We start from the raw sequence: 142,018 nt of genomic DNA, 5'->3' as shown, positions 1-142,018 counted from the left end.
TCTGATTGTACCTGATTAAACAAAGATGCAAATTATTGGTTATTTGTAGCTTTTAATTAGAGGATGATTTGTGTTTTTTACACGACTATACTGATTTTTAGTTTGCTTCTTGTGGTTCCGCTTTGGGAGTATATGCACAGACTAATGAGACCATGTGGAGCAGATCTGGAGGCATCCAGGCCACATAATATATTTTATCCCCAAAAAAACTCCTTCAGATGATTTTTAGCTAAAAGCATTAGATCTATAAGCAGATGTGTGCCTACGTCAGTCATTGTCCTTTAAAGATTATTGGAGGGGGGGATTATTTCTCACAGTAGTCCTAATCGTCAGGCTTATGTCTGAGCTGACGTGCGTGATTCATGTGGAATTTGAAAGACATGGGTGTTTCGCCTGATAGTATGGCCCTGATAAAAACAAACTGCTTATAAATGCATTATGGGAAATGTAGGCCTGACCCAAACAAGGGACCAACATTCAGGATATATTGGCCTTAACTTCATTGATTGTTATCATACTGCAAATCGTGTTTTTGTGAAACCTCTGACTTCATTCAAGTGCAATAATAAATGGACTCCTTATGCTGATGAAAGACTGAATTTTTTGCACATTTGCTTATGTTTGGGAAAAATTGCACTTATTGTCTGACAGTCAACTCACTGGCTCAACATTATCCACACACTTCCGTTCTTTTGACAGCACATCACCAGGTGTCAAACATTTTAGCCACACTTTTTACATGAACTGAGTGACTCATGCGTTTTACAAATGCATCATGTCAGTGTTGTGGTACAGTAACTACTGCATTACTGTTCACATGTTGAATCCAGATTAACTTGTAAAATTCAAACTTGCCTTTTATGCTTAGGAAGCCTCTTCTGTGTATGGTTATACCCAGTTACAATCAGAAGTAGACACAACTACAGGCGAGTATGAAACCAATGAAACCCCTGATGATAACTTTGGGATTCAAGAAAAAGCAAGACAGAAACGCACAAAATGTTAACATTTTATTTACAAAGTTGTTTTTTGTCATACAGAAAGTAAAAATGTAGCTACAACCTTGATTTGTGCAACAGGCAGCCACCCTAAAAACCATGGCTCGCTGGTTGCACAGCTGCTATAGCAATAATTTTATTGGGAAAAATAAGGAACAGGAAAACAAAAAGACAAAAAAAAAATGAGAAATAACCCAACAACAAAAAAAATTCATCCAACAAAATATTAAAAGCACAGACCCAAAACTAGATACCAGTCCCAAAGTCCTCACACAGGAATACACAAAGAGGGGTCGGTCGACAGTGAAACTGTGGAATGCTGAGTGGTGGGCTGCCTGAGAACCTTGGGGGGCCGTGGGGTGGAGGGCGCTGGGTGGCTCTCAGTTCCGTAGGGGAGAAAAAAGGGGGGGGTTGGGATGGGGGGCAGCTCCACTCGGCCCACCCATCCGGTACTGTCTTGCCCCATTAATAGAGCTCAGGGCTGGGGGGGAGGGGGAGTTTGACATGGACTACAAAGGCGGTGCAAGTTGTAGGAGGGCGGATGTTCGGTTTTGTGGTGGAGAAAAGGTAACTCGGTAGGCTCTCATTTTCAGTTTTGCTTCTAATCGTCGTCTTCGTCGTCGTCATCCTCATCTTCATCATCATGGGCTCGCTTTCTCTTCTCGCCTCTGCCGGTCTCCGCTTCTGACGGGAAAAACAAAATGATTAAAGTTGACCACAACATATGCAACTTACAAACGACTTGACCTTTGGAAGGTTGCAGTTATTGTACTGTTAATTGACTGACATCCCTTGACTTCCAACTTCATCATCTACACAACAATAGCATTTTCTGATTCACATCCCTCAAAATATGTTTACTTCCTAAACATTTAGCAACACCTACATCCAAAATGGGGATTCATGTTTTAATAACCATAAACTGCTGACTCAGCATTATTCAGTAGATCCTTTGGTGGGTTGTTAGGAAGGATGTTTGAACAGTTCAGAATGATCACTCATGTTTTGCTGCCCCTTCATGTTATAATGTTACAGGATTAGCAGCTCAAAATAAACATGGACAAAAGCAGCACCAATAATTTTTAGAGAAGTCAGAGCGAAATACTTCCATCTTATGGTTTAAGTTATGTTTGTAACAAATTGTGGCTTATTTATTTACTAACAGTAAGTAATGAATATATAACCATCAGCAGATATTTATTTATAGTTTTTATAGTCTATTTGCTGGAATTAATGTGTCTTGTTGCTAAACAACACCTTTTTTTTTATTCTCGCACATTTTCTATTTCTCACTTTTTTTTTCTAGCTGCTTTAACAATTAAATTTCCCCATCAGTAATGTTTACCATTATCCTTATTAATTAAATCTGCACCTGAGACTAATAAAATAGAGACTAAAAACAATAAACCTTTATTTTTATATTTTTATGCATACCAAAACTAGCTAACTAGACTAGTTTCCATTTTTTACTTTGTTAAAATTCTAATTCTAAAACACAATCAAATTGAGCATTTGCATTTAAAATGAGCACTCACAAGCCCCTAAGTGAAAGTGCATTTTCAAACTGCTATTTTACTTAGCCCCGGTGTTAATGGTTTAATAATTACTCTTTAGAAAGTTGATACATACCATCTTCATCCTCGTCCTCATCCTCATCATCGTCCTCTTCATCTACTTCTCCACCCTGTCCAAAATCTTCCTCCTGAACAAAATGATTCAGTTAAGAAAACAGTTCGTTATTAGAACTTCAGTAAATCCCACGCTTTTAGAAAAAAGTGTTTACCTCATCTTCTCCGCTGACCTCATCATCATCATCTTCTCCTTCTACCTCCTCTTCATCTTCCTCATCCTCTTCATCAAAGTCCTCTTCCTCTCCATCCTCATCTTCTTCCTCCTCTCCCTCTGCAACAGACATAAATGAATAAGACCATATTAAAATATGTATTAAACGGGGACCATGACATGATATGATAATGAACACAACCCGATCATGATATCAGATAATCTGGGCTAAAACACACCAACAAAAAGCTTCATCACTAAGATAGTCCAAGAGGGACCCATACCTTCATCTTCATCATCATCTACACCATCACCATCCACCTCGCCATCGGAGTCAGAGGCCTCCCTGTCCTCGATGTCATAGCCATCCAGGTAGGTGAGCTGGGGCAGCAGCTTGAACACACTCTCTCTGTAGTCATTCAGGTTTGTCACTTCACAGTTGAACAAGTCCAAACTCTTCAGGTTATCCAGCTTTTTCTGTTGATCAAAGACAGTCTCTGTAAGTCCTGATGAACATTTATACTGAATAAGGTAGATATTAATTGAACTATACAGGACAGCCTTGAGTACCATGTGATCCTGTCTAACTATGCTGGGTTAACAAGAGATACGGGAACAGACAAAGGGCATGTCTGCATGTCCATTTACTTTGTATGTGATGTATTGTGATCTATTTAAGATGTATGCATTTGGCTTCTAGCAAATCGCCTAACACATACCAATGGTTCCAACGTGCTGATGTCTTTCAATTTGTTGCCACTCAAGTTTAGATGTGTGAGGTTGGGAAGTTTCTCTGCTAAAACATCAAGGCCACCACTGATTCTGTTGTCGCTCAACTCCAGCTGAAACACAACAGAGGGGAAGGCGATTATGATAACGCAGCTGACACTCATTATCATGGAGGAGTAAAAGTGAAGCTGACATTTCAACTTTTACAAGAATATATTTTTACCTTTTTAAGTTTTCCTAGTTTGGGCAGATTGGAGACGGTGATTAAGCCAACATTTATCAAACTGAGGAACTCCAGGTTGACAAACTCAGCTGTGAGGCCTTCGATTTTCCCTTCAACAGATCGACAGTTGTCAAGGACAAGTTCTCGTACCTGAAATATAGAAAAATATTGTAGATTAACAGTGTAATGGAATCAGACAAACTAGTCTTACTGCTAAATTATACTTTCAATTTATCATGTAATCATGTATGGGTGGGGTTTCTTAATAAATTTTAATTTATACAGAACAAATAAATCAGTATATTCAACGTCATTCAACAGGGGATGTTTTATTTGTGTAAAGTAATTTATTTTGCAGTTGCTTTAAAATGTTGGAAAAACAAGTCAGAAGGCGGGGTTAACTTTAAGACTGTTAACACCGGTTGCGCAATTCATTGCTGGACAAACACGTTGCGAAAAAAAAAAAAAGTTGTTAAACATCACGATTTGTCAAGTTAAAACCGCACAATGGGCACAGCGTGGCCGCCCGAAAACACTCTGCGCCAGCGTGCGCCTCGTTTATCGTCAGGCGACACTTGTGAATTTGTTTGAGACGAGGCTGCCCCGGCCCGCCGATGCTCCAACTAATGACAAACGCAATGATTTCTGCGGCTAGCTCGCTACATGCTAGCCACAGCCGCTGCTAAACGCTGCCGTGCAGGAAGAGCAGCAGCTAGAGGTCCGCGTGCCGCCATTAGCCAGCGGAAAGGACTGCGAATACACCCCTAGTAAAGTAAAGACTCGCTTTCGTCCATAAACCAGCTTTCACGGGGGGAACTGGAGTATTCCTCGTCGTCGGGCGAACCGCCGACATTGACAGTCTGTTACAGGGCGCTACGTCGTTTTCAGGTCGAAGGAAATATATTGAGAACGGAAATTTAGTAGAAACAAAGATGGAGACTGTTCCTCTCTCCCAGACCTTCAAAGACGACAGAATGACAACATGGCGCTTCCTGAGACACAGTATGCAGTTCTCCGAACACTCCAATGGCGAAAACTGCAGTGTGTAAAGAGTAATTATCGCTACTTACACATTTACCTATACTAGGTGTTCAATGTGAAATGTTTTTTTTTCCATGCATGAGCCGAGAGGAAGAGCCGAGCGTCGAGTTTTTGGCTGCCCACGCATGAAGCGCGGCGTACGGGTGTCCGTGTCGTTGATGCGGGCTGGCTCGGCTCCTGGAGCCGCTAGTCCGCGAATCGACCCGTTTAGTAGCAAATAACGTTTGTGAGCTTTAGCGGATAATTCCATTAATTATGAGACGCTTTAAAGCGCAGAACTGGGTACATTTTTATTGTCTTTGCCCGCTGTAGCGACTGGGGTAATATGGCGGGAACAAAAAAAAAACACCAAGTTAGCGATCGGGATGATTTCTACCAGGTTTTCATTAAACTCCCAAACAACATTTAAAGTTAGAGCAGCGCGGGTGTCGGGGTGTGAAACGCGAACGTGGCTACTGGACAAGTGTGCGGCTAATTTTAAGGCACCAACAGCTGCACACTCCCTTTAAAAACTTCCAGCAGCTCAAACATGGCTCCAAACGCACCACGGTAAGAGCAATAAGAGGCTGTTGGCTGTAGCTAGCGGGGACGCGAGCCGCGGAGGCTGGAGTAACCGTGGCTTGATGTATGGATCAACCAAGTAGCCAAGTGCTTTTTTTGTTGTCGCTGCTCAACCGCCCCCACTAATACTGTGATCTACGCACATTTCCATCGCAGCTTCGTTTACACGTTACAAAACTCGTCCAGCACGAACGCCTAAGTTGTAAAGTGCATCCGTGCCGATATTAAAATAAAAGAGAGCAGTTTAGCAGTTATGCTAGCAGCAAACATGGCTTCCACAAGGTCTGTGTAGAATGTACCGCTCTGTGGATGCCAAACGCGGCACCGGAGTCGCATTCGCCCGTGTTCTCCCCCTAAAAAGAAGTTTGTTAATTGTGGCACCACGGTGGAGTCGAGCCGAACCGTGTGTGCACCGCTGACCGGGGAGGCTGCGAAACGGTTAAAGCACTGCAATAATGCCAACAAGCAGGGGACCGCCGTCTGAAAAGTAACGATTCAATAGAGCTTTTCTCATTTCGTTGTCCTTATACGCCCATTGCCGAGCACGTTGGATGGTCAAGCCTTGCTGTGCGAGTGTTTTTCAGCCGGTTATAAATGAGAAACATTCTCTAAAGCCCATGTGGTCACCATTACGTTAGCCACACAGGTCACTCGCAAAGCAGAAAAAGTAGCAGGCTAGCTAGCAAAGGCTAGCCAGAAAACTAAGGGTTGGTTTTAAAAAGCACGACTCACATCAGACGGTGTCCGGTTTCTTAGCTCCAAGTGGATCCTCTTTTTCATGTCCATCCTGCCCTGTGAAAGTTAAACTTTTCTCTCTCGGGTTTTGCTGGGATCTTCAGTCCAAAGGCGAGAGATGCCCTAATGGAGGGAGAATATAGGACTGTATAATGAACTGAGCCAACGCTAAGTTAGTCGGAGAGAGGAGACAACCATGGAGGGAAACGGGACTGAAACAAAATATATGCTCAACAGCGCCATCTGCGTCCAGAAACGCCCATCGCCCGTAGAAAGGCATTGCAGTCACCAAACATGACGCTGCCCCCGAAACGCTGCTATGGTGCAATTACTTCTGCAAGTCCTGCACGATGTTTAATGAAAACTAGAGCTTTTTGCCTCTATATGTATTGTTGTTTACTCGAGAATGCATAATATATGTAAACATGTAGGTCTTCATTTAAATAGGTTATTCTCTGTCCAGCTTAATAAATGTTTACAGTATGAAAACATGCAGTCTTCATTTACTGGTTTTAATCCACATCCACTGTGTTAGAGGACTCAAAACTTGACTACTCAGAAATCCTGTTTTGAATATTGTTGAAAAAATTGTTGACAACCAAACCAAATTTGTTTTTCTGTCCAGATAATGAACTCATTGTAATGCTGGTATTAAATAAACTCAAATAAAGACTTGATGCTGTACTGTTAATTCATGAATGCCAGATTCTTTACGTGGTTTGGACACATCTCTCAAAAGGAGGGGGAATATTTGGTTTGCAGTAAAGAGAGCATTGTATATGCATTTGGGCTTCAGGGCTACACCACCAAACCTCCACCCCCTTTACTTCCTGAGACACTGGAGCCCTGAAGTAGAAGTATGAGTATTCACATAGGCAATGATGTGCTGGGGTGTTATGAATTGGTTTTAAAGTTAATAGTAGTTAGTGGTTCCAATAGTAGTGTGTGTGCATATATATAGATATAGATATGTGTGTGTGTACATATGAGAGATCCACTGCCTAATCTATTTGTAATTTAAATTTAGGAATCAGTGCTTGGTAGTTGAGAGCGCACACCAGAAGATGGCATTGTAATGTCTAACATTCTTAGGAGTTTCTTTCACATCACAGGTGTTTACATAAAGTAGGTGACATAGTTTTATGAGGTTTGTTGTAATTTTCACATTTCTAACAATGACAGGCTAACTGAGCAGGTGGAGGAAAAAACTAATATTAAAAATGCAGGTGATTTACTCAGATGTTCAGAGTTTGAGTGTATCACTCTGTTTGGTTTAAATTTTCTAATGGAAGAATTTGCTGTCAGCCTGTGAATCCCTAAAATGACACATGTCATAACATAACACGTGGCCTTACAATACAAGCATTTATTCAAAAGTTTTGTCTCAGGAAACAAACTAGGTAAAGGTGCATATTTTTACTAAAGCCGTTTTCACCAGATTTAATTGTGAAACAAGGACCACATGAACCAGACAGTTACTTAGATACACCTACACTTTACAAACTTTGATCCTTTAGTTCGATGGTAGAGGCTCCATTACAAGTAAGTAAAGTAGTAAGTGAGTAAATTCAACAAGGTCCCCTCACATTTCTTCAACAGTGCTAAAGGCAACTGGCAGTTGAGTGTTATTTACTCTCCAGCACAGCTTCTTTCTCCAAATGGCTCAAACACACACAGCAGAGCTCAATGTGTTGTGAGAAGATTGAGAACACACCCCAACTGAGCAGCTCCCCATATGTGAGATAAGATGGGTACGCCCCCACTTAAGATGAAGGGTGAGTTTCTTGCTCACTTTCTGGCCATTTGAGGGTTTTCCAGTGTGATCGTCTGGCTAGAGAACTTTCAAGCACACTTGATTTGAAAAATTTGATATTTAAAATTGATACGTCTTCTAATGCTTATTTAAGTAGAAAGCAGCATTTAAGCTAATGGGATACTGCATTATCAAGATATTATCTGACTATATTAAGCAATTTAGTCATTTAAACATCATCCAAATTTAGCAAAACATGTGCCCATACTTTAGTTTAGCAAGTGTTCTTCCATTACTACCTACAAACTGTATTTGATTGCTATCGCACACTAAACACACGCAAGTTGCTCTAGTCTCTGTCAGTGAAGTGCCAACTCCTCCAGCTTTACAAATATGATAAGGCCAAAGTTGCAAGAACTCTCCCAGCGCTGTGGTAATGGTTAACCAGATAATTCACTTAGGGGTGGGAATAGAAAACAGAAGTTATTCTGTCTTCTTTTCTGTACTTGCCCGCCTTCAATGACTTGAATTCATTCATTGTAGAAGTCACAATGGAGGAGACGTTGCAACAAGGGAAAAAAGACATGGAATATGAAAATCCAAACGATGACCAAGGTATGATTTTCCATTGTCTTGTCTTGAAATTAAGTTCTTAAATATTTAATCTCAAGACAGTTGAGTAAGCTAGATGTGTTTTTTAATCCACATCTAAACAGCAAGACGAGCAAGCACAAGTTTCCCCCATCAACAAGTTGTGATCAGTCTTTGCCTGTATTATGTACTTGAATTTATGAATATTTGGCAATTCTGTATTAAAGGTGGGATCCGTCGCAGACTGAGGGACCGGAATCTGCTCAGGAAGAGAAAGGCTGAAGCTGAGGAAAAGGAAACTAACCAGTGGGTTTTTGGGTAAATGTATTGAAAAGTGCATTAGATGTTAGTGGAGCAGTCTATGTTCATTTGCAGCAGGCACATTTCGCTTATTAATAATCCCTACATTAATCCAAAGGTGTTATACGTACCTTTTTAAATAAAGGTTGTCATTCGGGTACTTTTACACTGTTCTTGAGTGTGTGGTTAGTTATTATCACCTCTCTTGAAGCTTATCATTCTTTTGGTTTATATTGAATATTGGGCAAGAGGAAACCAAAGGTTGCTCTGTTTTTTCTATTGACTTCTCAGATCCAGGTCAAGGACTTTGTACTATTAGCTTTGCAAACGTATCACCCAGAGCTGTGTCAATGTCCACTGTTGTTGAGCTTGATCTACTCATTCAGGGTGGAGAGCCAGAGGAAAAGATCAAGGGCTGACGAGGAGGGTGGCACAAAGAAAAGAGGGAGGCCTCGGAAAAATGAAGCCCTGGCGGAGGTGTCTGTCATTCAGGCAGAGGCAGCAGACGTACAGGAGGCTCCCGCGGTCATGGTGGTGCCTGAACCTGTAGCGGTCACTCCAGCCCAAACATCAGGCCCTTCTCAACCAGCACTTGTCCTTACTTCACCTGCTCCAGTGCCAGTGCTTGGACGAGTCCAAAGCCTTGTGATTGCTCCTACTACTTCTCCAAATCCACTTCCATCTGTGGTTTTACCTTCAATTCCTGCTTCATCTCCTGCAAAAAGTGTAGACACAGCTCTAGGTTCAGCAGCAGATGCTGGTCCAGCTGCAGCTCCTGCTCCTCCACTGGTGGAGACTCTCTACACAGAGTCTCAGGGCAAGGAGAGCCTTGAGCAAGTCCTAGTTGAGGACTTGGGCCCAGATGAGGAGGAAGACTCTCCATCACAAGACAAAGGAGCTGATAAAGGTACATATGGAAACAACAACACCAGAAACTATCCTGATTGGAGAGCTCTGAGCTCTGTTTATAGTTTTGTTTAAATATGATTTTTCTTTTAATATGAACTATTATTTTTGTCTGTTTTTTTAGATTTGGGCGAGACACCACTCATCAGCTTACCTGAAAAAAGCCAAATCTTTTCAGTTCCAGGTTTGTCCTCTCCGCCTCCATCACAAGGATATCTCCCAGGAAATTAATGCCAATGTTTCTCTTCCTCACAAACTGCTCTGTATCCATTCTGTCCTAGTTTGTACCTGATTTGGTGTTTGGTTAATGCATGAATTCAAACCAAACCTTTAAGCTTATTTATTCTTGGTTTGTGTGTCTCTACGAAGTTAATAAAATCTATTTTGTACTTTCCATTTAGCTGAAAAAAGAAGCTTAAGTTTATTTAAAAGTAAATATATAAATCATGGATAATGTTTTTTTTTTTAAATTATGGCTGTATCTGATCAAATTTTGTAAAAAGTTGTTTTTCATCGAATAAAATACACAGCTTACACTTTTCATGGTATCTCTTCTGCTGACTAATTTAATTTTACTACTGAACAACCACATACTGTACATGCATTCGACAGGAATATTTCTTGTCATTGAAAATCACAATCACACTCAAGGTACATAAATAATCTGGCTTTCAGTACAACATTTTGGCTTTATTCCACAGTTTGTTTTAAGAAATATCTGTTTTTAATGTTTTTACGCAGAGCATCAACATAAATATCAAACAATCTAGAGGTCTCTGTCATGAAGGTGAGAAAGACAACTTGAAAACAGCGCATCAATGTAGCTGTACAAAAAACAAAGGGAAACATCAAGTATGTGCATTCAAAGTGGGATAAATATTCAATTTACTGGGATTTACGTATTGTTGTGAATAAAAACATATAGTCCAGTACAACTCAGAAGCAACCTCTGTAATTCCTATGCAGTTCTCAGGTCACTTCCCTTTTCTTTAAAAACTAAAACATGTTTCACTCATATTCCATTATTTGACAGACAGAAAATTAACTAACTAACAAAAGGTACGTAATTCTAACTTAATATGGAGACTATTAATGTCAGAGATGTAGCATTAATTTGTTGCCTTTGGGGAGCTGTCACAGTGTTTCCTTTATTTTCTCAAACAATCACTCAACCTTTTTATTATTGTGTCTACTCTATTTACACTACAATATAAAATAATTTAAAAATCCTTCACGTTTATAATAAATTTGTGTTTTTTATAGTTGCTCTACAACAGCACCTGTGTAAATTTACTTGATATAGTAAAAAATAATGAATATAAACGACCAATGTTATGTTTTGTTTTTTTATGAGTTGATTACGTGTCCTGTCATCATATATAATATTTAATTACGATAAACTATTCAAATATATATTTGGGTGATAAACCGCTGAACTCAGATCAGTCGTCAGTCATTCGTGTGTCACATGAAACAGTCCTGCTTGGCCAACCTTTAAAATGCAACCAGCTTCCGCGTTCACAAACTCCCACGTGCGTCTTGTTGCCCGTTGGTGTTGAATAGCAGCGATTAGCCCAAAGCTAGCTAAGGCCTTTAGTGTTGTGCTGTCATCGTGTTTGTCTGTGACATGAGTCCTCAGTGTGTCTGCGGCGGAGAGCACGTCAATAGGCTGAATCAGCAGGTTTCTGTGATGAGAAAAGAAATCAAGAATCTGAGGTATGAACATTCCTTTATAGACGGCGCATTCAAATCTGCTGAACTTGTCACACGACGTTTTCCTTTATTTGCATTGAAGAGTTTTATTATTAGGGTATCCCTTTATATTTAGGTCGATTCCGTTCACACGATTGCGACTTCAACCTGTTTTTTAACAGGCAGATGTTGGACAATGCGCTGCGAGCGCATCGTAAACAGATGACGTCCCTTCAGTCTGCTGTCACACAGGTCGGACTCTGCAACAGAGACGAGACACCATTAACACCTTCACCATCACCTCCACCAACATCCCCGCAGGCAGCGTTAGAGCAAGGTAAACATGCAAAAGTGAAGTAAAGTCATAAATTAGGATGGTGAGAAAAAATGCAGATCGATGAGCCTTGAATTGTTAATACAAGTCTTTTAATATATTTTTTCTCTAGGGCAAATTCAGGTGTTAATCATAAATTACAGTAAAAGCAGAACATTTCTAGGGTAATATATAGCTACATTACAATACAGTAATGCAGACATTGATATCAACGAAAATGAATGTGAACAACATGGACAGATGGGGATGGAATAGAATATACAGATGGACTATTCAGTTTATTTCGGACTGAAAAATATAAAAAACAAAAATGCTAAGAGCCTAACAAAAAATATATCTGAAAGGTTCTAAAGATAGATTTAATTTTTTTGTGCTTAATTCATTAAATGCTTTGGGAAGTGCCTGCATATTCTGTTCTATAAAGTGCTATGAGACTGTAAATCGTGTAACATTTCAGGAACCATCCAGACTGCACCGATTGGTTACATCAGTTCCTGTTTCTCTGTGAAGAACGGGACCCCCAGACAACCCACCGTTTGTGGACCATCAAGAGCAGAACTGCGCCTCCAGCAGCACGTCTTCACTAACCCAGATCACGCTCTGGTGGGTCTGGAGCAATACTCCCATGTCTGGTAGGATACATATGTATTTTGTGTTTAATACATTATGTGTGTGTTGAACAGAACAGTCCACAGTGTGGTGCCACAGTTTCCCAAAATAAGGGCAGAAAGGTTTCAGTGCTGGTTTCTAAGCAACAACTCTTACTCCACTCCACTGACCGTATTGATTTCTAGTTTCTAGTGCTGACTAAGTTGTTGCAGGTTTTAGAGCTGTGTCCACATTTTTTATATTTAAATCAATTTACTTTAGGAATTCACTCAAAAGACTGTATAACATTGGCCCTTAGGTAGTTCAGCATGTCTTCTTAATCAATGTCTACATATGAGGGAACTGTTTGCTTTCCTCTCTTCATTTTTGCACAAGATGAAAAGTTTTCTTACATTTAGATTTGATGTCTCCTCTGTTTACTTCTATTCATCCATGTGTTTCTTCTACTCTGCATCTACAGGATCATTTTTCTCTTTCACAAAAACGGGCACCTGAGTTACAAAGCCAAAGTGAAGCCTCCCAGACTGAACGGCCAGAGAGTTGGGGTGTACTCGACACGCAGTCCACATCGCCCGAACGCCTTGGGCCTAACTTTGGCTAAGTTGGATAAAATTGTTGGTGAGTGTTCTTTGGTTGTTTGTTGTTGGTGGGATGACCTAAGGAAATGGCACAGTATAGACACCGCTTAAACTCTTTGACCTGTTTTATTAATCATCAACCACAGAAACAAATAACAGATATGAATAAATGTATTTTTTACACTCTTTTTTTTTTTTTTTTTTTTAGGGGACACTATACATCTGTCAGACATAGACATGATTGATGGGACTCCAGTCCTGGACATCAAGCCCTACATTCCTGAGTATGACTCCCCTCACACCAGGGTTGTCATGGACTCTGAGCCTTATGATTCAAATCCAATTACAGAGACGGAGTCAAGTGTCTTAATCTTTTATGAAGCCTCAGAAACTGATTCAGTTCAGTCAAATGTAAAACATCAAGGAACTTATGATGATGTGGGGAGGCTTCTTTTCAGGGACACAGCTGAAAATGTTGTTCCAGTCACACATTCATCCAAAGGCAATGTACAGTCTTCCCTGCCCAAAGACCTGTGTAGTGTTCTGGAAGAGGTTAAGGCCTATGTGAGCCAAAGCGATGACAGTTTAAGTAAGGTCCAGGCGTCATTGTCTCCCCAAAACAAGCCTCCTGAGCCTAAAGTGGACCGGCCGTGCTATAGAGAAGAGGCCTACAGTACCATCGCTGGCTGGATCAGAGAGCCTCCTGTTGTCAGTCTGGATGTACGCTTCACCTCTCATGCTCAGAGGGAGTTAGCAGAATTCCTGCCCTCACACCTGTCAGGTAGGTTGTATTGTGTTTAGTGGAAGCTACAAGGGTTAATGCTTGTGTCCAGGAGAGGGTGCTGTTGTGATAAAGAACATAATCAAAAAAGTTTTTACCACACAGGGTGCCCTAAAAGCGACAGACCCCAATTCAAGTTTCTGCGCAGTCCAGAGGAGGCTGCAGCCGCCATCAGAGGAGTTCTGTCTGCAGACCCACGTTCAGTCTATAGGAGAACACGCTGCAGAGACAGACTCTTCTTCTTCACCCTTGACACGGCTGACATCACGTGCTGGTTTGGACAAGGCTTTGCTGAGGTGCTGCAGGTCCGACCTGTTGAGCTCCACGTGGCCTCAATGTAAAAACATTTTCAGGGAAAACTTTGAAACTACATTTACAATAGTTTGCAGACAAACCGTTTGTAGAATGTTTCTCCTCTTTCCATGCAAGTTCACATACATTTTGATCCATTTTGGTGATTAAATAAAGAGTAAAGTTTTGAAATAAGTTTTTTTTTTTTCCTATCTCTTGCTCTTGAACAAACTGTAAAGTGATGTCTGTTGCAGTATTTCATTGTCAGGATTCTACTGACTGATGATTCTTCACCTATAGTGAAATGTGTGAATAAATAAAATAATAAATACACTAGAAATGTCTGTTTTTTCAGGTTATTACTTGTACAGAACCAGTGGTATTTGAAAATTCTCAGCTGTAGATTAATCACTGTTAACTGTTGTTAAATGCATAGGTTCTGACTCCATCATGAAATCACAGTCAGCTCCAAATTCAATGCAGTAAATTAGAACAATCCAAAACATCACCCAAGTCACAACCTTTAACAGTGACATGAAGAAGGTCTGTACCAAACAGCATCACTGTCAAGCAGTGGTGAATTTAACTCCAGCTTTTACTGCTACCATAAATAAAAAATTTTAATCTTTCTACTTAACAATCTCCATTTTCTTCTACTCGTGCTTCGACTTGTCAAATTTCGGAGGCAGATAATGTTTTATTCTTGACAGTTACTTGATAATTACGCTGCATTTCAGATCCGCCCTGTTGGGGGCAGCAGTGAACGGTAAAGACTGTTACGTTCCCTTCGTCCGTCACAACCAACAAGGAAGAGAATTGACCAATAACAGCGCTGACATTTGTGTTTTGAACGAAACGCGGTTTATGCCTGTGTCCAGCAGGTTTGTTTGTGTACGTCACAGCACTTTTGCTTCTCTTGGATACATTTGTTTGTGCATGTTTGGAAGGTAATATCTATATATGTGACAAGCATTTTGTATTTTATAGTCTAGATAGTTTTGAGTGTTTACCAGTCACCAATATGTATTTTAACTACAGATAACGTAACTTAAGCTAACGTGAGGCACTAGCGTTAGCTAACAACTTTGGCAACGCTTTCTCAAAACTACGGTTTTTATTTACAGCTACGAAAAATTATTTACCACCAAACTGTTTGGTTAAAACAAAAAGCAGTTTGATGAGAAAATATTTTATTTTACAGTTGCACAAGTGAGTTCTGCGCTTCATGAGTAATGTCCTCCAGGAACGTGATTTCTACTGGGGAAGGCTTGGTAAGATTTTTAATTTGAACCCGTATAATAGAGTTTTTAGCCACGACTGGACGGTGATGTATCTCAAGTTTTGTTTCTCTTAGCCCTCCAGTAGACATGGAGAGCGAACCCCTTTGCGGAGTCTGGGCAATGACATGCAGTACTTGTCAACTCCATCTCATCAAACGAAATCGAAATCACTGCTCAGTGTGGATGACTTAAATACAGCACAAGTGGGTTTATATAATGATAAGTTTAAACAAATGTTTTAAGTATCTTTGACTTTCTAACTTTTCACCTGTTTATGTCAACAGGGTGACGTTCCTCTCTTTGACTCTGGGTCACACATGCACTCTCCAGCCAAAGATGAAATCGAAAATAATGCTCCTGTGAATGACACCAGAGCTGCTGAAGATACGTGTGAACTTAGAGATGTAACACTTAAATCCTTCCTCTTTACTGGTAGTGAGGTTGAAATTTCAGACCCTTCAGCGTGTGCAGAGGAGAGTTTTGTTTTGGCAAATGATCAAGTGATTAAAAACACTTGTGAAAAAGAAGATACGGTCGGGTCCATTAGCATGATCATGCAGTCATGCAGTGAGCATATAGAACATCCTTACCACAAAGCTGAGATTCAAGATGTTTCTCTGGTTGACAAAAATACAGCATGCCTCCATGAAACCCCCAGCACAACCGTGGATTCTGAGTTAGATGACAAATGCACCTCACAAGATTCTGAAGATTTTCAAAATGACTGCTGTGGAGAGACACACACCACCTGGAAATCTCTCATCTCTGATGGAGGTGAGGTCGAAATATCACAAGTTACCATGCTACAAAGCAATATAATTCCTGTGCCAAGGCCGCAACTCCCTGACTCTTCGCAAGATAATTTAAATTCACTTAACCTTGCTGACTGTGACCAACTGTACCAAGCTGATCATGCTAGTAATTTATACTCTAGCCGGAATGGTATTTCTGTCATCTCCACCTTGTCTGAGAGCCCTAATTCTTCTGACAAGGGTGTCAATGTCCTGAGCAATGTAACCTTTAAGTCATTTAACTGCACTGGAGGTGAGATTGAAATATTAGATGGCACCAAACTTGGAGAAGAGACTGTTCCCCTACCAGTCAACCACATTGACACATGCAGTTATGATGTAAATGCAAGCATTTTAGTTGGCGATCATGCTCTCCCAAACTGCAAAGATCATTCAGATCATCCATATTGTAATATTGAAAATAATTCAACTAGTCAAAATGGAAAAAATTCAACTGCCCTGGAAACATTGCAGCACATCTCTGATGTTATGGATGAGGTGGAACGAAGCAGCTCAGTGGTATTGAATAACCATACTGGCACACTTGATAGAGGTTTAGTTGACTCAGCTGGACATGAGGTTGAAAATTCTGAGTGTGCCCATTTGATTGAGAAGACTTCCCCACTTAGCAAAGACAAGACTGTGTTGCCCCCTTATACCGATGTAGTACCTATTTGTGTCGCAAAAGGCCACATTCAAGAGGACTGCAACCAACCCAGCTGTCATGCAGGAAAGGAGGATAATGAGGATATGCAAGAAACATCAAAGTATTTCTTATATACTGAGGACAGTTGCTTACCTTTTGTAGGGTGTCCCACACCCGTGGAAGTACCTGAAGATCTAAAAAATTCAGATTCCTGTGAAACCTCTCCTGAATCCACTGAAGGAAAAGACAGTGCCCTTGGTTCAACCGGCAATGGACCTGTTTGCATTTCTGAAGAAAAACCTAGTTCAGAGAACCTCGGTGATGTTTTGAAAGTGCTGTCAGAGTGTCCCTCAGTAGCATCGGCTTTGCAGTTAGAAGTCCTCAGTCCAATTTTGAGACGAGTCTCTCTGTCAACACAAAAGGCGAAAAGCGATCCCATTTTTGACCAGTTTTTAGGTGATGATTCAGCTCTTCATGTTGATAAAACCTTTGCTGCTCCCAGTAAACTCTACCCTGCTGGGTTATGGGCAGAACAGTTGGAAAGTCCCATGCCTCGACCACTTTTCAACTCTACAGCACTTGGTTGCAATCCCCGGTCAGTCCCAACTACTGAGACAGATGATGTGCATGGGCCCCTGGTCATGCCTCAGTCTAAAGTGGAAAAGCCAGGTCTGGATATCCCAGTGATACAAGATGGACCTCTTCAACAGCAGCTACGGCAGATGGCAGAGTTTCTCATGTTGGCATTGGGAACGGTGCATCCCACTGCCGTATCTGCTTCATCAGCAAGACCTAATCCAGTTGAAACTCAAAGTGTTTGTGTGGGCACCACCTCTGTGCGAATGGTAGACCACAGCCTCAACACATCAGGCCAATTTGAAAGGAAGAGGGAGTTCTCTGTGGCTGATTCCTGCACCCTTACTGACCCGCTCCTATGGAAGTAAGTGTTGTAAAACAACACAGGTTGTTGATTTTTTGCATGAATTATGTGGCTGATTTTTGTTTGTTCCACTGCTCACCATATCATTGTGTCGATCTGATCTCAGTGTACCTCCAGGCAGCCTCGAATGTCTTCCTAGACAAGAGCTGGAGCAGAGGTTGGCTTCTAGTATGATCATGGTGGAGGCTCTGGTGCAGCAGCTGGCTGCAGCTAGAGTACCCAGATGCCCCTCAGCAGGCCCTGCACCTTCAGAGCTCAGGGAGAAACTAGTGCAGACAGACCACACTGAGCTCAATCAGGTAAAGATGCATTCAGTTTGATGATGTTTGATTTTATTTAAAACATTGTTTAAATCGACTTTTTGTATTCTAGACAACAATGTACAGAGACCTTTATATGGAGGCTCTGAGCAGGATTAGCCAGTTGGAGCTGGATGGACATTTACAACAAAACCTAATTCAGAGTTTGCAGGACATGAGGGTCACCATGGTAAGAGGCCAAAACTAATCAAGTATTTTACTTGTTTCAATAACTCAGTTAATCAGCAACGAATGATTTATCGGCCATTAGTGTACGACAATTAGGACATTTTCATTATCTTTTATGTGATACATTGGTGCTTTTTTGACACTAACAGTCTTTAGCATTTGTTTACTTACTTTACTGAGCAACTTAATTCAAAACGTCAATACATTTTTCATAACTTTTAACTTTTTTGAACAGACACATCAGTAATGAGCATGTTCATCGCAGTCCTACACTTCAGAAAGTAAATCTTCATTCTGCCTTGTTTAAGGACTTTTTATGTCAAATTCTGTAAATCTTTGACCCTACAGACGTCTTTGAGTAGTGACACCGAAGCTGCTCTATCCAACATATTGCAGATAGGTGACTTTACCAGAGGAGACCATCAAAGCCTCGTTTCACATGTATGTAACAGTCTAACTCATATTTTCCTTTTGTTTCTACATTTCTTCAGTAAACAGTTACTGTGTGTTTAACCACATTTTGCAGTTGTGGTGCCTGTTAATGTGCTACAGAAATTGATATTCTCCATCTGTTGTTAGTATGGCCAGATGAAGTCTCTCTTAAAGAAAACAAAGGAGACACAGAAAGGAATGGTACAGAAGGTCAAAGATGCTCTTCAACAGAGAAATGACATGAAGACACAGATGGAGGAAGCCTTCACAGCCAAGGAGGCGGTACGCACAGTGACTAATGTCTAAATTGTAGTTGATGGTCTATGGTTTTTAGCTTTAGTTTTAGTGTCAGTTTTTGGGCTGTATTCTTTGGTTCTTTTGTTACATAATAATAAATGTATCACCTATATTTGTTTTCACAAACAAACTTGATGTACCTGTAATGATATGCAGATATGTTTTTTTTTTTTGAGACTTTGCTCTGAACTGTGAAGATTCTCTGTAATCACTAAAGTTAATTTTTCTTTATTATTTTGCATGCCTAGGCTTTCAGTGCGATGGGACAACTGAGGACACATTGTGCCACACAGATCTCAGAGCTAGAGACGTGTGTGGGGTCTCAGCAAGAACTCTTGGCTGCCTTGAACCAGGCACACCCAGAAGAGGCAGGAAACAAAGCAGTTTTGTCAGTTATTCAATGTTACATCCTTCCACTAAATCTAATTTAAGTTTATTTTCCCCCTGACTACTAATAGATTGCATTAAACCAGGCCTTCAATGAAACACTAAACGTTGCCTCTGATCTTTTAAATCAAACCATGAAGGACCATTCCAGTTTAATGAACGAAGTAGGTTTTGTATAACTTGTCCTTGTATAACTCATTTGTAGCATTTTCTCGCAGCAGTACCTTTTAACATTTTGCATGGTTATCTACTTGCAGCTTTGTACTGTAAAAGGTCTTGTTAAGAAAACTGCCCCGATGCTTGTAAACCTGAAGGAGAAGGCAGCAGCAGCTTTGAGAGAGAGAGATGAGCATGCATCTGCCAGAGAACAAGCCATCGAAGAGAGAGAGCAGGTGAGACTTGCTCTGCCCTTTTTTATTTCAGAAGTATGATAGTGACTGCAGATCCTCAGCTGATTTCTACTGTTAATTGAACCTATACCCAACAGATGGAGGAAGAATTGAACCAAGCTAACATGGATCTCCAAACTGCCAGAGAACAAATCTGTGATTTAAATCTCCAGGTGACAATTCTCACCTCAGGTATAAACTGATACAAATATGCTTTACTTGATTTTCTTATTTGTTCTTTCAAACTGTTGTATGAATGGCCCAACATTAAAAATAAAAAATCTTTATATGGCACTTCAGAGATGGGCGTGCTGCGACAGAAGCTAACGGAACATGAAGAAGAACGTGGTCAGCTGGAGAGGAAGGTGACAGAGCTGTCTGCTACTGTTTCCTCCTCTTTGGCCTCCTACACCTTTTTGGAGCAAGCGCTTGCTTCAGAGACTACAAAGTATGAGCCCCCTGTGTAAAACAAATTCCCTGTTTTTATGTGAAAAATGCATGCATGGGCTGAATAAAAATGTCTTACAGATTGCAGCAGTCATGGAAGGACGTCCAACAAGCCAAGGACAGAGCGAATGAGTAAGTGCTGACAATGGATTTTTTTTATTTTTTATAAGACAGCAAAAACTGTTATGTAAATATTTTAAATAATATCACTGTTGGTTTTGTCTCTATTTTTGTCCAGGTTTGAGATGTCACTGGGTCAGTCAGAGCAGCGTGTTTCTGAGTTGAGTCAGTCTCTGGTTCAGAGCGAAGAGCAGCTCAGACAGCTGCAAACGCTCTCACAAGCCCAGAAAGAGCAGATCCAGCAGCTCCAAGATCTTTGCAAGCAGCTCAGTGGTGTGCAAGAAATGAATGAGGTTAGTATGTGAAATGACTGCTTATTCATATGTGACAGTGTAGTTTCTAAAGTCCTGTCATGTCATGTATGCTGAATCGGTGTCCGGTGATCTTATCTTTAATCCTTGATGAGCCTTGGTTGAGGGTGATGTCGCCTTATTATCTCATAAAGAGAACTTTTGCCCATATCAGTTTTTATTAGGTTAGTATCAGACGACTTCAAAAGCTAGAATTAGTGTGATTAATTACTGCGTGTGTGTGTGTGTCTGTGTCAGTTCTTGCAGATGGAAAATGAACTGGCAAGGGAGCAGATGTCTGAAAGTGAGCATATGCTGAGGGCTAATCTGCAGGGACTCCGAGAGAGAAACATCGAATGTGAAGACCTAAGAGGCGAACTTGGTCAACTTCAGTAAGTTGAGTTAATTTGTGAAACTAAACTATTAATGCGAACTCTGGTGGAAGCAACAATTAAATATAATATAAATATTTTAGTATTTTAAATTTAAAGATGAACAACTAATGTGTAATAATATGAAGGTGCTAACAGAAGTTTTGATTAAATTTCTTTGGTTGTGTTTATTGAATTTCCCTCTAGTAGTACATTATTAGAGATTAATGATTACTTATATTATTCTTAAAAACTGCCAGAATAGTTCAGTTTGCAATCTTGAGTAGGTCCTTTGCATGAGTTTCCTTTGTTCTTACCGCTTAACAGTGTTTAAATAATGTTGTACTTGCTGTTTTGTGATACCACATCTGTGTGCTGTGGTTTTTCAGGCTTCAGAATAGAAAGTTGCAAGAGCAGCTGGAAGCCACAAGGTGTCGAGGCAGGGCGACTCAGCTGGAGCTTGAAGAGAAGCTATCTCAGACAGTCACTGACATCACTTTGCTGCATCACACACTGCGAGGACTGACCAATGAACTTCAGGCAGCTCTTTGTGACCAGGTAACATTTATGAGCTGAAAACAACATCTGGATTTCATCATGTTGTAGCGCCACAAATATTTGATGCCTTAGTAGGCTCCAGCGTTAAGTTTAAAAAGTTTGGCATGTTTCACTTACAGAAACCAGAAGCATCAAAGGACGTACACATAGTAGAGCGCCGTCACCCCTCTAGCTCTTTGGTGGACAGTGTTATAGTTGCGTTGACTAATAAGGAGGAGGACATTGTCAACACAGGGATCCTTCCTGAACCAGGTGCTGTAGCTAGTCATTTTAAGTAGTGTCATTTTAAGTACAACACAATGTGGTTCCTCTGGAAGACCTAATACTCATTAAATTTTGATCTCTTTATGCCCCTTAGACATTCCCAAGCCACAGTGTGAAGCGTTGTTTAGCGAGACAAGCGCCTTTACCCGCATCGCAGTCATCACCCCTAAAAAGAATGTCAATGCGGTAGAGCTTGGACCAGAGGAGGATGAGCACACAAGTGCGGCGGAGCTGCTGGCTGACCTGAGCAGCACCGTCGCAGAGCTGGTCGACACCGTGAACCTGGTGCGACAGCGTAAGGACGCTCAGCTGGAAGAGCTGCACAGCAACATGTATGTGCTGATGAAACCAAGTTTCCCTTTCATATTCTTTAGAATGTACTTTAATAAGACATACCTCCATATGAAAGTAAGGTAGGTAGGTATAATACCCAATAAGAGTTGTTCTTTTTTTTAAATTGCAGCTGTGGCCTGCAGAGGGAGCAGCAGGCTGCTAACAGCAGACACGAGGCTGAAGTATTTGGGCTTAAGCATCAGCTTCAACAGCTAAACAGCCTGGTTGAGAAGGGCCAGCAGGCGCTGCAGCAAAAGGCTCAGGTTAAGGATAAAAATGTGACATGAGCACAGCACTGACTAAAGTGATTGAACAGAAGAGCAATAAATAATTTTAATTAAATTGTCTTTTATTCAGGATGAAAAAACTGTGGCAAAGCTGATGGCAGACCTAAAAGAGACCCATGAAATTCTAAATAAACACAAGACTGACAGTAACGTAAGCCAGCCAGTCTACAGACCCCGTGAAAAGCTTGAGAAGCTTCACGGCTCTTAAGTGCCGAGTGAAATATAAACATATCTGTTGCATTTTTACAGGAATTGATGATGGAGGTGGCAGAGCTACGTCGTTCTCTGCAGCAGTCGAAAGTGGAGTCTCAGTTCCTGCGCAAGGAGTTGATAAAAACGGGCGGCCAGTCGGCTACACCAGCGCAATTCATGGAGGAGAAGATCCAGTTATTAAAAGAGGCAATCTCAATATTTAATACACCAAACACTGCTGGCTTAATGATATTTTCCTCCTAAAACCTGTCTTTTAATTTCACTCGTAGATGGAGAGACTGAAGTTGAGTCTTTGTGAGGTGGAGCAGGCCAGAGTGAAACTACTTGAAAGAGCGAAGAGACACGTAAGCACCGACACTGTCACTTACCATCCTGACTACATCTTCTAAAAAACACCTTTAAGTAAGCATGTGATCCCCTTTTGATTATGATGCAACAGCAAATGATCCATCAGACCAACCAGCTGAAAAGTGAGACGGAGCTCCAGATGTTGAACAACATGATCAATAACGTCAGAAAGGTGAGAGATGCTTTTTATGGTTCACATCTTATGATTGTGTCTTGTGCTGTTTGAGGTAATGGTTGAATTTCTTTCCTCTCACAGACTCTGCTGTCTTTACCTGAGGGTGTGAAGAATTGTGAACAAATCAGACAGCTTGTTGAGTACCTTGGCTAAAAGTTGTATTTTTCTTGTATATGTTTATATGTTTGTATTTATAGCTGTGCTATGTTTAAGCTTGTTTGGCCTTTAGAATTTTAATATTAAATGTTGAATGTGAATTCTTTTCCTTACAAGTGTTCTTTTGTCTGAGTTTTAAGGACACAGAGTTATTGCTTCTCTGGAATTTTCTGTTGTCTTGATTCATTTAATGTCACCCCAACATTTGACATAGGGGAAAAAGAAAAATCCTGCGTCTCTGTGGTATGGAAGCGTTTCCTTGCGAGTTTCATCTTGTCTGATGTGCTGAACTTTTGCTGAACGGGTTCAGGAGGCGATGGAAGATTTGCACAATTTAACTACAATGGGCTGAAAATATTGAGTTACAACGCGGTTCATTTTCTTGATTAGAGGCTCTATGTGGTAGATTAACTGTGTCTGTCGGCCTTAGAGCCGTGTTGACGTCCTGGCATGATAATTGGAGCCGGTCGTGCCGGCTGCTAATACTGTGGCTCCAGACAACACTTCAAACCAGCTGAGGTGAAACGGTAGAAGACGACTCAAAAGAAAAAAAACAATGTCTTATGTTTAATGTTTCTGTTCTGTGTGACAGTGCTTAGACTTTTTGTTTCTACATAAAACTAATTTAAATTTATGGAAAATAAACAAAATAATGCAAATACATTTGATTTAATTTGTTACTAATTGAAGAAATTTAGCCCAAAAAGCAGTTTACTCTGGGGACAAAAAATAATGTAAAGTGATTTGTGCTTCTGAAATTTTAAAGGCATCGGTATAATAATTTAAATATTTTATTTTGAAAAACAAGTGCTATATAATTCAGTTTATTTCCAAAACAGCAACCTAATATGCATTTTAATTTGGCAACAAAATACATGCAAATGGACTAAAGCTGCTGTTCTTCATACATGCTACTTACTGTAAAGCCAATGACCATAAAGCACAATAATTTACACTAACATTTAAACTCGATAAGGTAAATATTTAGCAAAGTACATTCAAGTCATGACAAAAACCACACAAAAATTGAATGTTTTACACGCTGGTGCATTGACATTTAAAACATGGTGGAAAGAAATAAACCTGTAGGAGAATAGGTTGCAGTGTTACCAGTGTCTGTCACAGTTGTGTTGAAAGACTTTGCTTTTGTCCTTAATACAGAATTGTGTTTGTGCTCAGAAATGTCTGGCTCACGTGTTACTGCCTCAGGTCTCCGATATTCTGGTGAAGGTAGCGAGATGCTCGGCTCCGGGTTCTCCGTGGCTCAGATCGCTGACACAAACCTGTCCATGCTGCCTGGGTATGTGGCGTGTCGCAGGTAGCCTCCGGCGTTGCCGATGGGCCCTGTGGCGCCGTTGTACTGGGAGAAAGAGCCTAACTGGACCGGGGAGATCCTGCCGTAGTGGTTGACGGACTCGGAGCCGGGGGCCGAGGCGTGGAGGCGCCCCGTGGTCGCGTACCCCTGGGTGGGGCCCTGTCCGTACAAGCTCTGGTGCGAGTGATGGTGTGGGTTGCTGTTCGGCCCGGAGTAGGTGAAGCCGGAATGAGCCGAGGAGCGCGGGGGCGCCGGCCCGCCGCACGCCTGGCTCTGGAACGCCGGGGCTCCCAGGCTGCAGGGACTGGAGCCGCTTTGGATGCCTTCGGGACTGAAGCTCCTGTTGGGCGGCTGCATCACGTCCGACCCCTGACCCGCCAGCATGCTGGCCGGGCTCGGGTGTCCTATGAGGTTGTTGATGCTGAACATACGGGTCTGAGCGGCGCCGAAGCCCGGCGGCGACGAGGACGGGTAGTAGGCGGGGGGGAGCTGCTGCCCGTAGCCCGGGCTCACGGTCAGGTTGGGGTAGACCGAGTTGTTATACGCAGCCGATCTGGCGATGTGGACGGGAGAGAACACCGGCGCCTCGTGCACGTACGAGGAGTAGGTGCTGAGGTCGCAGCGCTTGAACCTCTTCCTGCGCCTCAGAAAGCTGCCGCTCTCAAACATGTCCTCCGCGTTGGGGTCCAGCGCCCAGTAGTTGCCCTTCCCCGGCCTCCCCGGCTCTCGGGGGATCTTGATGAAGCAGTCGTTGAGCGTCAAATTGTGGCGGATGGAGTTCTGCCATTTCTTTGAATTGTCCCTGTAGAAGGGGAAGCGCTCGGTGATGAACTTGTAGATGCCCCCCAGTGTGAGTTTGCGGTCCTGGGAGTTGGCGATGGCCATGGAAATCAGAGCGATGTAGCTATAGGGGGGCTTTCCCCTCTGCAGGGGCCTCTTCCTCCGCCGGCCTTTGGGCTGCTCCTCTGTCTGTGCTGCAGGGTTGGCCACAGGCAACGAGCTGTCTCCCTGAGAGGCCTTTTCCATTTTCACCACCGGCATCGTCATGGAAGTTTTAGAAATGTCCCAAAAAGGTGGTTATAAAAACGGCGCCTTTCAAAGTACTTCCACAGCAGAGTTCCAAGATCCTGAGCAAAGTAGAACAGCGACGTTGCCTTTAAACAACTCTATGTCTTTACGTCCGTATCCTGCGGTCGTTTGAATGCGGTGGGAGCAATTACGCTCTCCAGGAAATCCAGCTTCATTTACGGCTGCTCGTTCCCACAGTCTGCTGTCGGCTCGCGCTGAGAGCACGCCATGCGTGGTGGTTTAAGGTGTGTTTGAGAATGAGTCATTGAGCGTTACCTGAAGTCTTTACCTCCACGGCACCTGAGGGGCCACACCTCCCCAAGCATCACATGCTTTCCACATACCTCAGCTTTATAAGGGTCTATTGTTAAAGTGCTCGGTGGTGGACTTGTTTTGACATATTTTATTTACGTTGTGGTAAATGAGAGGGCAAAAAATAGAACACTATCCGAACCTGATCTGTTCTGATCAGAGTATTGTTTTATAAATAGGATTTTCAGCTTTTTTATCTACCAGATTCTGTTTTGTGTGTAGTTTTTAGACCAGTACTGTCACCACACAACCAAGATTTACTCCTCATATTCAAATTGCCCATTGACGGCTAACCTCCCTTTATTTACAAAAGTCCAAAATGGGCCTTGTTGTTTTGACGTTTAACACTAAAGGACCTCTTTAGTGGTAACTTAACCTACGGCTTGTTTTTCTACCTTGCTTCCTTGTTTGTTTTGTGCCAGTGGTTGGACAAGCCAGCTGTGTTAAGAGATGTAAATGTTTCCTAGACAAAGGCCCTCCTGTGATTTCAGCATGCAAAATATAGGCCATCATCATAATCCCCAGATGCAACTCGAGAGACAGGAATAACCAACTCTCGGCCCGGGGAGCGTTCGAGTGACTTTGACTCTGAATGTCTTCATCTTCATTGTGAACTTAATTAAATGAGCACAGAAAATCGAATCTTGCGTTTAAGCCGACGTGAGGCACTTTTAGGGACAATGCCGCTGCACTAAGCCGCCCTCGCGGCATGAAGTCCAGCGACTCCACGGGGCCGGGGTCCACCGCCCTAATCCTTTAACCAAACAGAGGCAAGCACGGCAGCACACTCCCACAGCTCAACACCAGGCAGGGTTAACACCGTGGGTATGTGTGAGTGGGGCGAGCGTGGTGAGAGAGCTGGGTTTGCTCAGACAAACAGCCCGATGAAAGCTTCATGTGGGGAAGCGCGACCTCAACTTGACCTGGAGCCGCTTCATGATGACGGGCACTGCTTTAGGTCAACCTGAGTCCACATACGTTTAAAGCCCTTTGCTGTCGTAATTTTACTTGACGAATATTTTTGCAAAATTCCATAAAGCTAAAAATAAAGAAATCTGAAAGTGAAAAAAAAGTAAACTTAGATAATTATGAGTGAGGTTAAACTGTGCTACATGCTTTAGACTCGATGCAGCGCTCGTTCTGTTGAGGGGTCCAGTCGTTGGATGCTGAAGGCCGTGTGTGTATAAGACATGCAAAGTTACACCGACACCCTGACCAGTGAAAGGAGACTGAGGGAGACAAATAAACCAGCCGCACCATCGCAGTGGGTGGAATTACTTGTAACTGTGAGCCTTTTTGTACGAATGCGACAAAAAGCTGATTCACGCTGATATCAATTTATTTCAAATATAATTATTATTTTAATATCCCTCAAATTTGCTACAGATTCACTAACTTTTGATTATTATGTTAAAAATTGCCATTTTGTTATTTAGACTGTATATTTAGACTAACCAATATTAAACCAAAATAGATTATGAGGCTAATATTAATAATATAACTTTAGGCTGCTAGTTGCAGCCTAAAGTAATATTTCTTGGTTATTTATTTGACATTTCTCAAAATCTAATTTGAACAGTGACCTACCTAAAAGACAAACTTGTGATTTTTGTGGCTTAGAGTTTAGTCTTCGCTGCAAGGACCCATTACAACAACAAACAATATAATAAAACGAAGAATTAGGGACGAGCTCAGTGTAAATTTACTCCACACACGTTGGAGTGTGAATGTGAAAGTAAGAGCCGCGCCGCAAACTGGAGACGCGTTATGGTTCATTTGAATTAAGTGGCTTCATTGCATGCGAAATAAATTAAAACGAATGTTTGAACCTGTCAACTGAAGCCCGGGACAGAACAGTAAGTTCAAGGTGTGTTCAAGACATAATATCAACACGGGGAAAAGGGCATTGAACTGCTGCAGACTTATCCACATGACTTTAATAATGTGTTTGATTGTGCGGTCGTTCGACTTTGGCTTTTGACAGATGTGATGAACACGCACTGCAGTTTGCAGGGACCTCACCCTGTGCCTAAGTCTCCTTCACATGGTCCCTGGCTTCGAACAATTAGCGGTGAGTAATTTCTCAGGTACCTGTTGTTACTGGAGATCAAGGTCATAGTTGCCATAGTTTGCTTATTCATCATGATTTGGCACCAGTTCAGCGTTTACTGTCTAATATTTGTTCTTGAGCCTCTTCTTTCACTGTTTGTACTGGTGATTAAAAATACGACTTGCGCTGCTGAAAGGCGACTCTACTGTCAACATTTGGGATCGAGAACGTTTCATAACGTGTCCAAGTGCTTCATTTGCTTAAATAATTGTCGGCTCACTCCTGTCCAGGTTTTCATCCTACGCACCACATCACACGTTACGAGTCCGCGCTAATGGTGCGCTCCAACGCTAACGCTGTTGAGCTCTGTCTGAAGCTGAGCTCAACACAGACGTCCAGTAGTTCCCAGTGAGGGTCATCTGCCTCTACTGGTTTGGGCTGCATGGACCCTGAGGAGGAGGAGGAAATCTCTTAGTATTAACTTTAAGCATGTGCAACTGCTATTCATAACACAATAAAATGCACCATATGCATATTAGTGTTTGAGAAAGAGACAACTGCCTTAATATGAGCCACCTTTGCTGTAGAGCTGAGAACGGTCATTTCTTGCCCTTCACGCATTTGTGCTTCTGGGGTTTTTGAAAGCCGCTGTAGCGGACGGCGCCATGAAGGGCCCTTGGGTTTGGCATCGCTGCACATATGTTAAAGCCTCCACAGTTAAGGGCCCTGGAGCCATGCACCGATGCGGCGGCGAGAGGCCTCCACCTGTCAGTCACAGCGCGGCGCCGGGACGCAAATGACAGCTGCACGGAGCGCGGCGCTGCAGCCGAGGCAAATGAAGAGCCCTTGACTTTGTGTCTCGCACGCGGCGCTGGCTGCAAACAAAGACAAACAAATGAGACATTTGAATTTGAACACTTGGCTTTAACCATTTGGTGGCTGCGCCTCTACAGGTGGCGGGAGGCTTTCAGTGGGTGAACGCGGCGCTGGTGATGGAGATAAACAGGCTGATTGGAAGGAAAGGTGTGAGGATGTGATGGGTTCATTCCCTTCAGTCACTTGCTACAAACGGATATTGTCCATAAATTAATGTTATTTCAGATCACCTGGTGTTTTATTAAACCTGAGGGCTGAACGTTTATTATTATTTATTTTGTTTGCAGCTGTTTTCCATATTAAAGCTGAAATGCACACGTAGTGTCACGTTTGACACTTGCATCTGTAGCTTCTTACACTGAAGTGATTGATTCTTTTCCATAGATTCTGATGCTTGCATTGAGACTATGATATGATTCTTCTGTTACGTGTTGGTTGGAATCACCTTTCAGGATGAAGGTTTTAATTGCTGTTTGAACAGGACTCGTGTTCTGTGTGTGTGTGTGTGTGTGTGTGTCTGGAGAATGAGTCAAAGCTTCTTGTTTGCATTAGCAGCTGCAGGGGCTTGGTGAGGATGCAAAGTTCTGACGGTTGACTTGCTCCAAACTCGGACCAGTTTACATAACTGAAGCGCTGCAGTGCCCGGGGAGCCTGCCGTTAAATCGCTGTGTGTGTGTGTGTGTGTGTGTGTGTGTGTGTGTGTGTGTGTGTGTGTGTGGGCCGTGAATATTTCGAGACATACAGAAAGAAATGTGGATTTGGGCGACTAAAGGCTCCTGTCCTGTCGTGAAGCTGGGATGAATCCAGGAGCCTTCGCTGCAGAGCTGACGCTGTGAACCGGCTTCACCACTTTTACAGATCTGTGGCAAATCGGCAGCGGGCATTTAAACCACTGCGGCCTGTTGGCTGCGTGATGTCACACGGCAAGTTTTGTTTAGTTGCAAAGTGAACCTGTGACACTTCCTGGTGAGGCATGATGGGTAATTAGGTGTTTCATGATAACGATCTGGTTCCACAACCAAACAACGCTCTTTCCCACGCATCGACACTGCAAACACCACTAGTTTGTGTAGGGCAGATTGTGATCTTTTTGAAGAAGACAGGGTGAATATTTAAATGTTAACAGAAATGTGTGAAGTGACATGTTTTCATTAAGTCGTCATGGCTGCTCTTCATCCTAGTTCAAAGGTGGAACTTTATTCTGTCAACGAATATCTGGGAGCGTGAACTGATATTATTATTTACTATATAATATGACCCCCCCCCCCCCCCACACACACACACACACTCTCACATTTCTAGCCGCCGTAAAGCATTTTTGCCTCATGCCGTATTGAAATGACACCTCGTAGGAACTAGTTCTTTTGGAGCAGAAATCTTCCTCCAGGCGTAAAGTTCCTGACACGGCCCGACTGGCATCACTTCCGCAGCTGTTCCACAGTCATTTAAATCAGTCATAAAACTACCGTGTAACATGTAGGACGCGGTTCCAGTACCGCAGGGTGTGAATTACCTGCCGACGCTGAAATTCTCCCTCATGGGCCCGGTTGGCAAACACAAGCCAGGAACATCCGTGTTGGGCTGCATTTGTTATTGTATTCATTGAAAAATCACCAACATGTTTGTTTGTCAAACTCTCAAAGCCTGGAAATAACTTGATGGCACTTATAGATAATGAGAGAAAACTCCGGCTTCCTTCTAGATTCACAGACGTGTCGTGTAGGTTTTCCATCAGTAATCGGGCCATCGGCTGAGGGTCCGGTTCTCTCTCTGACTCACGCACTGACTCATCCGCCGCTTGATGGACACACTATCTCTCTCCCACACTGTAACACAGCTCACAGCTCTGGTCACGCCTGGCTGCAGATGTCAGTGCGTCTGTGTCAGTTGGGCTCGGTTAGTACGGATGTGTCAACACCTCATTGATGCCTCGGCCCGGGCCGCTGCGCGTGAGCATTTTTTCCCGTGCCTGCACCTGAAAGGAGCCTCGCTTGCACAATGAGATCGCATGTGAGGACGGCGCAGGGAGCCGAGCGCCGTCCTGCTTATTTTGTTCTACTTCGCTCGCGCGGGTTCCCTTCTCCCCGTGTGGCGGCGGCGGCGGCGGCGGCGGCGGCGAGGCTTGTTCCATGATGCTGTGCAGCGTAAACGCATGCAACCAGTCAATGCTGCAGGAAATGAGGCTATAGAGATATTTGCATCCACCGGCTTCACCGGCTATTTTTTTTAATTGCAGCAACAAGTGACAAATGAGCGTAATTGCTGCTTCGCTGCGGGTGTGGACGTAGTTGGAGGCGCACAACGAGGCTTTGTGCGGCGCGGCTGACAAGCTTTCACCGCCGCCTAAATCCTCCGACCGCCGAGCAGGAAGACACAGGCATTCTGCGGGCTTCCCGCTGAGTCCTGGAGCCGCGGCGTCGTGTTTTCTCAGCTGTCAGCTCTCTGACATGTCTTTCTGAGCTTGGCAGGCGAGGCACCTGTGGAAACGGCCTCGACCCCCTCCAAACGCACAACGTCACTGAAGCAGCGCTCGAACTGCCGGTTCGTCGTACAGATGATAGATTGTGATCAAAGAGGGAGATTATTATTGTAATAAAAACACGAGCAGCTTTTAATACAAATAATAGGGCTAAACACAGTCCATTCCCCTTTTCTGAGTAGTTGGGAACCTCGCCATGCGTCTGGCCACACTTTGCCAGGGTTCCATTACTGTGTGTACGAGTTGAGCTGGTTATTTTCGTGTCAGGTTGCGCTTTGTGCCATGAAACGCACGCCGTGCATGACTTGAGCCAGAGGCTGAAGCATGACCACTCAAACAGGATGTGGTCCACCGGTGTGAGTGTGCGCGGACGTGTGGGAGAGGCTGCAGGCTCCCTCGCTCGCTCGCTCGCCCGATAATCGTAGGAGAGAGAGAAACCCAGACTGGTATGCGGCTTCTTTCCAGTGCCACCTGTGTGTCTGTTACTGTGGGATTTGTACCTCCTCAATCACTGACACATGTGGATTATGTGCGCTTAAGGCAAAGAGCCGGTACAAGCCACATCTTGTGTGCAGGCAAGCAGCCACTCAAACAAAGCATATCTTCCCTTTGTGGGCCCGATCTCCTAGAGATCACCTACCAGTGTAACTGCTGCAATTAGAGCCGATAAAGGATGTGTTTCAATGGAAGCCACCCCGAATGTAAATGTAATTCAATTAATAGGTACACAGACTGTCTCACAACCGGTTTGAGCCCAGTGCCAGTTGCGCCGCGCTCGTGAACCCGTTCTCCTGCCGTGAATTGGAAGATAAGTGGTTTTTGCGGTTTCGGATGGCTCCAGGCCGGTGCTCAGCGAAGGCAGGAGGCAGCCGAGCCGAAGGTGCAAACGGGGGTTAAAGGTGGGTCAACGGTTGTGCAAGCGTTGCCAGTGTGTGAGTGAGCTGTAGATGGAGAGAATGAACAGTGTTGAACAACACTGATCCGCTTGCCTCATCCCTCTCTCTCTCTCTCTCTCTCTCTCTCTCTCTCTCTCTCTCTCTCTCTCTCTCTCTCTCTCTGCAGGTGGAGCTGCACCAGAACAGCTAATTCTCCTTCTCATTGCTCTCGCATGTTTTGTCACGGTCCATTCGCCATCAATGCCGTGAGGGGCTTTATATCGTCTTACATAATGTGCTCTGTGTCCGTCAGTATCAATAACTGGGACGGAAGGACAGAGGTCGCTGACGGAGTTCCTACTGATGGAATCTGTGTTCAGAGAGATTAAAAGCCTGATCACTAATCCAAATATCAACAAGGCAGACACATTTAAAGCTTCGATGAGACGGCCACCAGCAGATGAACACCGTGATTCAGAGATAATATATTACATTATCTTATTTTTGCGGTTCTGTGTTGGCAATAAGGTGTCATGCTCCAAAGTGATGGGAGTGGAAGTAAAATGTTCCCAGGACGGAGTAGATGTGCAGCAACAGTGTTTTCCTGTGTGTCCATGGACCATGACTGACATTTTGAATGCACTTATATTCTGTAATCTTCCTAAATCAGTGTTTCAATCGTTGCACTTGTTCCTGTTTGTTTCCTCTTTTTTCTTGTTTAGTTTAGTAATTGCATTTTCGAGTGTGTTGTTTTCATAAGAGCTGATAAGAAACGATGGCTCACAACAACTTGTCATTAGCTGTAGTTCAAGGCCCAGATCTGGTCTGAGAGGCTGCAGTCGACGAGGGCGTGTGACAAATAGGTCAGCGTGTGGCATTCAGTGAAAATAAAAGGAATTAGTCTGGATTAAGGTGGACGCACACGCTCTATCGGGCCGTAATCTGCAGGCAAAGCGCTCTGAAAGCAGTTTTGTTCCGTGGCATGAGGCTTTGCTGCTCGACAAGTTCTTCAGGATTCTTCCAGGATAGAATAGGTTTTATTTCGGTGACTGGGATCAAACGTCCGTGAAGACTCAGACAGACCCGACACCAGGTTCCCAGCGCGAGACCAAATAAAAGATGAATAAAAAAGCACCTTAAAACGAGGAGAGCTCACGGGTTTGCGCTCAAACAAAGCAGCCAAACTCTGGTGCACAGAGCGGGTCGAGCTGCATAATGGCAGCGTGAGGGTGTGACTATCTGTGAGATTAAAGCAGGAGAATAGATGTAGGAACGCAGGTTCCCCAGCCTGCGTCCCCGAGGCTCCTCCCCCCCCCCCCCCCCCCCCCCCCCCCTCCTCCCCCCTCACAGCAGGGAGCGACAGTATCTGCAGCAGCAGCAGCAGCAGCAGCAGTTTTACTTTTCGTTCAGTGCAGCTGTGATGTTATGATTGATAAAAATGGATTCCAACCCCCGTCAGCTTAATTGATTTGTTTGTGTATCAACTTTTTGTTAGAGACGCCATTTGAATGGACTGATGGATTTGCACACCAAATGTTGGTCCATTGTGGTGTTTTGCATGCAGTGCGGCTGCCCTCAACATGACATGAGGCTTTTCCCTCTGCTTCACTGTCACCCTCACCGGAATCTTTCCCAAATAATACACCTGAAGAAAACCAAATCAAATATTCACTTTTGTGTGTAACAATATTCTACTAAATGTTTTTAAATATTTTCTAACATCATTATAAAGCTCCAATTATTTAAAAAGTTATTTGAAACTTTAAATTGTTATCTGCAAAATACTTTATTTTACTTTCACTTGAAATGAGATATTATTATATTATAATATTATAGATATTAATATTCTTCAAAATTTATAAACAATTAATAGAGAAATCTGTGAAAATCAGGAATGAGAAAATTCTGTTTTGTTGAGGAGGAATAAATCCTCAAGGCCGAGAAGTAAAATGGCTAAGTTGCGTAGAAAGCTATGTTTTATAATGACATAACCAATATATTGTCTACTCATTGTCGGTTCTTAAAGTGCTGCTGGCTGCGATACTAATATTAATGTAAACAAGTCGATTTATTTATTCAGTCAGAAATGTTGAATCCAACTTATTGCTGGTGTGATTCTTGTGGACGCAGTGTATTTTTGAAGTCTACACGAATACAATAAATTTGTTGCTTTTCGCTTTTGCATCTTCGCTCACAGACACATGTTCAGATGTTCACAGGCGCAGTGCACATGATATTATGATTTGTTTGGAGATCATTTGGATAATAGTATTGAAATGACAAGTGTAAATGGACCTGCGCATGATTGCGGTGAATGCGTTTTCTCGTCTGACGTCAGGGAAGTAGAAATAATGTGAGTACGGACCACGTGCAGGACACTTTCTCTCTTTGCCGGACTTGACCCGACTCACCCCTTGGAGTGGGCGAGCCGCTTACAGAACCAGGAAGGAGCAGTGACCCGGCAGAGGCGTGTGGGACCGGCGCAGCCCCTCCCTGTGGCTGGTTTCAGTCCCACCTCCTGCTGCTGCAGCCTCGCAGCCGTCCGGCCTGTCTTTCTGCCTCGTTTGTCATCTCCAATCACTTGCTCCTTGACAGACAGGGGTATTAACTGCTTCTGTGTGGTGCTGAGAGCTGAGCTTTCCTCCTGAATAGAGAAACTATGTGCGAACGCCACAGGAGAACATGTAATGACACACACAAGCGTTCTCCCACCAGCAGCTGCTGCTCGGAACCGTGACTGTGTGTGGATCCTCTTCTGGGTTGATTTTGTCCCCACTTGTTTTTTCATTGCTGTTTTTATAGACTTTTATCGGGCCGACGTCTCGGGGTGTCTGCGTTAAAGAACGCCAACGTGTAAAAACTAGTGTTGGATGAACTATTTAGCTTATTCACTTGAGTGGAGGAAGGAATTTTTAATAAAACATCAGAGATAAAAAAAAATCTATGTAGTTGTTTATACAGTAATTAATACAGTACAGTCATTTATTGAAGAACATCCTCCAAATCTATGGTGCGTCAACTGATCTATATACTAATGTCACTAATGTGTGTAGTTTAGTGTGAATCCAGGCTTTTAGGGAGAGTCGCCATGTTTCTACAGCCGCTCAGGAGGGACAAACCACACAAGGCCGGACCTCGAAACTGGCCACGAAGGAGCCACCACAGTGCTGGCTGCTTTAAACTGAAGCCCATTTTCCTACATAAAAAACTATTTTCATTCAATTATAGTCCAAATATAGTGTGTTGCTGTGAGCAGAGTGGAGCAGTGAGACTGGATCACTGCTCCACTGCTCACTATTCACAGATGGGAACCACTCCAATAAAGTCAAACGCTTTCATTACATACAAGCATATATACAGGGAAATCATGCTAGCGTGTTTGTTGCTTTGCAGTATTGGATTGAGTAGCAGTAGAACCAGTATGCACGCAGCATCACAGGTCGGGGAGGCGCTTGTTGGATTGTTTCCTCGGCCTCGCTGAGTATGTGCAACACGCCTGGAACGAGTGTGGGTGTCGTGTGGTCCCTGCGGTTTGGGGTTGGCCAGAAAATGCATGCGAGCCGCCATTCATGCATTAAGAGCCGAGGTTGATGCAGCTGTCGAACATGACGGAGCGGCTGGCTGCTCTGCCAGTTTAAGCTTGCCGCGGCCGGCCGAGAGTGCAGCACGCGAGCAGAACCGGTCGCTGAGCCTCGCCGCGCGAGGCCCGGTCCGGGCGGGTTTCCTCAGCGCGCCGCCCTGATTCAGAACAGGTCACAGGTCAACGTGGATTCATAAATAAACAGTGACGAACAGTCGTTTGACCACAGATGTGCCAGCTGTGGTCAAAGGTCATGTGGTGTTGGACCTGCGGCGCTGTGAACGTGGCCGTGTGGGGCCATTAATAGGAGCAGGAGCTGCCGCTGCGGTGGAACAGCGTCCAAGCAGACCACCCACCAGGAGACAGGGGCTGAGGAATGCTTTTACTGGATTGCTTGTCTTTCCCCCCTCTTCAGACCTACAGTGTGTCTGTGTGTGTGGACATGAGTCAGACATGCCATTACATACATTATCTAGAGAGAGAGAGAGAGACAGGACGAGAGCGAGTGAGAGTGAGCGAGTGAGTGAGTGTGTTTTGTTCTGCGTGAATGTGCATTTTCCACCTACACCAGCGTATCTGTGGTTACTCATCGACTCAATAAAAGGCATTTCTGCTGAAATGATTTGCTGTGTTCATGACAAGATATTATTGATACAGGAGTTTGTTCTCTCCACTGTTATCAAAATTTGGTTAAAGTTAAAAAAGTTTTTTTGCACATGTGTAGTTATATGTATATAAATATAAATATTTGTGTATGTGAGTGTATATTCCAATTATAATTTATTGATTTGCTACAATTAAAAGCTGCTTTATGTGGTATTTGTTGGGTTTTTGTTGTGTAAGGTCTTAAACCTTGTAAAGTGTCTTACATTTTGTTGTGAATTGGCAATAATTAAATAAAACTGAATTTATAGAATTAAATTTTTTATTTAAGCTAAAACTGTGTTTACAGGAGATTCAGAGCATGCGTTGACACTATGTTTTTCTCTCAGTCTGTGAAACTGATCAAGTCAATTTAAAGCAATGTTTGAGAGACTATAGAAAATATTGAAAGTACTGGACTTCAGTGAAGTGACATAATTGATGATGAATCAAACAGTCATAAAATCACACATTTACCAAGTTACTTAGAGCAAAGAGTTTGACATCTTTTAACAGCAACACTCACACAATGTCACAATCATTAATCACTGTTTATTTGTAGTTTTAGTTTTATTGTTACCCGAAAATTAAAAAAAATATATATAATCAATTATACTTTCTCACAGCTTCATATTCTTGTTTAAATGAAATAACTTAATAATTGAAATGTTAAAAGATAGCAACTCTGTTTCCTGAGATCAACTAGTTGATTTTCTCAATTAAACAAAAAAAACATTCTTTGAACGTGTGCATATTAAAATCTCATTTTTCAAAACACCTAAATAAAATAAAACAAGCATCATGTAACATAAGTGAAATATATATGTTTAACAGGTCAAATGACCCCAGTCAGTGTTATGAATGTCTATTATATTACTGTATTAATATCATGGGCCAGCTGGTTTAGATGGAGCTAATTATGAGGAGCTATTACACAATTTAGTAGATCAATGAAAAAATGTAAATGTTAATTGTGGAACAGTTCTTTCCCCTTTCATATTCGTTTGCTCTTGGTCTAAAAGAACACCATGCTCATTGTAACAGACGCTGTGCATGAAGGACTCGCTGGCTCCACGCAGCTCCGCGTTTACCTCCACCAGAGGCCTTTCCTCAGCTCCAGCAGCGCGAGGCTCCGACACGAAGCTGGCGCGGTTTCACGGGCGACGTTCGCCGGGAGACGCCCTTTATCCACAACATCCGCCCGCACACCTGGGCCTATGCCTGTTACCGTGGCTGCTGATTGGCCCCGGCGCTTGTCGTTTCATCCCCGCTGGCAAACAGGCTGTGTCTATATTTGCCGTGATCAGCGGAGCGAGCGGCCGCGGGGCGTGTGACCGCGAGGGCGACACGCTCCGGTGCGGCTCTAAAGAGGCTGCAGGACGGATGCGCAGCGGCGCAGCGGCGCAGCGGGGGGCGAGAGAGCGGCGCGTGAAGGCAGGGTGTAGCCGGTGGATGGTGTAGATGGTGGCGAGAGATAAAAGGGTGGGGCCCTGAAGGTGTCACCACGCATCTGATGTGTAACTGTCAAACAGCCCTGACCTGAGGTATCAGATCAGTTGCGATCAGCTGTGACAGCACTTACTGCCTTTAAACATCACACATGGCGTTGGTGCGAATACTCCAAATGTCAATGTCCAAAACCTATTCTACAAAATTCCCCATGTTCATTACTGTACTGTTTCTCTAATGCAGTTAAAACATTATCATTAATGGAGTAGTTAAAGTCAGCAGGTCAGGTTCTACTGATGTCATTTGCCTCCTTAAACCACAAGCTTGGCCCAAAGTCATGAGTGGGAACTTTTTTTTTCTAATTGCATGTGATTTTGAATGAGTCAAACCCAAGACTGTAAGCTGCTCATTCAAATTTGTAATTGTGCATTTAATTGTCCCAAACTGTAGCGCATCAAGATCTAATTGCCCCTAATGTTTTCCAGCAGCGTATACTTACACTTATCTACAGAGCTTGAGCAAATTGACTTGCTGATACCAACTGATTTATGGTGTTTACCGCAGCTCCGTCGTAATTCTTTATTTGTAAAGGTTCAACAAAGTTTGGATTGCATATCCCATCTTACACATTCGCAAGTTTCATATTTTTGCACCTTTAATGATGCTTGAACCACCTGTCAAACCTGTGTCACTATTATTAATGAAACACGTGTCATTAGGTCACAAAAGGCTCCTCGGGAATTGAAAAGTTTCTTCCAGCAGATCAAATTCAAGTCAAGTGTGTGTGATGAAGTGGGAAAACTAATCTAATCATTTTTATTTATATTTTTATTTATATTACTAATTTATTTCAGTTTGGGTGACGCGGGTATGAAGGAAAAGGCAGTAACCATTTCTCTGTATTTATTTGAATAAATGACATCGACGTTTCACATGTTGTCTTTACATCAAGCATACGGCCTCAGGATCCAATGCAAGAACAGAAAACAAACAACCCACAGACCTGTCGTGTGCAGAGAAGCCAGCGCTCACGTCGCTCCTGGAGAACATACTCTATATATACATCTAGTCTTTATGTGTATAGTCTGTCACAGTTACAAAAATAAGATACATTACTGTAGATGCGCCACTTTACACACAAGGTGAAAACAAAGCACAGAAAAGCTGTACAGTCCTCATTGAGGGCAAAGATACACACGATTGTTAAAAAAAGTGAAAGAGAACAAAAAGGAATCAATTGTATCACCTTAAAAAACACGACCTCATCTCTCTGCCTCTTTCTCTAGTCAGCTACTGTAAGTACCGTCTGGAAAGTTGTGCTTCCCTTTAACGAAAACAACACTGAATATGAGTCACCTGTTGATTTTGCATCATTATCAGTAATAATAATAATAATAATAATAATAATAATAATAATAATAATAATGAACTGCGCTCGAGCTTAAAGACGGTGAGCCGGGTCAGAGGTCGTCCGAAGCCCCGCCCCCACGCCTCAAAAGTGCAAATACACACAAAACACTTGTAAAGATGCAACACAACAACTCACGTTGTTTAGCAGAAAACCCAGACGGAACAACTACAGTCTGACCGTCAAAGAAGAAATGGGCCACGCTTTCCGAACGTGTGACTTGACACAGAGAAGAAAGTTGTGTTATGGGGTAAGAAGTAACGTGGATTGCATCATCAGGATTCCCACAGACTCACTGTGACAAAAATAAAGTATTTCTGGTTCCGCTCGGCCGCCGCGTGCTCGTCAGGGCGCGCGTGTGTGGTTGGTTTTACACACGGCTTCGCTACAGAACGCCGAACAGCGGCTGCACGCGCTGCTGCAGAGAGCCGCCGCCTCGCGCAGCGCGTTCCCGCGGTCGCGATACGAAACGCGTCAGGGGACTGAAACGCACGCGCCGCCCTCTTCCCGCGTCGCTTTCAAGCTGTCGCGATTTCACAACTCGTGCTTTTGCACCTCGTGCCATCGCTTCACTAACCGCCGACTCAGATATGAAATATCACACACCTAAAAAAAAAACAAAAAACAAAACCAACGTCGCCCCCGTTGGAGCTGCCGCCGGGGCCTTTGGCGCCTAAATCGGACGCGGCCAATCACGCGCACGTGTCGTGCAGCAGACAAATCGAGTGGCTTTTCCCTCGACTACACAGAGTTGAAACGCTGAGGAGGTCCCTCGGACAGAGAGCCGTGCTGGGCCAGGTTCGAGAGAGGAACAGGAAATACAAAGCAAAAAAAAAAACAGCGCAACGTATTTTCGTAAGATAAAACATTAAACCATGCTAAGTCAAGCCTCTAACAAACATGAAGCTTTTGTTTTTATTATTATTTCCTACAACGTGAGAGACGAGTCGCTATCTACTGCAGAGGTTTCCACGTAATACAGTGAAGGTGATTTCTCCGAGGTCGCTCTAATTAACTCGGACTGACAGCGAACTTAAAGCACAGACAAAAGGAAAACTGAAGCCTGAAGGAACCTCCTGGGATGACGGGAAGCAACAACACAAATGCTTTTTCTTTTTTTTTTTTTTTTTTTGCTGAGTCAGTACGTACTCTTTAATTCACTGTCAATCTCGCTCACATCTTCAATCAAATTTGCGTTGCTGCTGCTGTACTCCGTTAACCTGGAGTAGTGGGTAGTAGGAATGTTTAGGAACAGGTTACTGGGAATACTGGCGGGAGGAGCTGGAGGCCCGGGCGGGGGTGGTGGTGGTGGTGGTGGTGGTGGTGGTGGGGGGGGGGGGGTCCTAGTGCGGCAGCGGCACCAGGATGTCCACGTAGTTGATGGGGAAGAAGCCCGAGTTGCCGTGCAGCATCCCCTCGTACCAGTTCTCGTCGATCTTGTTGGTCAGCGTGATGATGTCGCCCTCCTTGAAGCCCAGCTCGCCCTCGTTCTCGGGCTCGAAGTCGTACAGCGCGCGGCAGCACGGCTGGTCCATGGGGGCTGCAACAGAGCGAGAGCATGCGGCAGCGGTGAGCGCGGCGGCGGCGGCGGCGGCGGCTCGAGGCCGGACGCCGCGCACACATTTAGAGCGGAGCAGGCGCAAAGCGAAAGCTTGTGAGGCGCTCACCTGGAGACCTGGCTGAGAGGGGGGAAGGAGAGAGAGAGAGAGAGAGAGAGAGGGAGGCCAGAATGAAGAAGACATTAGAAAACCTCAGAGACTGAAGTAGCAGTAAAGTGTGTAAAGGAGTAGTTCGGTATTCTGGGAGATACGCTGATTCTGTGTCTACGATCACGCTTGAGGCACGACTGTCATTGGAATTGATCCAGTTAAAGGATCAGAGCGCAGATTTAAACCTCACGGGAATTTCAGAGGGGTTCTGCAGGTCAAAAGTGTGCAAGGATGGAGAGCCGTGTGGGTGTTCAGCATTGTACTTTTGTGTTTCATCTGAAGTGGTAGCGTAACACACTATCAATTCAGAAATCCTTCATCTTGGCTGCAGCTCTATTCCTCTTACATTGACCTTCTCATAAATAAACAAATATGCTGATTTCCCAGAATGTCGAACCATTTGACTACCTTGATGTCAAATGAAAGACGGACAAATATATTTAGAATGAAGGGGGAAAAAACCCAGTGTTAGACAGAAACGGCACTGAAACGAAAATGGAGACAGGGAAACACTTCCACAAATGTCCTTTAAACGGAGAATGAAAAGACGAGTGACAGAGAGACGTCCGTCTCCGCCCGTCACTCTTTCTCACCTGGAGATCTTGCTGCGAGAGGGAAACAAGAAAACAGGACTTTAGCAACGGTGCTTTAAGATGGAACAGCGACGAGTTCATGGAGTGATGGAGGGCGAATAAAGGACAAAAAGAAGGAGAAGAAGAACAAGCTGGAAACAAAGGGGACGAGAGGACAAAGAAACGGGGGCAGAAGAAGAGCGGCGAGAGCGGAACAGAAACAGGAAGTGCTCGTCCGCTCGCCGTCACGCTGCTGATTTGACCCTTTTACCGCTCGGGTGCGACGAAAGGACGCAGAAATCAAAAGTTAAAGAGATATCGTCGTATCTCTGGGGTTTTTTTGACCTCGCTGCGAAGAGGGGGGAGGAAAGCGCATGAGGGCGGGAGACAAGGCGGCAGGTCTGAGGTCAGTGGGAATGAAATGACAGCGATCACACAGTGAACATGTGGACAGACGTGTGAGTTGGACCTGGCTCACCTGGAGACCGCGCCCCTGGGGAGACAAAAGGGCAGAGAAGCAGGCGTTACTGCGGCACTGACGGGAGGTCTGACCGCCACAGACCATCACACACCACAGCGGCATGCTGGGAAAATTACATTAGACCCACGACAACTGCCATCGATTCTCAAACACGTGCAACAGGACCGGTCGCTATTTCTGTTTCAGACACTCATTTGAGAATTAATGGGCAAAAGTAAAAACACAAAGAAAGCAGGTCCAGAGACCCGTCCTGGTGCTGTGGTTCTGCGCCAGGACCGGCCTCTGGTTCCGGTTCTGGTTCCGGGCCTCACCTGGGGAGCGGGCGCTGTGCACGCCTCCGTTGTGGTTCTCGCTGATGCTGAAGTCCAGGGAGGTGCGCGGTTTGGGGAGGAACTCTTTCCTCGGCTTGTTGGAGGCTTCTCTTATCCTGAGAGCGCGAGACACGGTCAACACCGACAACAGGCCAGAACCAGAACTGCACAACGTGTTCTACGGGGAACGCCGCCGGCTTAAGTGAAGCCGGCGCCACAAAAAGCACAAGCACCGACCGTTCGTCTATTTTGCTGGAGAGCTGCGTGAGGATCTCAGAGGCGCGGGTGTGGTACTGGGTCTGAGCGTGGACCAGAGCCGCCAGCTGGCTCACCTGCTCGATCTGGAGACGCACGCACACACACACACACACACACACGCACGCACGCACACGCACACACGCACGCACGCACGCACGCACGCACGCACGCACGCACGCACGCACGCACGCACACGCACGCACACGCACACACACACACACGCACGCACACGTACAAGCACGCACACACACACACACACACACACGCACGCACACGCACACACAAACACGCACGCACGCACGCGTACAAGCATGCACGCACACACACACAGACACACGCACGCACACGTACATGCACACACACACACGCACACGTACAAGCACGCACGCACGCACACACGCACACACACACAGACACACGCACGCACGCACACGTACAAGCACGCACACACACACACACACACACGCACACGCACGCACGCACACGCACACACACACGCACGCACACGCATACACACACACACGCACGCACACGTACAAGCATGCACGCACGCACACACACACACACGCACGCACACACACACACACACGCACACGTACAAGCACGCACACACACACACACACACACACACACACACACACACACACACACACGCACATGTACAAGCACGCACGCACACACACACACACGCACACACACACACACGTGAGCGCTCCACACCTGATAACCAGACAAACGCCGCGTCGGCACTCACGTCGCTCTCCAGCAGGTTGAACATGCTCTGCTCCGCGATCTCCTTGGAGTCGTCGAACTTCTCCAGCGCCTGCTTGATCTCGTCCTCCCCCACCTTGCCCTGGCGCTTCTTCTTGTAGTCGAAGTCCAGGCGCCGGCCCTCCAGCTTCTTCAGGTGGTGCTGCGGAACAGGAAGCCGCGGCTCAGTCTGCCGCCCGGCACCCGCTCCATGGGGGCGCTCGGCGCGCTCACCTGAATCTCCCGGATGTCCTTTTCATGCAGGCTCTGCAGGGGGTCGATGAAGTTCTGCTTGACCTCCATGTCCAGCGCGTCCTTCACCTCCCCCAGCTCGTGCATGGCCTCGCCGGCGTCCATCAGCGCCATGCCTGTCAACACACCACCCCGTCAGCGCTCACGCCCTCCGGCACCGGCCGAGAACGCGCCGCCGCTCACCGAAGGTGGAGTCGTCTCCCAGCTCCCGGCCGAACCTCTGCATGGACTCCCCCAGGATGGTCTCGGTCTGCGTGTAGCCCGGCCCCTTCTCCTGGCCCCGGATGCGCGACATGGAGTTCATCATGCTCATCTTGGCTCTGGTGGCTGTGGACACAGGGCTCAGATGAGCGCTAGCGGGCGCGACGCCGGGTTCAAACGAGCCGCGGCAGCTTTGTGTCACCTGGGTTCGGCTGCAGATACTCGGTGGTCTTGGTCATGATGTCCATCAGCGCGCGGGCGGTGACTTCCACCCGCTGTTAACGTTGGGGGGGGGGGGGGGGGGGGGGGAGCGAGAGAGAGAGAGAGACAGAGAGACAGAGAGACAGAGAAAGAGAGAGAGAGAGAGAGAGAGAGAGAGAGAGAGAGAGAGGCGGAGCAGGAGCAAAAACAAGAGCTGAGAACACGCACAAGCACAAAACAGTCTTCATTTCCAGGAAAGTTGAGCGTTTGTGCAATAAAAAATTTAAATGTTTCTTTGTTTATTTTCATCTCGGAGGATTTTACCAACCAATTTAGTTGTAAATTTAGAGCTTGCTGTTTGCTTTAAAGAGAGACAGGTTTAACGATGGAGGGAAACACAACACAACTCAGTGCGGCTCTGAGAGCGGTTCGCTTGAACGACGGCGCTAAAGGTCGTGAATTCGTTTAAAGCCTCTCCGCCGCGTCGCGCTGGGAACACACTCGACTCTTGCCTTTTCCATTTCGGTGAAGTCCTCATCGAGCTTCGTTCCTTCGGCTCCTCCAACCTTCTCGCTCACTTTCTGCAAAGCACAGAGGAGAAGCGGCGTTTGATATTAGCATCATGAACCAACACCAGGCACGTTAGCTTAGATCAGGGGCTACGGTTAGTGTGAGTCCATGAAAAGCACACAGCGACTCATCCTCGTTTCTCCAATGATCCTCAACCCTCCTGCAGCAGCACCAGAGCTCATCTACAGCTTCAGGGCTGTGGAAGTGATCTCCACGTCAGCGCCAACGAGCCTCAACAAAACAACGCCTTTTAAATGAGTCTCACTTTCTGCTGCATCAGATCTCATCCTACAGAGAAGAAGAGTTTGGAGAAGCCGAACCTGCTGCAGCAGCGACACAACGCACAGACAAATGACTGGACGCAGTGAAGCAGCAGCTCCAGACGTGGCACCGAGCCACATGCACAGATGAAGACCCGTCCCCTCACTCCTCCGCGAGCTGATCATATTTTCAGCCCTGCCACCGTTGGGCCCCGAGGGGCCGCGATCTGGCACAACGAGGCCAGACGAGGCCCTTGGAGGATGGAGGGAGGGAGGAGAACAGGCTCCGAGGCAGAGTCACACTGAAGAAAACACGGAAGCGAAGGTCAGTAAACGCACCGAGTCCTGGGCTGAGACACAAAGCGCTCACTGTACGCGTCCCACCAGAGACTTTCATTTTTATTTAAATGTCCCTGTCTTTGTCCAATTGAGCAAATGAAAATATCAAAAGGAGCTCAGCAGCTGGAATTAAGCCACCGAGGATCTGTGACAGGGCAGAGCTTCACACAGTGAGACTAAGTCTGTGACAGCACGGTTTCTGAGGGCTGAGGCTCCGAGAGGCGTCTCAGCAAAGTCTCTGCTGATCCCCATGGCGAAGCAGCGCAATGTCCTGACAGCATGGCAACACACACACACAAACACACACACGCACGCACGCACACACACACACAAACACGCACCCACGCACGCACACATACACGCACACACGCGCACGCACGCACGCACACAAACTCGCACGCACGCAAGCATCCACGCACGCACGCACGCACACACCAACACACACACGCACGCACACAAACTCGCACGCACGCAAGCATCTGCGCACGCACGCACGCACGCACGCACACACAAACACACACGCACGCACACACACACACAAACACGCACCCACGCACGCACACAAACACGCACCCACGCACGCACACATACACGCACACACGCGCACGCACGCAAGCATCCACGCACGCAAGCATCCACGCACGCACGCACACACCAACACACGCACGCACACACGCACGCACGCACGCACACAAACTCGCACGCACGCAAGCATCCACGCACGCACGCACACACAAACACACACGCACGCACGCACGCACGCAAACTCGCACGCACGCAAGCATCCACGCATGCACGCATGCACACACAAACACACACGCACGCACAAACACACACAAGTCCACAGTGAGCTCCGTTTCCTACGTTCGCTTCACCTGCACAAACAACATGTCGATGCCGCGTCTTCAAAGCCTCCCTGAGCGAGTTGCCATGGAGACGGCTACCTGGCCCGGCCCGTCTCATTATTGGTACCAGCGCGGACGAACTTCCTGTTGTTCCTCTCATTACTTTTCTCCGGGACCGTTTCCTTTTATCTTCTCGCAGGCGTGACAGTCCACCGCTGGAGGAGATCATCGCAGTCTGACAGACATTCAGAATGCGCGCGGCTGAAGCGAAGGCGTCACAGACTCAACAGTCCGCTCAGTGACAGGTTTTTACTCCACTGTTCACATTGTTGGAATGAAATGTTGGACCGTACGTCGCACCGACGCACATTTTGACAGTCGTCAGGTCTGAACTACTTTAATCAAATGATTCTGAATAATTTCTGTATAAAGAGCTCATAAAGACTTGGCTTCAGGACACAGAGGCACAGGAACGTTTGAGTCACGAGAAGCCCGTTTTTCCCAGCTAAACGGCTGAAGAACCACAGAGTGGCGCCTGTGGGGTCCTGGCTGTGAATGAACACGAGCTGCGGTGGCTGCCAGCAGCGCACACACAAAGTGGGAGCAGAGACGGAGCCAACGCTCGGATGCCTGCGAGCTGCGGAAGCGGCCCAAAATACCTCACACACACACAATTAGGAACTACACAACATGTCGCCTCCGCTGGTCACGACGCAGATGAGCGGTGGATGTGGTGGATGTGACCCTGGGAGCCGACCTCTGTCTGTCCCCGTCCAGCCCGTCTCCCGCTCCTCTTCCCTGCCCCGCAGTCCTTTCTGTCTTTCTTCACACTCCGAGCAGAGGAAGGACACAACAAAGACACGCAACACTGACGCAGAAGGCTGGAGGCCTCTGGCTGTGGCTCAAACGAAGCTTCCAGTCTCCCCTCAGGCTCCCGTCTACGTCCTCCGACCCAATCAGACCACGTTAAATGTGCTAAACCCTCCCAGGCCTGAATCTCAGCATCAGCATCATCACAAGGGTCCCTCAGCACAGTGTCCCTGCTCTTTAGCTATAGCTAAAGTGACATCTCGGTAGAAAACATGGAAAAGGGGGGAGAACGTCCCCCAGCGACGCCTGAAGACGCTGCTGGTAAATACACCTGAGCTAATGCTATTACAGCGCTGACGAGGAAACCCTCTGACACGGAGCCTCCGCCGTTGCTCTTAAACACACGTCTGGGATTAGACGACGCTCTGCTTTCTGTAGTTTTGTATGTAAAAAGAGACACAAAGCTCTGTCCCTGGCCGCTCAAATCGAGTTGTGCAAATTCATAATGTAGTTGCAGGAAAGCGGGGCTCCATCTGCACACCTCCCACTCAGACCCGCTGTTCGTACTGTAACGGCTCCACCACCATCATCCCTGTATTAGTGCTGGTGTCGGTCACGTGGTGTCCAATGTGAGACCTCCTCCCTCCTCCTGTTACTGGTCTAATCCCGGTTGGGCACACGGAGGCCCGTGCTTTAAATACACCCAGGGTGGAGGAGAGAGATTAAAAAGGACGAGAGTGATTAGTGAAGCTCTTAGGAGGACGGGCCCGGCTACAATGCTAGAGGAGGATCAGCCTCCTCCCGGCGCCATTAAAACTACCCCCCCCGTCCCCCAAAGGCTTCAAAAAAGTGTCACAGAGGAAAAGTGAGTCATTTCCGCCTCTTAAGCGACGAGAGAGGAAAATGATGATAGACGAGGTGTAACAGTGAACCTCCAGAGTCAGAAAGAGCCGATAAGAGCCTCTTGTCCTCCAATGGAAAAGACAATCCAGTACCATTAAGGTCAGAAATCGCCCTCACTGGAACCCTCGCTGCTGCGATGGAACCTGGACTTTACACCACAAAGTGGGGTGGGGAGGCGAACGCAGCGGGACGTTTTAACACCAGGCTCAGAGACCAGAGGAGGAGGCTGAGGGTGACGGCAGGTGGGCGTGGCCTCCAGCATCCGTCCGCTCACCGACCCCCGGGCTCCTTGAGCGCGCGGCTCACGTGATCTGGCTCGTAAGCCTTACGTAACAGCGGGGATGAGTCTGCAGCTGGGGAGACGCGTGCACGCACTCCAACCCGCCCGTGCGCCGCTCGCCGCGGACGGGGGAGGGGCGGCACCAGCTGGCGCCCTGTGTGCGAGGGGAGCGGGATGGAGGGGAGGCAGGCGCTGCATGAATGACGGCTGCTGAGCTGCAGGATGCAGCGACACGCGCTCCGTGAAGTCCAGCAGCTCGGCCCAGGAACCAGGACCCACCTCCAGGCCCCAATCACTACCCCGTTCACACGCGTTCAGCTAAAATCGCCAACCAATCAGCACAAAGGATTCGCGCGTTCTCCTTCCCTTTCTACTCGTCAATTTCCAATTCGGACGAGTCCCCTCAGCAGAGCTAACGACCTGTGGAGGACCTAATGTCGTGTTTATACAGCTGGTCTAGTGATGTCATTTTAATATCGTTGAGCCAACAGCGGCGCGGCTTGAGGCACCGGGGGTGTAATGATGCCGCTGCGTTGGGTCGTAAAACGGAAAACATCAGCGCTGAGGACAGTTATGAGCTCGGCTTCAGACCCGCGCGCTCTTGTGTGTTCATAGTGCTGTCAGAATGAAACATCAGCACCGCGGATCAGCGTGTTTATTATTCATAAGAGTCACAGCAGCGTAGCTATAATTACGTGCAGGGTGGAACCCCCCCACAAACAGCTGGACGGCTGCAGGCCAGACTGGAGTTGGACCCAGGACCCAGAATGAATGCTTTCACCTGTGAAGGAAGCTCAGGAGGAAGAACGTGATGCAGAAGGACAACCACAACGGTGCCAGAATCTGGACCTTCATCCTACAGATATGAGAGCAGACGCCAAAGCAAACCACGCTCACTGTGACGTGCAACCACATTCATCACGTTTCCATTTCTAAATTCAGCAGCAGCCGAAGAATGGATCCTGGAGAAAACCAGCGGAGGAATCAATAACGGAGCCGAGAGCAGATTTCTCACACTCTGAACATGCACCAGAGCCAACAGACACAGTGTTGGTTCATCCAGCAGCTAAAATACTCAATAAAGAAGATGAGCGGCGTCCTGTTTGTGTGACATATAGTGTCGCTATTCACTGCTTTGATGAATGGTGTCAGTGTATCGTGTTGAATATTTTCATAGAGTTCATAGTTTCATTATATGTGTAGTTTATATAATCACATTATACTCAAGTTTATTCAGTCTAAAAGATTAAAGCTCCTTTTCACACGTCTTGAAATGAAAAGGTGCTGAGACATTCAAGTAGCTCCACAGTTGAAGTAACATTTACACTGAAATGCCAGAAGCTGGAAAAGGTCAGAGCCTCAGCCTGAGTTTTAGAAAAGGCGCCTGCTTGTGTTTGTGACCTCGAGTGTTGGAAATAAATAACAGACTCACACCTTAGAAGTCATTTTTCACAATGTAGAAGGAATTAAATCTACTTTGGTTCTGCTCTATATGGAAAGATTCTAGCGTAACCAGTATTAATTAGTATATTCTTCTTATGTGAATTTATACCACATACGGATCTCAACTCCTTGAAGAAGTCTGTTAACAGAGGTTTGCGCTGGTAAAAACATTAATCTCATCTATAAAATGATGAACACATAAAGCAGAAAGCGAATAAATGGCTCACATGCAACAGAACCTTAAAGCACTATATATTATTATTGAGGCCAGAGCTGAGCTTGAATGTGGCTCCTGCCTCTTTAAACCCTCATCCCTGCATGTTTTTCTGCCTGCGTGGAGTGAAGTGGTTTTATCAGCCTTAAAATCCCCAGATGGGAGCGACTATGATGAAAACAGCCCCTGTGACCCGTCACATGCCGCGTTTGGCCGCCTGCTCCACACACGGCTCCAGCGCCATGCAAAGTCACTGCGCTCTGATTAATGGGAGTGTAATCCCGGACAGGCCGCTCGCTCGCAGCTGGGCGGGTGTCCGTCCGTCCGCCCACGCCCCCGCCGGACGCCGCTCCCCTCCTTCGCTCCCAGCAGCCTCCTCTTCCCACCTCCTCTACAGTCGGCCCCATCGCTAGCATCTCCCCTCCTGCTCTGCTCCTCTTTGTGTCGCCACCAGCACATGTACATGGATGGATGGCGGATTCACTTTATCCAGTTTTTATCCAGTGTCATCATCAACGCTTGTTGAAGGTTAAGATACATTAACCGTCCCATCAGCTCAGCTTGTGCTTCCTGCTGCTTTTTCTACATCAATACGGAATAGAGTTGAATAATAAATAACTGCTGCTGAAACCAATGGGCACGACCACTCGAGCTCTGGCCTTGATCTGGAGCCTGATGGTGACATCAGATGAAGACCTGCTTCAGTTCATGTGCACGGCCTTGACTGCTATTGGCTGATGTGCTTCGGTTCAGACAATGGCTTTTCACCTCGAGTGAATTAAAGTACACGACTGATCGGACCTTGTACAAGGTCTGTGGGAATGGGATCACATCCATCCACGATGATATTGTGCTACCGTTATATATCTATGTGGACATCACGTCAGCAGCTGCAGTGAAAGCCAGTAGCCTGGTAAACGAGCTCTGAGGAGCGAGTCAATTCGAATGTCCTTGAAGTAGCAGCAAAAACAAACATCGCTTCCTCCCTTTCATTAATATTCGAGGAGAGAATCCTTTTCCTAATTCCTAATAACAGGTCCAGAGAATGTCCCTCTCCACCGAAAGTCATCCTCGTCTCTCCTGCAGTGGGTGATGTGAAGAATATATAATATAACAGGCCTGAATAAAACCTCAGCGACGGCCTGAATACTTACAGTACGCTGAGAGAGAGAGAGAGAGAGAGAGAGAGAGAGAGAGAGAGAGGGCGACCAAGAAGGGAGCGGAGGAGAGGAACCACAGAACCTCCAGCAACTCGGCCTCAGGATGAGGACGACCGAATCGGCAGGTTCATCACTGAGCAGCTGGAAACGCGACCGCTTCATTCACGTTCCTTTTGAATCTGATGACCTCAGCTCTGCTGCTATTCAAACGTGCCGGTGGCACGGAACGACAGGAGCAGCTAAGAATAGGACAGGACACGGCGTGCCGTCTGTCAGGAACCTGCAGAACAAAGTGAGACACGGTGGATGCTGCGCGTTCACGTGCTCATTATTTACCGCTGAGCCGCGGCGTTAACGAGCGCCAGGGTCACGAGACGGGTTCTCTTCAAGTTCTGCTTTCGCAGGGTTCCTGAGGATTGGGTCAGAGGTGACGTTTAGCATAGCCGCCATAGAATATCAGCTTCTGCATCTGTCAAAGGACTGACAGGAACACAAGAAAACGACAGCATCACGCGCTCAAACAAAATGTCTCCTGCTCCGTGGGGACGCGGAGTGACGGTCTCAGTGACAGGAGACGGAGGAGCAGCTTCGGAGGAGCGATGCAGAGCGGCTGCAGCTGCTGGACGCCATCCAGCGCAGCTTCGCGTTTGCTGCATTGCCGATTCGCATTCGTACGTGGAGGGACTTCCTGCAGACTTCCTGGTGTTTGCCTGGGCTCAGTCCCTCCTGCTGCTCCTGGCTGATTCCTCCTCCTGTCCCTTCGCTGCTCCCACTGTACCCGCTCCCGTTGCTTTCCTGCCCCCCCCCCCCCATCTGTTATCTCCCAGCTGGATCGGTTCTTCCGCTGCAGTGCAGTGGCCCTAGTCGGGATCCAGGCGGGATGAGTCACCCACGCAATCTGCTGCCCCCGACTCCTCCGGGCGGCAGCCACATCCAGGGACCCACTCATGTCCGCGCTGGTGCACGCTCACGTGCACGCTGCGAGCCTTCACTCCAAGAGAACACTGGGATGTCGGTATATTGTCATGCAGAAACAAGAAACATTCTCAAGAAAAACGTCCCAGATACTTCTTTTCTTTTAGGTCACATGAAATATCTCTGATCAATTGAAAATAATCCACACAAACATGTGTAGTTGTGATATTAGTATTCAACACACACACTGGGAAACCTCTGGTCGAACCACGGCTGAATACTAAATCAAGGCTTAGTGCTCTACTGTTCGCACCCAGACGGGCTCCAACCACCACACTGACACAGAGCTGCAGCATCACAGGGACGAGCTTTCCAGCTTCTCCTGCTGCATTTTAAGATCTCTGAAGCAACAGCTTCTCCGGTACCAATGACTACACTTTTAATCTCCACCTGGAGATTTTCATCATATATCACATCTCCTTCCGCCACACTGCGTGGATTCAAAGAGATCGTAAGGGCACTTTTTAATTGGCATTTACATAACTGGTGCCCAAGAGTCAGTGGCCCTGTCATCTTAAATCAACCACTGTGATTAGAGCCCTATTTAATACATTATAGCCCAGATGGTCCTGAGCTGCATAGCTCCCTGCATTCAGCACATGATGGTCAGAGCACACACACAAAGTCGTACTATTCATTGAACGGTGGGACCGATCTGTCTCATCTACATATTAATCTGTGTGGGGATAAAAAGTAGTGCATGTGAACAGGAGGCACCATTTGTGAGTGAGATGTGTTTGAACCATCAGGAAGCAGAACAAGCGTTTTAGCTGGACTGTCTGCAGACAGGCCAAATGCAGCTTTCTTTCATTTCCTCCTTCTACTGCAGCTTCAAATAACCGCCGCGCCTTCAGCACAAAGCATTTGCAGCCATAGACGTATAAAACTGGAATTTTAACCCAGGGTTTGAGTCCAGTGTAACAGCAGTGCAGGTAATAGAGTTCAAAGCCTCCCTCCATGGGAGCAGAGGCGTCACACGAAGCATCTGCTCCACGCGTGACTCATTTCACTCCGAGGTAAAGACGACTCGTGACGTAACGCGTGAGCAGTCGTCACGACGAGCAGCGCGTCGGAGGAATTCAGGCTCGGCTTCAGCAGCACGCAGACATATTTATGTGCAGTTGTCTATAATTAAAATCTGTTTCAGCCGGCAGAGCTGTATCACTTCATAACAGCCTCCATGGTGAGGATAAGTAATGGCCGCCTTGTGGAATAAATAAATGAAATAATGCAATTGCTCGTGGACCTGCTGAGGTTCACCCTTCACGCCCCGTGCTTCCCCGCCTTTAAAAAGGACCTCTATTATTAATGCACCGCACTGAGCCTCGATGTCCTTGGTTGGAGAACGGGCAGAGACAGAACGAGGGAGAGAGAGGGCGGCGTCTTCCATCAGGGACAAGCGTGACCGTGCGAGATGAAGTCCTGGGATTCGCGAGCGAAGGTGAGAGCGAGGTTGTGTGAGCACGTGCGTCCGTCCGTCCGTCATCCTGAGCAGCAGAGTTCAACGGCGCCTTCAGATGAAGCAGCGCTGGGAGGAGGAAGGGTTTCCGGCTGTCCGCTCAGGTTCAGACAAAGCCGCGCTGCTAATTAGCAGTTAGTGACGCAACGGGCTAAAAGTTTAGGATGTGCAATCTGTTCCCGTCGACATGTGGAGTAAAGTGGTTTGACGCCGCGGTGGCGCCTCGCGCCATTATTGATACCAAGACCAGGAATAGGCCATTAAGACGCTGACCTGCTGCTTAAACCAAAATAGCTTCTTTAATGTAGCGAGGCTCGTCGAGCATTTACAAACACTTCATGCTGGAACATTATCCGTGTGCAGAGGATCTCCTCCATCGCTCGGCTCCTGAAGCCTCGGCGTCTTTGTGCGTCTGCTAACTGACTTGCTGGCGCTCTGCTTCTGCAGCACGACGCCAAACAAACGGCGTCGGCGCGGCCGGGCTTTCTGCCAAAGTATTATCCGAGTCTTTTAAATGCCCGTGCTGGACCCTTGATCTCCTGAGCACCTCTTCCTCTGCGCAGGGGTCTTACTACAGCACAGACAGCATGTGTCTATACGTGGGGGCGACTGGCCAGATTGCTGGGTTGCTGCCTGCGAGTCTGGGCATGGATTACAGGTTCCAAGTAAGAGAGGAGGGGGGCTTGGACATGTGGTCTGTGGGTGGGGGTGGGGGTGGGGGGGCGTCGATGCACAGTGACAGCCTCACACTGTGCATATTCACACATGCGAGTGCTCGCGTGCTGCCGATGAACGGGTGCGGGGGCGGAGAGCGGGGCTCCGCTAATGGGTGACAACGGGCCCATCACACAGAACGCAGGGCTGCACCCTGCTACCGGTCGGGCTCCAACGTGTGATGAAGATGGCTTCACGTCCAGAGGCGGTGACTTTTAACATTATTAGTGTCGCGTTCAAGTCATTATCCTGCCCAGGCTGGGAATTACTCACAGAGGTTAAGGAAGAAGCAAAGTGGGAGCGGGGAGCACGTGGGCGTGACTCACTCAGGGCTCGTGTGTCCTGCTTCGGGCCTGAAGCTGATCGTCAGTGTCACCGTGACTCACTTCCTCAGAGCTGCCGACCTCTCAGCCAAGCACAGAGAAGCTGCAGGGACCGACCCGACCACCGAGGCCCCATTCCAGACCTGCATGGTCCTAAATGAATGGTGGCTTTCACCCCAAGCACCAGGGGATGGAATAAACGAGTGGGCTCGCATCTAATGCACAATGATTTAACTGGATCTGCAAATAAGCCCATCGCTGCTGCACCGCAACGGGATAACGCTCAGAGGGCACGGAGATCATGGCGTGCGGGGTTTCCGCCAACCATTACATAACACCGCATACGTCGGAGCTCCCGCAGCGCGTCGGCCGACAGAAACGCCGATCCGAGCCGCGCTTCGTGCAGGTGGAGCCCGCAAGCTACTGCATCAGTGCGGGCGGCCGCAACGAGCCGCGGCGGCGCCGGATGGCGTCGGTGCGCGGAATGTCATCTGAAGGGTACCGGGAGGAACTGACGCGTCCGCCATCACACCTCCCGCCTCCCACAAACTTCCCGCTGAAGAGCCGCGGTGCAACTTCCTGCTACGCATCAAATAACCGTGAAATCAGAGGCCGCGCAGTGAAACGCGGGCGATAAATAATTACGATGGTGCAATGCTGCACCGCACCGCACCGCACCAGGGTGTCGAGCGACACGTTTCAGCAGCGCGCTCCTGATTTAGAGGCAACGCACGAAGCACTACAGCGACTACACGCACGGCCATTCGACGGTTATCCCGCTCTCCGCCGCTTCCCATCAACGGGACCTGGCGGGTGCGACGTCGCGTCCTCTCACCTGAGTGGCTTTGTGGAATTGCTTCTTCAGCCCCGCTACGGACATGGTGGCTTCACGGCGGCCCTGGCTGGCAACGTGAGTAGAGGATGCTGCAGGTGGAGGAGGATGAGATGTCTGGCGGTGCTGTTCCAGCCGTGGCTAAGTCCCGTCTACGCCGCTCCTGACCCGCGGGATCTCCTGTGAGCGGGGGGCTGACTAAGCCCCGGCACGGCTATTGGACGTCGGCGCTGACGCAGGAGTGAGCGCCGTTTAAAGCGGCCGGCTCCTCGTGCGGCTGGACTTCACACCACGATAGACCGTCCTGGTCTGAAGGGGGGGGGGGACTGGGAATGTACGAGAATCTAAAATAGGTTTCAGATTCTCAAGACATCGAGGAAAAAAGGAAAAACATTACCAGAACACAACAAAATGAAACGCAAATCAACTGTTTTCAATTGTGACGAAATAAAACGAGACAAGCGCGGGTCCCTAAACTCAAAACGAGCCTGAGTGACTCGTTTCAGGACCATGGACAGCGCCAACATCAACGAGCATGCGAGTCTCCCACGCTTAAATGAAGCGGTGGGTTCGATGAGCTCACAGTCGATAGCTGCGCTGCGGTAACACGAGCACCTGCGCATTGAGCTTGCTCCTTTATTATTTAAGACGACCTGCTGGATTTAAGTGTGCTCCTGCTTATGACTCTTTTAGCAGCATCTACCGTCATGTCAGGACTGAAACAGCTGCAGAACACGTGTACACCGGAAAACGCTTTTCGGCTGTATGTTTCTTCCCCAGAACTCAGACCTTTGCTGTCGCTGTCGCTGTCGTCTCGTCACGCCCATTCTCGACCTCATCTCAGCCATCGCGATATTACCTGACACCGTTAAATGTCCGCATCCGGAGCCTGTACCTGCGAGTCGGTGCTGCGGATAAAACGGTGGAAGTCATCCGCGCGGTGTTCGTCAGTCCCGACACCAGATGGTCGATCGACTGTGGCAGACGGACGCGTGGCACATTACAGCCCCGCAACGAGAACACGGGGTGACGGTCACCAACTAGGCGGAGAGATCAGAGTCCAGATTAATATGTGGGAAACCAAGTGAGCAGGAAATAAACTGTCAGCAGTCAATGACACGTGAAATATATCGCCATATTTGTAACGTTTTGTTTGCATTTCAAATATTATAAAAGCCATTTAATAAATGTCGTTTCCTTTGGTCCTGTTAATTAATAACGTTTACAACGCGCAGCCGACGTGCGCAAAGCTTCGTTGCCCTTATTACCGCGTGTGCATTCGCTTGGTGTCTCCATTAGATCAAAACTAAGCGTGTAAAATCAGCACAAATCACGAATGAAGAGCTCCAGAAAACAACCATGGTTTTATGTTGTTAAAAAGCCCTGAGTACTTTAAACTGTTAAACAAACGTGCGTTTAAAAAGCTATTTATCCAATGAAATAATGCCTATCGCTTCATATTTATTAGCGGATCATCAGATTTTACCCGGACTGACTTTTATTTGGATCTAATTTGCTCCTGTTAAGATCAAGTTCCATTACAGCACAGCTGCTAAGAATGAAAACACACCTTTAGTGTATTCGTAGTGCCATCATGTGGCAACTTTATGAAAATACAGGCACATGGAAAAACTGAGAAATATAATTAAATCAACTGTATAATAATTAATTAACAAGTCAAAATATTTTTATTTTACACACTCAGTTTGTTCAGAGTTGTTTCTTGTGTATTAGACTAATTTTATCTTTTGCCCTCAATCAAGTCAAAGTAAACCAAAATCTACAGTCCTTTGCTGCCACCTAGTGGAGAAAAACGATGTCGCCGATAAACGTGTGTAAAGTTCAACACGACGCACAGGTTATTCACAGAAACACACACACACACACGCGCGCGCACGCACGCACGCACGCACGCACACACGCACACACACACACACACACACACACACACACACACACACACACACACACAGAGTTACTTTGCACTGTTGGCCATTGGAAACAGAAGCTAAAAGTGATGCATCAAAGCAGCTGACAGAAACCTGATGAAGCTCAGTCCCACAGCTCTATGATCCTAAGGTGAGCACCCATTTGTCTTAACCCAGGAGACAATAAATCTCACCTGTACTGCGCAGACAGATGGAAGCTGAGCTCCAGTGAAATAAGAAATATCTGTGATTACCTGGGTTAAACTGATCGCTTCCTAAAGTGTGATCCACAGTGAGAGGAAGTCAGAACAGTCTGTCCTTATATTTGTGTATGGCTGCTATATTTACTGCATATCGTCATATGTTATGGTTAGATTCTTGCTACTGTGGCGTGTTTGACGTCTTCTCAGTCTTCCAGGTATAATAAGACAGACACCTATTATTGACAACATAAGCAGGACAGACTGGACAGAGATTAGAGACATGGGAGGAGCTTGGCTTCCGTTCAGGAACTGTTCAGCGTTCCTTACGTCATCTTAAGGTTCCTGGAAGGGAAAATGTATGTAGGCTGCTGCTGTTACATCCAGAAGAACCCCGGAGAAGAGCTGCTGCTCCTCTGAACTGAAGGAGTCAGTTTAGGTGGTCCAGGGCTCTGACTCCTCACTGTGGCAGGTTTCTGAGCTGGGAGAAGAACCAGCTGATTATCTCAGACAGTTTGTCTGAACTGCTCTGAATTTCACACACACAAAAACACAGACTTCATTTGTTTCATGTTAAGCTTTTAAACAGCAGTCAGTGGTCATGTTTATTTTTTCACAATGAAAGACGATTAGTCAGGTAAAAAAAGGTGCCGTGCTGTGACAGCAGACCACTGGTCGTTTGTCACGCGTTCGCCAGTCGCGTCACTGGAGACAAACAACCAACACTCACCACAGCCGTGCGTTTGTGTGCGTGCATGTGTGTGTGTGTTTTGTGAGGCCCACAGATCCTCACGCCATTCGGCTCCACTCAAACATGCTAATGTACCTGCGCTCTGCTCTAATTGGTCCCAGTGATGCTCGATCTGCTCCACCTGTGTTCATGGGAAGCCTCCAGTCAGTCCTGCAGTCAGGCCCCCGCAACTGTGTGCGAGCGTGCAGTGCTAATATTATGCAAACAAACACTTCTTTGTTGTTTGGCACCTCTTGCACCAAGCCGCCACTGTGGAAGAAAGGCAGAAGAGCAAGAAAAAGGAGAAAGGAACGAGGGGCGGGTGAACGGGGGATGCTTGAATTTATTAGTGCGATTACCTGAGGTGTGCTACTTTACAGGGGGTAATCTGCCAGCCGCTTCATACCCTCCAAACTTCAGCCAGGCCGCTAATGAGCACTTGGAAAAGTTAGTCAAGGTGGAGAGGTGCTCTGAGCAGCTATACACTGCAGACTAAGGTGTTAATATATATGCAGGAGCAGAAAACAAAGGCTGCCCGTCTGATCGGACCAGCTAGGACCCTTGAAGACTGCTACCGTGTTAGGCTTTTATTCAGATTCTAGTCCACAAAACAACACAACGCTGTGCCGAACAGGGAGCTGTGCGACGCGGCATCACAGCAGGCACGAGGCCGCCAGAGGGTTCAGGTAGTGGCATCGCTCCGCGGTCATGTCCAGGACTGCGGCTTCCTCCTCCTACTCCGGGAGAGGAGGTGGATTAGAGGCCAGATCAACCCCTCGCTCCCTTTCCCTCTCTCCCGTCTTTTCTCCCCGGGAGCTCAGGCCGTGGCTTTAGAGAGACAGCCGCCATGAGCAAGGCTTAGGACGGCCCGCGGGGACGGAGGGCGAGCGCCGAGGAACAGCCAGAAACGAGGCAGACCCACAGACGAGTTAAAGTGGCGTAGGGCCATTCAGGAGGCGAAGCCACAGGGTCTCACTATAACTGTATATATAGAGGGATCCTGTAACTTTTCCCTTCCTCTTGCCCTATGCCTCTGCTTTATCACACAGCATCAAAACATAGCTTTGGTCCCCAGAGGGGCTGGCCTTTTTATCTGCTCCCTTGCTTCCCACGGTGGGCAGCATCCACCCATAATCTGCTGCCGTTTCATGTCTGGAGTGCTGTAGAGGAGGATAAGGGACTTGTTCAAGTGAAGATCAATGAGGCTGTATACATAGCATATGGGCATCAAGAGAGTGGAATTCCTTTTTTTCTTTGTGAGGTGGCGTCTGATCTAATGAAAAAGGAACATTATGCATGAATGTATGTCAGATACCTAAAGGTTTCAACAATAATTACCATTAGGCCCTTGTCACAGTGTAATTAGTCTAAATCCAGTCACGCAGACTGTGAACGTGTAGCATCTACCTTTTGTTAGCGTCTCTGCGGAGCAAACAGAGTTAGACACAACAGAAACTGTAAACATGCTGCATTATACATTTGTCAAAACCACATTTGGCTGTATGTCACAGGTAGCTTGTTATCTGAGCTGGTGCCAAGACTTTGTGTGCGTGTGTGTGTGCGCGTGTGTAAAATCAAAGCTGAGTGGTGTATTGGCAGCTGAAACTGTGTCAGGGAAATAATGGAAATCACCGGAGGCCGGTGTCTCCGCTCAACAGCTGGCTGATAATTGTGCATCAGTCGGAGGCTGCGGAAGTTTTCGGTGCGCGCGCTGGCGGTTCTTTGGACTCGGGGCTTCCCGCCGTCCCACCCAAGTGGCAAGTATTCGCTCCCGACCGAGGGAAAAGAGCAGCCTTGAGACACGCGCACACAAACACAAATCATCGATCGACCCCAAAGTCAACCCTTGACCCTGACCTCCGTTGCCCCACGAGGAACGCCCTCCTGCAGGAGTCGGTGGAAAAACAAGGCAGTCAAGTTGGACGTGGGAAGAAGTCAGGGAGAGAAGGAGCGCGATAAAGACACAGAAAACAAATGACACAGAGTCGACTGTTTTGGAATGAATAGAAAGGAGAGGGAGGAAAACTTTGCATTTGGAACTACTGATCAAAGTAATTCCCAGAGGAAACCTCTCCTAATGAGAGCTGTACAAGAAAAGAAGGGTGGAAGAACAGGAGAGATTGAAAGAGGGGGAAAAATGTGCCACACCATTCCTCCACAGAAAAAGAGATGAATCACATCCAGAGTCTGGGGGAGGCCGTGGCTGCGTGTGTTGGGGGGGGGTTGAAGGGTGTTTTCAAGATCGCTTTAACGTCTTCACTGGGGGAGCGTCAGAGGCAAGGCCAGGTTAATTAAACCCGAGGGAGCAGCAGCCGAGGGGGCCCACATTTAAATATGTCACAGGAATAGCACCAGTGCGTCAGCTGAGACTGGCTGGTGCGGCTCGGAGCAAACATGTTGACTATGCACTACACTCTAACGGGGAGACGGGGGGAGGCGGGCGGGGGGTCGGGGCGCTGGCATAATTTGCGTGGCACTGATGCGTCGCTCCTCTGTGCCCGCTGCGCTACCGGATTTCTCCCGGTTATTAATGTTTGTCATTAGCTGCATTACGCTGGAGGACAGTGACTGGAAAAACGCAGCAGAAATTTATATGGGACAAATATTGACAATAGCTGCCTCCTGGGTATTGGAGAAGAAGAAAAGATGCAAACTATGTTAATGAATGGTAATTAACCACCAGGGTTTGTCTCTCTTGGATCCCAGTTAAATTGGTCCCCGAGTTGCAGCTAGAGACAATCCTGGCCTAATCCTTTATTATAAAAAGATAAAGGAAAACGTCATCATTAGCATATATTTGGGGCGGGAGGGGGGATTAAAAAGTGGAATTATTTCTTCTTAATTCCTGATAGAAGGGTTTTTTTACACCATTGTTAATTATACGCTATAAAAAAAAGGAGCAAAAGTGGCGAAAAGGAAAAAAAAAACACGCAAAAGGTAAAGAAACTATCAAATAAAGCAGGGCTGATTTGGAAGAACTAGCGTGAGGTCTCTTGTGTAGGAAGCCAGCTCAAGGACAGCGGAGACCAGGATCACGGTTTAATATTCAAAATGAATAATAAGGGAGGAAGGAAGAAGGGAAGCAGATAAAAGGGGTCGGAGGTAGCCGTGTCAAGGATGGGACCGCTCCCTGAAAACACCCCTGTGCTGTGCTGCATGTCTTCTCATTTGGACCCGTCTTAATGATGTCAACAGCGGGGGTCACTTGTTACCGACAGGAACCATGCCAACAGTCAGCTGTCAATCATGAGCGAGGTGTGAGAACCCTGCTGTCCAGCAGATCATCCTCAGCCACCATCGCACACTGACTGACAGCCCTTTGAACTGCTGAGACGAGTTCCTCCACACAACAAACAGCAGCGTGAAGCAGCCTCTTCAGGAATTGTTTATTTGGAAATGAATAGAATAATTTAAATGTAACATAATTACAGAACAAATACTTTAAGATCTACATGCGCATGAGCTCCGTTGGGCTGTCTGAATAATTCCACGTGGTCTCTGAGAGCAACGCTGCATCAGGTCTGATTAATGGATCCAACTGCTTCCGGTGAACGTTGGGCTCGGTGCTGAACTCCTGACTTTATCAAAGTGATGAGTTGGCATTGCTAGGTCAAGTCGCTGCCCCTCAGGTCCTCGAGGTGCCAGATAAATTAGAGAGAAAGGTAAAAAAAAAGACAAAAAACAGGTATACTTTAGCGTAAGCATCTGCCCCATCCCCCCAGGTCTGTGCAGGGAGTCGGGGAGTGGGGCAGCCCTGTAAATTAGCTTGGCGCTAAAGGGCCCCCGTCTGTAACACAGGCACGGGGCGCCAACACAGATGTTGAGGGCTCATTTACAAAAGCTGCGCCGCTGTGTTGCGCCGGTGGCCCAGAGTGAGTCGACAGCGCTTTCCTCACAAATATTGGTCCTGCTGCGGCCGCTCGGCCCGGCCCGGCCCCGTTCCCACTGAGCGGGAGCTGCGCAGGGAGGGAGGGAGGGAGGGGGAAGGAGACGAGGATGACAGTTTTTCCAGCCTCAGCCCAGGGAGTCAGGCTTTTTCGCTGACTGGTGTTGCGAGCGTGGCCAGCTCTTCTGTCAGCACTTTCCTCTCCTTCATCTTTACGCGCACCGCCTCCATTAGCTGGCCGGCAGAGGGGATCTGCAGGGGAGGCAAAGGATGGAGGAAGGGTGTGGGGGTGGAGGCAGAGGGGTTAGAGAAAATGAGGAAAACACCACTATTAAAAAAAGTCCGATTTTTGACACCTGGCAGCTTTTCACAGAGTCGACTCGCTGCTTTGTGAAACGAGAGAACCTCAGACGAGGCCCGAGGACTCGTGAAACTTTTGAGGGACCTTCCACCAAGAGTGTTTTGACAAAGCAGTTCACAAAACAGGCTACACAGCAGTAGCCTCAGCCCCGCGCCGCCTGCTTTGCTTTGCCAAGCGTATATACTCACATTTAAATACAGTTGCAAAACAACATTCACAAGCCCTGTGCACTATACTGTACATTTAATCAGTTCATCCCCAGCGTGAATTAAGGGACGCGTATCAGAGGGAGCTCAACTATAGGTTTGCTTAAAGAAGCAAGAGCTGAAGATTAAACTGAACATTTCCATTAAAAGTGACTTGGATTTAGTTCTTGGTTCCAAGGAATCTTTAAAGTCATAACTGACCGCACTGATTAAAGCTGCTGTAAACTCACTGTATGGGCATGTGAGCAGTGTTTCAAGGACAAGGTAACTACTTTTTAAAGGAAAGTGGTACAATGGCCTTGTTTTGGTGGGGCTGAAGACACGCCACACTTTCCCTAGAAGCTTAAGCTGATCACTTTTCAGCAGCCGAGCCTCGAGGCATAATTAAAACAGTCCGGGCATCGGGGGGACATGTACTTCATTGTTGTGTTTTTAGTGGGCTTTATCTATGCTGTGAGAACTGATGTGCACCTAATCATACAGGATTACAAAGGTTGATTATGAAGGAACTTTCTGTATGTGTTCGTTTAGCTGCTGTCGTGAAAACATTAAAAAGGTGAAGATAAAGAGGGCGCTTTCTCCACAGACATCTGGCTAATTTAGCTTCGCCTCAGACTCGACACAAGGATTTTATGGTCATTAGGGCTCCTGATCAAAGGCAGGTATTCATACTGTATCACCAATAAGTATTCACTGCATGCTATTTGCTGCTTTTTTACATGCGCCTCACTTAATCAAGGGTAAAAATTACCTCCCTGAGCAACCGCCTCAGTCACATGGTAGATGAAAGGTGGACTGAACAAGCTCAAAATAGCAACTTCAATATCACAAAACCTTTTAATACCACTTAAACGTTATTGACCCACACAGAGACTGACGAATATGCTGTAACAAACTTTTTGTACATGAGCTGTACAGAGAAATTAAGGGAACCTTGTTGCTTTGAAACACAGACTCACACACACCTCAAATTCAGGAGTGAAGCTGAAATGTTTTGAGGACACAGAAGAGACTGTGATGCTGTGGTGTGATCTGAAGCCGTTATCTTATCAATACCCGGACTAAGAACTCCTGAAACTCCCACAGGGGGAACACACGCACGCGCACACGCGCACGCACACACACACACACACACACACACACACACACACACACACACACACACACACACACACACACACACACACACACACACACACACACACACACACACACACACACACACACACACAGTGCTCTTGCTTCCTGACACCTCTCTTCTTCATTAAAGATAACAGGAGCAGGGAACACAAGGGCCCTTGAGCTGGGAAGTGTGTGTGTGCACTTGAGCTTGTGTAGCGCAGGGAGTCAGTTCCAGATGCATCAAACATAACACTAGTCCTTCGAGAACCACTACACTGAAGTAACTGCTGAGACATCTCCCTTGGCCTCAGCTCTCCTGGGAAAACTCACTTTCTGTGTCTCTATCTCTCTCACGCTCACGCACACACACGCACACGCGCACGCACGCACGCACGCACACACACACACACACACACACACACACACACACACACACACACACACACACACACACACACACACACACACACACACACACACACACACACACACACACACACACACTTTTCTGATCAACTAATTGCACTTAGAGTCAGTAACTATGCAAACAAACCCACTAAAAAGAAGACAGCCATGAATGCAGGGCTCTATGGGACAGCAAAGTGTGAGACTGGATCATTAAAGCTACTGATAAGGGCACATATGAGTAAACAACACTAACAGGTAAACACGTTCTACATAAACCTAACTTCTACATTAACATACAACACAACAGAACATCATAAATGTCTTCTGATTGGTCTCCGAGTCCTTTCATCTTGCTGCCACGTTTGCTGGGGACTCCTGCACTGCAGGGTAGATGGAGGTAAGCTGTGATGCAGCTGCGCTACTGGATCCCATGGGCAGCTTACGGCAGTGTTAGGAACCGGCACTAATGCTATGCTACAGTTGATTTAGCTGGGCCCCTGTCCCCTTTGGCTGAGCTGGCCAGGCCAAGCAGTAGCACTAAGCAACACAGCGGCCCTGTCCCCTTTGGCAACACTAAAATAGCTACTATAGCATTAAGCCATGCTAACTCGAATCCATTACTATTCAACAGGCCCTGCAGAGACACCTTTTGTCTAGTTATGATTTCATGACATGTTTCAGAGGTGAATGGATGTGTAAAGCCACTGACACTGACAAGTGTGTGTGTGTATATAGACATATACAGTATGTACGTTTAGTTTGTGTGTGTGCATGCGTGTGTGTGTGTGCGTGTGTAAAGACAAGGACAGGTTCTGCAAGGAAAAGGTGTTTTTATGAGCCAATTAAATGACATTGCCATTCTATAGCCTGGGGCACACCTCAGGGCAAGGAGCAGCTCAAAGTTGAAACACTCCAGTGACCATTGTCTGGCAGTGGCATTACACACCGACTTCTTTTTTTTTTTTAAAGGATCGATCATACCAGCTCTTTTGTCTTCTCCCTTGAAATGGGTTAGCACAATTATTTCCAAGGGCCCAATTTGTAGTAGAGCAGTTGTAGAGCGGTTGTGGGATACTTAAATGAGCAGGAATGAGGAGGGTGGGGCAAAACCAGAGAGCCTGAGAGATATAAAGCAGAAAAAAGTTCTGGTGGGATCAGCAAATAGCTAGTGAGTGAATTTAACACATTATCAGGACTGTTTACCTCACTATATACAGTACGTGGATTATATGTTTATACAGTGTTATACCAGTGACACTTATTTTAAAAATAACAGTAAAAAAGCAAGGCATTTATTGGCTTTGACTAATAAGTCCTGTGGTAAAGAGTTGTCCCTGGCTGATGGGCTGTCTCAATCTAGGCCACTATTCAAGGTGAGAGGGAAGTAGTTACAGCAGTTTTATTACAGAGGGGAAAAAACAGCTCTTTGATCTTTGATCTTCTCACTTTTGTTTGAAAATCAAATTTATCAAACAGGGGAATAACAACAACAACAACATGATAAATAGATTAAAAAAAAGAAGCCCAAGCACAAAGGCGCCATACGAAAGCCGTGCATTTGATTATCTTCGATAATGAATATGTCACAGTTGCAGAAAGGGCTCAGGTAAGAAAATCACTAAAGCACCAACAAGCCTATTCTCCCACTCTCCTTCATAATTACCTTCCCCTGCAGCGGAATGGATCCCTCTCTTTTCTCCCCTTTTGGCCACTAGAGACTCATATGAAAGGGAATTGGACACTTGGGGCCACAAATACTGTAATTAAAAATCTCTCCTTTTCCTGATATGGTGTTTGGAAACATCATTTTGGTGTGAAACATGCATTTGTTAGGAATCTGACCTAAATACACAGTAGATTAAACACAGGCTGCACCGGGTCTTTGTTTCAGGTTCCTACTCATTAGGTGAAAATGAGGTGATTCAGGTACTGTGGGTATAAATAGATAGGTGATATCCATACAAACAAGAAGCTGCCTTAAGGTGGAATTCACTGAGCGAGAACACACCTGCGATTAACCGTTTCCTCACTGGCTGCAGTAGTTCACCGGGAAGCTGCTGGAATTAACACAGTGGCTTCCACTATATTACAAACTGTCTTTCTGCATCAGTCCACTCTGATCCAAAGGACGGCACTTTGGTTCAGACAACCTCAATGCGCCGAAACAGCATCACGACTTGAGAATAGCACTGAAATCGTTCACCAACGCAGCTGATCTCCCTGAATGGGCTGAGCGCTAAACTGCAGCTTGGCTGGTTAGGTAATCACCTCGACTCCTTGAACTGCTACGAAACAACACCAATAAGCTGCACCTGCTGTTTCTATTTGTGTGTAGTGCAAGCTGAACATACTAAACGAGAGTAAGTCTGTAAATGCCTCTGCTTAAATTAAAACACATTTTCCAACTGCCTTTCAAACAACGCTCACACCACTCTCCTTCTGGGGAAACCACAGTTCCAGTGACATATAGTATTTACAGTACAAAGGCTCGAGTCCCCTCCACACACATACAAACACACTAAAAGGCAGAAAAAAAGTGGCTGATTTAATTAGCTCAATCATTAAATGAGGCTTAATTAGAGTCGCTTTTCTTCAGAGAGAAGTGTGGGACCCAGAGCTGTTCCTTGTCATTACAGAGGCATAATGAGTCACACGACACAGAACACGGCCCCGCACACTCCAGCGCCAGCAACAATAGAAAACTTTTGCAGTAAATTAGCGCTGTAAAGCACGGAGCCTTTGAAATGCTTGATAGTGAGGGTTAATGATGTCACGCCCCCAGGGGCTGCCAATATGATGAGAAGCGCTGACGAGAAGTGACATGAATAAAATCTGTTATTCAGCATCAGATAAATGCTGCCATTTATTGTTGTAGCAGCAAGATGCAGCAACTGCTGATTAAAGTTCAATAAGGGCGTGAAATGAGAGGAATTATTTCAGCCCTGCAGTCCATCCATAAACGCCTTTGATGTTTTATAACAACTCCAGCCTGTTTCTGCTGCCGCCTTAATGTAATGTTCACCTGCTTGTTATAGTTTGGAGGCTGATAAGAAGTGATGCTTGTACGTCTCTCCTGGGGGTGATTGGGAGGTAAATATTAGCAGGCCCTGAGCGCCACCCCATACCAGTAAACCAAACCACTGTCCTCCCATAAAGAAATCAACAGAGTCAATGACTTTTTAAATGTTATTATGCTGTCATGAGGCTTAAGATGTGTGTGTGTGTGTAGAAAATGAGTCTGAAAAATTATCTGGAGGGAATGTGTGCTTGCGTGCATGTGCACACGCTTGCACGCACATGCTGCCTACTGTTCATTACTGGCCAACAGCAGAAGCCAGTCATTTCCCTGTCTTCATAAAGACTTGGCCCATTAAATTCTACCTCCAGTCAATAATTAGGACTCCACAAATAAACCAAAGGCAATTAAATCAATGCTTCCCCGGGCCGGTGCCTGGACCCCATGGCCCACATGGACACTCCATCTTCACTGCCGGCCTTATTCATGGTGGGGTGTGATGGAGCCGTACAGCACACCCCCTGGCCTGCTCGTGATTATTAGATACCTCCGTCCCTCGATCCTGGCTATGCAGTGCCGCTCGCGGTGGCGCTCTACTGAGAGGCATAGGGTTTGATTTCATTGACTCACTACTGGAGGCGAGAGATGAGAAAATGAACGCAATGTTTCATTTGGGTTTGAGAGGACATGCGAGGCAACCTATGCCACACACACGCACCCGCACACACTTTTGACTTGCAAAATGTTTCAAGTTCTTGTTATGTTGACAAGTGGCGGCGCTTGACAGAGACTGCAAACAATAGCACATCCACCGGTATAGATGCACAGAGTGACGGGTTTGCTATTGACAGGGCCACTGAGATAATAAAGTGCTGTCCCACTGGCAGCTCCATTAGGCGCTGACAGTGACAAGATGAGACTGCACTTGAGTGTGCGACTACACACACACACACACACACACACACACACACACACACACACACACACACACACACACACACACACACACACACACACACACACACACACACACACACACACACACACACACACACACACACACACACACACACGGACGCGGTCTCATCCTCCTTCAGTGACAGGCAGCCAGTTAAGGACACGGATCTCTCTCATCTTTCCTTTCACTGGTTCTATTTCTGTTCGTGTGTCTTTCTAACTGCAGAGGGGTGGGTGAGAGCAGATCAGGGCGAGGATCATATCACCATTAGGGGAGTGTGTTATTAGTGTCACAGCCCGGGTGACAGGCCAGGCCATTTCACTTCACATACTGTATGTTCTGCTTGGTGAGCCTTTCGCAGGCTATGACAGACGCTGAAGGAGTGGAACGGCGTAGGAGTTTTTGAAGTGCGCTGCCCTGCTTTGCTAGGAAATCACCGGCTTCTCAATACCTGAAGCTGTTATCCCAACGCATTATCATAGCAGCATTTAAAAATCTTACATTAGGACATTAGAAAATCATCTGGTCTCTGGATAGGCAAAATGTCCTCAGGAATATAAAAGAGACAGACTGAGGCAGGGCCCGGTGTCCCCCTGATACAACGGCATCCTTTAAAAAACCCAGACAGCGCCAGGAAACCGTAAAAGAGCGAGGAGAGGAGCATTTGAAATAAATAAACAAAAAACAGAACAAGATGGACTTGAAAGGGGATAGAAAAAGTGTGGTGCAGTGCAGTGAGGGGGGGTGACTGCGGTGGTCCCAGCGGTCCCCACAGGGACCTGGGGGCAAGTCTCAGCCTTGTCATACTCCACTCTTCTCCTACACTCCCCACTCCAGCTCTCGCCCCCCTCCCACCTCTCCACCAACCCTGTTCTGCCCACGGAAAACGTCGATAGCAGGCTGCCGGTGCCGAGGTCTCTGGTGGACACTAGCTCATTCTCTCGGCATCGACAGGCCCGCCAAATCAATATTTAGTTCCCCACTAACAAGCTGCCTCGGGGTCTGAGCCAGAGAGAGAGAGGGAGAGGGAGAGCGAGCGAGAAAGAGGAATGCGGGACAGTGGAGGATGGCGGAGAGACAGAACAGGGACTGAGAGCTGTCCAGCCAGAAGAGAAAAACATGGATTCAGTAGTGCGTTGTGTGTGTGTGTGTGTGTGTGTGTGTGTGTGTGTGTGTGTGTGTGTGTGTGTATGTGTGTGTGTGTGTTAGTGTGGGAGGGGGAGAGGAAGGTGGAAAGGTCAGAAGAAGATCTGGGGAACAAGAGAACAGTGTCTGGTGTGTGTCGTGGTGCGGAGGCGACGCATGAGTGCCTGCGGCAGCCACTGACAAGAACACAGACACACACTCGACACTCTCAATCATACACATATCACAGCGAGCAGACGTTGACAGCACTCGAGTAAAGCTCCAGCAGAGCACTCAGATGAGTGGCTGTGCACACAAAGACACAGTCTGTCACACACACACACACGCACGCACGCACGCACGGTTTTATCTTTTGCATCGTATTTCTTTCAGAGCCCGGAGCGGGACATTTGGGTGAGAGCTAAACATCGCAACATTTGTTGCATAAGTTTGTACACTGAAAACTGACAATGGAGAATATTAGCAAAGTTGGGAAAAACAATTTAAAATATATTCGAAATATTGGTTGAACTTTTTAATTGTGTTTGGAAATACAACAAAAAGAGAAATAAAAATTAAGGCCTTCGTGGCCTGAAATGATCATTTTTACCCCCAAATTATTAATGTTATTCGTCCAACGAAATCACATGGAGTTAAAGAAACCAAGCGTTGTCCTGTGATATTGGAAAAAGTCAAAGATGCTGCATCCAAAATCTTACAGTTAGTAACTCCATCTTGTTCTCCTACAAGGTGTCACTCACAATGCGAAGCACAGACATTCTGTCTTAGGGCCCAAACTAGTGGATTCACAATTATAAAACATTGGTAAAGGTAATAATAACCTCTTTGCATTATGTTTAGAGAATATAAAGTTTTTATATGGCGGTCTTTAGGACAATACACTGAAAACCTGTATTAGTGTGGAACTCTAAAATAAAGAGTGTGTATGAATGAATACTATCATTGCAAATGTGTAGACTTACCTTTTGTTGCAGGATGTGCTTGAAGCTGTCCAGCCACTCCTGATCCTTTGGACCTGCAGAACAGGCTTCTGCCCCCTGCAAACACACCATGAATAAGTCTGTGGTCCAGTTTGCCAAGGCAATTGCTCAGTGAGTGAGTACAAACTTGAATCAAACTTTACAGATACTAAATCCTGTCATCTAAAAGCCAGAGGAATACAAGTGGCCATTAAGGGGTAAAGTTGCAATGTTTGAGAGGCAAAAAAAAATCACAATGATAGAAATCCAGCGTATTGCCAGAGACCAAACATACATTACATGCACCTATGATAGTGGTGCCTCGTATGTGGATAAATGTCACGTTTCTAGATAGAATCTGCCAGAAACCGTATGCTATATCAAAACATTGGCCTCTGCAAGTCTACTGCTTGAGGGCAGAATCATAGCACCACACCAGCCAGGACCTTGATGAAGCTCTCTGGAGACTCAGTGGCAGGGTACGCCAGCATAGGTTTGCATGCTACTCATGTATAAAACCTAACAGAGTGGTAGCCTTGTTACTGCTAATGAACAGGGTGAGGAGAGACCGCGTGGCCATGTACACTTCGGTACTAATGTGCTACCTCTTCACTTTGAACCCCAAGTGCTGCTGCTTGAAATGATGTGACGAGCCTTGTGCTGTCTGTGTGTGTAAAACCCCCGTATCTGCAGAACTATTTAGCAAATAATTATCCATTTGTGTATCAGACTGTCCAGTAGATGTTTAGATTAATACTGTAAATATTGGTTTGATCACAACTAAAAATATATATACACGTGTATTGTTTTTTAACTTTTGAACCACTTTAGATTTTTTGGATGTTCTAATCTTCTGTTCAAAATTAAGAGCAGTTCAAAAAACTACTTAGCGCAGGGTGGGATGACAGTGTTAATGAGTCAAGGCTCGTGTTCTGTCTCGTTGCACATTTTATGCCCTTCTAGCCCAACCGCGATCCAATGACAGTGAACGCTTTAGACACAAAAAACCCAATATGTATCTGTGACAGTATCTATGTCTGATATCTAATTAGGGGCTGGCGCTTAGAGGAACTGAGAAGCAGAGTGAACGCAAAGGGGAGGGAGTGTGTGGGTATATTAGTAGAAGAGAGCGAGAGAAAGGAGGGCCTCCTTGTGACTACTGCCTACAAGTGTGTGTGTGTGTGTGTGTGTGTGTGTGTGTGTGTGTGTGTGTGTGTGTGTGTGTGTGTGTGTGTGTGTGCGACTGCATGGGTTTGAGCGTTATCGTGCTTGTCCACCCTTGGTAGATATATAACAAAGCACTGACCCTCCGTCTAACATTAGGTGCAAAACAAACTGGCCTGGCAATTATAGCCTTATTACATCTGGATCATTAACTTCACAACAAGTTTCCCAGGGAGCCTCAAGCTGCTCTGGCCTGCGCTATGGAATGGATAAAGGGCAAATAACATTTTGTAGCATGATGCATGTGTGTAGATATGTATGTTTGCACACAGTTACACACCTGCCTTACATTCTTGCATACAGAAAACACAGATTGTGTGTGTGTGTGTGTGTGAGGGACAACAGTGCCCTTGCTTTGAAGGCTGTACTGTCTGTAATTACTTTAAAAGCAGCACCTCAAAGAAAAGTTTTTGCAGAAACAAATCAACAAACCAAAACTAATGGTCTGAAAAAGGAAGAAATATGAAGCCTCGAAGAGACGGCGGTAATTACACGAAGGTCACTTGTTCCCAAAACTCTCCTGAAATGTAACCACAGCCAGAAATTATTTATTTAAAATTCTGGATACGCCTGAAATTCAAAAATGCATTGATTTTAAAATCAAGTACTGGTGTTCCACAATGTTTGAAACTCCAGCAAATACTGTTGACAAGAAAAATCTGCCAAACCAAAAGGGGAATAGCTCTGTTGGCAATGAAGTATTCTCATTTAAAAGTAAAAATGAAAAATAAAAGCAATCCCACTGAGCCCTGTGCTCTCATTCACTACACTGGTATCGCATAACCAAGTGAATTAATTAATTCACTATGTTTTGGACTTGTTGGAGACTACAGGGACTTGTGTCCTAAAATCCAAAGAAAATCAATTCGCAAAGATTGTGCAACAGCTTAATTCAAATCACTGTTCTGAGGCAAGTATAATGAATCAATGAGATTTCAATGAGATTTTAAATAATTCCGGTTTAAGTTCGTCTGTAAATTTCTGCATACCACAGGACTTGAAAGGTTTTCACCAAACAAAACATGAAAACCACCATTAACAGGAAAGAAAAAAAACGCATTAAGGAAGAGACAGATTTGACCTACTGAAGCTTAAACCTTGATAACAGGAACTTTTTGTCAAGTGAGAAAGCGTAACCCGTCATCTCCTGGGTGGAGCTGGGCTGCAAAGGGCTAAAATTGGTTTCAAGTGTGAGTAAGTGCCTCATGCGCCCTCTTTCATCTCGTGATAGATGGGAGGAAGTCCCCTGGGATGGGAGGTTGATTGTAACATGGAGCTGCTAATTGATGGCTATGATCTATGGCGGAGCAATGACCCACCAAGTTGGAAGTTGGAGACTTTTGCAATAGTGGCCAATAGTAAGACATTTCAGCTGGACGACTGCCTTCCCTTGAAAGATAAGAGTTTGTATTTACTCAACTTAGGCCATATTAAATCTTATGATAAGCTGGCAGCTGTTAACAGGTTTTTGAAGAGAAAGAGAGAGACACAGACAAAAAGAAAGAGAGAGAGCGAGAGCGAGTGTCACATCTTTCTACTTATTGGGTAGTTGCAGTATATGAGTACCACAACATGCCTATTCTGCATTTATCAGTAGGAGAACGTCAAACACAAGATGGCTAAACACTGCTAAACGCAGGTGAAATGAACTATGAATGGTTCTTTTTCTCCTTTCTTACTCCATTATCCACTAATGCTACTGCACAGTATCTGCTCCCAGAGGACAAGGCCAAAGTTACTGTAACTTCTTGCCACTCATTTAGTCTCAATTGACAGGAAAAACACCCGAAAGCTACAAATCAATAACGATGATACAATGTCTTTCCCATTCCTCTGGCAGAATCACTGAGCAAAACCTCCTGAAAACTTTTTAGGATGTTTCAAAATTTTACAGAACAGAAAATCTATTGTAGGTAAGTTGAGTCCTGTGGGCATAATCTAGACATGATATAGATCCTAAAGTTGGCATAAAGTGTTGACCTATTGTCCCATGACCTTACCTGATCAGTGTCCATTATGTCCGCAAGATCGTTCTCTGACATATTGAGGATGGAGGCAGCAATAGACTTGGCTTTGATCATGGACTTGGCTGAGAGGCCGCCCTTTACTGCCACAGCATTGGCCTGCTTCAACCTCCTCCTCTTCATCAACAGCTGCTTGACCTCTCGAACGTCTAAAAGTATTTCGCTGGCCAGGGCCTGAAGGAGGAGGAGAAGAAGAAATAAAAAAAGAGGATGATGAAATGGATATGGAAAAACAAGAGGGATAGCTCTGCCTGGCAGATGAATAAATGAAATTGATCAAGCATGCGCCAGAGAGGCCTAGTACATTATGGAGGAATATTGAGTTTGACACACTCAGATTCTCCCTTGTAGGATGGACCTGAGGGTTGGTTGCCCTGTCGATTGAAAGCTGAGGGAACACAGCTTTGATATCAAAAGCACCCTCAAGTTTTGCTAAAATCTCCACAGACAGAGAATCGTGCATCAGAGAGAGAAAGACAGAGAGCTACGGAAAATACAGCCATCATTTATTTATTTGCTTTCTGAATGTCTCACAGTACAACAGGGCAGCATAACAGTGTTAATAATTAAGCTACGAGGGGCTGTTTCAAATGGTGCCCGAGTGAATGGCAAGCGAGACGAGGAAGGCCTGGGATGGCACAGTTGTCGGGCACTAAATGGGAGTTTGCTCTAAATACAGACAGACAATTAAATGTTAAAACTGCCACTGTACACGAGAAAGTCAATAAAGTAAACTCCCCTTTGCTTCATTTTGAGCTTATTGATCGAGGCAATAATCTTCTGTATCATTCCCTTGTAAGCCTGCTGAAAAGCTGACCTTGGAATAGATGGTCAGATGAGAGAAAGCCAGAGACAGGAGAACTTGGAGTGCACCAAAACAACAAAAAGGAGGCAACAACAAGTACAAGAGCAACTTGCACTTGGATAGTGCAAAATATAACCCAGCACAGAAGAACTGCACTCGCACAGACGCGCACCGATGAAACGCATGAAAACACTCTGGTGGATTACGGTAACACAGGTAATCACACATGAACAATGCTCTCTCTTAATTTCACACAGGCCGACGAGGTGCAGTTTAGAAAGCCAGCGGTGGTTCTCACTGGAGAGTGCTGAGTGAGCAATTGGAGGCCTGCAGCTGACCGCAGGAGGAGCGTTGCTGCTTCTCTATTAGCAATGTAAATATGCATGAAGAGCACATAAGAGAAATAACAGGATCTTGGGATGAAAATGCCCATCAGAAGAACAGAATACAGAACTCAGGAAACCAGAAGTATACCCAACTCATAGACGTGAAGATGAGATTAGAAGGTTCTGTGTCAATTAAAGCACCTTTCAAAAGCATGTACACAAAACACCCATTTAAAGTACTGTAAGTGGCCAATTACATTACTGCTGCAGGATACTACATGTCTAATACTTACAGAAGGTATTAATAAAAAGGGCAGATATTTTTTTTTATTCAAACAACTCGTACCACACAGTTTTGTGCGTTTTGGTAGCAATGACAAACCAAAATTGAGGCTTTTCTCAAAGAGAACTACCTCCAGTGTGTGTGCATGCGTGTGTGAGTTTTGAGTAGTCACTACATGCAGGGCCACTGTTTAGCAGTTCAACAGCAGTGCTTACAGCCTGGGGCGTATGCAGGGGCCAAAAGGGTTTTCTGGCACACAATAAAAAATCTCCACGCACACACAAATACACACACACTGCATGCAGGCACAAAGAAGAAAAAACAATCTCATAAAGACACACAGAGACATCTATACACACATACATGTGCAGCCCTCTGGCCCTGATCAATACATGACAAGAGTAAATCTCCTCCGGACGTCAGGCAGTCCAATCAAAGGGCCTGGTGTTCTTATAGGGGATCACAGGAGCCAGGGGGAGACAAACAATGATGTGAATCCTCAACAACATCGCAATGGCCCCACCAGCCTGGGGTTATGGGAACGGAGAACCGCAGTAATACAAGAATGAACTGTGCTCATATGCATGCGTGTTATGGCTTTCGCCCGTTTTTATATGCATGTGTGTGTAGGCAGAAAGGGGAAAGGAAACATAAATCAGACACTGGACAAGGACTTGCAGTGACTTATTGAGTCTTCACCTTTTTGTTGATAGACAGAAATCTATAAACAGAGTTGTTGGACGATCTTTGTCAGTCACACCTCTTAAGGTGACAGATTAGCCCTACACAAAGACATGAGTGCCCACATGCTATTCTAACAGGAGTGGCCACTGCCTCCTTATATATTGTGAAATAGTTGGCAGGCATAATGACACATTGGTTACAGGTGCACCCTCCTCTGCTTCGGGTAGGAGAATCAGCTAGCTAGCTCGAAGGCTTGCCCTGACCAGGTGGGATGTGTAATCTCTCCAGTGTGTTCTGAATCTGGCTCTCATCCCAGTTGGACATGCTAAAAACCGTCCACAGGGAGCTATCCTGCAGATATCTTGATCAGGCGCTCCAGACAGCGTTTCTCACCCGAGTGCTTTGTATACTGTACTGTATGTGTTTGTCTTCTCAACTTTAAGTCATTGTTTAAAAGCTTCTTTGATGGAAATTCGCCTGGTGTGAACAAACTGCCATCAGTGGCAACAAGTAGGGAATACAAACCTAGAGACAGATCACTAAGAATACCAACAACAGCTAGAAAGGAAGGTGACTGTCAATCACCCTTAGTAACTTGCCACAACAAAGCTTCCTGGATCCCTCACAGTGACACTGTTGGCGCAAATTAGTGACAGAACGACCCAGGTGTTTTTTTCATTCATTCAAAAAAGCAACTGCACTAACAGCAACAGTACTTTGTATTGGTAATGAACCAATCATCATTACTTGTGTTTAGTGTAAAGAGGTGAAAGTTTGAAAATGTTTCCAAAACATGATTTAGATTTAAATGGGGAGTAATCATTTGAGTGCAACTGCATGTCAAGGTTCAGGTGCAGCAGCACAATGTCACAAAACTAAGGCCATGCTGATTTTACAAAGATTGTCAAACCTATGACCTCTGCTCCTCTGCCCTTTTGTGCACATTACCTTGATGAAAGATTGAAGCTGCTCCAGCTGGGAGTAGGCCTGGCCTAGCTGTCTCTGAAGCTTATCCATGACATGGGAGCTCTGCTGGGTTAACCCCTGCATCTGCTCAGTGGCTGTCTGTTCCAATGCAGACAAAGCCTGCTCACTGGCTCCCAGACGAGCCTGGAGGGCGTGCATGCGCTGCTCCTGTAGGGATGAGCAACACACGGGACTGGTCACACGCAGGTAAAAACCCGGCCGGTGTTCAACACTGTTAACATACAGTCGGCGTTAGTCAGCGGTTTGTTGTACCTGTGGGTCCCCGGTGGTCACTTACAAAAGCAAGCTCATCCGAAAACCCAAAGGATTACCATGGTTTAAAAGTTTCAAATCACTGTTTTACACTGTGAAGGTTACTGTTTCCAACCTTTTTTTCCAGGTCCTCTTTAAGTTTATTGCAGGAGGCCTCGTATTGGCTTTTCTCAGTAGTTGCCACATTCAGTCTTCTCTTCAGTGATTCAATAAGGGCTTTCCTGTTGGTTGCCTCTTCTGCTAAAGTCTTTACCTGTAGAGAGGCACAGTAGCAGAGCAAAACAGAGAAGTTAAAAAACCAAAGACAAACAAATGTATAGGCGTTGTGCAGCTCTGTTTGCAGGAGATGCAATACTAACTCATTTTAATATCATTCAGTTTGTAAATGATATAATTATATAACTTTTAAATGTTAAAAAACAGTCCTTTCCATTCATTCAAAACATAAGCAGGAACTACACAAAAGCCTAAAACTAGTGTGTTACCTTCTTCTCCAGGTCCTCCCCCTGTCCTCTGTAACTATTCTCCATCTCCTGCAGAAACTTCAGTCTCGTTTTCAGATCCTCGATCAGCTGCCTTTTCATGTTCACATCACGCTCTGTGTGGCTCGCTCTGAAAACACAGATAAAGGCAGGCGGACACGGAAAAACATTGCCCGCAAATGTGATATTAATGTAAACAAGCGCGTATTCTACGCAGACATTCATAAACAAGCACGATCACACGCTCGCAGCGTCTACACAGCAGGGAAGGCACACATCCACGCAAAGCTGGCAGACACAGTGTCCCCATGCAGTGCATCAGGCATGACAGCTCATTATGACAACTAAATACACTGGCATGCTGTTTGGGTAAGTGGAGGGGGGTGAGATAAGGTTGCATATATAATTCTAACTGGCATATATTAGAACAAGTGCTCTGGTGGGGAATGCCGCGCTAAGTGTGACTGGGGAGTCCTTTTTGACAAACAGCCTTTGGAATCAGCAGCGACACTACTTGAAAGAGTGTAATCAAGAATTTAAATGTTTATTATTTTCAGCTCCGCACTACACGAGTCACATAGAGGAACGCAACAACAGGGAGACCTGACTTGGAAAGCGGTGATCATGAAGGGAATATGCGCTAACAATGTTGTTTGCGTGTTTTTACTGTGTGCTGATAACGCTTCCCTGAAGAGAGGGCAGGGTCAGCGATCCCAGCTGTCGCACACACGCTCCACGTGTCGTCTTCTATTTGGAGAACTTGCAGTCTGCGCAGCCTTATTATAATACGGCCCTATTTAAAATTGGCTCAGTATGTTAGCATGTTTTATTCTGTTTTCATAAAAGGCAAATGTGAGGCATTTTTCATGCTTGTCTGTACATTAGGGGATTGGAACAAACAGAATAAATATCATAAGGATGCAGTTAATTTAAATGGTTTTTGCCCTTTTTTTTTAATTTCAGAGATGTAGAGGATTTTTAGCTCCCACATGCATCATGGCTTGTGTGTTTAAATAAACAGATGACGCAATGTGGAGCAAATGCTTTCGTGTAAGTAAATGTCCCTGTTTCCCTAGGTGGATGAATGCCTGGAGGGCAGAATGGCTAAATAAATGTGAGCTTGTCCTATTGGAGTGACATTAAATTAAATGAGAGAGGAGTCTAGCCTGGGGACTTTGGGGGAAGTAGCGCTGGCTGGTTACCCTGTGGATTTGGCCATTAATGAGAAAACCCATATTGAACCTTTCAGAGGACTGTCTGGTGTTGACTTAAAGACAGAAAGCAGCAATAAGAGCCCCAGCAGCTCCCTCTGTCCCAATGCTAATGGCAATTAGATCGACAACATTTATTTTAGATGTTCTCCTCTTCTGCACCCCAAAAAGAATAGAGGATAAAAAAGAATGAAGGATATATGGTGCTTCAGTTGGAGCGTGTGATCTCTATTTATGAGTGTTAGTGGAAGGAGAGAAAGGGAGAGAGCTCCAGACTACAGTATATCCTGATCAGCTGCACGTTTGTTCCCTTTGTTCTCTGCTTGTTGGCAATATTGTTCATCAAACATGCATGTATTGTAATGATAACCGTCAGTGGTCTGATGCATTTGTGGGCGAGAGAAGGCGGGAGCACGCATTTCTGTGTATGTTGTTAAGAATGAAGTGCGGATGGATGTTTCATGTGGCTGATAGACAACAGGGCTAAAGATGAAAGAGGCAGCTTCATAAATAAGGCAGGGCCATAGTGCCGGATATTGACTGAGGACATGCCGGTGTACTTTGAAATTCATTTCTTTTTTCCCCCTTCTCTTCTTTAAGGCGAAGCAGCCTTGTTCCCTGTGTGTGTGCGGAGATGTATATTTCAGAAATGTCTAGACATCTCTTCCATTCCGAGAAGGGGTCCCTCCATGGAGGCAAATGGTAGGCAAGTAGGGATGGCGAGTTACGCGTGTGTGTGCGCATGTGTGACAGAAGTCTGAGGAGAGGCTGAGGCTGTCGTGGAAACACAGCTGAGGGATGTTCACTCTGTCTGTCTGTGATCCGGTGTGCTTTGGTCACATACAAACACATACCCTCTGTGATTGTACACATGCCCCTGGCTGCATTATTGACAGCAGTAGGAGGACACAGAGAATGAGAGGGAGGAAAGACAAGTGTGTTTTTTGGGCCATTCTCTAATGCAGAATGATAATACACAGCACTGTTTAAATCTCAGTGGTCTCACTGAGTGAATTGTTTATATCTTTACATTCTGACTGTGTAATGCAGCGAGTGCTACAGTAGGTGAACCCTGTAATTCATTAGGACTTGTGGCCCACAGGCCAGAGTGATGCTGTGTGGGTTTTAGTGTCATGGGCCAGAATGGTGCCTCCTGCGGCACACAAACGATCAATACGCTGCTTTGATCAGAAATCCACATCAGCTACCCACATAAACAACACTACGATACATGACACACAGGACACCCACATGTGCGCTCACACACACACACACACACACACACACACACACACACACACACACACACACACACACACACACACACACACACACACACACACACACACACACACACACACACACACACACACACACACACACACACAAATTCCTCCAGTTGTTTTTATTCACTCACTCATGAGAACATACATATTTTGCCAAATGATTCAGGCAAAGCATGCACAAATGGAGTGCAGCAGACTGAGTTCTGCCACATGGTGGAATCAAACACTGCGGATGAGAGCGGGACTGAATGTGCATACATGCAGACACAGACACGGGGAGATGGAGAGACAAAGACAGAGAGGGGGACGCAGAAATAAGAGCTGTGCTGTGGAGCAATAATGAGACACGGGTAGAAAGGGAAAGTAATAACACTAATGGAAAGAAACTGACTTGTCTTGCAGCTGACAGAGCTTGTCTTCCTTCTCCTGGAGTTGGGCTCGCAGGGCTTTGTTAGCTGCCACCTGCCTTGTGACCTCCGCACTTGCACTCTGAGGGGAGAGCGCACAGAGTGTGTGTTTGTTAATGTGTTTGAGCGAGTGTAATGGGGGGAGGGGTTTATGACACATATGATGACAGGTCAGACACAGCATGCCTCCTCATTATAGCTACAGCAGGTGGGTGGAAGGTGCTAAAAGAGGTTAAGAGGGAAATGTATTTTTCAAAGTAGATGAGATAAGGGTAGTAATTAGGAAAAATAACAGTTTAGAGGGCTGTATTACTGGCATGTTTCAGCTGGGAGTACAGTATATGAAAAATGACTAGTTTGTTTATCAACTGATGACGCCTTTACTGAATTTAATTGTAGAGACCTTTTATACTCTACTGTTTTCATACGTTCCCCTTTTCTCACAGGGTAACAGAGACATGGCTCATGATGACAGGTCGGCTTCAGATCATAAGACTGATGTATATTTGAATGTGCATGTCCTCTACAGTTTAAAGGGCCCTGTGTCCCCCGTGGGAGCTGTAGCAGCACACGCCTTTGACAATGTGCTCACTCAGTGTGAGCACCCCCACGGCGCATCCCTCGCCGCTCCCTTCTGCTGTCACCTGACATGACTTCCTCGGCTATGTGTAATGACAGCAGCAATCTGCTCGGTGACACTGATGAGCTGGCTGTGGAGAGAGTGATAATGCCGTGGTAACGCTCACACCTTATTCCCTATGATGTAGGGCACGTCTCTACTGTTATTCCCCATTTCTCATCTTCCTGACAGGTACTCCGTAACAAGATCAAATGATAAGAAATGCTAATTCATGTTGAAATCACATGCAATTTCAGGTGATGTTCAGCGTAAACTGAAAGAATTTGTATTTTTTTTAAACCAACCATGATTTGAAAGTAAAAACTTGACAGAGTTTCTTTGAGAGTTTCTAAACTCCTCAAGGACTTCAGGCCGCTCAAACCAGTGAGATGTTAAAATGACTCAAAAATATTGACTGTCGATAAAATAGGAGAGAAATATCTTCCTGAAAAAACTTGAAGGCATGTGCTTTGGAGCACTGTTTGGTACAGAATAATAATTAACCAAATGGCTGCAAATCGTCAACCTTAAAATTAGCAAAATTGTGAAACTGATTTTGTTCCTTAGTGGCTGATATCTACAAAGATTACACAAGGCAAACAGCTAAACGCTCTTTAAGCCTTCCTTGATTTTTATTATTTAGGCATTCAAGCTTCATAGTGCAAAACACTGAAAATGAACACAAGCTTTATTACCATGATCCTATTAAGAGATTTACCTCATAAGAAAATGCATTAGGGGAATCTAGTAACTTAGAAATACAAACCTTGAGTTTGGCTTGAAGTTGCTTGATTTCGGCCTGCAGGGCCTGAGAAACAGGGTTAGATGGGGCTAGAACGGTTCTGCCCTGGCAGGAGCAGTTTACGAGTACTGGTGCTATTGGTACTGGTGGTGGTGGTGGTGGTGGTGCAGTTTGCTGGGGGAGTGTGATCTGCCTCCACTGCTCCAGCTCCATCTGCAGGACCTTTTTCTGCTGCTCCACACCAGCCAGGTCAGAGGTCAGCTTCTGCAGATTGACCGACAGATGAGATAGGCTATTTCTTATGATACCACAGCTCAAAAAAGTTGTACTCATTGTAAAACCAAGCAAACATATATTAGTTACAGGACAATAAGAGTTACAAAGTTTTAAGTAGTATGGTGTAATTTTACGTCTAAAATTTAAAAGGATTTGATAAATGTAGAAAATAAGCAAACATGTTTAAAATACTGTATTTGTTTAATTTATTATATCATTTAAATCATATTTTAATGTAAATTGGAAGACAGATACTGCTGCCTGATAAGTAGTGGCCATTTCTCACAATTAGTGACATTGATAGTAAAGCTTTCCTGCTAAATTACAGCTCAATTTGCTGTAGAGAGAAATCTTTCTCTGTGCAGTGATAGGGTTAAAAAGTATTGTCACTACAGTACCTAATCACCGCAGTGTCCTGGTAATTCTAACATTAGCATCGTACAGAAAGGCTGGTTTATTTAAGAAAAACTAAAGCCCAAAGGTCTACATTTTGTTCAACATTGCCACATATAGCTGATGTGGTCTCACATCAAACATCAGGACTAGGAGACGTGATACATGCAGATGTATGCTCCACGCATGAGGTAAATGCTGGAACACACAGAATCACACACTCACACACCCGAGTGAAACCGCAGATTCCCAAGGGTTTGCTCTCTGCTCTGTATACATGGAGGTTATTGATATCTGGTTGCTTGCTGACACCTTTTAATAGAATCCCTCTTGTTTTAGGTTTCCTCTGCTCTGTTGAAGACACACATACCAAACCCCAGGGAGGGAGACTGAGAGGAGTAGGAGTGATGGAGGGAGAATGCAGAACGGGGCTACGGCTGCAGTGGCAGGGCCGCATGGATTAGGAGTCGCATCGATGACACTTCCTGTAAGACGGGCTTTGATTTCACAGGTCATTTTCAGCCGGGGTGAGAGATGACGCTGACTGATATACTCGAGGCGCATTAGGCTCTTCTGAGCAGAGAACATGCTGATGCTGTGCCAAGTGATGATTAGGGGGATTTATAAGGAAACAACCGACACCTCAGCGTGCATGTGAGCACGTGCGGTCACACCTGTGCACCGAACAGTGAATAGGTCAACATGTGCCAATACTCTGTCACATAGTTTGAATCTTGCTGGCCAGACTGATATGTAGTGCAGCTATCATTAAAATTCTGAAGCATTTTAGGCCTACGGTTATACGGTCCTAATCCTAATGATAATCCCAGCACCTAACATGCTAGAGGAGGGTTAGAAGATATAAGCGTGGCAAATTCCAAAGGTGATGTCACAGTGCAGGCAAGCAGTGACTGACTGAGGCTGGTAATCCTAGCAAGCAAATGATCCTGTTATTTGGATGCTACACATGGGCAGCTTATTTCAGGAGGCGTCAGGAGCTAGACTAGTAAGACTAGATTTACCTGTCACCTGTGTTTCTTAAACCTCTTATGTCACCTTAAAGGATCATTTATCACAGATTAGGTCTTCCTTCTCATAGTTTTTGCTTTTGAGTATTTCTTTCTGAGTATTTCATATGTATCCATTATTACTTATTCCATATTCCTAGTTCTAGAGTCGATCTGAGGAGCATTTGTGACAAACTATATGCACACATTGGCACTTAAGTGTTAATTTCTTATCCCGTGTACAGAAACTCAAAATCCAAAAAAAAATGTCCGCACAAATAACTTATTTGTGAATCTTGAACTTTAACAAAAAACGAAGTAATAATAAACAGGAAAAGGAAGGAATAAGGGAGGAAAACCTAATGATAGAAGGAGGCACGGAAGGAAGCCAGGAGGGAAGGACAGAATGGCCAAAGGATCAGGAGACAGAGTAACACAAACAAGTTTCTGAAAAACTGCCATGCTACTTCTCACATGATGGCCCCTGTGGAGGCTGTCCTAAGCCAATTACAAGCTGAGAGTTTTAGTTGGAGAGTTGGCCAGGACCAGCTGGAACAAGCCCAAAGTCCATCACCTCTTGCCCTTTCCAGAGAGGGCAACAAGACCTGGCTTTGGCCAGTCAGGCGGCTCCAACTCTAGTGGAGTGGCATTAATACTGCAGGAGGAAAGAGGAAATAAACAGGAAGACAACAATACCCTCTACTGTATGTCCACGCATTCATACCGCAGTGTATTCGTATGAGTGTGTGCCTCTACTGCTGTGTCGGAGTCTAAGGTCTCGCTGGGCCTCGGCAATCAGATGCCTGGGTGGGAGCACAAGGGCCACTTCCTAGGTAGCAACACTACGAGGGCTGAACTCTGACCTGTGCAAGTCCTACATACTGTATGGGCCCTATTCCACTCAGTAAATCAGACCTACTGTACAGACATTTGGCCTTAATCAAGTGTCCTTGCTCCTGCCTTTCAGATTAAAGTAAATAGTGTATAATTTGTGTGTACATTTGTTGGTGCCTACAAGGAGGTCCTGACAGGATACATACTGTTTAGGGCCAGAGTACTTTGTGTTTTATTTATTGTCTGTACCAATTGTAGGAACATCCTATCAAGAAGCAGATACTAAATAACTAAAGGCGTATGTGGCACTGGACTCCAGTTCCTTGTGTGTCTATGCACAGGAGTGCACGTTTGGAGGAATGTAGCTGCTAGTGACACTGATTGTTGTGGACATCTGGCTCACTGAAACATTCAGCAGGACGAGACACGAGCCGAGTCAGGGGGTCCCTCCTGCTCCACGATGCTGACCTCCACAGGTGAGGGTAGCTTTGTCAGTCACTCTTATTAAGCATGATAAAGGCAAACGGCTCGCTGTTGCTGCAGCCTCAGTCCCAGCAAATACAAAAGAACCGGGAAAAAGAAGACAAAGGCGGGAATAAAAATGTCCCATGCCGCTGTCTTTCCCTTTTTACCCACCTGTCGTCGCCCTGCCCGTGGGCGTTACCTGTGCGAGCTGCTTGCTGTGACCGAGCTTCTCAGTGAGCGAGTTGAGCTGTGCAGTGATCTTCTCATTGGCACTTCGCAGGTCTCTGGCTGACAGCACAGCGTCTTTCCTGGCACCTCGCAGTATTTCGATGTGACGCTGTAGAGACTCCACGCGCTGCTGCAGAGAGGAGGAGGAGCAGCGTTGGGTCTTCGTGGGCATCCTCTTCCTCCTCCACCTCCTTTTCTCTGTTTTCATCCCTCGTTCCCAGGGCTCATGCTGTTTATCGTCTAACAAGAGGAAGTACATGCAGGCGCCTCAGAGTTGACAAGTGCACTGAAAAACTCAAAATCTTTATTTAGAAGCCGCTGCTGGGAGTTAACAGCCATATGCAAAAGTGTCTTTGTGTATGTGCATGTGAAAAATGTGATATATTTAAAAACCTCAGTGATTAACATTTTCCATTTATAACCAATTCAGAAGTGCAAAGTTCTTTAAAAAAACAAAGCTTGTTAACTTCTCAAATACTTGTTTCTGATTGACAGTGTGCACATGCAGTGAGTGTTCTTTGTGCTTCAATTAATAGTCGATTAGATTTCTGCAGTTTTGCATGGGTGCAAAAAAGGAAAGCTTGCGCTACCTTGGGCCAGAACATCAGGTTGTTTTCTGTTCCATTCTGCCTCTGTGTTTGAGATCAGTAAACACCTGTAAGCCTGAAAAACACAGAAAACTCAGAGGCTGACGAAAAGCAGATGTTTAATGGAACACAACTGTTTGACATCTTGTGCGCCTTGAGACGTAGCTCATAATGACACTGTGATCACAGGGTATGCTCAGTTAAACGCAACAAGACAAATCACCCTGTGCTTTAATAATTTACCTGAGCGTGTTCCACCGACTTTAACACTTCTCAGCGCGGATATTACTTGACAGATGCTTGCAAATGCTGCCTTTGTTCAATCACTGTCTTAAAGCCCTGATTCACTCCTACACTATGACATGTGCGTATAGGCATTTGCACTCGTAAGTGTGTATGCGTGACATCTCCCAATTGCACCGTCGTTTGTAGTGACATCAAAGAAGACCCCAACCCACACCCCCCCCACCCCCGTCAAACCCCTCCTTCCTCTCTGCTCGTGTCTTTTGTATGGAGGTCAGGTAGGATTTGATCAGTGCCAGGTTTGATCACAAGATGCTTTGCAGGGAGGAGAGGGAAGAGGAACCCTTTGGTTTGTGACATAGCATGTTGTGAAGGGGCCAGGGCTGTCATAGCGATGAGCCCAGAAGGAGCTGATGTGCACATGTAGCAGATCTAAGGTGGGGGGGGGATTAAAGGGTAGAAGAGGAAAAACAGGATGTCTTTCAGCGACCGCTTTATATCCTTTTCATTTCTTTTCTTAATTGACATGACTCTCTGTTGCGTCTAACACTCTCTGTTGTGAAGTGCTTAGATGTAGACAAGAGTAAGGGTCCAGGCCTGCTGATTTCAAGGTTTAGAGCAGAAACAGAGAGTGGAAAGTGAGGGTGCAGGAGGAAGGGAAGTGACCAGGTCAAGTCCAGTTTGTGTGAGCTTTTAAGAAACCTGTCAAAATTCTTTCCTACACATAAACACATTGCATTTGCAAGAGAGTAAGTTATGCCATTATCATGTCTTCATTCATATTTATGTTTTATGTAATAATGGACCGAACCAACCTTTGTGTTGGCAGACCGTCTTGAAGGTTCTGTTCCTGAAGCGATGCTGTTGAGACTGTCAGAGTAGTCGTCGCCACTGTCACTGTGGAGAAAGGTGAGGAGGGGTTATTAGTGACCAGAAGTTGAATGCCAACCCTGGCCTTAAAAGTACCACCCTCGGATAAAAATCCAATTTACCTTTTATGGTTGATTTAGTTGACATCAAGCAAAAATATGTGCATTTTGCCCACCCCCTCAATCCAACAGAAAATCAATGTCCCATCCAATTTCTGAGCTGGAAGTGTAAATGTGGGTGTAAATTAAGTGAAAAGCTGCAGTGTCTAGTACTGATGGTGAATGCATCAACATGTATGAGAGCGGCTGTGGCCTTCATTAGCCCTCTGTATGTGACAGACGTGTGTGAGAGGCACGGCTGAGTGGAGCCACGCAAAGTTGCATCTGATGGACACACGATAAGGGCTTCCTGAGACACACACACACACACACACACACACACACACACACACACACACACACACACACACACACACACACACACACACACACACACACACACACACACACACACACACACACACACACACACACACACACACAGGTTTATTGACAGTGACCTTTGACGTGAAGGTGGAAGCCAGTGACATTTACGCTGGTGGGTTTATTAAGGTGGGGCCTGGGAAAGGCAGCAGAGGTAAAGACCACAGAGAGACTCAAATATAACAGGGCTAGGGGCTAGTTAGGGTTAAACCTGGTCTGGAAGGGGTCAGGGACCACAGGAGGATCGCTAATCACCAGCACTATGATCAGGGTTACATATATTTGAGAAGAAAAAAAAAACATGTGAGACAGCCAAACAAGCTGTAAAAAGCTTATCTCATCTATTATTAAACATCCTTTTACTATTTATTTTTACTATAATTATGTATTTTTAGTTCAGACTGTTCAAAACATCAGGAATTTGATCTGTGGAAATGATCTGTGGTTGCTGCAGTTGTTCAGGTCTAGGTTCAGCATCAGTACAGTATGTGCTCAAAGAATGAGGTCAGCTGACTACCTGGATATACAGTACTACATACTGACCAGGTTTTTCCACCAATGGATTTTTTTTTCGCTCGTGGCACGGGACCTTAACTCCATTGAGAATCTTTGGGATGTGCTGGAGATGGCTCTGCGAAGCGGTCAGACTCTACCATCGCCAATGCAAGGTCTTGGTGAAAAATTAATGTGACACTGACATATATTTTGTGACATTGCAGAAGCTTATTAAAACAATGCCACAGCAAATGTGTGCTGCAATGAAAGCTAAAGGTCAATGAAATATGAGTGTGTGACTTTTTTGGGGGGGTGGTGACTCTTTCTTTGACAGGCAGTGTAGTAAAGTAGTAGAAAAGTAGAATTACTGACAGTCACACATTCTAAAGACCCTGTGCTCTTATTTTGTCCTGCTCACCAAAAAAATAAAAAACTGCTGATGTACCAAAATAGTCAGACGCCTTCAGCAGCTCACAACTTGAGAGAGGGAGCCAGAGGCAGCAAGATAAAGGAGGGAAAAAACAAAGAGTTGTCAGTAGCCCTAACGAGTCTGACATCTTTATTTGGCACCATTTAGGCCAAATCTCCTTAGGCAGAAATACTGTATTTCCAGGACAGCCTACAAGACATATAGCTGAAGAATACCCCTGTGAGCTAAAAGCCGCAGAAGGCTTTACTGTAACAAATCAGTTGACAGGTGCTTTAAATAAGACAACATCTCAGTTTAGACCCTTTCTTCACAAATCCACTTAGATCCTCCTCTCAGGTAAAGCGTATATTAGACGGCTGCTTATTAGCTGCATGGAGAGGCATTAGGAAAGCAGAGCATAGCTGCACCCATTGCCTTCTAAATGGCCTCATGTGGATAAAGCTAGGTGGGTTATAGTCTGTTGAATTAGATAGTGAAGATACAGTAAGTTAGAGGGACATAGCAAAAAGCAAGCTGACAAAGAGAGGCACACAAGGAGAGCAAGTGAAGGGAAATAAATATAAACGATAGCTCTCAGTGTTTGAAATCAAATCATTCCGACCATCACTCAATAAATGTTGGCTCAGCGGCCTTTTTGCATAAAACATACAAGAAATAATTACTGTCGATGGTTCTTAATTTAGAGGGTGTTAAACAGCTTGTAGACATCTGGTACTGAGCCGAGTAAGGTCATTCAAAATTTATCTAACTAAATTAAGGCGAGGAGGAGAGAGAAGGGTGCATCAGATGGGAAGGAGGAGTGTGTGTGTGTGTGTGTGTGTGTGGGTGGGTGAGAGAGGGGGGAATAAGAGTAACACACACATTTGCGAACTGACATGCCACAAGATAAGCAACACGACTAGACGCGGGATGGGGTGAGCTTCCCCACATGTGTGGTTGTGTGGTACTTGCAGGGGGATCCTTAGCGCTGTCGGCGGGGCGGTTAGTGAATATGCAAAGTACCAGTAAATTAAATCAAACTGCCAAACTGTCAATTTCGGGGTAGCATGACTAGTGCATGAAAATGGCATCACTGGAAGGTATCAAGGCTTTGGCGGCCCCCTTATCCCAGGGCTTTTCTGGCATCGGTTCAACTTTGTGTGGAGAAGTGGCTAATTTTGCATGCAAATTTCAGTCAATAAGCTCCAAGCAAGGCGTCCCAGGATATTTCAAAGGATCTGACAGTAGTTTCCCCCTCCTCTCTCCTTCTCTCTATCGTTCTCGCTCGCATTCTTCTTTTGGCTCCTGAATACAAACTAGACAGACGATGAAATTCAATCACCCATTTGCTTAGACTTTGCATATGCACATTGTCCCCTCGATGCAGCATGGCCCCCTACAATTTAGCCGGCCCACCCTCTCCATTTCAAGCCCCCTAAAAATAATGAGGCGAGAGGCAGTGAGAATAAATGCATCTATGTGTGTGTGTGTGAGTGTGAGTGTGTGTGTATGCATCATTACCTATCTACGCTGATGTCCTCCCACTCGTCCTTAGTGGGACTTGGGCTGCGGCCTTGCCAGCTGATGGCTTGATTGGGGATGAGGGTTCGATGGTCTCCCTGGTGCCGCAGACCTTTGGGCCGAGCTGTTTTAAATTTCACCTTGTTGCTAATGTTGCCAGCGGTCCCACCTGTCAATTTGAGCGTCGGTCCTGCTGCACGGTTCTTATAGAAGTCTTTAGCTGCTCTAAGAATCCCCAGCTCCTGTCTCATCTTCAGCACCTGCTGATGATACTTAGAGGCGTCTTTCTCAGAAGTGACCAGCCGGGCTTCTAGAGCCATGACCTCGCTGTGATGTTGTTCCTCCTGCACCCGGGCTTTGGCCTGTGCCGCCTCTTCACGGACAGCTTCCTGCTTCTGCGCGTGTTCTGCGAAGGCTTGGAGTCTGCGGCATTTATGGGACAAGTCTTCATTGACCTTAAGCAAGTGCTCGTTCTCTTCCCTCAGTTTCTCCGTTTCCTCCTCCAGGGATATCATCCTCTGCTCCAGCTGCTCAATCTAAAAAAAACAGATATGAACTCAGTAGTTACTTTTGCATATCTGTACACAAACGTGTACAAATTCAGCTTCTACAAGGTAGTGAAAACAAGATATAGAGGCTGAACGTAGCCACTTAATGATGTTCAGTAGCAGTGAACGCTTTAAAGAGAAAGGCCAGTTTCTAACGTGACCTGCGTGTGGTAGCCTGCACACAGTGGTTTCCCTCACTGAAGGGGGTGCACACCCCCGCCGCCTGGCAAGGCTACAGACACCTGAATGGCACCCTCTTACACTGATCACCCCTAACTAGACAGCAACCAGGAGCACTTAGTCTATTTGTTAGATCTTTGGTGGAAACTGTTTAAGAGAACAGTGGATGCCTGCTGGGTTTCTGCCTCCAGGCAATCTTCCCCTTTTATTTGGTTCTCACTCTGCCTGCTGCTGAAGCCTGGTACCTTTCAGACTAAATTAGATGACTATGACCCCACTCTTGATGATTCACTGCCATGAAAGGGGGCAATACATAAACTATGGCATGGAGGGTTTTAAAAGAAAACATGAACAACCTAGTGATGGCTCTGATGCAAAAGCTTATGGCTTTCTGGACTCTAGAACCAGTTTCCTCAAGTCCACCCTGACATTTATTAATTTTGGTTATTTGTAAGACTGTGTAAAAACAAACTACTCCTTCACTGCCATTTGACTTGGAAATGACCTATTCTCCCAGAAGTGAGAACATATTCAAATCATTCTTGATCAAGCCAACTAAATTTTCTGAGAGGCATTGTGCAGTAGTTATGGCTCTGTCGGGTTTCTTTTATTGGCAATGACAAAAAACACTTAGCGATGGCATAGTGCTGTACCTTTTTAAATGACTGTTCCATTCGCTCTGAAGTAACACAAGGCTTTTTCGGAGTGCTGCTTTTGACCTGGCGCTCCTCCACCACTTTGTGAAGCAATTCTGCAAAGAGGAACAAAGCTCGTTATTGTGACATTGTGTCAAACTCAGGCTGCTCAATCAATAGAATGATAATAAAGAGGGTAAATTAAATCAATTAGCATTACTAAGGTCTAATTTCCTTGCTAAGGTCCAGTCTCCCCCCTCCCTCTTACCAATCAAATCAGAAGAAATGCACAATCTCTATTGTCGTTTTCATGGGGACTTTTTTTTTACACATCTCCTGCTCTCAAATTTACAACTTTTTTCCTCGTGATTAACAGAAAAGTGTTTTATTTACAGTGGCAGTCCTCAAGGAAATGGGATAAAGCACACAGTGCTATGTGCAACCTCTCTCCGGAGAACTTAAACAAGGAGACGAGCTTGAATCCCTTGTGAACACGCAGCCCCAGGCTGCACTGCTTTGTAGTCCACTATGTTCTCCCAATGGAATACTAATCTCCACAGACAAACACGCTGCTTTATTCAGAGAACTTCAATTGTGGCCTTTGCAAACATATGATTTAGGCTTTATGATAACAACGAAACGCATGCAGGAGTAAAAGCGTTTGGGGATTTCATGCACACATATTCATGTGCACATAAACAATTCAGCAGGAATCTGTGTCATTGTTTCACATAATGTACAGTATGCTACTGAGTAAGAAGTAGAAACATTTTACTTCTCACCAAGAGGCAAAGGCCAACATAAAATAATTTCAAAACTTTCTGCTGTTCTTTCTCTCCTGTTAAACATTCACGGCGAGTGACTCTAATCATTTGTACAATGAGGCTAGAAACATTAAATATTAAGGACCTTGACTTTTAAGGTCAGTTGATCTTTTGGAGAGCGAGTTGGAAAAACAGGCCATTGAAGTGAAGAGTAAAAAGAGAGAGGGTTACGTAGCAAGGAGCTGCTGCGCTACGCTTTGCATTTGACGCTTTGCCCAGGGAAGTTTGTTACTTTGAATTAGCCTCCTCTTTTGTCTTCCCAGTATGTCACATTCAATCAGACACACCACCAAATAGGACAGGAGGGCTGCCGTGTTCACCGGGTACATAACCAGGTTGGGAGACAATTATCCAGCTCCACTGCTGGTGACTTGGGAGTTGGCACCTCAGCAGTACCTTGATAAGAAGACGTGGTGGCTCCCTAGTCACCCACTGTTGGAGGAGGTCCTGGCTGTGGCATATATTAAAGTCCCTCCCAGGTCTCCTCATGCTCCAGCACAAAGGCCCTGTTCCTTTCATCTGCTGCCTTTGCTTAGCACAATCCTGGTTCGAGCGCTTCAACCACCTCTCGCTTTGATCGAGTCACATAGGCTCTTTAGGCGTAAGCTTTTAATACTTTTGCTCAATAATGTTGATATTATCACTTATTGACTATGTAATATCAAATTTATTATGGATGTAAACATTTAACAAATGAACTGCACCTTGATTTCAGCAAGATAAGGCACAGAGAAAAAAAGTTTTCAACAGAGGAGAAAAGACTTTGTAAAGATTGTGTCAAGCACGTTCACATTCATCTATGCTTTTCCAGTGTGTGTGAAAGTGTGGTCGCATTCACTGTGATGCTTGTTGGAACACGATACATACTGTAGATGATTCATGCAGATCTACTCTAGCTACATGTATATCAGCTATCATCCCACACCCGCAAAGTAACTAGATAATTGATTACAAAAAACCAAGTAAGGATTCTTTTTTTTTTTTTTTTACAGAGACAGACATGTAGAAAATGGTCTACAATTTTAATTAGTGCCATCCTTTAACTCTCATGCTTGCTACATCTACAACAGACAGCATCACTGGTGCTGGAGGAAATTAAAGTGATCCAGGACAGATTTGTTATTGAACTGGTTAATTAAGGCCACCGGTTGCTGTGCTCAGTGTCTGACAAAAGGTTGGAGACTGAATTAAAAGTGATGTGCTTTTTAACACTGGGAATGATATATGCAGACAAGATGAACACAGCTTGATCTCCAAATCAATTTGCATGGAGTTGATCAAGTCTTAATTGAGTTGTCCTATCTATTCCATTGGGAGTTGTCCAATTAACTCTGCTCACTAATGTAAATGGCCAAAGGACAGCTGAAAAAGGTGCTGGTATGTTAAACACGCATAGTTAATACTTTGTATTTTTTCTTTATACTTCATCCTTTGAGTCTGTGGCAGCACTGTGACATTTCTATAATTTAGAGTGTAAAACATTACCAGATAAACAGAAATAATTGAAAAGGGGGAAAACAATCACAAAGACAATGCAAGAAAAAAAAAGTAATTTCAAACAATTATGTTAGCATTGTTATTTATACATCCCTCACTATGAAGACAAAAAATATATTCACCTTGGTGTTCATTAGCAAGACACAGGTGGAGCTCCTTCACGCTGGCCCGGTCCGTGGCAGCCTGAACTCGCAACATGTCCAGCTCCTCTTCCAGGCAGGCTCTGCAGGCACATTTCTCACAAGTTCAAAATTAATGGAAAAACTAATGGAAGTGTGAAACCACATAGACAAAAGCAATGTACAATGACTAACAAATATCACTTTGGTTTCCACCGCAACCTTTTAGGTCAAATTCTCTGGCGCTGACATTCCTCCGACACTGTGAAGAAATCTGCTAATTAAAACACTTTTTAATTCATCTGAAGAATAAAAGTGACAAGCAACATGAAACAGCAAGGTGGGAAAGCGCAGAGTGCATTTCTGTGTGCATGTATCAGACAGACAAACAGACTGGAAAGTGTGCCCAATTACCCACCTGCAATTAGTTTGATTCCTGCTAAAGGCTAATTATGTGGAACCATGATCAAGACTTTGCACTTTCAAGTTATTATTAGGACCCCAACTGAAGTCTACAGAGGATGCACAGAAGCCCACTGAGACAACCACACCTGAAACACACACCTAATTTCCCTCCCCTCTGCTGCACAAAGGCAGGGAGAAACGCTGGAAACAAGCTGCTTCTGCTGTAGTGGCATCCTTCTTTAGTTAACCTCATTACAACAGTGGGTCTCCATTCTGACTGTCTTCCTTAGCTATGCAGGGAATGCAGGGTGCTTTAAACACTCTGAATGGAGAACCATTATGAATAAACTCAAACTAGACACCTGTTTCAATCTCATTTTGCTAGATCAACCAAAACATATTTCCTAAACATATGCCAAAACAATGACTTGGGAAAATTTATTGTCATAGCACAGGGAAGGGAAGTAATTATCTTTTCAACCCACACAGTCCTGTAGAGGCCTGGTCTAATGGCTGACCACAGCTTAAATAAGTACACAAATGACTATCCCTGAGGGGGGTGAGGCAGCAGATGGATATGTGTCGCATCTCTATAGATTTTCCTCCATAAATGAACTTAAGTCGATGAGGCCTCTGCACTGCACTATGTGTCTAGGCTGTTAATGGGACAAATGAGCTGAAATATGCAGTATGTGCAAGGACTCTGTGTCGTCTCATGTTTCTCTTTTATGCCTCTTCGGATCCTGATGGTATTGATGCTAAACCAAAGTTCACATGCAAAACATTCAATTTTGTTGAAGGATAAGCGTAGTTTCTTGGAGGAAACAGGGATTGGATTGCAGATGTAGCTCATTGGCCAGAGGCCTCCAGTTTCACATGGCAACATTGTGGAGATGAGGAACTATTATATCCTTGTTCAATTGCTCAGTTTCAATGCATCGAGTTTGACATACGTAGTAAAAGAAATAACACCACCGGTGATTTTGCCAAACCACGTCATCAAGAGCAGAAACATAATAATACACAGATAATATAATATAATAGTAATAATAGTACACAGAATGATAGTATACAAAAAGGTCATGTGGTAGTAAAATAAAACAATTATTATATTTAATACACATTTGCAGCAAAGCTTAGACATCTATATTTGTCAGGCTATTTACATTGACATGCTGTATACAGTGCCTTACTTCTAGCACAGGGGGTTCAATAAAGTATGTATTGTATTGTTCATGTAAAAAAGGAGCCACGTTTTTCTGTCATTACAGTAGACTGACTTGTTCCTCCTATAGAGTACTGTACCCCAAGTTGTTTTTTAGAGCTAGATGATAAGTCAAATGTAGCTAGCTGGACAATTTTTAATTCCCTCTCAACTTGCCACTTCACCTAAGGTGGAATAACATCCAGCAGACATAAAAGCAAAAGACGCTTCTTGGTAGAAACCAAACTAAAGGCAATAGACAGGTTTATGTTTGGTAATGATGTGGTCTGCAATATAAATCGGGGTCTCACATTGCTCTTTTGGCTGAGTTTTTAAAAACATTTTCTCTCCCGTGCAGCGCAGGAACTTAAAGCCCTGAGCTATCCATTCCACGTCATTTGATCTGCTCTCTACCTGTGCTGCACCTAACACAGCTCGGAGCACAAACTGCCAGCCTCTATCCGCAAGGGTGTACAGCATAGCATCATCTACCGTCATTGTGCTTTCACATGCTAGCTTCGTCTTGCTCAACAAATAAAAACACAGAGGAGGAGCTGGGAATAGGGTGAGAAAGCAAAACACCTCTGGCATTTTTATCACTGGGGGAAGAGTTTGGTTATGGGGCGGTGTGTGTGGGGGGGGGGTCCCCTTATGGTTAAACTCGGGCTAGACGGCTGTTCATGGACTGAGTTCAGGTGGATAAGCCACAGCTCTCAGCAGAAATGGTCACTGGTGAAGTTTTCGCTGCTTGGTGCTGTATTTGAGCCGTTGGCAATGAAGCGGCAGCAGCAGAAGTGATTCTTTAAAAGTCAGGTTCTCCAGCCAAAGGCCACTCATAAGAGGCGAGTGGGGAGTCATGTAATAACCAAGGGTGGAAACAACCAAAGATGGCCACAAGATTCCCTGTTTAAGAGTTTTGTTGATGCCGCTAGGTATAATAATACAAAATGAAACAATAGCGCAATCAACAAGCCATGGAAGAGAATGACATAAATACAGCACTAGAAATCAATAAGTATTGGTAAATCAAAGACAAGTACTCTACTCTGTGTAAATTATGTTTATGCTTAAGTTCTTCCTAATAAGAGAATTCTTTATGTGCTAAAGATTTTTATCTTATGAGAAATATTAAGATTTAAGTGCATTAAAGCTTGCATCATAATTAGTAACTGAAACTTGTTTTTATTTTTTTTACACTACATTAATTTACCAAATAATTAATGAATGATTAATGATGATTTTAAAAGATGCACAGAAAATTGTGTTTGTGTGTGTGTGTGTGTGTGTGAGTAAATGTGTCCCTCCTCCAACTGGTCCAGGGGGCAAAAGAGTCTCATTACTTCTAATACTTTGTAGCAAATCAAGATGAAACGGGAAGAAATAAAGGAATATGAGGAACATCAGGGTAAACTTGATTAAATTTAATTAGAGTCAGCGTCGCTTAGTTGGGAGGTTTACGTCCATAATGGTCACTTTCTGCTGAGGAGCTTTCACCGCAGCTGCAGTCCAAATGATCTCAAAGGCTTTTTCCCTAGTAATCGCTAGCTAATTTATGCTTTGATGTCGTCTGAGTATAGCATCTTAAGTATGAGGGCACACCGCATGTGTTTATTCTGTTTATGGGGCCTAAATAATCCTTTCCACTTTTACCAACAGACCTTTAACAACAATTAACAAGCATGCGCATAATGAGGAAGATAAAATGAACCCCCAGCAAATTTTGTAGCCCACCCCGCCCGTCGATGGCTGCCAGCCATCTACTACAACGAGAACTAAATCTCAATGAAAAAAATCACCCTTGTTAACTTTTTTGTGGGGTTTTTAAAACTGAAAATGATTCTTGCATCAATCTGGAGGACATTTTATGTCAGATCCGAGTTAATTGACTAAAATGAGTGTCTACAGTATTCAGACGTTTTTTATCAGGAATTATAATTACATTGATAAACAAATGAAAACTGATTTTTTTTTTTTTATTGGTAGGACAGTATATAGACAAACTAGCACAGAGTGCCTAAAAAACAACATGCATGGTGCGTGTCAGTGCACATTCCCTAACACGGCAGTCTAATGATCTGGATTGGCTAATTCCAAAGCGAAGCTATGCAGCTCAATAAATGCTGCCAAATGTAATGTTGGGTGGAAGAAGAATCTTTGTCTGGAGGGTCATTCCCAGTGGCAAGAAAGTACTGTAGAACACACATTTTAGACGATAGAGTAGTTTCTGACCCTCTTGCAAAGAGTTTGGAGAAACCCTTTGCCTGCTTTCACACACTTAGTTTGGCATGAAAGAATCACACTGGCCTGCTTAGGGCCCAAATTCCAATTCCATCAAAACCCTTTAGGAATGGTTCTGAACCTCACTGAACAGAAATACATTTCTGCAGCAAGTTCTAGTGGCAATCATTTACAGCGAAGTGGAAGCTCCGTAATAAAGACATAAGAGGCAATTAAACAATGTCTACGATAAAAATCACAAGAAACTGTGACTTGCTCAACAGTCAGGTTAATATTGTCATAAGACACCAACTTAGTATTACAGTAGTTCATGCTTTAATTACCAAATAAAAGGTTGTCAAGAATAAGCAATTTGCATCGCTACATCTAAGTCTGAATTAAAGCACTGGGAGCCAGTATCTCATGAAAGAGCTGAGGAACGGATCTGTTTCACCTTTTTCCTCAACCTCTTACTGGAGTGCAAATATTAGCAGGCTGGGCCTGATAACCTTGCCTTAACACTGTGGGGACCCACTGTGCAGGAGCTATCCCAGCAATATTCATTCCGGGGAATGGTCATTTGGGCCTCAAGACGGTGTTTTACAAGTGGTGTTTTTGAAGGAGGTGATAGGGAGCATCTGTGCACAACGTCATGACAATGATGGAGAGAAAATGAGAGACAAATGGAGTTTCAGCCGAGTCTCTCTGCTAAAGCCCACCACTACGCATTGAAAGCATAAGGGCCTTTATTTGGCCGTAAATCCTTCATCTGTCTGGAGTTAATTAGACATTAGTGGATCATTGCTAACACTTATGTAGCATAACCTTCACAAGCACCATCATTATAATACGGTCAACGGAACAACAAGCTATAACTGCTTGTCCCAAGAGTTTCACAGTAAATACGCTTATAGCAACACTTGCTGTAGCTCTTGCCCTGCGAGGTAACAACTGCTCTGTCTGTTGACTCTGATGAAGTATTGTGGCTCGGCTGAGATGGCTTCATCCACTGTAGAAGCAACATGGTTTGTTCAATCCTCACAGTACAGCAAAGCAAGAAAAGTCAAATGAAAATGGGAAGCACGTTTTCAGATGGGCTACAGTATGCATATGTTCTTGTACTAGATGCATGTCTAGGAGTGAGCTGTGTTTTTAAAGCAGACTTTATTTTGTGACTGCCTCCTGGGTGAGGGGCCCTGGGAGCAGGAATAAAGGAGAAGAGGTGGACTAGGGGCACATGAAGGGGATGAACACTAACCATGGAGGACGGACCAGATATACAGCTAGTAAACGGGTCAGTCGCTCTCCATCTCTGATGGTTTCCCTACAGGTCAGTTGCAAGGACCCTACGAGTTCACTGTAGTTTGCTTGTCCACCCCATGCGCCACCCCAGACTGTCCAGTGCAGTGCTCTGCGATTCTTAGCTCTATTTGTGGCCAGGCAGGCAGCCGGATGGACATCCCTTAACAGGCAGCATCGGCGGCACTAGGGCTGCTAGCCTGTAATTAGCTCGGACAGCTCAGGCTTGGAGAGAGGCAGGCGGGCTATATCATAATGAGCTCAGCTGGGATTAGAAGGACAGAGCAGGGGGGTGAGCAGAGGGGAGAGCAGGAGCGGGGGTGAAGGGAGGGGGGGCAAGTACCAGAACTCTGGCCTCAGCCCACTGCAGCATCACGGGGAGCCAGAGGGAGGCAACTGGGAAGACAAGTGGGAAAAGGGGGAGATGTTGGTGAAGAGGCATAGGATAAAGAAGGGAAGAGGTGGGGAGAGGTGAAGGCTAGGGGAGAAAGGCGGGAGGAACGTTGTGGCTTTAGGCCAAGCTTTGAGAAGCATAGTGGGTCAGTCTGGACGGTACAGTTAGAGGGTCTTCTCTAGATCAAACAAGACGATGGCTATACTACACCCACGGACAGCAAACCCTCTAGAAACTAGCACTAAAAGAAATACAAAAGGGGAAAAACCAAGTAACAAATAAATTAAAAACATCTTAAAAGTCACTAAATACCAGCTGATAACACTAGGACAGTGTAGACTACAAGTAAGTAGCTATAAACAGTAGCCACAGGAATACAGCTTAGCCTAAGTGTTCAATTAAAAAAATGAAATTATTTCAGAAAGACACAGCCAGGGATTCTGATAATGTGATGTTATTTCCCTTTACTTTTATGTGTGAACTTTTTGGGCAGCCAATTTTACAAATGAGCACCAGAGTCTAATGATCTTGCTTTGGCCCCTGCTGTCGGGTAATGATGTGGGGGGCTAGGTCGACGCCGTGAAGTTGGGAAGGGCACGCTCAAATTTCACTCGCAAACATGAAGGGACAGTGGGAGTGCGTATGAGCGTGGTTAAGGTCACATTCGCACAGCCAACACGCTGGACTTGGTTAAGCAGCGGCAAAGAGGCATGTTAGCGGTTTAGCCACTCACTTTTCATTAGAGAGTTTCCTGGTGAGGTTTTTCATGTAGGCCAACTCGTTCCACACTGCATCACTGTCCTCTTGTCTTAACTGCCACGGCTCTGCACGCTGCGTCCTTCGCCCCGACCTGGACACACATACACATACAGTATATAGAAGAATATGAGAAAACACAAGTATGAGCACAGAGGCAAGCAAAAGTACACATATGAGCCAACAGACAGCCTCTGACTGCTCGTGGGGTACAAGCGCACACGCACATGAATCAAACATAACAGTGGCAGTGGTTGGCACTGTGCATCACCTTGCTGCCTCTGGCCAATTCACATGGGGTAACGAGGCCCCTTATCCTCGCACTGTTTTTGTTATTCAGCCATCTTTAGCAGTATTCAAATGAGCAGCCTTGACTCTGACATTTCAGTGGCAAATCATGTACACACGTATGCATGTTTGTTAAAGCCCAGGGCACTGCCCGTGTGGCAGCGCAGTGGAGCATTCCCTGTGTGCCATGCAAATGTAAATAATGGCAAAAACACACTTGCAAACGAGGTCATTCAAATGTCTACACTTTACTTATGAATACTTAATGACACTTTGTGCTCAGTGGCTGCCCCCTCCATTGAACTATCCCTTCATCTCACGACTGCAACTCTACGCACACCCAGCTCATCAATCAGTCTTAGTCCACCACATTCCATTGTAATTAGTCTTCATTGACAAACTAAAGTGTCAGTAGCATCAGTGAGAAATCTGGAGATGCAGATACATTTTTGCCACACACATGCAGACACACACTTTTACGCAATCAATAAGGTCGAGGTGTACAAATGGATTTCGAGGGTCACTGCTATTGCGGAGGACTTCCTTTCCCGTGGTCATTATTGGCTATGTAGATGCTGCCATGCTACGCTAATACCAGTTAAACCCTGATGCCTGGGAGTTGGGAGCTACTGAGGAACAGCAAATGTTTTCATTTAATACTGCTAATGCCCCTGTGAGCAATTTGGAGCCCTTGAACTTCTTCATAGTGTATCTGTGTGTGTGAATGTATGTGTGCGCTGTTGCTGGGCTTGGGTAACTGTCCCAGATTGCAAAGCTCCTTAATGGATAATCTCACTGTACAGTCGCTTACACTGATAGACTTTCACATATTCTAATAGAAGCATCTAGTGAATAAAGTCTAAACCCTCTTAAAACTGCCTGGAGCTTTACAAGTGAATGGTGTTTCACTGGCAGCTCTATTTTAATTCTCTCTGTGTCACTTTTGTGTATGTAGCACATCAACCGAAAGGTGTATGATGCTTTATTAAGGCTTTATACAGTTTAATTTGTTTACAGTGGGCCAAAAAGCTGTTGAACATGGAACCATGAGAATACTATCTTCCTCGGGCCTCAGTGCTTCCTCCCCTATGGTATCCTAGTTTCCATTATTAAACAGGAGGAAATAGAGAGAACTTTTCTGCGCCGCTGTGGCTAATTGCTCTGATTCAGGGGGAATCTGTTTATGGGTGCAACTTTGATCAGAGTGTAGTGCTTTAATAACCTTTAATTTTATTTGCTCACCCCCATCAGCCCCAGTCTGATTAAAAAACTTTTTCCCTTCTCTCATATAAATAAGAACTTGGCTTTTTCCCCTCTCCTTCATGTCATTTTGGGAAAATATGGTGGTAATGGTGAATGGCAGGATAGTTTCACAGGGACTGGCCAACTACTCACCGCCTGAATACTAATGAGCAAATGTATCCTTCATGTTGAGATTGGCTGGTTGTTATCCCCACGTACCGGTGACGTCATTAAGCAGCTACATCAACCAATTATTTAACCTAATTATATTAAGTATTTGTTTTACAATATGCTTATAGATTGTGTATTTTCACATATAGGGTGACACGTACAGTCTTTGCTCTCTGTCCTGCATAGATACTAAACGACCCCCCGTAACTTTCCAAAAAGGCAACAACACAGCACGGAAGCTACTGGGAAATCTCTAACAAGCTCAAAATGCAATGAGACTCGACGTCTATCCCCACTGACTTGTTAGTGCCCTGATTTCCTGGCACTAATGGGAGTATTTAAGTCATTTTCTATTGTCTCTCATTCAGCATGGTATTACCCCAGTGGGTTTTACAGCTACTTAAGAACAGGGCCTAATGCCAAATGTATGCCAGGAGCATAACATTGTGACTGGCTGGTGCCAGGGACGGCTCCAACTGAAAAGGGCAAAGCTGCCTATTGCATCAATTTCATGTCAAATTAGTCGTAAAATACAGATGCATGACACAAGAAACCCTCCTCTTAGCTCATCACCAACTGTGTGTCTCTTAAAAATGTATACTTTTTTTATCACATGAAGGGGATCTGTGCTTTGACAAAAGTGCTATGACTTTGATAACCTGCTAAAATGTGAAACAGCAGCACAACTGGCATTGACTCTGAGAGTTTTCTCTCTCTACAGCTCTCGGTCTTTGTTCCCACTGTCTGAGACACATGCTGTTGAGCCTCGCTGAGCTGACATGAGCCGAGTCGAGCCTAGCGCTGAACGCGCTCTCACTCACTCCACTTTCACACGGGCTCACATTGCACTGCTGTTTTCTTTAATTAACCCGGAGAGAAAACAGCTGACGGGGTCAACACTTTGCTCCCGTGTGGCCACCAAACATATGCATCTTTAGCTACATTTAAAATGGCCCCATAACACGGTGGGAGAGAAGAAACAGAGACGGAAAAGTGGCAAAAGACTAGGGGAGACAATGAAGAGAACAACCCTATTTTAAAGACGTCCCTTCACATTTTTCACTTTGTGTAAAGATCCTGTGGTTTCTGGCAAAGATAACACAGGAAATGACCCTCTCCCATCCTCCCTCTTCCCTCCACAGGCCTTCTGAAACACCTTGCACCTCCCAGGACCAGACACCTTCAGTCTCTGTGTCTCACATTCTAATGAATGCTGAGGGAGAGGAGACGCGGAATCGCGCACACACTTGGCGCAACGCAGCCCAAATTGACTGGGCTTAAAACCTCTGAGCTTTTCAAAGGCAAGGGGGGGAATTTTTCCCACTTTCCCAAATCCAACACTCAGGTCTTGTCAGACAACATGTGGAGAGCAATGAGGCCCTAAGACTATTTGTGAGTGGTTTCAAAGGATTTTAGCATTTCACAGGGGCTTTTAACATAAGGTAAGATGAGTTATGTTCTTTGAGAGGTCTTCTACGTACTGCTGCTGTGTGGAGCTGGAAATGATCCAAGGTGTTTTATATATGCACAAGCTCCAGTCCTCAGACACCCTGTGTGTACAGTACATGACATCCCGTGCGATATTTATTTAGCAACGTTTTCTGTCTCTCAAGTGACAGGAGCACAATACTAGCCAGTTAACAGTGTACTCACAAGCCAGTAGACTTCTCCAGCTCTTTTAACTGGTCTCTGACGGTCTTGTAGTTGCTTTGAATCAGACGCAGGCGCTCGTGGCGTTTATCGTGAGCCTTCCTGAGCTCTTCATTCTCCTCCACCTGTAAGGTAAGGCACAAAAATACGTCAAATTGAACATAACTTGGAAGAAGGGAGCGACTTCCCTCACAGCCTACATATTTAAACTGAAACGCCTTTGCTTGACATATTCCAGGTTTTTTACTCTCTTCTTCCTTCTTTCCTGACAAGGGCTTCTACTCTCACTGGGCACCTAAGACGTCATTAAAGGATGGCATCTACATGATGTTACGATGGGGCCCCAGAACACACAAACACACAACTGATGACCAGTATGTGTTGTGTTGGTAAGTTTGTTGCTGACACCATTGTTGACAGCTATTAAAACACAGCTAGATCGGGCTCCTGCTTTAAAGAAGGAGTAAGAGAAGACAACATATAGATTTTTCTTGTCAGGGGCCACCCCTCCTCTCCATCACACTGACCTTAGCAGCAAGGGCGATGGAGAAAACACTTTCAACACGCAGGACATACAGAGGTGGGAAGCGAGAGAGAGACAGCTGATGAAAGAGAGGGAAGGGGGAGAAGAAAGAAATTAGAAAGGGAAGAAAGAGAGTGTGCAGCAAAAGGGAAAGTAAAAGGAAGAGTGCAGGACAGGTTTCTGCTTGAGTGGCCAGCGATAGGGAGAGTTGTCGAGCACTTTCTGAAGGGAAGGAGCTTGTTTACTGCTGATATGACACAGCTGCCCTGCAGAGAGGGAAATGCGAGCCCTCAGCCCTGTTATTATTAACAAGGACAAAGAGAACACAGAGAGCACACAAACATGTGCTGCACACACAACGGTTGTGTCAGGAGCGGGCACACACACACACACACACACACACACACACACACACACACACACACACACACACACACACACACACACACACACACACACACACACACACACACACACACACACACACACACACACACACACACACACACACGCTACCAATGTGACAAGTATGGATTTTCCTTAGTGCGGATTATTCACAAAGGACATCTGCAAGACATCCTTAGTCCCTTCAAGCAGCCCCCAACCTCTCAAAACAAGGCTCTAATGAAAGCAGCCAGACCAGAGCAGTGTTAACTGGTGGAACCATGAACTGACACAGAAGAGTTGAGGCTGACTGATACAGGAGGGGGTGGGATGGAGCAAGTGGCAGGGCATTAGCCACATCATAGCTTCTCAGGCTCCTTATAGAGCTTCCCCTGGGCAGCCCAGCTCTGGTCATCAGGCCACAGACCCTTGGCCACAGATCAATACACCCCCTTACTCAACCAGCATACACATCTGTGGACGTTCTCAAGCTGAAAAATAATTACACAGCAACAGCTACTGTTTGAAAGTGTGCAGAAGAAGAAAAAAAGAAAGGGGGGGTGTTATTATGAGAATTGTTTGTTTGTCTGCTGCTGTTAGATGCTAAGGTCAACATGTCAGTAGTACGGCTAGCGTACCCAATTTGAAAGGCATTCTATTGGAAAGAATTGGATAGGACCAGCTGGACAGCCACGGACTGGACAGGGTGCAGTACCATGCTCTGAGAAGATCAAGTGTTAAATGTATCTGGTCTCAGCAAAGGACATAACAACAAAATCATCAATGTTGCTGATCATGTTGTTACTTTGCGCGTAACTTTGCTAAACACTAACTGGTTGGTAAATAGCACCCATTAACTAAGACAGTCATGCGTTACATTCGAATCTACGTTGAATATCCTCTAACTAGGCGTCTGTCAGTGATATAATTCAGACACTTGAAATCTGACAAGAAAATTATGCTTAATGTGTTTTTGGGTTTTATTCAAAAGGAGATGACCTCTGCATAATCACGTATTCACTGGTCAGCCTGAAAGACAGAAAGGAAAAAAGGAAGACAAGGAGGAGGATACAAACTGCTCAATGGCAGTAGAATACATACATTTCTGACCTTAAAAGAAACAGGAGGAAGATGTGACAATTAAGCGCATTTTCTTTGAGAGAATTTGAAAAAGAGAAAAAAAAAGGCATGGGGCCGAATAGTGGAAGAAAGATGTCAGGGTATGTGAAGGTTAAAAGACCAATAGGGCTGATTCATTTATAGGAAAAAGCCCTGCTGCAAGCACCAGAGCTGTTCCTCTCCTGCTGTTTCACTGCCTACGCACACTTTGTGTACACACACATATGTATGTGCTTGTGTGTGAAAGACACTGTAAAAAAGGTTATGGAGGAGGAAGTGGAAGCAACAGTGCAATTGAACCCTTTGGAAACCATGACTGTTAAAGTGCTGAAGACCTTCCTGTGACAATGCAGCTGATAGCAGTAATCAGATGTGAGACATGTGGCCACAGCAACAGGCAGCTCCATTAGGTCTATCTGGTGCTCCATGCTATCAGCTGGACACCACAATGTCACAAAATGTGCCCCATTCAGCAAACAATACCTTCAAGTATTTCAAATTCAGCAGCCAACAACCACTGGTTTGTGACTGGGACATAGCAAGCGATGATGATGATGATGATGATGATGATGATGATGATGTGGGCAACACTGAAGTGACAGAAAAAAGGAAGTGATATATGTATTCATCAGTGTTAGTTCATGGCTACCTTCAGCTTCAGCAGCTCCTCAAGGTCTTTAATCCTCTGTTCTGCTCCTCTTTTCCTTCTCCCATTACCCAAATCCACACTGCTGGCTGGGGACAGAGACCTGGACCGCTGTACAGGTGCACCCTGGGAAAGGTAAGCAACGCAGCGCTGGGGTGAGAACTTCAGCACACTTCACTTACGCAGACAGACACAAACCCAATGCAATAATTAACATCTGCAGAAACACAGAGTGAATGCCAATAATGGAATTATCCACATTCATTCCATTCCCACCTCACCTTGAGTAAAACATGCACATTGTCTTCAGCACACTCGTATGCGCACACAAACAAAACATGGTACCAGAGGAATAAAGCAAGCTGGAGTAGTGGTCCGCTGGAGCTGCAGGGAGGTTCAGTAGTGTGTGTTATAATGTGTGTGTATTTAGAAGAGGGAGTTGCAAGCTGAGAGCGGCAAAGGTTTCTCCCTGCGACTGGCTAATGAGTATGTTCATTTCCATTTACATTGTTTCTTTGACAATAATGATGTCCCATTAGGGGAGACTAAAGGGGCTATAGATTCCAGAATGTGCTGGGCTTCATTACAAGAGGTGGGCAGGGAGGCTGCTCTAATTGCTCTGCTAGGGGCCTCCAGGTTATACTTGATAGGACAACTGGAAGAGGCGCCGATTAGGAGGGGGGTGCAGCTTGCTAGCCTGCTCTTCTGCAGAAATAAATAAAGAAGTGGAGAAGTGCTGGACCACTCTGTATAAAAGCAGTGGGAACAATATGCTGGTGGAATATGAATATGAGAGGATGGGAGGCCCCATGCAGTGCCAAGCAGGGCTGACCAGATGGCAGACTAAAATATGCAATGCGACTAAATGCATAACAGTCCTTGGGCAGAAGAGGATGAGGAGTAGAGCAGGAGGTGGAGGGAGGATATTTATGACAGGACGGTAGATGAATAAACCTTGAAACCCATTCGAGAAGGTGTTTTATTCATTTCATTAAACTGGGGATGTCACAGCTGGGTGATCTGATCACATTGGTGGTTGCTTGGGTTAAGAGTAGATATATTTTAATAATGTCAGCCCTAACGATGATATATGTATCTGACTAAGTTAGCAGCAGTCATATTGTAACTTAGTGGTTACAACTGTGACCTTACTGGTTCAGAAACACAACAGAGACCAAGGAGGTACTTATATTTGCAGCTACACAACTAAAATAACATGCCAATCTTCAATCAAAAACTATGGAGAGATTTAAAATATGATGCCTGTCAAAGCTTATGATCATTTGTTACCATGAAGACATGCAACAGCTGCCTTAACAGCATTGTTTCTCTGAATCCATCGTTTGTCCACAGTGTGATTGTGTGAAAAATCCCAGACATAAATGAAAATAGGAATTTGGCATACATTAAATAATAATATAAATATATAATTTCAAGTTCAGATTTGTCAGATTACTAATGAAAACAGCTCCTGACCATACTTTGGCCAAATAATTTGTTGATCACAGAAAAATTATATGTATGCAAGTGTCTCAGGGAATGTACTGTGCTCTGGGGCTGCATTTGACTCCAGTGACCTGATGTGCCCAGTTCTGCTATCATGCCTGCATGGGTGCCAACCATGTGTTCTAACTCAGCCTTAATGACTCTTTGCAACTAATTAGCAGATTGATCTGCATATTCCTGATGAGTGGCAGGCCAACTGGCTTAGCCTGTACGTACATGAGGGAATCACAGGGGCCAAAAGGGGAATCCAAATCAACTAAAAGGCCCAAGATTAAAAGTAAAGATGACCAACTGTGAAGTATGACTTACTGCGGATGAATCCTAAATAAGTATTTAGATGAAGTGCTTTTTATTTGAAACGGTACAGAGGCTGTGATAACAGAGAACATTTACAACTGCTGCTGCAGATGTCCTCTCTGGTCTATTTAGACGTCTGTCTGATTGTGTGGGAAGGTCCACGTTGTGATAGTGTTTGCTAAGAAGAAAAAAAAAAAAAAAAAAAAAAAAAAACTACAACACAAAGAGCGCAAGGTGCAGAAAGACCTGCCTGTTGTCCACCTCAATTCAGCAGCTGGTTGGCAGCCATGGCGTGACCTGAGCATCACACTATGTAATGGCTCAGTAAATATGAAAACGCAATGCAGATGGTGGGGAGGAGGGCTTATAGTATGAGGGAAAGGAGGAGACAGGGCACTATCTAAACACAGTCTGCATCTAAGCAACAGTAAAACTCTTATTTGCTGAAGGGTCAGTGTTACTGGCTGTGGAGCAAAAAAAAAAACCAAAACATTTCATCAAGTGACTACGTCCATCTTTAACCTATCCTCCACCCTCTCTCCCTCCATCTCCCAGAGAGAGGGTTTCACTGTCATCATTGGCATTCTTTATTATTGCAAAAATGTCTCATGTGCACGTCTGGAGCTCTAAAAGCTGACCTTGTTCAGGTAAACAGGAATGTTTTACACACAAGCACAGGACAAGACGAGACACATGCATTCTGCATTAAAAGCCAAAATACATCATGGTCATACACAACTAATAAAAGAAGCTAAAGACATTTGTTATTATTATAATGAGATGACATTAACAACCAGGTATAAAACATTCCCCTATATGTAATCTTCACCTATTTTTACCTACTTAATACTTTGGTTATATTTTATTTGAAGACAAAGACAATAGATGCCAACATCAATTTAACACTTCCTGCATGGAGCAAGGAGAACTGAAACCTTTTGTCTTTTTTGGTTGAAGGGAGGAACCTGCCATTGTGCCACATACAGTAGGTGGAAATTATGACAGTTTTAGATATTCATTAATCAGTAAAGTGCATGTAGGAAGTAAACAAACTGAACAAATGGAAACTATATTTACTTAATTTCGCAAGAAATAATAACTATATAACTAATAATAACTAGCTATAATAACTATTGAATAAAATAGCTTCGGTTGAGGCTATGACAGCCGTATAAAATCAAACAATGCATCTTCAGCTCAGGTTTAGAAATCTGTCCTGCTAAAGTGAGGAGTGGAGGACTGAGAAGATCAAAAGCTTTTTTTGGTCATAATGTACTGTTGAAGCGGTAAATTAGCCAGCGCCTGAGCCCAAGGCATGCGTGAAACTAGCAGCACACGCCGGCCCAGTCACAGTAGGAAGGGGATCTGTGTGTGCTGGCGAGTTCAGGACAAACTTTTGGCAGAGACAGGACCTGATGAATCACATGATTCTCAACAGACCACTTCAATCATACCCCCTCCCTTTGGCTTTGATCTCGTCTAAGTCAAGTCATAATGGATAAGCGTTGGCATGTTAGTCCTACGTGCTATATCTTTGACATAATTGGCAGGAGTGTGTGTTAACCTACTTGCTCTCGTCTGACTGAACTGGTAGATTTGCGATGAAGGGTCGTGTCCTCCGGTCTGGGATCTGAGCCTTGGGTGGAGGCTTGGCCAGAGTTGAGGTTAGGCCTGTGAGCTACACCGTCAGCCTGCTCTGAAACCAGAGCCTATTAGGAGAAAAAGACAGACATGAGTGTGCGTTTGCTGCTAGACACATTGTAAGAAGAAATATGCAGAGTTACATTTACAGTATCACAGTTGTGAATCCCATCATCTGCATAAAATAGAAAAACAGTTTTCTAGTTGTTCCTTTTCAATACAGGTAACTGCTCTAACACTGCCTATAAAAGCATATGAGAACACAGAATTGTGTGCGCACAGTCAGGTGTACCAAGATCCAAACAGCAAAAACATCAGCAGTTCCCTGATTTATTCAGGGATAAACCTATAGGAGAGGAGAGACACTAGTATGCCCAGTACAACCCAACAGACAGACATTTGTCCGCACTCAGCCACAGGCAAACTCTTTACAAAGTAATGGCTGAGTCCAAGAAAGCATTTGCATTACTATCAGTTTAAAGAGCCACATATAGTGGGAAGCAAGAGAACATGTGAACGCCTGTACAATGTTAGCGGATGCCTGGGCTGTTTATTTTGGCGTTATCACCCAGGTGCATGAACTCACACCTTTCCTTTTCTTAAATCCTTAATGAAAAAAGGTGTGAAAAACTACAAAACAGCCTCACCTGCTGATATCAACACTTCGAGTCAACACATCAAAGCAAAGCCCTCTGACACAGTCCTTCACAACTGTGCTTTAGTGGGACGCAAGCTATTAAAGAAAACCATACAGAGGATGTCATCACCTTTTTCCCAACGAGTCCTGATTGTATTATCAGAAACCTGGCATCTGGGCGTGACCTTGTTAACTGCCAGGGTAATCAACTTTAACCAAAGGGGAGGAGAGGGGATGATAAATTATTAGTGAGGAAGATTTTGTTCATGTTTTATTAAATTGGCCTGTCAAAGGGGGTTGGTCAAATTATCTGGGGCCTCATTTATTGGAGGCCGGCCATATTGGCACATCTGTTACAATTATTTATAATTTCCAGGCAGCTAGGAGGACGGACTAGGTTTTTCGGCATCAGCCACATAAAGCAATTTGGAAATTAACCGATGTGGGAGTGTCTGAGTTTTCATCCCCTCACAATCTTGTTTCACCGTCATCCAGATTTTCGCCCGGCAAACAATGGCAAAACCTTGAGACAGCAACGAAGCAACAATTTAAAACGGAAGAAATAAACAAGTGAAAGCAGTGAATAAATGTGCATAGGAGTAAAAGAGAAGTGTGCATGCAAGTGCCATGAAAAAAAGAGCAGCAGATAGAGCGGAGGCTGGGAGGGAGGTAGGGGGAGAAAAAAAAAAACAGAAAAGACGGTCTTGGTAATTACTGAACACGATTAGGTTCTTAGGGGAACTTGTCTGGCACTTGCGGCCCTCACTGGTGAAGATGCGGCAAGCAGGACCATATGGAGCGAGGCTTGTGATTGTGCTCCCTGAAGCTCGTGACCCGTCTGTTGCCGAGCCCTTGAGCTGAATGTGAAATGAGACTTGCCAGGCCTAATGTTCTACACATGCACCATTTATGCCACAAAACAAATCTGATCACAGTTAATTATGGAGCAGCTATAATCAGGAGGGGCCTCTGCCACACACATGGCTACACGCATGCAAAAACACATACTTACATCTGCAGCGAGGCAGACACAGGATGGGGCTGAGAGGTGAGGGCTGGACGGTACATGCCCCCCACCGGGCCACGGGCACTTTGTATTCAAAATGGGCATTCTTCAAAGAATGTGTGTTTGCATATATGTATAGGAGTGTGTGTGCTAACTGATAGCTTGGTAAAGAGGACACAGTGGCTAGGATGAAGGGTTTGTGTATGGTTTTGTGCAAGTCCCCCCTCCACACTCTGTTTGACCTGGGAGTTTGTGCTTGAACGAGCGAGTGCAGTGTATCTGCAGCGGCACATGGCTGTGCCTCATTAATGAGATGAGCTGCGCTACAGAGAGGTTCTCATCTAATGAGAGCAGTTGAGCTGGTAAAACACACACCACTGGAGTCCATGTCATTAGTATGTCTTTGGCCCTGGACATGGCACAGGTCCAAACACACTCTCACACACTGAAAACCGTGTTGACAACACTATTTAACAATATCCCACTCAGCTACATAACACAGCCTGACACAAACAGCAAAATTCGTCAAAAATAGATTATAATTATAGAGCATTACTTGACAGGTTTTCACATAAGGAGGTTGAATGACAATGTACGTTTAAATATGAGGTTCCACACAAATATAAATCAAAAACATCTGACTTATGCAGTGTTTTCAGTACGTTTACCCTGATCACAGCAGTGAAAAGCAGAAGTACCCAGAAAAACAACCCTGATAAATATCTGATATACTTCATTTTACTATACTATAATTCTCACCATCATGTTACTGAGGTGCACTGAAGTTAAGATTTGAAACAGTAAATAAAAACACACAAAAAAACGGTACTTATCTGGTCAACACCAACGAGTTTGTTGTGCATGTTGACATTTTGATTTCATTTTTTAATAGATCGCTGTTGCCGTTAATGATGATGATCAAAAGAACCGTCTCATCTAAGGCAAGCGCGACCCAGCTAAACAGTAGGGGTATTTATGCCCAGGTGTGTGTAACTAGCACAGTAATTAAACGTTTAAAAGGGACTAACAGAGAAAAACAACTCCATAAGCTGCTGAGTTGCCCTGTGTGGGCGTTTATACCCAAACCAGGCTGAAAATGAGCAAATACACTGATTCTGCCCTGCGACATGTGACAAGTCAACATGTTTGCCATGAATAAACTTGCAGGGGCTTTAAACTCTTACATTCGGATAAAACTTTTCTGGAGTGAATACGCTTTTCAGTGCTGATGAGAGAATAACTGGTGCTTTGAATGACTGCCCACACAATTAACAGCTTACCACTCATTTACAGTGATGAAGGTTCCAGAAAGCCTGAGGTCTGCTATGGATTCTAATGTTGGTCTTTAATCACTGCACACATCTGACAGTAGCCAAATGCTTGACTACCATAAATACAGTGATGCAGTTTGGGACATTGTTGTAAATGATTAAGTGTTCGCTCAAGCTATTCTTTTCCACTGCTAATGAGGGAGGCTCTCTCCGTGTCTAGGTTGTAACAGTGTCTTTCTAACCTGGCAGCTCAAATCTCCTTAACCTGGCAACTTGTTCAGACCCCTGTGCATTGTGCGCGTGGGTCACCCGGGTGCATGATGCTCTGCCAGGCCCTACAGCAAGCGGATCACGGCACCAGGCCATTTGCAGTCTGACACAGAGATGTCTCACTGTTTTCAGGACCCGCAAATACTCAACACAGAAAGTGCAAAAACCCAGACGTTAAAATGGTGAAAAGTATTAACTGACATCTAGAATAAAAATTGGTTGGTTTTAATATATATTGTTCATGTTTAAGGCTTTGTAAACTCTAAAGCGTTAACATGAGGCAGGAGGGAGCACACAGTCAATCTTAGCGCACAGCATGGAAGTATAACACACAATGGGTGTTATTCCTCTCACCCCCCCTCCTCCATCCCCTCTCCCCACTAAAACCACTGCGGGAGGGGTGTTCAAAGCCATCTCTCTGGTCCACATTCAAATGAGCGATGCATCTCCCGCCTGTGCTCCTGTTGCGATCAGCACTTTGATCACCTCCAACAGTAACTTCCACCAAACCATTTAAAATTAAAATCAATTCTGCCTTAACAACCTGTGCATTAGAATTTAACAGGTGTTTGGAAGAAAGTTGTTACAGAATTTACGATTATGTGCTGAGATACACACACTTAGTCAAACATGCACACATTTGCACAAGCTGTCAGTGAAATTACAGACTCGGAACAGAAAGCCCTCTTGACTGAGCGCTGTACCTTGGGATAACTGATCTGCTCACTTTGATGTTAGTAGGTAAGAAAGTTAAAGAAACCAAACAGCAGCTACATGTGTTCAGTAAACAAAAGTTTGATTTCAATCTTACAGAGATTCTGTCCATGATAGTTTTGTAATAATATCTTAAAGGATTAAAAATAAGCATTTGATACTTTGATATTTGATCTGAAATACATAATAAAGAGAGGGATGGTGGAGATTATTATCAGAGTGATGGAACAAACACACAATATAGATAAACAAATGCATTCTTTCTAAGCGGTTGATGTCAGTAGGCTAGAGGTAGAGTAGAGTCTACCAGTTATTTCACTATTACATAAGAATAATACACATATAGCAACACTTCAGGCACACTGCACTGACTGCATCTTCTCTAAATGTAGTATTAATTACTGAGGGAACACTGCACTACTGTATTTAATTACTGGCTAAATGATCCATTTATATTTCACCGCTGGTTAAATTAACAGGGTTAAGTGAGACAGGGTGATTGTAACTCATTTAACATTTGAGCTGAAATCTTTTAGCTTCCACAGTCTGGGGGCAACACTGTCAGAAAATATGAACCAGTCAAAAACAATTTAGAGTCTGTAGAGGCAGAAAAATTACTCAACTGCAGCAAAAATATTATCTTCCACAGCATCTGTTACAATGTTGTTTTTTCTGCTACTGGACGCAGAATAAATTGAGGTGGGAAAACATACTGTAAAACAGATTGAGAGACTCATTATAAAGACAAGTGCTGTGCTCGACAGTGTTGATGGAATGAGGTTATGTACCCAAAGAGCACATAGCTGGCCCTAACCAACTCTGGGATGCTGTGTGGTCCACGCTATTAAAAGAGTATTTAGTTGTGGCTGCAGATTTGAATTCATCCTACCCTCTCCATTACCTTGAGGTTAGTCAAGTAGTCCAGCTAATGCCAAACATCTGTTGACTGACAGGTATAAAACTCTTACATCATCCACAAAACTTGGTATCATATACGACATGATATTAGACCAAAGTGTGTTTAATGTGCTTGATAAACTCTAAAAAAAGGTCGCTGAAGGACTTACCATGAAGTTGGTTTGTTTATTGGGTGAGGGGTAAATGTTGTGTTGAGCCTGCAGCTGCTGCTGAAGTTGTGTGTTTTCCTGCTGCTGTTGCTGCAGCTGGGCCTGAAGTTGCAGGATGTGTTGCTCCTTCTGAGACACCTGGGTGCAGAGCTCCTGGTGACTAAGGCGGAGGTTGGCCTCACTAGACACAAGGCTCTGGTAGCATTGACTTAACTCCTTGTACAGCTGTCAACGGGCAAAAATGAGTGAGATCATTTGGAAAAACAACTGGATGGGTCATCGCCTCTGTACCGTCTGCATGTGCTGGTTAGTGTTGGTGTATGACTACCTTCTGATAGGAAGTGGCGTCAGCAGTGTGTGCCTCTTCTTGGTTCCTGAGGACTCTTTGTGTATCTAGGTTGAGTCCTTCCAGTTGCTTGATGAGATGGCTCTGTTCTGCTGCGTGCTCTGTGCTCTGTCTGTACAGAGTCTGCACTTCTGCAAGCTCAACACTAAACACAAAGCTGCCACATGTTAAAAGGGTGCACATTAATGCATTACAATGCTGCCATTCCTTCCTTCACAAATATAAATTAAGTTCATGGTTTGAAATATAAAGCCTGCTATGACAATCAAATAAATATTGTTTAGTTTAATAAGCACAAAAAAACTGTTCTCCAGCTTCCTCCCACACATTAGGTGTGAGTGTGTGCTGATTATCATCATCTACACTCACTTCTACCTTAACTTTTTAGGTTACAATGTATTTTAACAACACCTGCTGACAGTTGTTTGAATAACTATTAGAGACTGAATACTATTTTATCATCATCTCATTATTACTGTATGTGGAGTTTCCTCCAAAATAAAGTCAGTGTCATTAGATTGTTACATTTAACATGTTTAAATGTCAACAATTAATTCTGTACGACTTTTCACCGACCTGTGGAGCCCCCTGAGACACATAAAGATTTCATTAAAGAGCTCAGGCTCAGTCTCCAGAGACTTGTTGCAAATGACTTCAATCAGAAAGGTCCTTATATATATTTGTTTGAGAAAGTTCTTCTTGATGAACAAATCTGTTATTGCTCCTGAGAAAACTTAATGTACACAGACACAGTGCTCATGAGACTCAATGCATGATCATGTTTTGCGTCTTGTACAGAGTACATTTGAGTACCACTGCCTTTGTCAACTCCTTGTTTTAACAACAATGGCTTCCCTCTGTGATTACCTTCCCTATCACAGTACAGCATTTTTTGCATCCTGTGGCATTAGCACAAAGTGCTCCTCTAACCCCTCCATATTTAATCACCTAGCTAGCTAAAACCTTTAGAATGGTCTCCAGCCACAGTGTGACTGACATGTCAGAGTGCTTCTGGCATTAAAACAAAAAAGTAGTTAAAAAAGGTTGAGATTACCACTAAGGCTCCTACGGTTCTCACTGTTTTTATCATATCGACTAAAGCTTAGCCAAAGCCTGCCCTGTTTCCCTTTTCTCCCTCTTTTAAAGCAGATCCACTATGCGGGGCTTATCAAGTGGCTTTAGATGAGCCAGAGAAGAAGAAATCTGTGTCACCCCCAAGCCTCACGGCATAGAAGGCAATATACTAACTGTTGCACACAGTTATCCATGTGAAGTGAAATATATGCATGTACACACAGAAGGCAGATCCTTGTTCCCCAAAAATGACTGGTGGTTGGTAAAGAAATTATGCTGACGTTCAACAGGACATGCTGTACTCACCGAAGTTGACTTAATTGTCCCTCTTTTGCTGCCACCTCCTTCTCTTTGGAAGAGAGCTGCACCGTCAAATGGCTACTATGACTCTGCAGACTAGACAACTCCTGCCAGGCGTTGTGCAGCTTTTCCTCCAGATCCTGTAAGTAGAGCACCAACAAATATATAATGTAATATAATAATATTCAATATATCAATCTGAACAAATCCTTGCTATGTCAGACAAACTGGCATGCTGTATGCACCACACACCTCATAGTCATCTCCAATTTATCAACCTAATGGATGATTGAAAAAATGAATTGCAGGTGATGTGTCTTAAGATGTGATGGATGTGCATAAACTAGTTGTTTGGCTCCATCATGTCCAAGTGTACTTACTCTGCAGCCTTGACTTATTCAAGTCGCCATATGTCTTCTAACAATTCATCTATATGCAGTTTGTCTCTGGCTTATGTCTTAAGATTCTGATTCTGACAGGAAAATCAACGCTAAAAAAAAGGTAATGGGCAGCAACTTGAAATGTGAATGAAAACTATTTACTGTACTGCTTTAACTAATTAAACGCTCAAAAAGAAATAGCTGTTGTTTTCTAATCACTGTACTCTACTTGTCTATGAAGACTCATTCATAATGTTGACTGATGATGAATAACAGGACTAACACAACAAAGACAACCTCTTACTCTCACATGCCAATTACATGATGTTGTGGTTTTGAATTTCCATTCAGGTCAGTGAAAGGGGGATCAGTCTCACCCATGTCATATCATATTCTTTCCATCTTCTGAATATAATCTCAATTTAATTTCACATCATGTGCTTTGCTACCACCATGTTTTACTGTGACCTGCTCAGGAAGAAAGGTTATATCTAAAAGTTCAAGGCGTGAAAACTTGAAGTTGGGCCCATTCAAGTGCACTTTGTATGTGGATGCGTGTCTCTAAATGGACTTGTCCCTGTCTTAATACCTTTACTCGAGCCTGAGCAGCATTCCTCTGGTCTCGCTGGCTGTCAGCCTGCTTCTCTTTCTCCTTCAGGTCAGCTTGCAGAGCAGCGCAGCGGGATGTTAATCCCCTCTGCTCCTCCCCTAGAGCCTGCACCACCTGCTGCTCCTTCTCCTCTTTCTTCTTACACTCCATCTTCATTTCCTATATAAGGAGGCAATTGGGAGGTCATAGGGGCCAAATAAACAATGATGACAAAAGGGGAGAAAAAGATGAAGAAAACGTGATAGATTTACAGTGACAGTATAAAAAACACAAATGAAATAAAAAGGCAGGTTAACATGAATATGTGTACAGGCTTTGCTGTGGGTGCCCTCTGCATGGACGGTTGATTGGCCAAGGTCACCTGTGCCGTATGACTGGGCCCACGTGGCCAGATGTTGGCTGGTGTGGGCCGAGTCATGCTGCAAGAGCTGGGCTCATGCAGGTACAGGGGCCTGTCTGTCGACTTTAATGACAGGCTCCTAATGAGAATGGTGCTTGCTGCAAGACCCATTAGACTCAACCTAGGTCTCCTTTGATGCTGTCCCCCACGATTTCTCGCCATGAGGCCTCACCATGACTGTGTAAGGACCATTCCTTTATCAATTAATCATAGCCGGGTCCCATGTAAGCATAATTAGGGAGAAGCCACACCGTTGCTTGCACCTTTTCACTTTCCTTCACTGAAGCAGTCATTAAGTATTTATCTGCAAGTTAACAACCTGCTTTTCTCTCTCTCTCTCACTTCCTCTCGCACACTTCACAGCTGTTAAGTATTCTCTGTTGTCAGTAGCAAAAAAGCTAAAAGCGAGGGGTAAAACAGAGTGAAGGTGAAAAGCAAGAGAAGAAAACTCAGACATAGTAATTGTGTTCAAGAGAGCTGTGCAATCCTCTCTCTTCTAAATGATTCAAATGCCTGTGGCTATAACCACAGGAGACGTGTCATGTTCAGTGCCACACAGTAGAGACATTTTGACTCTGAGGCCCAAACTGCCACCCAAAATTTGTTCCACCAACCTTAAGTTCCTGGTTCTTATGGAGCAGTTGTTCACGCAGAGCTGTCAGCTCCTCCTTCATTAAGGCAATCTCGCCATCCGCCGTCGTCCTCTGCACCAAGCTGTTAATCTCCTGCTGTTGTCCTGTCACTTTCTGTGACAGACATTCAGGAAAGAAAAGAAAACGAGACATGTAGATTGAAAAAGAAAGACAGGTTAAAGAATCAAGTTTTAATTTTAAGTTTTGTTAATTTTTTTGTTTACCAAAGTAAGGTCATTTAAGGGCCTGTTTTATTCAAGCTACAATCTAAAGCACAGTGAAGTAAAGTGAAACCATAAATAAGCAGAAAAAAATGTAATTCAGGATGCAGAAATACCAAATATTTTTATTTTGGCTATTGTTAGAAAATAAATTTTAAGGTGATCACTACATAGAACCGTTCTGACACAACCAGACTACACACATTCAACATGTTATGGTGAATCACCAAACATAAAGCTCTGTAATGATCTATTTATTGAATCTCAAGTAAGGGTGCACTGATTTTAATGACCACCCACTTGTGATGCTGTTCTATGTTCATTTCATGTTTTTGGCAGCCTTTGTGACCTTAGTAGGGGGCTGCTTTTTAACACTGTATCAGCTGGGGTTTGGCATTGGCTTGTAAACCACCGCCTTCTGTGGGTACACCCTTATCTCAAATAACACTCTGCTCTGGGATACAATTAATTGCCACGTTGAGGGAAATCACTCCGATATATCCAGATTGTGGATTTAGCATTCCTTGCTAGCTTTAGCTCGCTGTCCTAAGAACAGAGGGGCTTTAATAGAGATTTATGCTGGAGAGAAGGAAATAAATTCAAATGTTGATAATGAGGTAGGCAAGAAAAAATTGAACCCCAGCAATGCTCTGTCCATAAAAGAAAAAAAGAGGTGGTTCGCCAAGTTAAGAGATCAAGGACAGAACTATTTTAAATAAAAAGTTAAAAAACAAGTGCTAAGTGAGCTACAAAAGAAAAAAATAGGTGTCAAGAAAAATTATATATAGAAATTGAAAAAATTGCTGGTAAGATGTGCCAGAAGATGGAGTTGGCTCAGTGGACCTTCACATCTCCAGAAAAATGATGACAAAGCAATTCATATTAATTAATTACCATTATTGAGCTTTTCAAATACGGCAACCTTTATTTATTAACAGTTAAACGGAATAAAATTACTTTCAGTCCCACTAAAATAGAATAATGCAAAAAAGAGACTTTCTTCTGTAAAAGCTAATTCAGAATACACCAGATCAACTTATCTGTATATGTACACTTATAAAAAACTTTATATGATGTATTACTCATTTAATTACAGCAGCTAAGGAAAAAGACATTTTTTATCCATTTAGTCATGTCGCCCCTACTGTTGTACACAGTGGCCTTCAGCTATGTTTTTATTAGTGTCACAGAAGGTTGTTTGCAAGTAAAAGACTCACAGGCATACTCAAGTTGGCGCTTAGAGGTTAAAGATGTATAGCTACTAATGCAAAACACTGTTTTATGCTATTAGTATATAGTGATATTATTTAATGAAGACACTTTCAATATTTTGACTATTTTAAAGCCTCCAGTCAGTTTATACCTCAAGAAGGCTATACTATAATTCATGTGACATTTCTATGAGCAACTATTATCACAACTGTGTCAATATCTATGTTAAGATCGCTGAAGAGGGTAATGTTAAAAAGTAACACTGGCAAGATGATGACTCCATTACAGCCGGTCTCATTAGGACCGAACCCGATTCTGGATGAGGGACGTTAATGAAGGAGACTGACAGATGCTTCAGTAAAGAGATGATGATTTGGAGTAAATTACACTAGTGATGTCATTATCATTAGCCATCAGACCGCACTAAGAAAAATTACTGCAGGAGCAAAGAGAAATAAAGGTGAGAGAAAGAAAGAGCCGGAGGTGTTAAAATGAAGAACATTCTATGGCAGGTGACACTGAAGGAAATAATAAAATATTAATAAACAAATGTTTTCAATTAGCTGCAAGTTGCCTTTTCAAATAAAACTAAATATTTACAGTCACAAAAAGTGGTTGTTATAAAATCTGTTTTATTAGAATTACTGGACAATAATAAGATTTGGAGCCTGTTGGAATAATCAGTACTGTACCTGTTCTAGTTCCTGAATCTTGTAATCTTTGGACTGGAGGATCTCCAACACCTTCCTGTCCTTCAGCTCAGCTTTGTGCTTCTCACTACACAGAAGATGAAGGGAAAAACAAACATGAGCTATAACCAAGAGGTTTAAAGCTGTAGAGTTGAACAACACCCATAAAGATCCCCACAAAAAACTTAAAATGATTTACAGTAGTAGACAAAAACAAGCAGAATAGTCAATAACTGTTTATAAAGAGGGCAACTTGTCACAATTGTACTACAGAGTGTGGATTCCAAATTACATTCAAATCATAGACTTTACATATTTGAGAACCCTTAAAAATGTCAGTATAAAATAAGATACTGTGCTACAGTGCTGGAGCATAAAGATCTAAACTTTTCTCCCTAGCATATTAGGACCTGTTTTTATTATTAATAACTTTTACGGAAACAAAAAACAAACTATCAAATAGGGAGCTATTTGTTTCAACTGCTTTAGGCCCCCAGAGGTCTTCCATTCCCTCTACTCATCACTTGCTCCTTCTACACCTGCCATCTATGAGGCTCTTTCTCCCGTGTCTGGGCTCTTCTGATCAGACCTCTCCCCTGGTAGACTTTTAAAATAAGTATCTGTTATCCCCGGAGTAGCTGGAACGCAGGCTGGCCTACAGTAGCTACATCCCATCGCATATTGGACTGCGTTCACTATGTCCTGAGCAACCAACCAACCACTCTACAAGACCCACACAGCAAAGGAAAGGGAGGGTAGCGGCGGTTCCCTGTGGACACCAGCGCTTGACTGGAGTCGACACAATTACCATGTCAATATCCTCCTGCGCATCAGGTGATACAATGCACATACACTCTCTGGGTGCATGTTCCCCCACCAGTCTCAGTGGACCAGCATACTTTGATGGGTTTCCTAAGGGTCTACAAAGGAACTGAAGAGGGTGTGGAGAAGGAATGAGAGGAACAGGTACCAAGGAACTCTCTGCATGTTGTTGTGCTTCGTTTTACTCTTATTAAGGGTCTCGAAACAGCCAGGAGGACTCAGAAATAGTGGAATATGCCCCCATGATGGCATTCACAAGACATTCACAGAAGAAAGAATACAGTAGAGAGTAGTGCGGAGTAAAACTTTAATTTCAAGAAGGATGAAGTGTTCAAATTGCTATGACACTTAATGTACTACACATATTACTTTAATCCTTCTTTTTCTTGCTAGGAACATGAAATCCAGTTAATCACTTTAACTGTGCTTCATCAGTAAAACAGCTCTACTTCTGTGTTTTCTGAAAGTTCCCATGCCACTGCTTTTCATATAGCTCAGCCACCTTGCAAAAGAGGTCATATTCAATCTCACAATTTATCCGATAAAGACAAGTATTTGGCAGGGGTGATTCAACTGTCCAGAACAGGAGCGGCAGAGAAGGAGTGTTTTCATTAATAGGGTTTCCATGGTTGAACTGCTAGACCGGGGATAAGAAGGCTTAAATCAGCATCTGCACTAGATTCTGTCCTAACCCCAGAAGAATGGCCAAGGTGCCTTATATAACCCCTTCAACGACTTTCACACATATTTCTCTTCAGTTGTGAGATAAAGGAAATTTCAGCTGCTTCTCAGGTAGCACTTGAAAAGATGAATCTACTCACCGCTCAACCACCAAACTAACAGCCTGGGTCAAGTCAGGATTTGCCACTTGCAGGCGTTTCCACAGGGACCACACAAACTCCTTGTCGGCCTGTGGAAAAAAAATAATTCAATGAGTTAACAGTTGTTATGAGATAAATAGCCTCTGACATATTTGCTTTGAAATGTGGTGAGACCTAGGAAGGAAAGCCACAGCATTCCGCCTGCAAAACAAAATATCAGCTAGGATGTTCAGTGACATTAGCATATGACAGATGGGTTGCTCAATCAATAATTTAAATATCTTGTACAAAATAGTTTTTGATCTGGCCTGCCCTTTCTAATTAGGAGTCTCTCTTAACAGGGCTTTCCATGGCTGAGATGTGACCTTCGACTCAAGGGGAGCAGGCATTGACACTTGTCATTATGAACTATTTATGACTGGGGAGAGCTGGGATCCAAATCAAAACACGGCAGTCGAGCTTGCATTTTCTTTATTAATCAATTGCTCTCTGGATATGTTTTCCACTACAGCTCCAAAGTAACTAGCCCCAAAGAAACTCAAAACTGATGACAGAGAGAGTCATTTTCAAGTAGAAGATCCCAGCCACCCCCTGACACATTTCCAATGCAAATTGTCTCGCTGTTTTTTCAAGCATTTTTAAGCTACATTACATTTAATGAGGGACATCTAAAAACTACATTTTTTGACATTAAAAGACAGAATTATACCAAATCGACTTAATATAAAATTATCTGATAAATTATGTTCACATCATCATAAGATAAAAGTCATCCCTCCCACTGGAATCTACTGGTCTCCAATTAGTACATGAATTTTACCCCCCTTTTCAAAAGTGTCTAATCAATTATTTACTAAAATGGCAGAAGCAGACCTTGATAAGACCATGAGCTGAACATATAAAGTGGAAGGACTGTAGATTTAAGTCTCTAGATTTAAGTATACATCTGAGTGTGTGTATACAGAGTGGGAGCACAGTGAAGGGGGGATAGAGACCTCACCAAATCAACCTTGCAATGCAGCTAATGATAAAATTAAGCAGCGTGGTTGACATGAAATAGATGGTCTCCCCCTGCCTGGCCTTTGGCTGCCATTAGCTGATCCATAGACAAGTGTTCAGTCAGGACTCTCATCAAGAGCTCTCCTCTGTCTATATGTACTTAAAGATGCACTGAATGTGTGTTTGATGATTGATGAATTATTCATTTAGGATAGAGACACTGAAACACTATCGGCTAAACATACCAAAGAGAGCTACTGGAATTCAGCCACATATTAATAAAATCATCATGGTCTAGTAGGAACATTTGCTGGCCGACAGTTGAGACTCTTTGTAGTTAATGGCTGTCCTGAAATACATCTTGCTGGAGACTTAAGACATCAATGGTATTCAAATGCCACTATTTAAATGGTGCACCATACAACTAAAGGTCCGTATTACACAGACGGAATCACTGATGTTCTTCTCTAGACTAGACCACCAAGGATGGTTTTCATGTCAGGTCAAATGTAAGGTACTGTAGAAGACACTGTCAACCTGAAGTGTAATATGGATCACCAGTAAACTTGTAAATTATCACTCAAAGAAATGGTTTAATGAGGATGTCACAGTGTAACTATGCACTTATTTACATATTTAAATGTTGTTAAATGTACATTTTAGTCATTAACTGCCATACATATACAATACTGGTGTATAAGAGGCAAACAAAAAATATATTGAAAATTGTAATGGGTGATGCAGTGATTTGCAATACAAATAGATTATGTCAACAATTTGACAATGACGCTGCTAAACACAATTTTCTAAGTAAATGATGAAAGTTAACTTCTAAAGTCCAACAAACAGAGTAAGAAGGAAACATACTGTAAAAGTTAAACTGCACCACAACAAACATGTCTGGTGTTATCCATGTACTAATAAAAACTCAAATGTAACACAACATCTGCTGAACCCTACAGCTGTCTGCCAACCTGTATAGCAAGGTAGTGTGGATATGCAAAGTGAGAAAGGCTGCTTCAGATCACTCATATGCTATTAGGCACCACCTGGTGGTGAGTATGCAGGGACAAACCCTTTCAATCACAGACTCAAAGTGAATATGATACATTCTTAGATCTGCTTATGAGCACCTGTTGCATGTGTGTGTGTTTGTATGAACCTGAACAAACTAAACATTACTCAGTTTAAATGTGCTATGAAAACAGATACAGTATTCACAAAATTCAATGTTTACAACACCGTGTTCAGCTCAGGTTGACAATAATGACAACCAAATTATTCATAACCGCTTAATTTAATAAAATAAAGCCACAGCCAACGATTCCCTAACTTCCAGTTATTTGAGATAACATTAGATATGTCAAAAATCAACAAATTGTATTTGTGTCTTCTTAAGTAGACACATATGCATTTGTTAGCCACACCTAAAACCTAATATTTAAAAAATGTGTACTGTTGATCAGACAAAACACACTTCTGACTGGGACTAATTCTCAGTTGTAAATGTCATTAGTCAATTGCGTTTAACATCACATTACTTTATGGAAGGGACAGTCAAAAGTCAACGTTCATACAAACCTGGCATTGCATCAACTCATCCGATAAACTCTTCACCTGTTCCTCCAGGATGCGGGGGTCGTCCTTGGAAGACATACTGGGACTGAAAAATAACACTGGCGTCACCCTAAAGTAGTTCGATATTAATACTCGCACCAATAACAAAAAACACATCTCTATGCACTTTGCTTTTACTTAGTGAGCATGTAAGCCCGTCACTAACTCACCAGCGATGACAACCGCAGTTGATTTCATAGAGGCTTTATCCTATGTTTTAAACCAGTAATGACAAGTGGGTTTATATTTAAATGTCACGTTAGCTAACTAGCTGTAACTCTAGCACACTTTGTATAAAACAATAAATACACAGAACCTCCCTGCCTATCTCAGCCTTTCGCTTAGTTACCTAATTCAATAACTTGCCAAGCGGGCAGCTCCCAACACTTTAAACTAGGTTACAGGACATGGTTATGATAAGACAGCGCTACTGCTGCTAACGCAGCTAACATTAGCCTCTTAACAAACGCTCAAATTATCTGCTATTTTTCGCTGCTGACAGCGTTTGGCGCAAAGTCCAGCATTCCAAACAGCGTCCCGTCATACTGGAATAGCAGCATGTTTAATAATCCAATACTTGGTGATTATTAAATCTTTTTGGAAAACCAAACAAAACTTTGTGAATGAATCATACCGTTGTCAATAGCTACCCAGATGCTTTCCTCCTTTCAAACCAGCCCGCCCCGCCGGTTTCCGTCTCTGGACTTCCGCATGTGACTTTGCGTCATTTCACGACAGTTGCTGCTCATTTACGGCACAGTAATCTGCTTATTATGTATCTTAGCGTACTATCAAACGCTACTAAGCAGGTTACCGCTGTTTGAAACATTTGGGAAGTAAGTTCATATGAGAGTAAATATGAGTAATTATGAGAAAGAATGATATTGTACTAAATGTCCTGGAGTCAGTCAACAAAGTGGAACTGAAAGTAGACAGTGATCATCAATACACATTTCTGTCCCTCTTACAGCTACAACTTACTCAGTAGTATGTGTACTTATCGTTATTAGTCTTACAATTACACAGTAATCCCACTCAGGTTTTTATAAACTGAAAGTTACTTATTGACATAATGAACATCTGTATTAGTAACATGTACTGAATTTACAAAACCAGGAACCACAGTAACACACTGTTGTATAGTGCGATCATACATCGCTCCATCAACACAAGGTAAACAACTTATAGACAAACCTGGCAGTTCAGATGAATTGATGAGGCTGTAGCCTGTACACATACTATATTGGCTGGCAGTCCTTTAGCATTGCCCTGGTTGTGACTCCTTGAATCAGCTCATGTCTCCCACTGGACTCTCATCAGAGGCAGATTTTAGCTGACTATACGCTAAGATCAAGACCAAATCAGAGCAGCAGATGTTCAGATCACCATAGGTCAAATTCTTTGCCTATGAATAATAAATTACTGTATATGAAAGAAATCATCATCATTCAATACTTTGTAGATGAAGAGTTCATCTGGATTTTCTGCCCAACTAAACACTTTTAAAGTTTTGTTGTTGTTTTATATGACCACACTGACTGACACCTTTTTAAATACTATTATGGTTAATAATATGTTCCAAAGACAGAAGCAAACATTTCAAAAAGCAGTTTAGTTAAAACAGTTAATAATACAATAACCACTGAGAATAAAACAAGCTAATAATATATACACAAAATCATCATATTCTTTTCCACATTTAAAAATAATGTCTACTATTTTAGTTTAATATAATCACATTTAAAATAAAGACTGAAGTTAAATGCATTTGTTAAAAAGAACTACCACCAGTGTAGTGTTTATTCAGAACCTAAACTAGCAGTAGAATAATTGATTATCATGAACTCAGATTTGAATAACAAAGATATAATAACAAAAGCATCACAGTGCCACAGTTTCAGTAACAGGTTATTATTCCAGAAACATACAGAGCAGTCAGAACCCTGCTGCACATGTCTGATAGCCATTTTTACTACGTAGAATGAGGGTTCCCCTGTGTGTGCAAGCCCTGTTTTACAAGGCTATAAATCCTGTTGTTATATCAAAGCTAAACAGCTATGTGACTGACGGTACAGAGAAATGACATGGAGATGTGATATTGATCTTTATATGGCCGTCTGTGTTTAAAATCCTGTTTCTCTTTCAATAGACTCACCTATAGCTCACCGCTGTTGATATTTGCCTTGTTTTATATGTTTTAATGGTCCGTCGTAAGGTCAAAGACATTATGGTCAATAAATTTTAAATCTTGACTCCATCGCGGGAGCTCTGAGAACTGAATGGAAGCGAGGGAAAATGAACAGAGACGTTGGTTTGACATCTGTTTTGCCGGTGAGACAAGACAAGTCCATATTGTGCGGCTAATGTATTTAAGCCAGATTTGGAGCGCAGAGTGAGAGAGGAGAATGAAGAAATATGAGGACTGGCACTCCTTTACAGACAGACAAATGTTGGTTCATCTGCTCACTGTCACACACACACACACACGCACACACACACACACACACACACACACACACACACACACACACACACAAGAGAAAAGATGCAATTGGCTTAGCACGATTAGGCTGTTCCTTGACCCACAAACACTGCCTCTCATTAAGATCCTCATTTGCGGAACGATTTTAGAGGCAGTAGACTGGTGCGTAATGCACAACATCTGCCTGCCCCCTGTTTCTTGTTCAGACACACAAACTGACACATGGTGTCTGTGAGCGAGCATCTCCCTCCCTCCCTTTTGAAATCATAAAAAAACAACAAAAAAAAAAACATAAATCATTGTGTGTCTGCAACAGGGTTTGAAATCCACACCCTGAAGTTGTTCCTCTTTCTCAAATAAGAAACAAATCATATGGCAAAATGCAGGCGAAAGAAAGCAGGAAAGTGAGCGGGATCATCCTGTGACTCCCCCTCTTTCATCATCAGATGTGTATAATTTGGCCCCAGACATCCACACTTGCTCACATGTCCTTACACAGGCATGTTTCACCATGTTTTGACAGTATCTGTTGCTCCTTTTTCTTGTGTCTTAACCAGCCTGTGGCTTCCTCCCTGTTTGTAGTCTGTCCCGCTAATGACAGATTAATCTGGATCTGAGCACATGTTAGGCACATAAAAGGCAGATGTCAGCCAGGCACGCTTTCATATCATCAGTGATATACTTCCTGCGTTTACAGCAGAAAGCGAATCCTTTTCGGCACTCTCACGTCAACCTCTCCTTATCTTTTCTTTTTCCATCTGGAGGGTTTTGGTTAGTTGATTTTATTAGATTTATAAAACAGGTTACACATTACAATAATAATGATAGCAGGTTAGAATTAATAGCATAAATAATAGGGTAAATTTTTTGGCTTCATGATGCTTAAAACTAATGCTACAAGAAATAGATAATACTCACTAAGACAAATAATTGAATTAGGAACAGCTCGATATACTCTATAATCAATAAGCCTAATTTCTAACAGAGCAAAAGATGTTTAATTTAATGCTTAGTCATTTGAATGTCATGGGAGTTGTGGGTTTGTGACTGATAAGAGCCTCTATTAGATTCATATTCATTTAAATGAGCTCTCTAAAATTAATATCTGTTGACATCAATCACGGCCGAGCTGCCGTTCTCGATGTAATTAATGCCACATATAACACTGGCTTACATGTGGCCGGGTTTGCACATCTAACTGAGACGGGCCTCGCTGCTTTCATGTGTCAGTCACACTGCGAGCCCGATCGGGCCGAGGCGCCGCAGGGATCTCACGGCGCGGCCCGACTCATTGACAGAATGCGACTGGCTCGCAAGTCAGAGCCGCACGTGTAAATAAAACAGCAGAACACATAAAGCGAGTCCTGTCTGAATCTGTCTGTGTGGGACGCTCGCGTCTAATTGCCCAACGGCTAAAACGCGTGGAGCCACCGCCTGAAACAAGACCGCTCTTGCAGCGACGGTCCCGTCTCACTCCCGTTCCGCCTCGGCGGAGTCGAGGCAAAGTTCAAGGCCGCCAGGCAGCCTCTAATCTACCGGGGGGGGGAAGGAGTGACACGCTGTAGAATCATGCAAATACACCTGCATGAAAAATTCAGCAACCAAACGACAAGCCTCGCTCGGCGTGTCGACGCTGACAGGGGGAGGAAGCGAGGCACGTCCCGGGGAAAAAAAACATGGCCCTCCGCGGAGGGTTGTGAAAGCGCCGTCTCCGCCTGCCGCCTCAGGTAAGCGGGGATAGCGCCTGACTTAATGCGGCCCGGCTTCGATGCCGGGGGGCGGAAAAGAGCCCGAGAGCCAGGGGAGACGGCGGCAGACGCTAAAGAGCCACCGCTCCCCGGCGTTTAAGGAACACTGGTTGTACAAACGCCGGCTGGGACGCGTTTATCTGAACATCAGCCCCGCTGGCGGCGGCGGAAACAGGCTCCGACACGACGCCGCTCTGAACGCAGCCACTTTGTAGTCGCTCGGCTGGTGAGGCCTGCTGCTCGCTGCCTAATGCCTTCCCGTTGTATAATGTACAGCATTAGATAATGACGCCCGCTTTTCCCACCCCTCCAAGGGAACCTGACGTTTCCGTTCACCCCGATGTCCCTCTCGACGACGCCTCCCGCCGCAGTCTGTGGGAGAATCATCAGCCGCTCGACCTCAAGCGGGAGCCGTCCTCATGCCGGATCCTGTGAGACCTTGGCCTGCCTTACAAAAAACCCCAGGACAGAGAAACCATTGATTACCGCTCCCGTTCCCTCGGCTCAGCCTTCACAAAATCCGGGCCCCTAAATCGGACAATTCCAGCTCCAGACCTCCCCTCGCTCCCTGCCTTCGCTATCATGTGCATGTTCCCGTATGCATGTGATGTCGCTGACCTCCCATAAGTCCCCGCTTCGCATGCTGTGCGCGCACAAGCCCCCTTGTTCGTGTCCTAACCCCGGCGCCGATGAGATGCGGCGGGCCTCTGTTTGACTCCCATCTCGTGACCTTCTGGTCCTTTCCTCAACAGACGGGAGCCCTCATAATGGAGGAATTGATCCACGCCAGACCCGCCTCCTGGACGTGCGCGTGTTTGTGCGCATCCGCCGCCCCCCCCCCGGGTCTCGAGGCCGCGCTCACTCCGGACGCGCTTCGTCCACGTCGCGTGCCGTCCACAACCCGTCAGCCTCCTGCAGGACGTGTGGGAACCGGGAACCAGACTCGTTCTCTTCAGCTGCTGCCGGAGAGTGCGGCCTTTCCTCGGCGGGAGGGTAAATTAAGGTTATGAGGTCGTGTTTAAGTTCATATTTCCCTCGAGTGTGAGAGAGGAGAGCAAGGACATGGGACATTGATCGCCCTGAGTAAATGTTGTCCACTTGGAAAACAGGGCTTAGATGAGAAAGGTATTTGTCTTACAACCAGCGCCCGGGCCTCATCTCTGGCAGGTATTAGAGAAATGTCTTGGTTTCTTAATTGGTGGGTTTATTCTGTGAAATTTGATGAGCTTGACGTCATGGCAACACAAACCCCATCGAAAGAAATAATGCAAAGCTACAGTAAGTGTGGTATTTGTCTAGTATCACAAATGTCACATCACCGGTGGTAGTAATAAAGAAATACCCGCGGCGCTATTAACTCCTTCCTGATTGGTTAAGAGAACTTATGAGAACAATATGAGTCAGTCCTTTGAAAAGTCACTGGGGTTCTTAGGGAGTGACCTTTCGGAACCTCTCCGCTCTTCGGCAGTGACTGGAACTTAATGAACAGGGGCACCTCTGCGGATCCGATGGATCCACGGGAGCGGTGCTGCAGCCGCCGACCGTCCCGGGAGGTGGAGCACTTCAGTGGCGGGTTCGATAGCTCATTATCAGCGGCCCCGCGGGATAATTAGCGAGCAGTGGGATTCTGTCACGGGGACAAATAAACACACGCTCTCTTTCTTCATCGAGCAAACGCGGCTGCAGCAGCGTCCGACCGACTCAGTGCGACAGGTTGCTGCTGAACTCAATGCGGCGCCCGTCGTCTGCTGTGTTTGTCACAATAAATATTTTATGAAAGTCGAATTAAAAACGGGTATTTTTTTTTGTAGCACGTATTCATTACTCATCCACGGTTTCACCAGTATCAATATAGTTAATCATCATGTCCACAGAGAAATTAAAACAGCATCAAGACATTAGAAACATTCTGGGCAATCCTTTAAAGGCCTGCTTTTTGTTTTGTTGCGCGCATAAGTATGTAATATCTCATTTAATTAGCAATCTATGCCCTCTGACAAACGGGCATATGGTCCTCGCTCTCCCACGGCCTTGGCCAAGGAATGAATATGCATATCCTGGGACCTCTGTAGCTTGTTACCCTGGAATGAATTCAACACAAGCCTAATCCCTGATCTATTATTTACCCCTTGACCAAATATGCAAGTGGGGCTTCCAGACGCTTGACTTGATAGAAACGAGTGCCCTGGGATCCAGACGCCTCTCTCGCCCCGGCGGAGGAGCCAGACGGAGGCAGGCGGCCGCTCCGCTCCGCTCCGCGAGCTCCAGAAGCTCGCACAAACACACCCGCACGCGCACAGCCCCTCACTGCTTCAGCTCTGGAGACGTCTCAGTCAAATGTTGAGCAAATCCTCGTCAAAAAAAAAAAAAAAAAAAACAAGTGCACAATGAAACTTTAATGAGCGCGCCCACTTCTGAGGGATCTGAGGGACACGACTTAGGAAATCAGTGTCACATCCCCGCAGTACACAGAGAAACCATAAACTATTTCCAAGTGCCGGGGCGCGTGCACGTGTGAGATACGCGCGTAATGTAGGCTGCTTGACAGGAAAGCGAAAGTTCGCTTTCTAACACACGACATGTTGAAAAATGCAAGAAGTTCACAAAACATGTGTATTAATTTTTTCATTATTCATCGCCTGCTTTTTGACGCGTTTGATCAAAAAAAAAGTTATATCGTGTAAATACACGCAACATTACACACATAATTTACGACATCATTATGTGCAAACGCACATCTGCGGCTCCACAAGTTGTTGTGCGCGTCTCTTTCTTATCTCGGGGCTATGGGTTTTTGGCACGCTGGCGTCGCACGCGGATGTGACTCCGCGCCGCGATGCCGCGTCCGCGTCGCGCACGGACCCCCCCCGGTCGCGCACGTCGCGTGGAACCCCGCTCCGTTCGCCCAACGCGAGGCAACCGCCGCCCGCTCCGCAGCCCGGACCGCGCGCAGCCCTCGGCGCACTGCGCTGACTCCGCAGAAGGAAACCACCGGGGGAGTGTAGGAAGGCGGTTTTTCGCCTTTTTCCTTGAGGAGGCCACGCAGTTCCAGCCCAGCGTCTGATCCCCGCTGTCTGCCTGACTTCGCGTGCAGTTCACGGCAGAGGAAGCAGCGACGGGACGGCGCGTGGCGGTGCGTTCTTCTCTCCGAGACCGACGCGTTTCCAAACGTCTTGACGCGCGTGGCGTGTTCTTTTTTTTTTTTTTTTTTTTTTTGGGGGGGGGGCACGCGAGCATCCAGGAGTCACAGATTCTCCGGATAAAGAGCGTGGCTGTTTCCAGAGTTACATCAGAAACTCTCGGAAGCGGCGACAAGTTTGTGAAAAGAGAGCGAAGGTGATTCAGCGCAGACGCGATCCTGCAGTGAAGAGGAGAGAGTTCCCCACTTGAGGGCGAAATCAGACTTTTCTGAGGACGCCAAGTTTGAAAAGTGCCAGGAGCCGCGGGGTCCGTCAGAAACAACATGCAGCAATGGTAAATATGAATTTTCTGCGTATCCTTACGACTGTAGAATTATTGGTAATGTGATAAGTTACACCAGCTTTTGTGCTGGTTGCCAGTCGAACTCACCACAGCACAAACCGAACTTAAACAAGGATTTGAGTCATTTATTTTCCTCATGTTTGTGCTTTGATTCACTTATGATTTGACTGTGTGTCCTAATATAAAGGAAAAGTCTTTTATTCTACTTGACTGACACAAACATTCCATGACTTTTGTCCTACCTGTCTTCCAAAACTGTGATCGCATTAAGGCCGCAATCAGACACGAGATCAAGAATCTATAACAAATATCACTTCACTTATATAATTCCATTGTTTTCATAACTCTCTGCTGCCCACTAACAGTTAAAAACACAACTTTATATTTGCCTGCGTACTCATTTGCACTATGCAGAAGTTATGTCGTCATCTTCTACCTGTATGTACAAACCATGGTCTGCTATAATCAGTGCTGTGTCTTTAGGCAGCAAACATCCAGCACTGACAAACATGTAAAAACGGCCTGTACTCAATAAAAGCAGACTTCAGTCTCTATCTGGCAGCAACATTTTTAGGCCTGAAATCACAGATAAACTGGCTGCGTCGCCCCCCTTCTTGCGTTAAATACTAGGTTTTACAAGATTTCTTAAAATATTCACTGATGTTTAGGCTCTTTATCGTATTCTTTACCAGATTCAGCTCAAAGTAAACAGAAAGTCTTGCATGTGATGTCGATAAAACAGCTTTGGATAAATTCATGATTGCTTTTTAACGTCGCAGCTCTGAGTCAGTCGTCAGCAAAATGCCTTCAGGTTGTAACTTCAGTTTTATCTGGCCCTTAGTTCTGATCTACAGCTCAGCAGCATGTGACAGCGAAGCAGAAGTGCACAGAAGCTTTCCATGTTATTGCAGGACAGTGTGGACACATCTCAATGCTTCAGGAGGCAACCAAAAAAAACAAAAAAAAAAAAACAGAGAGGGAGATTTAGATGAACGGCCCCACTTAAAAGTGCCAAAAAAGCAGCTTCGTCAGTGAGATTTCTGCCAGATTAAGGTCCAGCGCGGTGTTTTGGTCTGGTCCGAGCGTGTTGATGTTTCATGAGTCTGAGCTGGTGCAGCTACTGGAGTGAAGAATGTCAATTTACATTCCCGGAGTGTGGTTTCATTACGGTCATCTCCATCCTGCCTTCTCTGTCAGGCCACTCAGACGCACCTCGTCCTCACAGCAGCAAACTCGAATCCCACTATTTGGTGGAGACATCAAAACACAACACAGCCCATGTTAAAAGCAGAGATTTCGAACGGCAACAAAAAGAGGCTGAGCAGCAGAGCCGGGTGTAAAATAACGGGGGAGTGGAGTGGGACGCGGCGCCTCGGCCGGCGGCGTTGCCGCGGGAGGGTCGTGACTCCTCCGCGTCTGTGGGAATCAGAGAGGGGAGCGCGTGCGAGCGCGTGTGCGCGCCGCCGCTTAGCCGGTTCAATAATCTGCTGGACAGGTGGGCCCGCGGTGGACGCCCCCCCTCAGAGAGGCCGCTAATGAAGAGGAAGGCTGCTTAGTGGTGCTCTGCTCTGACCCCCCCCCCCCCGCCAACACGCCCTCCTCCCCCCGCCGGCTTCCTCTGATTACTGCTGGCGTTGAGAACTCTTTCCTCGTCTTCTCCCCGGTCTCCATCCTTTCCATTTCCTCGGTTTTCTCTTCCCTTTCTCATCCTAGCTCATCCTCCGCTGATAACTCATTCAGCGCGTTCATCCATTTCTTGCTCCTTCCACATTGTTATTTGTGCACTTGTTTGTATTTTAGCATCATTTCTCGCACGATTAATTTATGGAGCTAATCACTACTTGACCTTCGTGTTCCTTCCCATTTTCGGAGCAATTTGAGTCATGACGCCGCTCTGAAAGTGGAAGAAACTCATTTTATTTCAGATCAGGGGAAATTTGTAGCAGGTGATGAAATTCTGCAAAGCTGAGAGAGCAGTTTGTCTTTTGCCACAGGCCAAAGCAGCGTTTCTGCAGGGTTCTGTTTGTCACTGCTGGGCTGGTTTGGGCCTGGACTCTCCCTCTGTCCTCTCCCCAGCCTCAGAACAAGTGGGAGGGGGGCTCATCTACCTTGAGGTGAGAAGTGTTTGAGGAAGACAGACTGTAACCCAAGCGGTGGGTTTCAGCGACTAAACACAGACTCTGTGAAATGTTTAAACAAATTGGATCGCAGGACTTCTAATTTAATAAAGAGCACAGTGTGAGACGTGCTTGATTTAAAACAATATACACACGAGAGACATAATTACATTTTTTTCACCTCAGCATACAAAGCAGGAAACTAAATCTTCACACGTTCACTCATGAAAACGCTCAAATTCCCCCTGAATACATTATGAAATCTGGTCTGTGTCCCTGTGATTCTTGCAGAGAGCAATGAAAAGCAGGAGGTAATGAATAGGCTGCGCAGCTGTTATGACACCAGCATTTAATGGGAGTTTAGTCGTGTTCTATCACATAGATTGATATCGCCAAGTCCTTTAATCTGCTGAAGGATTTCAGCATTCAAACTTAAAAATGGCAAGTCAGTCAGATTAATTCGTGACCCGGTGCCTAAACCTGTGTTTAAAATGCAAGGTGATCCATTCACTTACGCTGCCCGAACTCGCACGTGTTCCGTTCCCTTTTTTTTTTTTTTTTTTTTTTTCCTACACGGTCGCGTGCTAATCCAAACAATCATCTACCCTTTGGAAGGCAGAATGCTCAGATCATGAAACACGCCCTGCGTGCACAGAAGTCACACGCTCCCTCTTTATTCGCTTCGAGGGAGGAACGACAGAGGAGCATTTAGTAAACACACGTCTCCGCCTCTCCCAGTCGCCGTCATGACTCTTAGGGCTTCTGGGGTAATTTGGTGTAGCTGTAATTGATTCTGTCCAGAACTAATTACCACCTGAAGTGTAAAATAAACACTTCACTGTCGCTGGGTGGCAACTGTCCGATCGGTTGGGAAATTACATTTCACTTGTAATCCATATGTTCTTCAGCGGGGCCAGAATATAATTCATTTCGACGCTATAGAAAAAGCAGAGACGCTGGACCGGTGTAACGAACAGGAGTATAGTTGTAACCAAATGGCTCAGTTGGGAGGTATAGGGTTATGTGGTGTAATTTATATTTTATGGCTCCCTCCTGCACCGACTGCAGTCCAGAATAAAGTTGTTCAATTTTGTTCCACGAACAGTGAGTGAGAAAATCTGGTATTTCGCTTGTGATGGAAACTCCAGACACCACTTTGTTGCCCGCTTTCTCTTTGTGTTTTTTTGTTTTCCTGTTGAGTCTCGTCTCTCTCACGTTCAGACAAAAGGACACCAAACTGCTGCATATTCCATACATAGGGAATCTGTGGATGTGTGTGTGTGTGTGTGTGTGTGCGTGTGTGCATTAGTGACCTGCGCCTCAGTGACTTGAAAACGCATGGAAGGATCTCCTCAGGCCATACAGAGTGATTTGATTAAAAGAGAATAATTTGCCCTAAAGGTGTCTTTTCTCTTCCTTCCAAAAACGCTAGTGGAAGAAATCTGATATGACAAGATAAGTGGTGGCTCATGAAAAATTCCTGAGGACCGAGACGCAGCATGTTGACTTTGGAGTTCTCGCCCCGAGTGTCTCGTTCTTCGCTGGCAACTGTGCCTGACAATGTTGTTTTTACCTAAATCACCTTTAAAATCATTTCTCTGCGTCTCGGTCCAGGACCCGCTCATTTAAAGTGGGTTCGTGCATTGAACCTCTAACCTCTGCAGCCTCTGCATTCCAACCCTTTTTCTCCTTAGGCTCTTTTGATGATGGGCCAAAGTCGCCTTCGTTGATATCGTCTCACGTACTGTTAGTCAAAAAGTCTAATGAAGAATGTCTTTCGTAATAAAGAGCATTAATGAAAGTTTGGTTTATTTACTCAGTCGACTGAATTAGCTGGAAGTTTTTCGACCATGTAGCAGGTGCTGCTCTTGTCTTATTTACCAATGCAACACCTCAGTTTCTGCATGGCAGCAGCTTCCGATAACTGGGACTGCGTTTCTGACTGTTTTAACTGGGACTGCGTTTCTGACTGTTTTACCTGGGACCGCGTTTCTGACTGTTTTAACTGGGACCGCGTTTCTGACTGTTTTAACTGGGACCGCGTTTCTGACTGTTTTACCTGGGACCGCGTTTCTGACTGTTTTAACTGGGACCGCGTTTCTGACTGTTTTACCTGGGACCGCGTTTCTGACTGTTTTACCTGGGACCGCGTTTCTGACTGTTTACCTGGGGACCGCGTTTCTGACTGTTTTACCTGGGACCGAGTCCCAGGTAAAACCCTGAGTGTTTGAAGTCGTGAAAAACTCTCTGCTGGACGCCTCTTCATGCACGGGAGCTCAGAGCTTTTCCTTTTGTTTCGCTTTAGTCACAGCCCGTTCCTGGGTCTGTACGCGCGGCTTTTTTCCACCATTTTGCACATGGAGCACACATGTCCAACCTGTCCCTGACAGAGACAGAGAATGGGACTAGACCCAGCGGCCCTTTCCGCTACAGGTCCTTTAAATGCTCCTGAACCTATATTTTGATGCTTATCATAATAAGCAGCAGTTGGACTGTGCGGCCTTCATTCTTCCTTTGCTGTTGTTTAAGGTTAACTTCTTGTCATCCACCTGTTAGCTCCAGCAGCTGTCAGTGTGTCGATGTATGGATGCGGCACCAGGTGGAAACCGCCTGGTACCGTTTCTCCTTAATGTTCTGCTCAACCCACAGAGTCAGTTTTTAAGTGGACTCTGATTCTGACTTCGATAGATCGGTTGTTCTGTAATGGTCAAAATAAAGCTATTGTGACATAATAAACCCTGAAAATAATACTTTAAACCCGCAGACCTGTTGTTATGTGGAAGAGAAAACACAGCACGTCCATGTCTGACTGGGACAAAGGCCGAAGCAGCAAATATTACAGCGCGGCCTGACTCCTCACTTAAACCTGGAGAAAGGAACCAGGATGAAAGGAGACGTTTCTCGTCTGGCTTAGTGTGAAAACCGCTGTTAGACTAAATAACTGCTCTGACAGCTAAAGCAGTAGCTCCCCTCATTTTAAAATGCTTTTATATGTCTGAATGTGAACATGATGGAATATATTCAACAGCTCCGGCTTCACAGTCAAATTGAAGCTCTTTCTCGGAAAAAGAAGATGAAGACGTTCACAGAGTTCACAGCCGAGCACACGCGTGTGATCGTCTAACTCCACCTTAACGTGAATATGCAAATTCAGCTGAAGGGTCTTAGTTTGCCTCATTTTGATTCCCTTATGGTAGATGGTGTAAATATAAATGTTGACCTACAGCTAAATGTAAAAACACAAAACTAAATGAGCAGGTTTGAGAAATGAAGCATTTCTTTCTTGTCTTTAATGCATTCGACTGTATTTCAGACGTTTTCCATGTCGAATGTCAGCGTTCGAATGCGAGGGCTAATAACTGAAGCAACTAGTGGAGCTGAGCAGGCAGCAGGAAATTTACAAGCTGGCTATTCATTTAACGGCATGGGACGCAGCGGGCAGCTGCCGAGCCCACATCTGGCTCTGGGTTGGGGAGAGGCCGACGTGTAAATCCCACAAAGGCCAGGTCAGAGGAGGGAGCAGTAGTCACCTTGGCTTTTCAATACTTCCACCAGACTTCATGTTTCAGACACAGACGACCTTTAATGCTGCCAACTGAACGCGGGCCGATGACCCAAAACGACCCGAACGGGAGCTCAGACGCCTCGTCCACGGATCAAGCGTCAATCGGTGTCGGAATGTTCATGGCGTATATGCATTTTTAATTGAGCTGCACCGCGCCGTGTAACACATCAACACAAAGCCAGATGACAGGGTAGACATCCGACCCTGTGATTGTTGGTGACGGAGGTGCCTTTTATGCTGATAATCATAGTAATTCAACAGCCCGCGGATGATGAGATTCCGTGTGTTTGTTTGCGTCTTAGTTCACTTTTCCTGTCGGGGAGACCCACAAAGCCGGTCACTGTGCGATTGTGTGTGTCGGGAGCCGAGGGGCGATCTGCTCACAGGTAGCGCGACGGGGGGGGGGGGGGGGGGGGGGGGGTGGGGGGGGGGGGTGGGGGGGGGGGGGGACACAGGAGACGAGCCTCGGCGAGAGGGAAAGCGAAAGAGGGCCTCTTTCATGTGACTCCGCATTCCACCGAGGCGCAGGCAGGGAGAGGCACAAGACGAGACATGCGTCCCCCCCCCCCCCCCCCCCCCCCGCCGCCGGTGACCTTAGCGTTTATCAAAGAGCCCCACTCTGGAATTCCTCTTCAGCATCTGCGTCCTGGTGAGACAGTCACACACACACGCACACGTATGCACGGACTCACACACACACACACAATCTGCTTCGAACGCTGCGCCACCGTGGAGCAGCTGTCCTTGCAGGTCCCTCACAACACTTGCGGACACGTCTTCTCCTCCTCCTTGTTTCTTTATTGTGCCTCCTGTCACTTTGTCCTATTCATTTAACCTTTCATTAGAGCCAGCAGACAGCCCTGTGTGTGTCTGCACAGCTTCAGGAACAATGCCAAAAAGCCCCACTGTCACAGTTATTAGATTCCTCGGGCCCCCTTTTACCCCGGCAACTCAATATTAGGGTAGAGAGTGAAAGAGGAGACGCGGGGGAGAGAGAAGGTGCATGGTTGATGCCGCTGCCCAATTCCTATGGTGAAGGATCCTCTTGACTTGTCAAGGACATGTGCCACATGTTGATATCAGACAGGTCTCAGACAGGGAGGGGAATGTAAGCCCTGACAGAGGGGGGGGTGGGGGTGGGGGGGGGGCAGTGTGACTGTCTTGTGCTGTGGTGGCAAGCAGTGCCCTGGAGGATCTGAAGTGAAAACACAAACAGTCTGAGCAGGAATATGGTTTGTAATGGACGATCCTGGCCCAGTCTGGCCCTTTCCTCATCCGCTGCTCTCTCCTCCTTCCTTGAACAGAGACCATGTTGAAGAGAGCCACCGTCCTATGACTCTGGTTTTAAATGTGTGTGTTGAGCACTGAATTTTCCAGATGATGGTAAAACAAAAGCGTGGCAGCTGATTTAGCTAATTTCATTATCTTTTGCAGCATTAACACGAGGGCCCACAGGTTTTGCAGATGTCACCATAGGATCATTATGTCATTCATTCATTCATTCATTATAACTGCTGCAACAGAACCCAACCGTTCACTCAGCTGCATGTTCAGACACTCAACGATCTTCGTTAAGTCCATTAAGTGACAGGTGAAATGTCACATTACTGTAATTGAATCATCCATAAAGTGCAAATCCTGCTGAGACCATGTGATGGACAGTGACTGTTTCACTGGGAAACTTTGAAGCACCACATACTGTCATCATCAGTTTGTACTTAACACTGTGCGTAATACCTGCATATATATTTAATTATTTTATATTTGTCTTTATAAAGCGGATGTCGTGTCGCCACCAATACAAAAAACACTGAGCCGTTGCATTGAATTGAGTTGAAAAGAACTCGAAACTTGAAATGACAGAAAACACTGCACAGTAATTCTCAGTGGTATCTTTTATATTATTCTCTGTCAAGGCCTTAAAACCCCTGAGTTTATTTCCATCCTATGTCAGTCATTTGGGGTTCATGGCACATTTATGTATCATAGACGCATGGTTTGAAAAAACCTTTCTGTCCTCTGGTGAAGGCTGCACGGCCTTGATGGTAAAACTCAGGAAAGCCCGGCGCTGCCCAGTAAAGCTCAGTGAGGCTGCGCTCGGGTCAGTCCAGCTCAGTCAGCAGGCGGCGAGCACTGATGCTCCTCCACTAATACATTAGCTGGAATGGACCGGGGCCGGGAGTGGAAACGCATTGGTCACTCCGGTGAGAGGCAATGAATCGCTCAGCTGTCGTTGAAGATTGAGCCGGCGCGCACGCACGCACGCACGCACGCACGCACGCACACACGAGCGCACACACACACACGCACACACACAGAGCACCCGTCTGAACCCTGAGCATCAGGACGCAGCGCTGATGAAGTCCATCTCTCACCCGTGTCACCCCCTCCCCTCTCGGAGGCCACCGCCAGCTCCGTGCGACTGACTCTTTATTATCCTCATCCCGTCACTTAGGGAGCGGTGTCCGGCGCTCGCTCTCCCCCCTGCCCTCCCCTCCCTCCCCTCCCCTCCGCCCCGTCATCGCCTCTCACACTCTCTCCCTCTGCCTCCAGGCTGTCGATTCACCTGTCTGCCCCGCGTCTCTCTAATTCTCTGATTGGACTCTCTCCTTCCCCTCTCAGGGCTGTAATTGATGGTGGTGTTATTGTGTCTTAGAGCCGTTCCTCCAGGTCAGCGCTGCTCGCGCACTGAAGACACGCTGGGAATGGACTCGACCTGAGACCCGTCTGTCTGTTAACACGCTCCCGTACGGTATTCACGCCGCAACCAGCGCCGCCCGTCCGTTCTGTCTCTCGACGCCATCAAAGTGTACCCGATGTTTCAGACTATTCTCAAACATTCACAACAGTCTCGACATTCACGTTTGAACTCCATTTTGTCATTTTGAATAAGGGACAACATTTCCTCGGAGCTCCGCGTTCTCTTCTCGAGTGCAGCGCTCGCCCTTGGCCGCCGTCGACGCGCTCGCCGCGGCTGCGTCCTTTGTTTGCCTGGCCCTTTCTTGTAGCATATTTCATTTGAAAATCAATTACAAAGTGTGGCGTGAAGTACTCTTCAAAGAATCCCGGAGAGAAAGGGAAGTCTCAACTTTAAGAAGTTTAAAGTCTAATTCTTGTCACCTGTACAATAATGAAGCATCCTAACGCCAATGTTATTAGTAGTTCAGTTTCTTCCACTTTTCATTTAATCACAAGTGAAGCTCAATTCTGTAGCTCCTGCACGATTTACAGTACAAGGTTAAGTAGCACTTCAGCCTGAATAATTTAGAATCTGCAGACACGTCTGTATTTGGCGTTTTCATGGGCTGCTGTTGCAGCTTATATATTTGTTGCATGTCTTTACATCCAGAAGTGAAGTTAGTTTCATTCATTGCCACTTTCTCTCCTTTTCTGTCTCCCTTTGTCCCCGTCTCTGTCTCTGTCTCTGTCTCTCTGTCTCTCTCTCTCTCTCTCTCTCTCCTTCTCTCTCACTCTTGCCCCGAGTCCCTCCCAGCATGGACCTTGTATTTATTACCCTCTAAGTAATCACTTTGCTTTCTCTTTTGATAGACTGTTATTGCTCTAACTAGCTGAGGTCCCTATAGGTATTTGGAGGCTTTCCAGTTTTATTAGACAAAGGCCTCATTATTCAAGGCCAGCATTAAGACGACCATTAGATCCATTTGCCCCCTAGTCACATGTATCCAGTTGCAGCCAATTCATATTATAGCCCCTGCACACTTAGTATTTACAACACAAACAGGCTCATGTCAAAGACTGCACACAGATAATATTCAGAAAGCTGCTTCGAACTACATTTTAGGAGAGACAGGTGTGCAATAGTTTAATACACATTAGACAATATAATAATCATTAGTGTCTGGAAAGTTTGGAAGTCAAACGGAAACAGGAATTCCCTTCACGTTTGTTGTAGCTCGTGATTCCAGCGTGGACGGCTGACAGCGCTAGCTCGCCCGCTAACCCCTGTGTGGCGTAGCTTGGTGAGCTAGTGGTCAGCGGGGGGTCTGCGTACCTGTTCCCCCTTAGTGAGTCCAGACGCAGACAAACAACCAGGCCCGGGTTGTGTCAGCGAGGCAACGGCGCTAAAGACGCCCCAGTTTGGATCTCTTCCATTTCTTTGTTGCAGTTTTTAATTTCTCTGCAGCCACCTGTGCGTCTAATATGGCGCTCATCCGTCCTAATCGATGGCCCCTTATTGGGTTTCTGCGTTTGGTCAAATATTTCATTGCGTTGTGGCCCCTCAGGCAGCCGCATCCAAACTAATAAGAATTCTCCCCAGTCTCCTGGGTTGGGTGCACAGATGAAAAAAAAGATTAGAGCTGAGATATTATGTATCTGTGACTGAAAGCAGACTTTGGACAAGTTCACCAAGTTGAAGCTAAAGCCTCAGACAAAGAAGTTGACACGCTGACTGATCTGGAGGAGGATGTGATCCCATGTCTGCACTAAGCCGCTGTTTTCCTCCCTGTTCCTTTATGTCTAAACTAGAGGGCACTTTTAAAACTGCTGCTTAGAGACGAAACAACAGAAACAATGTCTCACGGAACTTTTGTACAACAAACAATGCATATAAATATTTTCACACCGAGTGATTTTAAGATATCGGTGAAACACTCAGAGGCTCAAAAAGTCACAATAGAAGCACAGTGAGGCCACATCTACTGCACGTGAGGCATCTCCACTGTTCACATCTGCTCGTACGCGTAGTGCGACGGTGGAGGAGCGTGAGGGGGAAAGTGGAGCGAGCGGGAGGCAGCGAGAGAGTGCCACTTTGAAATAAAGCTGTCATTACTCCGGCTGCTGCGCTGCCTCATAAATACTGATAATAAGATGCTTTCAGCAGCCTAATCGTTCGCCAGTGTAGCAGGAGGTAACGTGAGCGCGACAGCCGCTTTC

General features: G+C 45.0%; 7 protein-coding genes and 1 long non-coding RNA gene across 21 annotated transcripts; 4 read left to right on the top strand and 4 right to left on the bottom strand.

The window, feature by feature from the left end:
• Positions 1–997: 997 nt before the first annotated feature.
• Positions 998–6,745, bottom strand: anp32b (acidic (leucine-rich) nuclear phosphoprotein 32 family, member B). 6 transcript variants are annotated; one of them, XM_029151775.3, is made up of 7 exons: positions 4,517–6,745; positions 3,733–3,882; positions 3,500–3,622; positions 3,065–3,257; positions 2,800–2,900; positions 2,628–2,700; positions 998–1,679 (listed from the first exon to the last, which is right to left on the bottom strand). In XM_029151775.3, exons 1-7 carry the CDS (start codon positions 4,583–4,585, stop codon positions 1,600–1,602), a joined length of 789 nt encoding a protein of 262 aa, XP_029007608.1. In that variant the 5' UTR covers positions 4,586–6,745; the 3' UTR covers positions 998–1,599. The 6 variants fall into 6 exon arrangements, with proteins under 6 accessions (XP_029007608.1, XP_029007585.1, XP_029007600.1 ...); XM_029151752.3 differs by having other exon boundaries at positions 2,782–2,900; positions 4,517–6,743; XM_029151767.3 differs by having other exon boundaries at positions 998–1,682; positions 4,517–6,742.
• Positions 6,746–8,200: 1,455 nt separating this feature from the next.
• On the top strand, positions 8,201–10,160 carry hemgn (hemogen). Of its 2 annotated transcripts, none has more exons than XM_029151720.1 (5): positions 8,201–8,255; positions 8,366–8,437; positions 8,641–8,719; positions 9,100–9,620; positions 9,744–10,160. In XM_029151720.1, exons 1-5 carry the CDS (start codon positions 8,216–8,218, stop codon positions 9,848–9,850), a joined length of 819 nt encoding a protein of 272 aa, XP_029007553.1. In that variant the 5' UTR covers positions 8,201–8,215; the 3' UTR covers positions 9,851–10,160. The 2 variants fall into 2 exon arrangements, with proteins under 2 accessions (XP_029007553.1, XP_029007543.1); XM_029151710.1 differs by having other exon boundaries at positions 8,641–8,731.
• Positions 10,161–11,133: 973 nt separating this feature from the next.
• Positions 11,134–14,248, top strand: trmo (tRNA methyltransferase O). 2 transcript variants are annotated; one of them, XM_029160746.3, is made up of 6 exons: positions 11,134–11,335; positions 11,494–11,648; positions 12,103–12,277; positions 12,715–12,872; positions 13,041–13,613; positions 13,719–14,248. In XM_029160746.3, the coding sequence occupies exons 1-6, from the start codon at positions 11,247–11,249 to the stop codon at positions 13,952–13,954; spliced, it is 1,386 nt and encodes a 461-aa protein (XP_029016579.1). In that variant the 5' UTR covers positions 11,134–11,246; the 3' UTR covers positions 13,955–14,248. The 2 variants fall into 2 exon arrangements, with proteins under 2 accessions (XP_029016579.1, XP_029016588.1); XM_029160755.3 differs by having other exon boundaries at positions 11,187–11,335; positions 11,448–11,648.
• Positions 14,249–14,714: 466 nt separating this feature from the next.
• spag5 (sperm associated antigen 5) lies at positions 14,715–23,217 on the top strand. Of its 2 annotated transcripts, none has more exons than XM_029158135.2 (25): positions 14,715–14,851; positions 15,106–15,175; positions 15,259–15,387; positions 15,469–17,561; positions 17,668–17,860; positions 17,934–18,050; positions 18,398–18,490; positions 18,629–18,763; positions 19,027–19,146; positions 19,237–19,329; positions 19,423–19,557; positions 19,653–19,746; positions 19,855–20,002; positions 20,083–20,133; positions 20,240–20,414; positions 20,670–20,803; positions 21,172–21,340; positions 21,460–21,592; positions 21,699–21,936; positions 22,068–22,200; positions 22,295–22,375; positions 22,474–22,623; positions 22,707–22,781; positions 22,877–22,957; positions 23,042–23,217. In XM_029158135.2, the coding sequence occupies exons 2-25, from the start codon at positions 15,137–15,139 to the stop codon at positions 23,111–23,113; spliced, it is 4,881 nt and encodes a 1,626-aa protein (XP_029013968.1). In that variant the 5' UTR covers positions 14,715–14,851; positions 15,106–15,136; the 3' UTR covers positions 23,114–23,217. The 2 variants fall into 2 exon arrangements, with proteins under 2 accessions (XP_029013968.1, XP_029013976.1); XM_029158143.3 differs by having other exon boundaries at positions 14,727–14,795.
• A 676-nt stretch (positions 23,218–23,893) lies between these two features.
• foxe1 (forkhead box E1) lies at positions 23,894–25,816 on the bottom strand. The gene has a single exon (XM_029158156.3). It carries the CDS (start codon positions 25,476–25,478, stop codon positions 24,381–24,383), a length of 1,098 nt encoding a protein of 365 aa, XP_029013989.1. The 5' UTR covers positions 25,479–25,816; the 3' UTR covers positions 23,894–24,380.
• A 12,832-nt stretch (positions 25,817–38,648) lies between these two features.
• On the bottom strand, positions 38,649–56,118 carry sh3gl2a (SH3 domain containing GRB2 like 2a, endophilin A1). Of its 5 annotated transcripts, XM_029149529.3 has the most exons (12): positions 55,036–56,118; positions 44,418–44,486; positions 43,907–43,979; positions 43,687–43,830; positions 43,486–43,619; positions 43,256–43,414; positions 42,481–42,584; positions 42,244–42,359; positions 41,930–41,944; positions 41,473–41,484; positions 40,838–40,849; positions 38,649–40,710 (listed from the first exon to the last, which is right to left on the bottom strand). In XM_029149529.3, exons 1-12 carry the CDS (start codon positions 55,078–55,080, stop codon positions 40,514–40,516), a joined length of 1,080 nt encoding a protein of 359 aa, XP_029005362.1. In that variant the 5' UTR covers positions 55,081–56,118; the 3' UTR covers positions 38,649–40,513. The 5 variants fall into 5 exon arrangements, with proteins under 5 accessions (XP_029005362.1, XP_029005373.1, XP_029005367.1 ...); XM_029149540.3 differs by lacking the exon at positions 41,473–41,484; XM_029149534.3 differs by lacking the exon at positions 40,838–40,849 and having other exon boundaries at positions 55,036–56,117.
• A 5,144-nt stretch (positions 56,119–61,262) lies between these two features.
• On the bottom strand, positions 61,263–124,452 carry cntln (centlein, centrosomal protein). 2 transcript variants are annotated; one of them, XM_029156781.3, is made up of 27 exons: positions 124,362–124,452; positions 123,692–123,773; positions 121,112–121,200; positions 119,472–119,556; positions 117,329–117,460; positions 116,294–116,473; positions 115,331–115,464; positions 113,933–114,095; positions 113,605–113,829; positions 108,567–108,707; positions 105,199–105,321; positions 102,527–102,648; positions 99,150–99,266; positions 92,901–93,001; positions 90,476–90,573; positions 89,095–89,630; positions 86,133–86,214; positions 85,078–85,150; positions 84,459–84,727; positions 81,309–81,548; positions 79,908–80,005; positions 77,023–77,149; positions 76,653–76,790; positions 76,247–76,432; positions 73,177–73,374; positions 69,956–70,030; positions 61,263–62,028 (listed from the first exon to the last, which is right to left on the bottom strand). In XM_029156781.3, exons 2-27 carry the CDS (start codon positions 123,764–123,766, stop codon positions 61,918–61,920), a joined length of 3,918 nt encoding a protein of 1,305 aa, XP_029012614.1. In that variant the 5' UTR covers positions 123,767–123,773; positions 124,362–124,452; the 3' UTR covers positions 61,263–61,917. The 2 variants fall into 2 exon arrangements, with proteins under 2 accessions (XP_029012614.1, XP_029012621.1); XM_029156788.2 differs by lacking the exon at positions 124,362–124,452 and adding an exon at positions 123,898–124,352.
• Positions 124,453–127,672: 3,220 nt separating this feature from the next.
• Positions 127,673–129,749, top strand: LOC129604576 (uncharacterized). Its single transcript, XR_008695583.1, has 2 exons — positions 127,673–128,183; positions 128,272–129,749. It is a non-coding gene; the product is annotated as an uncharacterized LOC129604576 (long non-coding RNA).
• Positions 129,750–142,018: the final 12,269 nt, after the last annotated feature.

This window comes from Betta splendens, chromosome 1 (assembly GCF_900634795.4).
Source record: "Betta splendens chromosome 1, fBetSpl5.4, whole genome shotgun sequence".
NCBI classification, from domain to species: domain Eukaryota; kingdom Metazoa; phylum Chordata; class Actinopteri; order Anabantiformes; family Osphronemidae; genus Betta; species Betta splendens.
This window is presented reverse-complemented; position numbering and strand designations above follow the sequence as displayed.

Excerpts from the sequence above, each read along its gene's own strand:
- anp32b (XM_029151743.3), bottom strand. The coding sequence starts at position 4,585 with ATGTCGGCGGTTCGCCCGACGACGAGGAATACTCCAGTTCCCCCCGTG. Across the intron at positions 3,623-3,732 it reads AACTAGGAAAACTTAAAAAG|CTGGAGTTGAGCGACAACAG; the intron begins GTAAAAATATAT and ends GTTGTGTTTCAG. Across the intron at positions 2,701-2,781 it reads AGGTCAGCGGAGAAGATGAG|GAGGAAGATTTTGGACAGGG; the intron begins GTAAACACTTTT and ends CATTTTGTTCAG.
- hemgn (XM_029151710.1), top strand. The coding sequence starts at position 8,216 with ATGATAAGGCCAAAGTTGCAAGAACTCTCCCAGCGCTGTG. Across the intron at positions 8,256-8,365 it reads AGAACTCTCCCAGCGCTGTG|AAGTCACAATGGAGGAGACG; the intron begins GTAATGGTTAAC and ends CATTCATTGTAG. Across the intron at positions 8,438-8,640 it reads AAATCCAAACGATGACCAAG|GTGGGATCCGTCGCAGACTG; the intron begins GTATGATTTTCC and ends TCTGTATTAAAG.
- trmo (XM_029160746.3), top strand. The coding sequence starts at position 11,247 with ATGAGTCCTCAGTGTGTCTGCGGCGGAGAGCACGTCAATAGGCTGAAT. Across the intron at positions 11,336-11,493 it reads AAAGAAATCAAGAATCTGAG|GCAGATGTTGGACAATGCGC; the intron begins GTATGAACATTC and ends GTTTTTTAACAG. Across the intron at positions 12,873-13,040 it reads TAAGTTGGATAAAATTGTTG|GGGACACTATACATCTGTCA; the intron begins GTGAGTGTTCTT and ends TTTTTTTTTTAG.
- spag5 (XM_029158135.2), top strand. The coding sequence starts at position 15,137 with ATGTCCTCCAGGAACGTGATTTCTACTGGGGAAGGCTTG. Across the intron at positions 17,562-17,667 it reads ACTGACCCGCTCCTATGGAA|TGTACCTCCAGGCAGCCTCG; the intron begins GTAAGTGTTGTA and ends ATCTGATCTCAG. Across the intron at positions 19,747-19,854 it reads GGTGACAATTCTCACCTCAG|AGATGGGCGTGCTGCGACAG; the intron begins GTATAAACTGAT and ends ATGGCACTTCAG.
- foxe1 (XM_029158156.3), bottom strand. The coding sequence starts at position 25,478 with ATGACGATGCCGGTGGTGAAAATGGAAAAGGCCTCTCAGGGAGACAGC.
- sh3gl2a (XM_029149529.3), bottom strand. The coding sequence starts at position 55,080 with ATGTCCGTAGCGGGGCTGAAGAAGCAATTCCACAAAGCCACTCAG. Across the intron at positions 43,831-43,906 it reads GTATCTGCAGCCGAACCCAG|CCACCAGAGCCAAGATGAGC; the intron begins GTGACACAAAGC and ends CTGTGTCCACAG. Across the intron at positions 42,360-42,480 it reads TCCAGCAAAATAGACGAACG|GATAAGAGAAGCCTCCAACA; the intron begins GTCGGTGCTTGT and ends TCGCGCTCTCAG.
- cntln (XM_029156781.3), bottom strand. The coding sequence starts at position 123,766 with ATGTCTTCCAAGGACGACCCCCGCATCCTGGAGGAACAGGTGAAGAGT. Across the intron at positions 105,322-108,566 it reads GTTCAGTCAGACGAGAGCAA|GGTGCACCTGTACAGCGGTC; the intron begins GTAGGTTAACAC and ends TACCTTTCCCAG. Across the intron at positions 102,649-105,198 it reads AGGAGCTGCTGAAGCTGAAG|GTGGAGGAGAATGAAGAGCT; the intron begins GTAGCCATGAAC and ends CTTACCTTACAG.